The sequence below is a fragment of the Hevea brasiliensis genome, chromosome 12 (assembly GCF_030052815.1).
Source record: "Hevea brasiliensis isolate MT/VB/25A 57/8 chromosome 12, ASM3005281v1, whole genome shotgun sequence".
Classification (NCBI taxonomy): Eukaryota; Viridiplantae; Streptophyta; class Magnoliopsida; order Malpighiales; family Euphorbiaceae; genus Hevea; species Hevea brasiliensis.
In genome coordinates this window covers 96,430,708-96,574,886 of record NC_079504.1, presented here as the reverse complement: position 1 = coordinate 96,574,886, position 144,179 = coordinate 96,430,708, and the positions used below count along the sequence as shown (strand labels likewise).

The 144,179-nt window shown below is 35.4% G+C and overlaps 1 protein-coding gene across 3 annotated transcripts; it reads right to left on the bottom strand.

The window, feature by feature from the left end:
- Nucleotides 1–57,221: 57,221 nt before the first annotated feature.
- LOC110659860 (dolichyl-diphosphooligosaccharide--protein glycosyltransferase subunit STT3B) lies at nucleotides 57,222–123,369 on the bottom strand. Of its 3 annotated transcripts, XM_021817922.2 has the most exons (6): nucleotides 122,295–123,357; nucleotides 121,462–121,998; nucleotides 86,299–86,753; nucleotides 85,763–85,885; nucleotides 58,334–58,393; nucleotides 57,222–57,618 (listed from the first exon to the last, which is right to left on the bottom strand). In XM_021817922.2, exons 1-6 carry the CDS (start codon nucleotides 123,216–123,218, stop codon nucleotides 57,489–57,491), a joined length of 2,229 nt encoding a protein of 742 aa, XP_021673614.2. In that variant the 5' UTR covers nucleotides 123,219–123,357; the 3' UTR covers nucleotides 57,222–57,488. The 3 variants fall into 3 exon arrangements, with proteins under 3 accessions (XP_021673614.2, XP_057987578.1, XP_021673613.2); XM_058131595.1 differs by lacking the exon at nucleotides 58,334–58,393 and having other exon boundaries at nucleotides 122,295–123,360; XM_021817921.2 differs by lacking the exons at nucleotides 57,222–57,618; nucleotides 58,334–58,393; nucleotides 85,763–85,885; nucleotides 86,299–86,753 and adding an exon at nucleotides 114,236–114,778 and having other exon boundaries at nucleotides 122,295–123,369.
- Between the last annotated feature and the right edge of the window lie 20,810 nt (nucleotides 123,370–144,179).

The following is a 144,179-nucleotide window of genomic DNA, read 5'->3' as shown; positions in this document are numbered from 1 at the left end:
CCATATCTTTGGCTATGTAGGTCCAATTGGTGTTTGGAAAATTGGACATTAAACTAGACTTATAATGGCACAATTTTGCTGAAGAAACCATGTCCAAAAGACCAAAGCAAGTGGACCAAAAATTGGCCCCAATCCGGATACCCTGCAACCAGAATCTGCAGAATGACCAAATGAACAGTAACTGTTCATTTGGCCATAACTCACTGTAGAAATGGTCAATTGACCTGAAATTTTTACAGCAACAAGTTAAGACATAGAAAAACAACTTTCATGAAGAAACCTACCCCAAATTACGGGCAGAACCCATCCAACAAGGCAGTGGCAGTCACTGTTCACTGCACTGTAGATATGGTCAATTCTGCAGTTTTACCATCCGGCCAGCTGTGGTTTTTGGACCATATCTGGAGCTACAAAACTCCAAATGGAGTGATTCAAAAAATGAAATTCAACTAGACAAAATAAGAAACAACTTTCTTGTTTACCATTTCCTCAAATTCCCACTACAACAGTGCCTAATGGAATAGTAAAGTTGGGTTACAAAAACTGAAAATTTTGCTTCCCTTGGTTTAAGCTTAGAAATGGTATTAATGCTTAATGCCAACAAGTTTTCAATGCAAAATGTGGTATGTTGGGAGTGTCAAAACCAATGTACCTATTTTCTATCCAAAATTCAATATTTTTGTTGACCAATGAGGTGAATAGTGACACCAAACCTTGAAATTCAAAAATTGAAGAATTTAAAAGTATCAAATGCCCTAGTATACCTAACAAGATTGGTTTGGATAGTTTGGCATGCCAATAGGGTTCAGTTAGCAGTACTGCACATGGTATTATGCCATTCTGTGATTTTATGGCTTTTAGCCATTTTGATATTGTGTTGAGACTTGGCCTCGTGCCTAATACTATTTACAGCTTGTTAGCTGTTCTGTTGCACACCGGGAGATGCATATGTGACCGATGGTGTGACGGCCCGAGGTACTAGATACCCAGTGCCAGTTTACCCGTTTATCCAGTCCAGTCATTCAGTATAGGTTACTTGGGCAACCAAATGAATGAAAATGGACAAAGTTAAAGAAATAAATGAATATAACAGATACAAAACAAATAAGACATATACATTAAATACATATTTATTTTATGCTATTTTCTTTTATTTTATTATTTGCACCACTAAGCATTATTGCTTAGCGCGTTGCTTTTGCCACGCGTAGGTTCTGGAGATACTGACCGAGAGCCCAGTAGACCACAGACTGGGTGAGACCTCCTACAGCTCTGCATAGTATCCGTGTCACCTCACCATCTTCAGTGCATTGGTAGGACACTAGGTTTCATTTTGGTATTTTGTAACTAATTTTTATTTTCTCATATGTAATTAAACTTATGTAATGTATTTTGATGTTCATGTAAATAATGAAAATTGTGGTTATGAATGTAAAATTTGAGTATTTATTTATTGCTTGTATATGAGTATCATGAGAAATGAATGTTTGAGTAATGGAAAGGTTGTTGAAAATCATATTGAGACTTTGTTGATAAAATGGAGTTGGGATTGTTTGGAAATGATTTTGGAAGTGTTTTTCACAGGTTCCGAAGAACTGTTCTCTCCATTTTTAGCCGGTACTCTGCCGGATTTTCTATAAAATTTTCAGAACCTCAAATAAATTATAATGTCAATAAATGACTTAAATGAATTATATTTCACAAGTTATATTCAAAACTATGATAAAAATTAATTAAGATAAAATAGAGTGTTCCGGTACACCGTGTGACATATCTTACTCGGATATACTGTAGACGGGTAAGGGGTGTCACATTTAGTGGTATCAGAGCACGGTTTAGGCGTTTCTGGGCCTAGATTGAGTCCATACCATGCATTGCATTTGTAAGAGTCGAGGTGACACTAATGCAGATCTGTTTGTCTTTCTTATTTTGAATAGGATATGGACCCTACATCACAGAGAGCAGTTGAGGAGGAAGTGGAGAGTCATGCTCCACCTGCAGCAGCTGAGACTGGCGGTATGGGAGAACCTGCTCCGCCAGCTCAAGCAGAGCCTGCTCAGCCTCCACAGGCCATGTTTCAGCAAATGGCCGAATTCTTCAGACAAATGGCTAGAGTAATGCTAGCTCCACCACCACCACCTCCACAACCAAAATCACACCTGGAAAAATTGAGAAAGTTTGGAGCAGTGGACTTCTTTGGCAAGAGAGAAGATGATTCTGTTGCAGTCGAAAACTGGTTGAACAGAACAAGCAGAGTTTTAGAACAACTCCACTGCACCCCAGAGCAAAACTTGGAAACTGCCATATCTCTGTTACAAGATGATGTATATGAATGGTGGGACACGGTATCCAGTGATGTACAGCCAGAAATAGTAACTTGGGACTTCTTCCTCTCCAAATTCAAGAAGAAATATGTGGGTAGTGTATACCTGGAAGAGAGAAGAAGAGAGTTCATTAATCTGAGGCAGAGACAACTGTCAGTGGCCGAGTATAAAAAGGAATTCGTCCGATTGAGCCGCTATGGAAGGGAGATAGTCCCCAATGAGGCCGAAAGGTGTAAGAGATTTGAAGAGGGATTAAATGACAACATAAAAATCATGATCACTGCCTTGGGAATTACCGACTTCACTAAGTTAGTGGAAGCTGCAATAAAGGTTGAAAAAGTAAGAATCAGTGAGCGCACTAGAAGGAAAGACAAAGAAGAGGGGCCTGTGTCACCCAGTTCAGCTCCTGCATCTGGGAAGAGGTTCAAGGGTCCACCTACACAGAGTTTAGGTCAACCACAAGGTCAGGGTCAGTCTCAGGGGCCTAGGCCACAGTTTACCCCTAGGAGAGGTCAGTCCACACCATCAGTGGACAGCTCTCCAGGGATGGGGTTCAGGGGACCAGCAAAGATCTTCTCGCATGTCCACACCGCTTGAAATGGCATAAGGGGGAGTGTTGGAGAGTGGCGGTGCCTCGCTAAGGTGTGGGTCAACAGAGCATCGATTGAAGAAGCCCACGCAGAACTACTACAATGCTCCAACACAAGCATGCACTGCTCCTATACCACAAAGGGTAGGAAATCGCAAATCGATGCGGTGGGACCATCACGAGGCTGCATCTCGAGCCGAGAGAGGCCAGATAACAGACCACCTGCCAGAGCTTATGCCCTGAGAGCTCAGGAGGAGCAAGATGCCCCGGACGTCATCAGGGGTACGTTCTCCCTCTACAATACATCTGTGCATGCATTGGTGGATCCAGGATCCACTCATTCATACATCTGCATCAACCTACCTGTAGAAAGGGGGATACTAGTAGGGGAGAGTGACCAAGACATTTTGGTCACTAATCCATTGGGCCACAGTGTAGTGGTGAACAAAGTATACAAGGATTGCCCGTTAAGGATTCAGGGGTATGACTTTTTGGCAGACCTAATTGAGTTGCCCTTCCACGAGTTTGACGTGATTTTGGGAATGGACTGGTTGTCACGTCATCAGGCAATAGTTGATTGCAAATTGAAGAGAATTTCTCTGAAAACTTCTCAGGGTAATGAGATCACGGTTGTGGGTGAAAGGACAGATTTTCTGTCCAATGTTATCTCAGCCACAGTTGCATGAAGAATGATGAGAAAAGGCTGTGAAGCCTACCTAGCACATGTGGTGGATACTAGGTAGGCTAAGCCAAACCTGAGTGATATACCCACAGTAAGAGACTTCCCAGATGTGTTCCCTGAAGAGTTGCCTGGTTTGCCACCAGAAAGGGAAGTCGAATTTGCTATTGAAACACTGCTGGGTACAGCACCCATTTCCATTGCTCCTTATAGGATGGCACCCACTGAATTGAGGGAGTTGAAAACTCAGTTGCAAGAGTTGCTTGATAAGGGGTTCATACGCCCCAGTGTGTCACCATGGGGAGCTCCAGTGCTGTTTGTAAAGAAAAAGGATAGGACTTTGAGGCTATGTATCGATTACCGGCAGTTGAATAAAGTGACTGTGAAGAACAAATATCCGTTGCCTAGAATTGATGATCTGTTTGATCAGTTGAAGGGAGCAGGAGTATTTTCTAAGATTGATCTCATATCAGGGTACTATCAGTTGAGGGTGAAGGATGTAGATGTGCCCAAGACTGCATTCAGAACCCGATATGGGCAGTATGAGTTTCTGGTGATGCCCTTTGGCCTAACAAATGCACCAGCAGCATTCATCGACCTTATGAACCGTATCTTCCATCCACACTTAGATCGGTTCGTAGTGGTCTTTATTGATGATATTTTGGTGTATTCCAAGACCAGGGAAGAACATGATGAACATTTGAGGATTGTTCTGCAAACCCTGAGAGAAAAGAAGCTGTATGCTAAGTTGTCCAAGTGTGACTTTTGGTTGAATGAGACTTCATTCCTTGGACACATAGTGTCAGCTGATGGGATTAGGGTGGATCCCAATAAAATAGAAGCAGTGATGGAATGGAAGCCTCCCAGGAATACAACTGAGGTCAGAAGCTTCTTGGGGCTAGCTGGGTATTACAGGAGATTTGTGAAGGGATTTTCCTTAATAGCTGCTCCAATGACCAAGTTGTTACACAAGAATGTCAGATTTGACTGGAATGACAAGTGTCAGACCAGTTTTGAGAAGTTGAAGGCTATGTTGACAGAGGCACTAGTGTTAACACAGCCAGTGTCAGGAAAAGACTTTGTGGTCTATAATGATGCCTCTCATAATGGGTTAGGGTGTGTATTGATGCAAGAGAGGAAGGTGGTCGCTTATGCTTCCAGGCAGCTAAGGCCACATGAACAGAATTACCCTACCCATGATCTAGAGCTTGCAGCAATTATCTTTGCACTGAAGATATGGAGGCATTACTTGTATGGTGAAAAGTGCTACATTTACACAGACCACAAAAGTCTGAAATATTTGCCAACTCAGAAGGAGCTCAACCTTAGACAGAGACGATGGATTGAGTTCCTGAAGGACTATGATTGTGTAATTGACTACCATCCTGGGAAGGCAAATATAGTTGCTGATGCTTTGAGTAGAAAATCCATGACAGCTTTGAGATCATTGAATGCCCGTCTATCTTTGGTTCGAGATGGAGCTATTTTGGCTGAGTTGCAAGTGAGGCCAAACCTGTTACAGCAGATTTTAGATGGGCATAAGGTAGATGAGAAGCTAATGGCTATTATGAGCAAAATCTCAGAGGGAAAAGCAACTGACTATGAGGTGAAAGCAGATGGGTGTCTCAGACATAAAGGAAGAGTATGTGTACTGCATAATGGGGAATTAAAAGCCAGTATTCTGAAAGAGGCACATGCCAGTGTTTATGCTATGCACCCAGGAAGTACAAAGATGTATCATGATCTAAAGCTTCAGTATTGGTGGCCTGGTATGAAGAAGGACATAGCTGACTATGTGACTAAATGCTTGACATGTCAGCAAGTCAAGGTAGAACATCAAGTTCCATCAAGTTTGCTACAGCCTATACGCATACCTGAATGGAAATGGGATCGGGTCACCATGGATTTTGTAAGTGGTCTACCTCTCACTCAGAAGAAACATGATGCAGTATGGGTGATAGTAGATAGATTGACGAAGTCAGCACACTTTCTGCCAGTTAGGACTGACTACTCACTGGAGAAGTTAGCAGAATTGTATATCAGTGAGATAGTTAGACTGCATAGAATTCCACTTTCCATCATATCTGATCGAGACCCAAGGTTTACATCGAGATTTTGGAAGAAGTTGCATGAATCCTTGGGTACACAACTCCACTTCAGCACAGCCTTCCATCCTCAGACGGATGGGCAATCAGAAAGAGTAATCCAGGTAAAAAATTGAAACCAATTAAACAAATACACATATTGAACTGAAATGATAATAATAACATGAAATATATGTCAGGTCCTTGAGGATATGCTGAGGAGTTGTGTCATTGAGTTTGAGGGAAGTTGGGATAGATACCTCTCACTGGCAGAATTTGCATACAACAATAGCTACCAAGCTAGCATCCAAATGGCCCCGTATGAAGCACTGTATGGGAGGAAATGTAGAACTCCAGTGTGCTGGACTGAATTGGGTAAAGATAAGCTGGTAGGGCCAGACTTGGTGAAATAGACTGAGGAGAAAGTGAAACTAATCAAAGCCAACCTGAAGGTTGCCTCAGACAGACAGAAATCTTATGCCGACCTGAAGAGAAAAGAAATAGAATATGAGGTTGGTGATAAAGTGTTCCTCAAGGTGTCACCATGGAAAAAGGTACTGATGTTTGGAAGAAAAGGTAAGTTAAGCCCTAGGTTCATTGGCCCATATGAAGTCATTGAACGTGTGGGTCCAGTGGCCTATAGGCTAGCTTTACCACCAGAGCTAGACAAGATCCACAATGTGTTCCACGTATCTATGCTAAGAAGATATCGCTCAGATCCTTCACATGTCATCTCCAGGGAAGAAATTGAAATACAACCGGATTTGACATATGAAGAAGAACCTCTACAGATCCTGGCTCAGGAGGTAAAAGAGTTGAGGAACAAGCAGATTCCACTGGTGAAAGTGCTTTGGAGGCACCACAACACCGAGGAGGCAACTTGGGAAAGTGAAGAGACGATGAGGCAACAGTTTCTTCAACTGTTTGTATCAGGTAAATTTCGAGGACGAAATTTAAATTAGAGGGGAAGAGTTGTAACACCCTCCCGGTAGCAACTCTGTACATTCTACTGTTCAGGAAAGAAAGTGAAGTTTAAGCTTGGAAAATTCTGCCCTACAAGAGGTTAGTGCCTATTTATACCTAAATCTCTCTTATTCCATGTTAAAGACTTAAAAGGAGTATGAATTTGTAAATCAAATGAATAAAATTTATGTGTATGTACACCATGAATTTCGACAGCCCTAATGAAGGGATAAGAGTGATTGTTTTGATGGACTTAGAGTGGACTAGAGATCATGATTAAAGAATATATATATGTGGATAATGAATTAGTGAGTTAAACTAAGGTATCATGTGTAAATTCATAATGGGAATTAGGGTTTAGGGAGTGAAAATTTGACTTGGCTTATGAAGTGATTAGTGAACATTCTAATGGTCAATTAGTGACCATTTGAGGCAAGTTAATCATAATTTGAAGTGAACTAAAGTGTTACAAACCCAATTGGTAGGCTGCCTAGTGACAGCAGCAATGAGGCTGTGAGTCCAGCCTGTTTGGGCTGCCATATCTTTGGCTGTGTAGGTCCAATTGGTGTTTGGCAAATTGGACATGAAACTAGACTTATAATGGCGTAATTTTGCTGAAGAAACCATGTCCAAAAGACCAAAGCAAGTGGACCAAAAATTGGCCCCAATCCGGATACCCAGCAACCAGAATCTGCAGAATGACCAAATGAACAGTAACTCACTGTAGAAATGGTCAATTGACCTGAAAGTTTTCCAGAAACAAGTTAAGACATAGACAAACAACTTTCATGAAGAAACCTACCCCAAATTACGACCAGAACCCATCCAATAAGGCAGTGGCGCTACTATTCAACTGACCGTAGATATGGTCAATTCTCAGCTTTGCCATCCGCCACCGTGGTTTTTGGACCATATCTGGAGCTACAAAACTCCAAATGGAGTGATTCAAAAAAGGAAATTCAACTAGACAAAATAAGAAACAACTTTTATGTTTACCATTTCCTTAAATTCCCACTGCAACAGTAAAGTTGGGTTACAAAAACTGAAAATTTTGCTTCCCTTGGTTTAAGCTTAGAAATGGTATTAATGCTTAATGCCAACAAGTTTTCAATGCAAAATGTGGTATGTTGGGAGTGTCAAAACCAATGTACCTATTTTCTATCCAAAATTCAACATTTTTGTTGACCAATGAGGTTAATAGTGACACCAAACTTGAAATTCAAAAATTGAAGAATTTAAAAGTATCAAATGCCCTAGTATACCTAACAAGATTGGTTTGGATAGTTTGGCATGCCAATAGGGTTCAGTTAGCAGTACTGCACATGGTATTATGCCATTCTGTGATTTTATGGCTTTTAGCCATTTTGATATTGTGTTGAGACTTGGCCTCGTGCCTAATACTATTTACAGCTTGTTAGCTGTTCTGTTGCACACCGGGAGATGCATATGTGACCAATGGTGTGACGGCCCGAGGTACTAGATACCCAAAGGCGCCATTTACGCTTATCCATCCAAATCATTCAAGATAGGTTACTTGGGCAACCAAATGAATGAAAATGGACAAAGTTAAAGAAATAAATGAATATAACAGATACAAAACAAATAAGACATATACATTAAATACATATTTATTTTCTGCTATTTTCTTTTATTTTATTATTTGCACCACTAAGCATTATTGCTTAGTGCGTTGCTTTTGCCACGCGTAGGTTCTGGAGATACTGACCGAGAGCCCAGTAGACCACAGACTGGGTGAGACCTCCTGCAGCTCTGCATAGTGTCCGTGTCACCTCACCATCTTCAGTGCATTGGTAGGACACTAGGTTTCATTTTGGTATTTTGTAACTAATTTTTATTTTCTCATATGTAATTGAACTTATGTAATGTATTTTGATGTTCACATAAATAATGAAAATTGTGGTTATGAATGTAAAATTTGAGTATTTATTTATTGCTTGTATATGAGTATAATGAGAAATGAATGTTTGAGTAATGGAAAGGTTGTTGAAAATCATATTGAGACTTTGTTGATAAAATGGAGTTGGGATTGTATGGAAATGATTTTAGAAGTGTTTTTCACAGGTTCCGAAGAACTGTTCTCTCCATTTTTAGCTGGTACTCTGCCGGATTTTCTATAAAATTTTCGGAACCTCAAATAAATTATAATGTCAATAAATGACTTTAATGAATTATATTTCACAAGTTATATTCAAAACTATGATAAAAATTAATTAAGGTAAAATAGAGTGTTCCGGTACACCGTGTGACATATCTTACTCGGATATACTGTAGACGGGTAAGGTGTGTCACAGCTTAGCACGTCGCTTTTGCCATGCGCAGGTACTGGAGACCTAGCTAGTGAGCCCAGTAGACATCAGACCGGGTGACTCTTCAGATTTGCATCCGGAGTCCAGAGTTACCTCACATCTGCAGTGTATATGGTAGGACATTAGGATTTCGGGGTAGCACTTTGTATTTTGCATTTTGTATTAATTTTGGTTTGTAACTATAAACTCTTGAAATTATGTAACAATGTAAATATATGAAATTTCATATTATTGAAATTTTATGTATAATGTATGTTGCTAAATGAAATGTTGAGAAATATAAATGTGCTTTCAGTGATGATGTGAACAGAAAAGAAAAGTTTCTGAAAATAGTATTGAGATTTTGAGATTGAGTTGAGAAATGTGTGTATAATGGAGTTTGGATTTGGAAATTTTATTGAAAGTGTTTTTAAACAGGTTCAGAAGAACAGTTTTTCCAATTTATAGCCGACACTCTGTCGGATTTTCTATAAAATTTGTGAAAAAATTCAGATTTATCAAAAATTGAAAATAAATGAATTAAAAGGGATAAATTGTAATAGAAACATGAATTGGTGCTCCAGCACACTGAGTGGCATAACTTGCTCGGCTACACTGTAGACGGGTAAGGGGTGTCACAGGCGTCCTCTACTAACGACGCACTACATCGGAGCTTGGGTGTAGTGAGAAATATGCAAGGGTGTAGGGCATTCACCGAAAGCGACGCGCCATGTCAGTGCTCGGGTGTGGTGTTAAGTGAGCAAGGGTTCCCACATCATGGACGGGTGTGGGTAAAGAAGTTAGTCCATAGGACAGATAGTAGAACAGATAGTGGAACAGAACACAAGATAGACATAGAAAATAATAGAAGATATCATAGAAGGAGACCAATTAGGAAGGAGCAGGATAGGAGGAGGATCAGGGTTGGTACTTGGAATGTTGGATCACTTACAGGAAAATTAATAGAGCTTGTGGATACCTTGGAAAGGAGAAGGGTGAATATTGCTTGCATTCATGAGACTAAATGGGTAGAAGAGAAAAGTAAGGAAGTGGATAATTCAGGGTACAAACTATGGTTTACCGGAAAGGAGAGAAACAAGAACAGAGTGGGCATAATCATAGACAGGACATTAAAAGACGCAGTAATAGCTGTGAAAAGAGTAGGAGACAGAATTATACTAGTAAAGCTAGTACTAGAAGGAGAAATAATAAATATAGTTAGTGTTTATGCCCCATAAATAGGACTAGAAAGTGAGAGTAAACAAAGGTTTTGGGAAGATATGGATGATTTAATGCAAAGTATACCGAATGAAGAGAATGTTTTCATTGGTGGATATTTCAATGGACATGTTGGAAGTGATAGACAAGGTTATGACAATGTTCATGGAGGTTTTGGTTTTGGCAGTCAAAATGAGGAGGGAAAAAAACATCCTGGATTTTGCTATGGTATACGACCAATACTAGCAAATACCTACTTTATAAAAAGAGAGTCACATTTAGTGACTTTCAAAAGTGGATAACATAGAAGCCAAATCGACTTCCTCTTAACCAGGAAGACAAATAGAGCTCTATGCAAGGATTGCAAGGTCATTCCAGGAAAGGCTTTAACAAGTCAACATCGATTGGTGGTCTTGGATGTTAAATTTAGGAACAATTCAAGTAAGGTCAAAAGAAATAGTATAGCTCGAACAAAGTGGTGGGAGTTCAAAGGAGTAAAGCAAGTGAAGTTCAAAAATGAGCTTCTCGAGTCCGAAGTATGGAAGCTGGATATGGAGGCCAATGATTTGTGGATACAGATAGCATTAAAGATTAGAGAAGTAGCAAGAAAAGTACTTGGAGAGTCTAAAGAACATGGACCACCCTCAAAAGAGAGATGGTGGTGGAATGAGGAAGTACAAAAGATAGTGAAGAGAAAAAGGGAATGGTATAAGAAATTACCTAAATGTGATAATAATGAGGCATATGAACAGTACAGGATAGCAAAGAAACAGGCAAAAAAGGCAGTTAGTCATGTAAGAGCGCAGGCCTTTGAAAAGTTATATGAGAAAATTGAAACTAAAGAAGGAGAGAAAGATATTTATAGATTAGCAACGAGGAGAGAAAGGAAATGTCAAGATCTCAATCAAGTAAGGTGCATTAAGGATAAAGAAGGAAAAGTGTTGGTGAAAGATGAGGATATTAAAGAAAGATGGAGAAATTATTTTAATGATCTCTTTAATAATAGTCAAAATGGTAATAGCGTGAATATAGATTATAGAACAATAGAAAAGAATGTGAATTATACGAGAAGGATTAGATCTTTAGAAGTAAATGAAGCACTTAAGAGAATGGAAGTGGGTAAAGCCTGTGGACCCAATGAAATACCAATTGAAGTGTGGAAGTGTTTGGGAGATATGGGAGTGGCATGGTTAACTAAATTATTTAATAAGATTCTAAACTCAAAGAAAATGCCTGATGAATGGAGGAGGAGTATTTTAGTACCTTATGACACCCCTTACCCGTCTACAGTGTAGCCCAGCAAGTTATGCCACTCAGTGTGCCGGAGCACCAATTTATGTTTCTGTTACAATTTATCCCTTTATAATTCATTTATTTTCAATTTTTGATAAATCTGAATTTATCCGCAAATTTTATAGAAAATTCGGCAGAGTGCCGGCTGTAAATTGGAAAAACAGTTCTTCTGAACCTGTTTAAAAACACTTCTAAAATAATTTCCAAATCCAAACTCCATTATACACATTCAAGTCAATCTCAAAATCTCAATCTCAAATCACAATACTATTTTCAAAACTTTTCTATTCACTTCATCACTTAAAGCATATTCACAAATGATTCTCAACATTTCATTTATCAACATACATTATGCAGAAAATCTCAATAATATGAAATTTCATATATTTACATTAATACATAATTACAAGAGTTTATAGTTACAATCCAAACTAATACAAAATGCAAAAATACAAAAGGGCCACCTATAGTCCTAATGTCCTACCATATGCAGTGCAGATGTGAGGTGACTCTGAACTCTGATGCAAACAGAGGCTCACCTGCTGCAGTGTCCTGGCTCCTAGCTAGGTCTCCAGTACCTGCGCGTGGCAAAAGTGATGCATTAAACAATTCTGTTTAGTGGTGACAATATAAAATAATATAAAATAACATAAAATGAAACGAATATGCAGAATGTGTGTTTACATTTTTTGTAGACTTAACTTCTGATTGTATTTGCATTATTATTTGATTAAACTTTGGTAAAGTTTATTATCATTGCCCGAGTAACCCATACTAGTTGACTGGACTGGATAAACGGATAAACTGGCACTGGGTACTAAGTACCTCGGACCATCACACCATCGGTCACACTGTATCTCCCGGCGTGCAATAGAACAGCTAATAAGTTGTAATAATTATCGGGGTTAAAACCCAAGTGTAATAATTCAAATAACATAGCCAAAGGCTATTATGTCACAAAATGGCATGGGAGCCATGAAACACAGAATGGCATGAAGCCATATGCAGTACTACTAACAGAACCCTATTGGCATGCCAAGCTATCCAAACCAATCTTGTTAGGTATACTATGGCATTTTACACTTTTGAGTTTTATAATTTTTGAATTTCAAGTTTTGGTATTACTATTCACTTCATTAGTCAACCAAAATGTTGACTTTTGTATAGACAATAGGTACATTAATTTTAATACTCCCAACATACCACATTTTGCATTCAAAATTTGTTGATATTTGTTGCCAATACCATTTCTAAGCTTAATGTTAATTAAGCAAAATTTTTAGTTTTCATGCTTCATTTTACTGTTCCGTAAGGCATAACATGATCCCGTAGTGTACCTAATGAATTACCAACTCCGTCTACTGATAACCCATTAAATACACTACAAGGGATTTTAAAAACTTTTCTTACTTCTTTTACAGTGGTGAGCACTATTTATAGGTGTTAAAAACCTTTTTGAACTGAAGTGATAGAACTAACACATTTGAATTATTTGGAATTTCTATAAAAATTTTGGCAGAGTGCCATCTATATTTTGGATAAAACAGTTCTTCAGAAAAACTTGTAAAAAGCACTTCAATATATATTTCCAAATCTCAACTCCAACATGTTTCTCAACACAACATATTTCTCAACTCAAATCCATAGTAATTTTTCAAAAACTGAGATACAAGAAATATAATACAATTTTTTTTTACAAGTCAAAATAACTCATAATTTACTTTACAACTTTAATGTACAATTTTAATTTACAGCTGCTCAAAACCAAGAACACTATATACATACAGTGAACATACATTATAATATAAAATGCAGAATATGGTATACTCAATATACCCGATGATTTCTCAATGTAGTACTAGCAACCTAGTCTACTGTCGATCTGTCTACTCGCGACAAAGAATGAAAGCTATCATCGAGTAAAATTTACTCAGTGGTGCACAATAACAATTTGAAATGCGATATATAAATCTTTTATTGACAGTTCACAAATCAAATGATTCACAATTCCATCTCACAATTTACAAAATTCACCTAACACAAATTTGATCAAGTAATTGAATAATACCGTTTTGCAAATCAATAACACAATTCGATCAAATAACTGAATAATACCGTTTTGCAAATCAATAACACAATTCGATCAAATAACTGAATAATACCGTTTTGCAAATCAATAACACAATTCGATCAAATAACTGAATAATACCGTTATACAAATCAATAACACAATTCAATCAAATAACTAAATAATACCGTTTTACAAATCAATAACACAATTCAATCAAATAATTGAATAATACAATGTTGCCAATCGATAACATAATTTAGGCCATGACACAATTTTTTTCCACACATGCCGTGTTGTACACCACGACAAGACACACTCACCCCAATAATCGAAACCAATGAGGGAGGAAGCTAGCTAAATAATGAGTACTCATCCACACTCACCTCAGACTGGGAAGTCAAAGAGGGAGGAACATAATCACACTCACCCTGCATCGATAAGTCAAAGAGGGAGGAATATATCAACAGTGTCATGCCAAATGTGAACCAAAACAATTTCAAATCACAATATTTCATACAAACCATAAATCACATTTTATCTCAAAATTTCTATTTGCAAAGTTGGCAACACAATAAGTTCCAAATAATATTCCCAAAACCAAAACAATCAAAAATTATTCATAACTCATTTCTCCAAATAAATTTGCTAGCAAAAGCAGTGAATATAAAAGTATTGTGCACAGACACAAATTAAAACTATAATGTTCAATTAAATTTTTAAGTAGAAAATGAGAAGTCAAAATTATTGTGCACAAACACAATTTAAAACAATAACATACAAATAATCATAATTTACTTCAATTGAAAAATTCAAAAGAAATACTTATTATGCACAAACCTCTGATAACTGTCTCTTGGCTCTGACTCAGTGTTTCCTTCCCCTCCCTGAGTCTTTGCTAACTGAGAAACACAATTTGAAGTGTTTCAGTAATCATTTAAACTGTCTCTAACGATAATGCTTGATAATTAATTCACTGAATTCATTTATTCGCTTAGTCAACCTACTATGTCGACCCTTGGTACATTCTAGGTAATTTGGGTTTTAATGTCATTAATATGTCACATTCGATAGTCTTTTAGGGTTGGTACATGTTACCAAATTCATTTCCGTGTATACTGCATTTTCTTGCGATTTGCTGGATTCCGAGATACTAGTTTGACCTAGCCGGACGACCTAGTTTCCTCAGTTTTTGGGTTTCAGTCAAAACTACAAACTTGTAGATCTATGTCTTATTGCACGCAGGGCAAAATTTCAGGTCATTCTGAGTTATGTAGACCAAGTTATGGTCATTTTACTATTGCTGGTCAAATTGCACCAAAATTGGTCACTTTAGGTCACTTTAGGTCACTTTAGGTTCGGCCAGTTTTTGGACCCGAACTTGTGCAAGCTGTTTGACTTATTTATGGTCATTTCTGGGCTTTGGTCTCTTCATAAGACTTGTAGATATGGGTCTTAACTATTCATGGTTAAAATTTCAGGTCAATTGGACCTATTTTGAGTGAGTTATGGCCTAAACACTAACTGCTGCCCAAATGGTCAATTTTCAGGTCTCATTTGCACTTAATGCGGATTTGGTCATTTTTCAAGCTACCTTGCAAACAGAATTTTGGCAAGCTTCCTTCATGAAAGTTGGCACATTTTGTGCCTAGTTTCACCTCCAATTGGTCTCATACCAATTGGAGCCACACACTTAAAGTTATAGGCCTAAAACTCAAACTGCCTTATTGAAATTCTTGCATACACATCAAACATCACTTTTAACACTCACCAAACTTAACATTCAAACCAATTCTGGTTGTACCACAACCTAAACATAATTCACAACACATTATAGGTCATTTTGGCAGCTTACAATTGCATTCAATGTGCACCAACAAGTGCAGAATTTTTCAAACCTAATTTACAACAATTCAATCACCAATTTACACTCATTTACATGTCCCACTTCACACCACCATACACACACTCAAACTGCCATAACAACCAACACATTTTAACATCATTATTCCATAAACCAAGCATGAATTCCAGCATTCATCAAGAGTTAGCAAACTGCCACAATGGTACACTTACGTTCCATTACTTTCCAAGCTTTAAACTTCATTTTACATTTACATATACTAAGTATACATTACCTAAACAATTTCCTACACAATATACATTTAATCAATCATTTAATTCACCATTTACAAGCACAAATAACTTGCCTTCAAGGTATTTCCATGGCTGCCAAAATTACACATTCCCATTCAACATCAAACCTTAAAAATTTCTTCATAATTCAAACACCCATAACATGCTTACAAACTTTAACAAAACAATATTCAAAAACTCAAACTTACCTATGGGTGAGACTTCTTAAATCTTCACAAAACTTCTTGAAATTGTTATCAAACTCTTCCTTGTGATGTGGGGATAAACTTTAATGAAGACAAGTGTGGGAAAAGATGGCTTGATCATGGAGTTGTAATGGTTTGAAGGTGGGTGGCCATGGGAGAGGTTTGAGAGTTTTTCATGCGGCAATGGGACTTTTCAATTGAAGAAGATGAATTGCAGATTTATTAGTGGATTTACAACTGCCCATTTAGTGTTTAATTTAATCCATAGTGGTCCACTCACCTTAATTAAACTATATTATATGTTTTAATTGATAATTACACCATTTACTCTCCATTTTTGCTATTTACATTAGGTACCCCTAAATTAATTTTTCATTATATTTTCCAAGTGTAATATTATTTATTTTTAATGGAAATTTAGGTCAAAAGACAATTCGGGATGTCAAATGACCACAATGCCCCTGTTCGGGTTGCATTGCCGATTTTTCGGTAACACCGGGTTTTGTCCGTTTTTTGATTTCTCAATTTTCTTTGTACTAATTATTTAATTTTTCTTTGATATTTCTAATGATATTTATACTTCAATAAATATTTATTCGAGTCCTAAAAATATTTTCCAGGGTTCCTCGCGGTCCAGGGCTAGTCAACGGTCCACGCCGTGACTTCCCGGTGCGGTCACCCATCGCTAGGGTTCTCGGCTCGCTTAACTTGATTACATTTCTTTACTATTATTTTTCCTTTATTTTTCTTGTATTTTTTTCTCTTGTATTTCATTATTTTATGTCTCCTCACATATATCGAAGTGTAATTCTAGGCATTCTAGCTGTCTGGACAACACTGGTTACTGGAACAGTAGAACGCACTACCGAACTTAGGGGTGTTACAAATTTGGCACAATGATCAACATGAAAGTTGTTCCTTTTTTTTGTCTAGTTGAATTTCCTTTTTTGAATTACTCCATTTGGATTTTTGTAGCTCAAGTTATGGTCCAAAAACCACAACTGGCCGGATTGAAATTTTTCTGGACTGACCATATCTACAGTGTAGTGAACAGTGATTGCAACTCACTTATTGGATAGGTTCTGGTCATAATTTGGGTTAGGTTCCTTCATTAAAGTTGTTGGTCTATATCTCAGCTTGTTGTTGGTAAAATTTAAGGTCGATTGGACCTTTCTACATTGAGTTATGGCCAAATGAACAATCACTGTTCATTTAGTCATTTTGCAGTGGTAGACTGCAGATCACCCGGATTAGGGCAAGCTTTTGGTCCACTTGGTTTGGTTTTATGGGCATGGTTTCTTCACCAAAATTGTGCCATTATATGTTTAGTTTCATGTCCAATTGGCCTTGCACCAATTGAACCTCTATAATTCAAGTTATGGTGCCCAAACCTGCTGGACTCATGTCCAATTCTGCAGGTCACCAAGGGCAGCCACACCAACTGCAATTCCCACTAATCAAACCACCTCATTTCGTGTTTACACATAACCAAATGGTTACTAATTGACCATTAAAACTCACTTTCATTATTACATGATCGAAGTCTCCATTTTATACCCAAACCCTAACCCTAACATCTCAAATCATGCATTTAACTTGCATTTCATCAATCCACTTAGTGGGTACATATTGTGAGCTGCCATGATAGTCTTTTAACTTCATTAAGCTCAACACAATCAAACCCTAACCATGGCTGTCGAAAAATATGGGATAGCATACAAGTGGTTTTTAACAAATTTCCTTTGAAATTTACACTCATTCAAGTCCCTAAACATGTATTCAAAGTAAAAATTTAGGGTTAGGTCACTAACCTCTTTGGAACTAAGATTGGGTCTTGCAAAACTTCAGTTTTTCTTCAAAATTTTGCTGCCCAAAGCTTCACCAAGATGAAAGAGCAAGTTTTTGTATTGACAATTAGGGTTTTTGGTGGAAGAAAGCTAGGGAAAATCAAGCTTGAGAAAGCTTGTTCATGGAGGGTTAGGGAAGGAGAGTTGACGTCAAGGAGAAGAAGAAGGAAGAGGTTCTTCTTTTTTTTGTTTGTTTTCCAGCCCATTTTACCTCTTTTATATATGTTTATGGTATGTGTCAAGATTGGGTTGGTTGGGTGAGTTTTAATGACATCATGATGATGTCATAAATCCATTTTCTTTCATTTTCTCTCCATTTCTTGTCTATTTAATTGCAATTAAATTTTTGACAATATTTATTTATATTTTATGCTATATAAATTATTTATTTAACTGGACAAGTTGGCCCAAAAATCATCCCTGAAGATGAAATGACTAAAATGCCCTCCGTTTGGCTTAACGGGCCAAAATTGTCTGTACTGATTGAAAACTTTTTCTAAGTATTTTCTTGGCTTTCTAATGCCATAAGAACCTCAATGACCCTTCTTTGGAGTCCCAAGAATTATTTTATGATTTTTCCTAAAAATTTTTTCTTATTAATATTTGAGTTAATTTTTAGTTCCTCACTGTAGTTTAAATATTTTTCCGAATGTTCTAGCTGTCCGGACCGACACTGGTCACCGGAACAATAAACTGTATGGACTAGCTAAAATGAGGATGTTACATACCTATTGAGACATACAGAGTTGCTCAAACTATAGGGGAATTAAACTCATGAGCCATACTATGAAGTTGTGGGAGAGAGTTGTGGAGTATCGACTACTTCATGATACTTCTATCTCTCTCAATCAATTTGGTTTCATGCCCGGTCGTTCAACTATGGAAGCTATCTTTCTCATTAGAAGCTTGATGGAGAAATATAGAGATGAGAAGAAAGATCTACACATGATTTTTATTGATTTGGAGAAGGCTTATGATAGTGTTCCAAGAGATGTCTTATGGAATGTGTTAGAACAAAAGATGGTATCTATTAGGTACATACAAGTGTTGAAAGATATATATGAAGGAGCAACTATTATTGTGCGCACAGTGGGAGGGGACACAAGAGATTTTCCGATCTCAATTGGATTACACCAAGGATCAGCCATAATAGATGAGACACGAGAAGGAGTCAATAGAAAGCTAGAGCTTTGGAGAAGTACTCTAGAGTCAATGGGTTTTAAGTTAAGTAAAATGAAGACAGAATAGATGCATTGCAAGTTCAGTGAAGGCCAAACTAGTGATAGGGAAAGAGTTAGTTTGAATGGAGTGGTATTGTCCCAAAGTAATTACTTTAAATATCTAGGCTCAGTTCTTCAAGTAGATGGGGGATGTGAGGAGGATGTTAGTCATAGGATTAAAGCCGGATCGTTGAAGTAGAGACGTGCCACGGAAGTTTTATGTGATCATAAGATTCCTAATAAGTTGAAAGAAAAATTTTACTGTACAGCCATACGACCAGCTATGTTATATGGTAGTGAATGTTGGGCACTGAAAGAGTCGTATGCATCTAAGATAAGAGTTGCAGTGATGAGAATGTTAAGGTGGATGAGTGGCCATACTAGACTAGATAAAGTCCGTAATGAAAGTATTTTAGAAAAGGTAGGAGTGGTGCCAATTGAAGATAAGTTGAGAGAAGGGAGATTGAGGTGGTTTGGTCATTTGAAGGGTAGACATACGGAGGCTCCAGTTAGACAAGTAGAGTACATTAGGTTAGAGGATAGAAAGAAAAAAAAAAAAGGGTAGACCTAAATTGACTTGGAGGAGAGTAGTACAACATGACCTAGAAGCATTACACAATTCTAAGGATTTAACCCAAAATCGTTTAGATTGGAGAAAGCGAATCCATATAGCCGACCACAAATTTTTTGGGATAAAGGCTTAGGTGAGTTGAGTTGAGTTTATGCAATTTCAAAACTTGTATGAAAACCAAAGCTCTGATACCATTAAAACACGGTCTTTTGGTGGCATTTAAGGTTACCTATCAGAGCACTTGCAGGCGTTAAGTATCGCTGTCCCTACAAGTTCCTGGGCGGAGAGCCACGCTTCGCCACAGTTCACGCGTAAGAGTTTCCAGGAATCATAGGTGTTACGTATTGCCGTCCCTACTTTGCTTTGATACTACAAAAACATGTCACACCTTATCCCTGGTAAGGCATGACATGTTTCCGTACATACCTAATGAATTACCGAACTCTACCTACCGATAACCCATTAGTTATGTTACAAAGGATTTTAAAACAAATCATAGCTTTTTATCTTATCAATTCTTTTGTGAAAAACTGCATGAGAATAGTTAAAATTCCATGTAAATATTCATTGGAAATAATGATAGACCAAATATTGCAAAAGATATGTCACACCCTACTCCTCGTAAGATATAACATGCTCCCATAGTATACCTAATGAATTACCGTACTTCGCCTACCGGTAACCCATTAAATATACTACAAGGGATTTTGAAATAATTTTCATTCATTTTTAAATTGGTCGGTAAAATTTTCTCAGATATTGAAAACCTTTATTTAAAGTCCAAACATAAATTAAATTTTTAGATATTTAAAATCTCCGCAATTTTTACAAAAAATTTCGGCAAAGTGCCATCTGTATTTTGAGAAAACAGTTATTCAAATTCCTGTAAAAAGCACTTCCAATAATTTTTCTCAACAATTTCTTCAAAAGTTACGATCATCTCAATTAATTTCAACACATTAATCAACTTCCAAAATTCAAATTCACTATTTCCAATATCCAACAATTATCAAAATACCATTAATGAATTTTATTCAATTTAAAATAAAAAACTACCAATCATATTTCATTAATGACAAAATAATTTATATATATTAGAAATTTACATTAAGAAAATCTAAACTAAAATTTATTACAACTTTATACAAACTTTGTACAAGCTGCTCAAGACCGATTTTACATGTCCATACAATTACGTGCAATACATACATCAAAATGAATACTTACAGTAAGGGTATAAATTATACCCGATAACTTCAAGCAGGTAGCTCCCCTGTCCTCAACAGCTCAATATGCTGCTCCTCTAGTCTCTATATCTGGGACAGCATACAAAGCTATCGCTGAGTGGTGAACTCAGTAGTGTACAAACTAATAATTTAAAACTTAATACAAATTATTCTTAACAATTCATAATGAATAAAAATTTAAAATTTCTAAATTCTTCAAAATCCATGACATACAAAAATAATTATTTTCATTCATGCAAATTATTCATTTGAATAACATTTTGATCAATTAATAACTATTTATTTACATTTCTTTTAAATTTCGAAACAATACAAAAATATTTTGAATCACTAACAAATTATTTATTTCAATCACAATTTATCAAATTATGCATAATTTAAAGGGCGTTGCCAACAATTCACACAGTTGAACCCATGACCCAAAATTCACATAGATGTCATGTTGTACACCACGACATTTCACATTCTCACAATAACCGAGGCTAAAGGGAGAAACAAAGACTAGCTAGTATATATGAGTACTCATTCACATCATTCCCCAACTGGCAAGCCAGAGAGGAAGAAACTCACCCCATCTAGTGGAAGAGATATCTCACTAGACAAGCTAATGAGAATTCATAACATATTTTGCCATGTCAACTGTGGTTTCAAATCATATTCAAAACAATTTCTATTTACAAAGTATTTACAAATCATCAACATATTTAATCATCATAAATTAATGCTCAAGGTTGGCAACACATCAAACTTAAAATTTACAATCCTCAAAACCATGCAATAAATCCTTAAATGCATAAGAAAATTTACATTTAATTTATACAATTTCATTCAACAAATTAAAATCTTCAACACAACAAAATTATAAATCATAAAATAAACTTGTTCAAATCAATTTAGAAGTGAAAGGTAACAAAATAGTTAGTTGTGCACAAACCTTATATGAGTCGCCTCTTGGCCTTGACTCGATTCCTCGGATTCTTTCTCGGTGTTCTTTTCCACTGAAACACATAGTTTCACAGTGTTTCAGTATCATAACTTAGAATAAATCCAAAAATAAATTAAATTTCACTTTTACCTAGCTCTAATGTGCTAAACTTGACGTTCTTTAAAATTTGTGTTTTGGGTTACTATTCATGACACTATTCAAGTCAATTTGTTGACTTTCTAAGGCTTAATAGGTATGGAAATTCCAACTTCACCCACATACCACATTTTGGTCAATAAATTTGTTGGCTTTGGTTGTTTACTCAAATTCTAAGTCTTTTAGGCAAATTTACAAATTTTCAGTTTTGGTGTCTTAAGTTGCACTGTTCCATTGGTCATTTTTCTGTTAGAATTTGGCAAAACTTCCTTCATAGAAAATGTTTCCTATTGTCTTAAATTTATTCTCCTTTTTGAATTACTCCAATTGGAGTTTTTTAGCTCAAGTTATCGCCATTTGAATCATAGCTGCCAGATTGGACTTAACCCAGATTTCTGGGTACCAAATTGATTCTGGCAGTTTTAAGTTACCAAATTTGGGTGGCCAAATGACTTGGTTAAGGGCATAATTTGGGTTTGTGTTCTTCATGAAAATTTTAGGTCTATATCTCAGCTGTCCACTGGTAAAATTTCAGATCATTTAGACCTACCTAGCCCAAGTTATGGCCAAATGAACAAATATTATTTATTTGGTCATTTTTGTACAGGTCAGACTGCAGAAATCCGGATTTGGTCAATTTGTTCACTAGGTTTTGATCACTTTTTGGGCATGATTCCTAAATAAAAACTGTGTCATTTTGTGTCTATTTTCATTCCCAATTGGTTTCATACCAATTGGACTTGTAAATTTTCAGTTTTGGTCCCTTAAAGGGACCTTGATCCTGCTGCCTGCACCATGACCACATTGAATCCGAATTTAAACTCAACTCCAACACTTTCAACACACTTCATTTGGTAAAAAATGACCATTTCTCACCTCAAACTAGGTCAAACACATCATTTCACCATTTCTCCAAATTTTGTCTCCCAAACCCTAGGTGTCCAAAACCCTAACTCACTAATTTGTTGCATTTAACCAATTCAATACCTATACACATGCTTCTTCAACTCAATCAAGCTTCCTATCACATTTAATTCATTCAAAACACATCATATTCTCATACATCCATGGCTGGTTGAAAGTCACTAAAAGTCCCCAACAATTGTTTCCTTTGATTTTTAGATTAAAATCTAAGTTAAATTAACTTAATACATGTGCATCAAAACTAAAATTTCAAAGAAAATTACTTACCTTCACTTGAATTCTAATTCTTCAATTTCACTCCCTTTTTCCTTTTCTTTTCTTCTTCAAATGCTTCCCCAAATGAAGTTAACAAGTTTTTATGGATTAATTTAGGGACAAAATAAGGTTAAGTGGTGGATTGTCAATGGAGGTGAAAATGGGTGGGGCGGCCAAAACTTAAGGAAAAGGGACGAAGTGATTTTTCTTTTTAATTTTTTGGTATTTTAAATGAGATTTTATGTATTAGACTTGGTCAAAAAAGTTGAGAAAATAAAATTAATTTTTTGACATCACAATGATGTCATTCACATGATGCCATATACCTTTTTCTTTTCTTTTTCAATTTTCCTTAATTTTTCATTTATTTTTCTTTAGTTCTTCAATTTAATTCTTGATTCTAAAATTTTATTTTCTCCAATTTTATTTGACAGTTAGGTCAGGAGTCAACTCTCGAGGTCAATTGACCAAATTGCCCCTCGCGGGTTCAACCCGGTTTGCAAATAATTCAATATTTCTTCCGGCTCCCTGACCTAATTATTTGACTGGCTTAACAATTCTTTTTCATGATTTTCTCTTTTCCACTACGTTCGTAATAGTCCTAAGGACCACGGCATCACATTTTACAGTTCGAAATTTGAGTTTAAATCAACTTCGCAATCCTTCCCGAGAAGGTCACCCATCGTTGTGACTCTCGGCTCTTTTAACCTTTTATGTTCTGTTTGTCTCATTTTTACTTTTCTATCTGGTAATCACTATTTATTTTCAATCAAGGCTTTTCTAGGTGTCTTAAACACAGTTCTAATCCTCTTAATTGTCCGAACCAATACCGATCACCGGAACAGTAACATATACCAGGCTATGCAAAAAGGGGTGTTACAAGTTACATTTTCATAAGTCTCAAAGTAAAATACAAAATAGTTACAAACTCAAAATGTGATAGCAATGCAATGCTTTTAAATACAAACTGCTCAATGTCCGTACATCCATACATATAGGTACAAAATATACCCAAAGGAATCACAAAGGTATACCTAACGTAAATACCCACAAACAATACCAAAATGCTACTTTCAAGTCTCTCATTCGGCAGCCTTTTCCTTTTCCTTTTCCTTACCTGCGACAGCATAACGAACCTATCATTGAGTATATCACTCAGTGGTGTACAACTAATAACTTTAAAACTTAAGGTAAAACACAATTTGTCAAAGCATAATAAATCACATTTTTCTTAAGTATGAAAACTTCACAATAGTTCTAAGTCCATTAAGGCCATTTATTGGAATAACATTTCAAATGAGAAATCACACTTCATAAATCACAATTCACAAAGCATTAGTCTTCCCAACATCAACACACAGTTCAGGCCATGACACAAAATTTCACGATCAGTGCCGTGTTGTACACCATGACAAAGCAATCTCAACCTCACTAACCATTATTAATGAGGGAAGGGTTGGCTAGCTAATGAGTACTCATGTAGTCTTACCCTACTAACCATTATTAATGGGAGACATAATCATATCAAATATCAAACCCTAAGTAGCCGTTACTACTGGGGAGTTCTGAAGGGACTGTCATGCTAACTGTGGTTTTAAAACAACTTTCAAGAGTTTCTAAATCAATAATCACATTTGCAAAACAATAACATATTCAAATTATCATAAAACCCATAAAAGGGGTGGCAACACACAAATTTCTCAAATGCAAGAGAAAAACCATATCTCATTCAAAATAAACTCATTTCAAATCAAACTCATTCAAATAAACTCATTCAAATCAATTTACAAAGTTAAAACAAAGAAAAAGGTTAGTTGTGCACTAACCTTCAATAATTCTCCTTCCTTATTACCTACTTCTCTTTATCCGTTCCAACTTCTTTTTCTACTAAAAATACACAAATAGAATACCTCAATACCAATCTCAATTGCTGCCAAGAACTCATTACATACATGTCTAATGCATCCCAAGTTAGCTTTGAAAATTTTAGAATGAATATTTTGGGACTTTGACTTGGTGCCCCAATCTTGAAACCGATTTTTACCTAGTTTCGATCATAATTTTTGGTGAGGTGTTGCATGATGTTCATTTAGGTCTTTTTTTTTTTTTTTTTAAATCACCTAATTCGGTGTGTAGCTCAAGTTATGCTATGAAGGAAGGCGTGAAAAACACAAGATTATACCATTGAATTCAAAAATTTTCACCTAAGGTCACAAGCACCATGCAAGATTTATTTTTATCTATTTGATTTCAATGATAAACAACATATTAAAACTCTTTTAATATGTTTTGGATCTGTATTTGCCATTTATTTAAAATTAATCAAATTTTTTTAATTAATAGATTAAATCAGAAGATTACACTAACCTCTTGATGTGATGCAGTTGATGTATGCGCCTTTTGCCTTTGAGATTCGGATGTTGTCCTCTAGCTTGTCCACACCAAGAACACCTATGGCAGCCCTTGAACAGCTTCTAAAGCCTTTTCTATTAATTAGAAATTCAAGTTCTGCCTTTAAGAGATTAGAGATGCAAGCAACAGACACTAGAAACAATTTCTAGTGTTCTTAATTCAAGAGATTGATGGCTAATCTCTTTGAATTGATGAGAGATGAAGAGAAATAGCTGGAGAGGCTTAAAGTGTGACACATAGGAGGAGAGGCTGGTTGTGTTTTCTTTTCATAACCCCACTTAAATAGCTAAATTAGGTTAACAAATTAAGCCACATGTCACATGTTTGATTTGATTAGCTTTATGAGGTTTAAGTGACCCAATCACATTGTGCCAAGTGTCAAACCTATATTTAATCTTGATTTTAATCATCTTACATGATTAAAAATATTTGCAAGCTTATGTGTTATGCCATGTGTCACCATCTCATGGTGCCACGTGTCACACGCAAAATGACCAAAATGCCCTTTTGAGTTCTTAAAGTTCTTAACCCAAAATAATTATTTTTCTTCTTCTAATTAATTTATATCAAATATAAATTAATTAATTAATCTCTATTAATTAATTTCTCATCAATTAAATTCATATTTAAACACTTTAAATATAAATTTAATTTATACTACACATCCAATAATCTAGATTTGGTTTCAAGTCATGCTAGGGACTTTGCAATTTAATTGCAAACCAAATCTATTTAATTAATCAATTAAACTCTTTAATTAATTAATTAAATCATATTTAAATAGGTGATAACTTGTGTATGTGTGTGACTTACTAGGCTCATCACTAATTGGCAATGAGACATGATATCAACTCTTAATATCATCAAACTCTTTCTTACCATAAATGATTTCTCTAAATCATTTTATGAACCTCATAGACCATGGTTAACACCTAGCATAGCATGCCATGGCCACCCAATTAGTAATAAGATTTACCTTAAATGAACCTATAATCATATGTTACCATGCACTAGAATCTCTCTCACAAAATCCCAACTCAATTTGGAGTCATGGTTTATGTCAAACTCTATTTGCTATGAATATTATGTTCTCTTTTAATTCCAGTTCTTGATTAAAAGATTTTCTCATCAAACTCTTTTCTCAATAAATCTATCTCTGGCCACTTGCCAGAACTTGAAACATCAAGAACTATTAAATGAACATAGGATTTTATCTCTATTTACTTAGAGGAACAGATTCCTTCTTGATCAACACCTACCTCCATATATAACTAGAAAGGAGCCAACACATGCCCATATATACATACAAGTACAAGTAAAGCAAGATCAAACTCAAACTACAAATATATATATAAGATAACTGCTATCTCAGTCTAAAGATTATATGCACCGATATGATTTATGACAAAACATTGACAAGAGTAAACTCCATGTGCTTGTCATAAGTGTCAAGTTCACCTACTTATCATTTATAAGTGCCTATCATGTTTGTTATATGGCATGAGACTCACCATTCCATCTTATTTATATCTCATATAAATAACTTGGGAACAAACATGAATACAATCTTTACGGATAAGTCATGTCATGTCCTTATTATGAAGTATCCTCGATTGTGAACCTATTTATGATACTTTGTGCTAGAAATATCGTCGAATATTTCTAACAAAATATCAATGGACCTTTTCTATTACACATAAATATATTATGTAAAAAGAAAAGTGGAAATGCCTTTATTATTAAAAATATGTACAAGATACATACTAAATGATATGCTCTAGCATACTACTAACAATCTCCCACTAGCACTAGAGCCATTCATTACAATATCTTAGACCTATCTTCTCAAGATGTCGGTCTAACGGGTCGAAACTGAATGACATAGGCTTAGTGAATGGATCGATTTTACCGATTTTCATGTGATTTTTTTGGCATGGCTACATCGCTTCGTCAATGTATATCTCCATCGCTTCCAATGTATTTTGGAGTACTGCTAACTCAATGGAAGGAACTAATAAGTTCACGAACTTCTTTATCCAAATGACTTCTTTGCAAGATCTGCAAAGAATATACTCGAGTGGAATCTGCGTGCTCTGTTTGGAACTCTTCCAACCGATCGCACCTCCATTACAAATGAACACATATCCAGAGGTAGACTTTCTATCATCGATATCCGATTGGAAATCGAATCGTGATAACCATCCAATTGCAAGTCTCCACCTCCATAAATTAAGAATAAATCCTTAGTTCTTCTCAAGTACTTAAGGATATTCTTGATACTATCCATGTTCCAAACTGGATTGGATTGATACCGCTAGTCAAACTAAAGATATGCGATATCCGGCCTAGTACACAACATTGCATACATTAAACTTCCAATAGCCGAAGCATATGGAATCCTGGCCATCTTCTCTCTTTCTTCAAGTGTCTTTGGAGACATCTCTTTAGAAAGGTGGATACCATGTCTCACTGGTAACAATCCTCTCTTGGAATCAAGCATGTTAAACCTCTTTAACACCTTTTCCAAGTATAGACTTTGGGATAAACCAATTATTCTTTTCGCTCTATCTCTATAGATGCGAATCCCAAGAATATAGGTTGCCTCCCCTAATGTCACACCCTACCCCTCTGTAAGGCATAACATGATCCCGTAGTATACCTAATGAATTACCAACTCCGTCTACTGATAATCCATTAAATACACTACAAGGGATTTTAAAAACTTTTCTTACTTCTTTTACAGTGGTGAGCACTATTTACAGTGTGAAAGACTTTGGTGAATCAAGTGAAACAACTAACTCATTTGATTTATTTGGAGTATTCAGAAAATTTTGGCAAGGTGCCATTTGTATTTTGGACAAAACAGTTCTTGAAAAACTGTAAAAGCACTTCAATATATTTTCAAATCTCAACTCCAACATTTTTATCAACACAACACATTTCTCAAGTCAAATCCACGTGATTTTCAAAGACTAAGATACAAAGATATAACACAATTTTACAAGCCAAATAACTCATAATTATTTTACAACTTTATCAGACAACTTAAATTTACAATCGCCAAAACCAAGAACAAAATATACATACGGTGAATATACATTACTGATTACAAAATGCCACATGTGGTATACTCACTATAGCCAAAATCTCTCATTGGTGATACTAGCGACCTAGCTCGCCGCTCTGTCTGTCTCTACTGCGACGGAATAAAGCTATCACGAGACAATGTCTCAGAGTGCACAACATTAACCAAATACAAATTTTAAATCACAATTCATAAATCATATCAATAGTGGATACTTAAAACCATAGTTAAATTCAAGACAATAAATGTCAACAAGAATTTAAACTCCATTTGTTAATATCACAATAATTTTCAATAAGTCGATCATGGTTGAATTCAATAGACAAGATATGTCAATAAGAGTTTAAATCAATTTCACAATCTCACAATACATAATAACACAATTCGATCAAATAATCAAGAATACAGTGTTGCCAATCTATAACACAATTTAGGCCATGACACAATTTTTTCCATATATGCCGTGTTGTACACCACGACAAGACATGCTCACCCCAATAATCGAAATCAATGAGGGAGGAAGCTAGCTATATAATGAGAACTCATCCATACTCACCTCATCGGGAAGTCAAAGAGGAGGAACATAATCATACTCACCCCAGACTGATAAGTCAAAGAGGGAGGAATAATCACACTCACCCCATTAATGGAGGAGGAACATTTTATCAGTGTCATGACAATTGTGAGTCAAAACAATTCCAAACATTTTATTCAAATGATCCGTAAGAATCCAATAAATTTCCAAAGTTATAATTTCATTCACAAAATGGCAACACAAGTAATTCACTTCAATTTCCACAAAACCATTTACAAAGGCTTTTCAATCAATAAGTATCCATCAAATACCATTCAAACAATTTTTCACGCTTTCAAACCATTCACAATGTTTTTCAATCAATAAGTGTCCACCAAACACATTTCCACAATTTAAAACAATGATATGCAAATAGTCAATATTTATTTCCATTGAAAATAATTCAAAAGAAATGCTTGTTGTGCACAAACACAATTTAAAACAATAATATACAAATATTCAATATTTATTTCAATTGAAAAATTCAAAAGCAATAGCCGTTGTGCACAAACACAATTTAAAACAATAATATACAAATATTTAATATTTATTTCAATTGAAAAATTCAAAAGCAATAGCCACAGTTGCACAAACCTCGATATTTGTCTCTGGTCCCGACTCAAGATTTCTTTCCTTTTCCGAGTCCTTGTTAATCGAGAAACACAATTTGAAGTGTTTGATTACAAATTAAACCGTCTCTATCGATGGTGTTTGGTAAATAATGCATCAACTCAATTATTCACTTAATCACCTAATATACCACTCGCTATGCGTTTTAGGTAAATTAGGTTTTAGTGTCGTTAATATGTCACATTCGATAGGGTTTTAGGTTTGGTACGTTTTACCAAAGTCATTTCCTTGTTTAGTGCATTTTAGTGCAAATTGCTGGATTCCGGGATACTGGTTTGACCTAACCGGACGATCTAGTTCCCTCGGTTTTCGAGTCTCGGTCAAAACTACAAACTTGTAGATCTAGGTCTTATTGCACGCGGTGCAAAATTTCAGGTCAATCCGAGTTAAGTAGACCAAGTTATGGTCATTATACTATTGCTGGTCAAGTGGTACCATTTTAGGTCAATTTTAGGTCAAATTGGTCAATTCTGGTTCGGCCAGTTTTTGGACCCGAACTTGTGCAAGTTGTTTGACTTGCTTATGGTCATTTCTGGGCTTTGGTGTCTTCATAAGACTTGTATGTATGGGTCTTAACTATTCTTGGTCAAAAATTCAGGTCAATTGGACCTGTTTTGAGTGAGTTATGGCCTAAATAATCACTGCTGCCCAAATGGTCAGTTTTTAGGTCTCAAGTGTACCTAATCCGAATTGGTCATTTTTCACATCAACTTGCAAGCATAATTTTGGTATGGTTTCTCAATGAAAGTTGGCACATTTTGTGCCTAGTTTCACCTCAAATTGGTCTCATACCAATTGAGGTTACACATTTCAGGTTATGGGCTAAAATGTACACTGCCCTCAATATGCATTTCACACCCCACTTCAAACACACATATACCTTGCAATTTGGTTCACTTCCCTACCAATCTGTTTTGGTACATTAACCACAGTATAATCTACTTTACATTAACATTATTTTGGGCAGATTACCATTACCCTCAACACACCAAATATAATTCACATTTACAATATCTCAATACCATTACATACACACCTAAACACCACTAATTCTCACATACACTTTACACAATAATTTCATACACATATCCTTCATTCCTTAATGCCACAATTCTGCCAACACTCCCATGAATATACACATTTATTCAAGTGTCCCCAAGGCTGCCCAAATTTGTCCTTCAACATCAAAGTGCTGTCCAAGTTACCAATTCCCATCCAAGTGCATAAATCACCATATAAACATGAAATAATTCACTAGGTTATTAATTTACCATGATCAACATTATTTCTCATCAATTATATGCATAATAAATCATCAAATGTGTGACCCCATGGCTGTTAAAAAATGGCTATCTCAATAACTATTTAACTTCAAAATTTCCTTCACAAAACCAACACCCATAACATGCACACAAAACTTAACAAAGCTATCTTCAAAATTATGAACTTACCTTATGCTTGGAGTTTGTTAAACCTTGCTTAAACTTCTCAAATTTAGTATCAAACTCTTCCTTGTGATGAGTAGACAAAGTTTCATGAAGGAACTTAAGAGATTGGAGTTGAAAATGGAGAGTTAAGAGAGCTTGCATGAGAAATGGCCATGGTTTTTCCTCTCACCTTCATTCACGGCAATGTTGAGATCACTTTGAGGAAGATGAAGTTCAGCTGATTTAGTGGAGTTACAGCTGCCCTATTATATGTTTATTTTATGCATTAGTGGTCCACTCACAATTTTAATCATATTTTAAGCTAAACTTTCATTTAATCCCACATTAAACCCTTGATTTTAGCTATTTACTTTAGGTACCACCAAATTAATTTTTTATTTTATTTTCTAAGTGTAATATTATTTATTTTTAATGGACATTTAGGTCAAAAGACACTTCGGGACGTCAAATGACCATAATGCCCTGCTGTTACGTTCCGATTTTTCTGGACAAGTTTTGTCTGTTTTTCGATTTCTAACTTTTCTTTGTACTAATTATTTAATTTTTCTTTGATCTTTCTAATGATATTTATTCTTCAACAAGGGTCTATTTAAGTCCTAAAAATGTTTTCCAGGGTTCCCCGCAGTCCAGGGCTAGTCAACGGTCCACGCCGTGACTTCCTGGTGCGGTCACCCATCGCTAACTTGATCACATTTCTTTGCTATTATTTTTCCTTTGTTTTTCTTGTATTTTCTTTTCTTGTATTTCATTATTTTATGTCTCCTCCCTCATGTCAAAGTGTAGTTCTAGGCATCCTAGCTATCCGGACAACACTGGTCACCGGAGCAGTAGAACGCACTACCGAACTTAGGGGTGTTACACCTAAGTCTTTCATGGAGAATGTATTTGACAACCATACCTTTATAGTCGTCAACATACCTGTATCATTACCCATCAACAGTATGTCATCCACATATAAGACAAGGAAAATGATAACACTGTCACTAACCTTCTTATATACACATGGCTCATCCTCATTTTTGATAAAACTAAAGGATTTAATGGCTTCATCAAAACGGATGTTCCAACTCCTCGAAGCTTGTTTCAACCCATAAATGGATCGCTTTAGCTTGCATACCTTGGAACCATCTTGGGATTCAAATCCCCTAGGTTGTTCCATGAAAATGTTTTCTTCAATGTATCCATTGAGAAAAGTTGTTTTGACATCCATCTGCCAAATCTCATAATCATAGTATGCAGCTATTGCTAATAAAATCCTAATTGATTTAAGCATGGCAACAGGCGAGAAAGTCTCATCATAGTCTATTCCTTGCCTTTGGCGAAACCCTTTCGCTACTAGCCTTGCCTTATAGGTCTCTACCTTTCCATCAGAACCAATTTTCTTCTTGAAAACCCATTTGTTCCCTATAGGTACAATACCTTTAGGTGGGTCAACAAGATCCCAAACTTGATTCTTATACATGGAATCAATCTCGGATTTCATAGCATCAATCCATTTTGAAGAGTCTATATCTGATATAGCTTCTTCATAGGTAAGTGGATCATCTCCATGATCTACTTCTTCATGAGTAGACAACTCTTGTTCTTCTTCATGAAGAAAACCATATCTCACTGGTGGGTGAGATACCTCGGTTGTTCTACGAGGAACAACAGAGATGTTTCATCAATGGGTATAGGTTGACTAGATGGATCTATATCCATCCTGATCTTGGTTGGTCGAATTCTCCAATTCTAACTCTATTTGCCTTCCTTTGCCTCCTTCTTGAACAAACTGTTGTTCAAGAAATGTGGCATCTCTACTTATCACAACCTTTTGTGAAGTAGGCAAATAAAAATAATATCCAAAACTATCTTTTGGATATCCAACAAATCGACCCTTTTCTCGATCCGGTCTCCAATTTATCGTTGTTCACTTTTGATATAAGCTGGACAACCCCAAAACTTAACATCCTTAAGAATTGGATTTCTTCCATGCCATATCTCATAAGGTGTGGAAGAAACTGATTTTGATGGAATCCTATTCAATATACAAAGTGATTCTAATGCAAATCCCAAAAGGAGATTGGCATATCAGTATAGCTCATCATACTACGTACCATATCCAATAGGGTACGATTTCTCCTTTCAGATACACCATTCAGCTGTGGCATTCCTGGAGGAGTCAGCTGAGAAACAATGCCATGCTCTCTCAAGTATTCATCAAATTCAGTACTCAAATATTTACCTCCACGATCTGATCGAAGAGCTTTAATACTCTTTCCTGTTTGATTTTCTACTTCAGATTTAAATTCTTTGAACTTTTCAAAAGATTTATGTTTGTATTTCAGCAAATACAAATACCCAAACCTTGATTTATCATCAGTAAAGGTAATAAAATAATGAAAGCCCCCTCTAGCCATTTCTTTAAATGGACCACATACATCACTATGTATTAGCTCCAAAATATTTTCAGCTCTTAGCCCTTGTCCAACAAAGGGTGATCTAGTCATTTTGCCTTGAAGGCAAGATTCACAAGTTGGAGTAGGCTCAGAGCCCAATGAGGATAAAATCCCAATTTTCTCCAATTTTGCAATCCTATCTTCTGCAACATGACATAACCTTAAGTGCCAAATATATTTTGAACTTGAGTTGGTTTTCACCATGGCATTGTATTCTTTTAGATTGCTATACTCTGGCCAGTGGAAACACTTTCTTACTGGCAATGGAAACACTTTCCTATTGGCAATGGAAACACTTTCCTGTTGGCAGTGGAAACACTTTCCTTTGCCTTCATCAGCTTTAGTCTTCCTTTTCTGTTTAGCTATTTTCTTAGAAGGACCAGGAATCTGAGGTTTCTTTTTCTTATTGCCCTTCTTCTTGTTGGACTTTCCAGCAGATGAAAATGCAACCAAAGCTACCTCTTTTCCTTTATTGCCTGGCATATTCTTTTGGGCAATAACCAGTATGTTGAGTAATTCAGCTAAGGTGCATTCCTGTTTAGTCATATGGAAATTTGTCACAAAATTCCCAAAAGACTCAGGAAGGGACTAAAGGATCAAATCCGTTTGTAGTTGGAAATCCATGTTGAAGTCAAGATATTCCAACTGCTCAATCAGCCGAATCATCTTGTGGACATGATCCCCAACATTCTGTCCCTCAGAGATCTTCATGCGGAACAGCTGCCTAGATATCTCATACCTAGCATTCCTACTGTGCTCACCATACAACTCTTGTAGGTGAAGGAGGATCTCACTTGCACTCTGCAAGTTTTCATGCTGCTTCTGTAACTCATTACTCATGGAAGCAAACATGTAACACTTAGCTCTCATATCATGCTCCTTCCACTTGTCCAAAGTTTCATGTTCCTCTTAAGTGGCCTCTGGAGGTAAGGGACCAGGAACATTTGAATCTAGAACATATCCTATATGTTCAAGGTTCAGGACAAGTTTCGAATTTCTTAGCCAATCGCATGATTAGGTCCTGTCAACTGTTGTGCTCAAGGATGCTTGCAAGGATATTGGATGGTGGTGGTTGTTTTGTGCTCTTTTGTAGCAGTAAATTCACTGCAGAAAATAACCAGATTAATTAGTAAATGTATCATGTAATTAACCAAAATGATTATGGTCTTTTAATCAAATTGGTCCTCCCACTAACTTAGCGAATCCTACACTTCCAAAGTAGAAAACGGAAATCCTAGTTGGATGGATTTCTAGTGGGTGATTGAATTCTTATAATTCTATTGATCATCCTCGTGTACATCCATTATTGGAATTACAATAAACTATAAGTGAGCAACTCCTTGCCCATCACATCTAATGTGAGGTTCAATCCTTTACTAGCCCCTAATGCTCAAAATCTCGGTACATCCAATATTGACTTATCTTGCATTAGTTAAGTTGATCCCATTGAGCCGTAATTATGCAAATAATTTTAATGTCCTCAGTACATCCAATATTGGCCACCAAACCATTTACATATTTACAACATCTCATGCTTAACAATTATTCTTAAGAAAATCTCTTAAATTAATTGCATCTCATGCAACTATTTAAAATTTCTTAAAATAATTGCCCCAATGGAGGGCTTATGTTATAATTACTTTAATTATAGCATTTCCAACTTAATCATTTGTTTGGAAGATTTTATAGCCATCCTAATTACTATTAAGGTCTCACTTTGCACATTATCCATTTAGCATGCATATATCATATAATTGCATACATTCCCATACATCTCATGCATTCATGGATAAGCGAGAAATATGGTATGATCATGGACTTTCTAAGGGATTCAATTCGAGCCACCAAGAATTGAATCAGGCATTCCTAGGTGCATTTCATTCATTCATTTTACAAGAGTTGCTGAAGGAGTACATAATCAACACTTGATATTGAATTCCTCCCACTGGTCCCACCAATGCTCTTGACCTCCTTGAACTTCTTGCAATCCAATATTACATAGTAATCCTTGGCATACCAAGGCGAATTTACAAGAACTTAAATAAATGAAATTACAACCCAAAAATATTACAAACTTAATAATACATGCCCAAAATAAATTAAAATAAATTAATTAATTTACAATCCCAAAGAAACATAAAAGAAATAAATCCAATCACATTGGTCTTTTATAGTCCATGATCATCCATCATGCATATCACTATTTAACAATTAAATAAAACATACATTCTTAAATTAAATTGAATATCTCATATTCAACTTAAAATTCCAGATTTGAATATGATTCAAATAAATTTAAAAATTCAGATTTGAATCTCATTCAAACAAATTTAAAAAATCAGATTTAAATCACATTCAAACAACTTCAAAAATTCAGATTTGAATCACATTCAAACATTTTTTAAAAAATCAGATTTGAATCACATTCAAATATTTTTTAAAAAATCAGATCTGAATTTTATTGAATCAATTTTAAAAAATCAGATTTAAATATGATTCAAACAACTTTAAAAATTCAGATTTGAATCACATTCAAACAACTTCAAAAATTCAGATTTGAATCACATTCAAATAATTTTTTAAAATTCTGATTTGAATCATAATTTAATTGTGTGATTAAAACAACTAATTAAACACTTTAATTAGTCAAAGAATAGGCCTTAGATCATACAACAATTGCAGAATTAAAAGCCAAACCTTGATCCACCCATGGAACCATTGTTGCCGCCACCAATGGTGGCTTCACCATGTGTGCCGCCACACCTCATGATCCAACCAGCAATGAATCTCTTGATCTCATGATCAAACACACAATTAAATTATATAATCAACAATCTAAATGGCAAATATAGTGGCTCTGATACCAATTGAAGGAACGGAAGCGTGAAAAACACAAGATTATACCATTGAATTCAAAAATTTTCACCTAGGGTCACAAGCACCATGCAAGATTTATTTTTATCTATTTGATTTCAATGATAAACAACATATTAAAACTCTTTTAATATGTTTTGGATCTGTATTTGCCATTTAAGATTTTAAAATTAATCAGATTAATTTTAGAACCCTAGATTAAATCAAGAACGATTACACTAACCTCTTGATGTGCTGCAGCGTGTCTGCGCCTTTGAGATTCGTCTTCAGGACACCAGATGTTGTCCCTCTAGCTTGTCCACACCAAGAACACCTATGGCAGCCCTTGAACAGCTTCTAAAGCCTTTTCTATTAATTAGAAATTCAAGTTCTGCCTTTTAAGAGATTAGAGATGCAAACAGGACACTAGAAACAATTTCTAGTGTTCTTAATTCAAGAGATTGATGGCTAATCTCTTTGAATTGATGAGAGATGAAGAGAAATAGCTGGAGAGGCTTAAAGTGGTGTGACATATGAGAGGAGAGGCTGCTGGTTGTGTTTTCTTTTCATAACCCCACTTAAATAGCTAGGTTAAGACATTTATGCCTAGCCACATGTCACCTTTTGATTAGCTCTAGGTTTAAGTGACCCAATCACATTGTGCCAAGTGTCAAACCTATATTTAATCTTGATTTTAATCATCTTACATGATTAAAAATATTTGGCAAGCTTATGTGTTATGCCATGTGTCACCATCTCATGGTGCCACGTGTCACACTGCAAAATGACCAAAATGCCCCTGTGTCTTAATTTTGAGTTCTTAACCCAAAATAATTATTTTTCTTCTTCTAATTAATTTATATCAAATATAAATTAATTAATTAATCTCTATTAATTAATTTCTCATCAATTAAATTCATATTTAAACACTTTAAATATAAATTTAATTTATACTATACATCCAATAATCTAGATTTGGTTTCAAGTCATGCTAGGGACTTTGCAATTTAATTGCAAACCAAATCTATTTAATTAATCAATTAAACTCTTTAATTAATTAATTAAATCATATTTAAATAGGTGATAACTTGTGTATGTGTGTGACTTACTAGGCTCATCACTAATTGGCAATGAGACATGATATCAACTCTTAATATCATCGAACTCTTTCTTACCATAAATGATTTCTCTAAATCATTTTATGAACCTCATAGACCATGGTTAACACCTAGCATAGCATGCCATGGCCACCCAATTAGTAATAAGATTTACCTTAAATGAACCTATAATCATATGTTACCATGCACTAGAATCTCTCTGTTACAAAATCCCAACTCAAGCCGAGTCATGGTTTATGTCAAACTCCATTTGCTATGAATATTATGTTCTCTTTTAATTCCAGTTCTTGATTAAAAGATTTTTCTCATCGTAAACTCTTTTACGAATAAATCTATCTGTCTGGCCAGAACTTGAAACATCAAGAACTATTAAATGAACATAGGATTTTATCTCTATTTACTTAGAGGAACAGATTCCTTCTTGATCAACACCTACCTCCATATATAACTAGCAGGAGCCAACACATGCCCATATACCCATACATAGTACAAGTATGAAAGCAGTATCAAACTCAAACTACCTATATACAAGATAACTGTGCTATCTCAGGTCTAAAGATTATATGCACTGATATGATTTATGACAAAACATTGACAAGAGTAAACTCCATGTGCTTGTCATAAGTGTCACTGGTTCGGCCTACTTATCATTTATAAGTGCCTATCATGTTTGTTATATGGCATGAGACTCACCATTCCATCTTATTTATATCTCATATAAATAACTTGGGAACAAACATGAATACAATCTTTCTGGATAAGTCATGTCCTTATTATGAAGTATCCTCGATTGTGAACCTATTTATGATACTTTGTGCTAGAAATATTGTCGAATAATATTTCTAACAAAATATCAATGGACCTTTTCTATTACACATAAATATATTATGTAAACGGAAAAGTGGAAATGCCTTTTATTATTAAAAATATGTACAAGATACATACTAAATGATATGCTCTAGGGCATACTACTAACAATCTCCCACTAGCACTAGAGTCATTCATTACAATATCTTAGACCTATCTTCTCAAGATGTCGGTCTAACTGAGTCTGTGACATAGGCTTAGTGAATGGATCAGCTGGATTTTCAGCTGATGCTATTTTCTGCATGGCTACATCGCCTCGCCCAACTATATCTCTGATAATGTGGTAGTGCCTTTCTATGTGTTTGGATTTTGGGTGAGACCTTAGTTCCTTAGCTCAGTATGATCGCTCCATTATTGTCACAAAGGTAGTGGAACCGCTAACTCAATGGAAGGAACTACCGTAAGTTACATCACGAACTTCTTTATCCAAATTTTCTTTTGCAAAGATTCGATGCAAAGAATATACTCACCTCGAGTGGAATCTGCGATGTGCTCGCTTGGAACTCTTCCAACCGATCGCACCTCCATTACAAATGAACACATATCCAGAGGTAGACTTTCTATCATCGATATCCGATTGGAAATCGAATCGATAACCATCCAATTGCAAGTCTCCACTCCATAAATCAAGAATAAATCCTTAGTTCTTCTCAAGTACTTAAGGATATTCTTGGTGACTATCGATGTTCCAAACTGGATTGGATTGATACCGCTAGTCAAACTAACGACATATGCGATATCCGCCTAGTACACAACATTGCATACATTAAACTTCCAATAGCCAAGCATATGGAATCCTCGCCATCTTCTCTCTTTCTTCAAGTGTCTTTGGAGACATCTCTTTAGAAAGGTGGATACCATGTCTCAGTAACAATCCTCTCTTGGAATCAAGCATGTTAAACCTCTTTAACACCTTTTCCAAGTATAGACTTTGGGATAAACCAATTATTCTTTCGCTCTATCTCTATAGATGCGAATCCCAAGAATATAGGTTGCCTCCCTAAGTCTTTCATGGAGAATGTATTTGACAACCATACCTTTATAGTCCAACATACCGTATCATTACCCATCAACGATGTCATCCACATATAAGACAAGGAAAATGATAACACTGTCACTAACCTTCTTAAATACACATGGCTCATCCTCATTTTTGATAAAACTAAAGGATTTAATGGCTTCATCAAAACGGATGTTCCAACTCCTCGAAGCTTGTTTCAACCCATAAATGGATCGCTTTAGCTTGCATACCTTGGAACCATCTTGGGATTCAAATCCCTAGGTTGTTCCATGAAAATGTTTTCTTCAATGTATCCATTGAGAAAAGTTGTTTTGACATCCATCCGCCAAATCTCATAATCATAGTATGCACTATTGCTAATAAAATCCTAATTGATTTAAGCATGGCAACAAAGCAGAAAGTCTCCTCATAGTCTATTCCTTGCCTTTGGCGAAACCCTTTAGCTACTAGCCTTGCCTTATAGGTCTCTACCTTTCCATCAGAACCAATTTTCTTCTTGAAAACCCATTTGTTCCCTATAGGTACAATACCTTCAGGTGGGTCAACAAGATCCCAAACTTGATTCTTATACATGGAATCAATCTCGGATTTCATAGCATCAATCCATTTTGAAGAGTCTATATCTGATATAGCTTCTTCATAGGTAAGTGGATCATCTCCATGATCTACTTCTTCATGAGTAGACAACTCTTGTTCTTCTTCATGAAGAAAACCATATCTCACTAGTGGGTGAGATACCATGGTTGTTCTACGAGGAACAGCTGTAGATGTTTCATCAATGGGTATAGGTTGATTAGATGGATCTATATCCATCTGATCTGTTGGTTGGTCAGAATTCTCCAATTCTAACTCTATTTGCCTTCCTTTGCCTCCTTCTTGAACAAACTGTTGTTCAAGAAATGTGGCATCTCTACTTATCACAACCTTTTGTGAAGTAGGCAAATAAAAATAATATCCAAAACTATCTTTTGGATATCCAACAAATCGACCCTTTTCTGATCTGGTCTCCAATTTATCAGTGTTCAGCTTTTTGATATAAGCTGGACAACCCCAAATCTTAACATCCTTAAGACTTGGTTTTCTTCCATGCCATATCTCATAAGGTGTGGAAGAAACTGATTTTGATGGAATCCTATTCAGAATATACAAAGCTGATTCTAATGCAAATCCCCAAAAGGAGATTGGCATATCAGTATAGCTCATCATACTACGTACCATATCCAATAGGGTACGATTTCTCCTTTCAGATACACCATTCAGCTGTGGCGTTCCTGGAGGAGTCAGCTGAGAAACAATGCCATGCTCTCTCAAGTATTCATCAAATTCAGTACTCAAATATTTACCTCCACGATCTGATCGAAGAGCTTTAATACTCTTTCCTGTTTGATTTTCTACTTCAGATTTAAATTCTTTGAACTTTTCAAAAGATTTATGTTTGTATTTCAGCAAATACAAATACCCAAACCTTGATTTATCATAATAAAAGGTAATAAAATAATGAAAGCCCCTCTAGCCATTTCTTTAAATGGACCACATACATCACTATGTATTAGCTCCAAAATATTTTGACTCTTAGCCCTTGTCCAACAAAGGGTGATCTAGTCATTTTGCCTTGAAGGCAAGATTCACAAGTTGGAGTAGGCTCAGAGCCCAATGAGGATAAAATCCCAATTTTCTCCAATTTTGCAATCCTATCTTCTGCAACATGACATAACCTTAAGTGCCAAATATATTTTGAACTTGAGTTGGTTTTCACCATGGCATTGTATTCTTTTAGATTGCTATACTCTGGCCAGTGGAAACACTTTCTTACTGGCAATGGAAACACTTTCCTGTTGGCAGTGGAAACACTTTCCTGTTGGCAATGGAAACACTTTCCTTTGCCTTCATCAGCTTTAGTCTTCCTTTTCTGTTTAGCTATTTTCTTAGAAGGACCAGGAATCTGAGGTTTCTTTTTCTTATTGCCCTTCTTCTTGTTGGACTTTCCAGCAGATGAAAATGCAACCAAAGCTACCTCTTTTCCTTTATTGCCTGGCATATTCTTTTGGGCAATAACCAGTATGTTGAGTAATTCAGCTAAGGTGCATTCCTGTTTAGTCATATGGAAATTTGTCACAAAATTCCCAAAAGACTCAGGAAGGGACTAAAGGATCAAATCCGTTTGTAGTTGGAAATCCATGTTGAAGTCAAGATATTCCAACTGCTCAACCAGCCGAATCATCTTGTGGACATGATCCCCAACATTCTGTCCCTCAGAGATCTTCATGCGGAACAGCTGCCTAGATATCTCATACCTAGCATTCCTACTGTGCTCACCATACAACTCTTGTAGGTGAAGGAGGATCTCACTTGCACTCTGCAAGTTTTCATGCTGCTTCTGTAACTCATTACTCATGGAAGCAAACATGTAACACTTAGCTCTCATATCATGCTCCTTCCACTTGTCCAAAGTTTCATGTTCCTCTTAAGTGGCCTCTGGAGGTAAGGGACCAGGAACATTTGAATCTAGAACATATCCTATATGTTCAAGGTTCAGGACAAGTTTCAAATTTCTTAGCCAATCGCATGATTAGGTCCTGTCAACCTGTTGTGATCAAGTATGCTTGCAAGGATATTGGATGGTGGTGGTTGTTTTGTGCTCATTTTTATCAGAAAATTAACTGCAGAAAATAACCAGATTAATTAGTAAATGTATCATGTAATTAACCAAAATGATTATGGTCTTTTAATCAAATTGGTCCTCCCACTAACTTAGCGAATCCTACACTTCCAAAGTAGAAAACGAAATCCTAGTTGGATGGATTTCTAGTGGGTGATTGAATTCTTATAATTCTATTGATCATCCTCAGTACATCCATTATTGGAATTACAATAAACTATAAGTGAGAAACTCATTGCCAATCACATCTAATGTGAGTTTCAATCCTTTACTAGCCCCTAATGCTCAAAATCTGTACATCCAATATTGACTTATCTGGCATTAGTTAAGTTGATCCCATTGAGCCAGGAATTATGCAAATAATTTTAATGTCCTCAGGTACATCCAATATTGGCCACCAAACCATTTACATATTTACAACATCTCATGCTTAACAATTATTCTTAAGAAAATCTCTTAAATTAATTGCATCTCATGCAACTATTTAAAATTTCTTAAAATAATTGCCCCAATGGAGGGCTTATGTTATAATTACTTTAATTATAGCATTTCCAACTTAATCATTTGTTTGGAAGATTTTATAGCCATCCTAATTACTATTAAGGTCTCACTTTGCACATTATCCATTTAGCATGCATATATCATATAATTGCATACATTCCCATACATCTCATGCATTCATGGATAAGCGGTAAATATGGTATGATCATGGACTTTCTAAGGGATTCAATTCTGAGCCACCAAGAATTGAATCAAGGCATTCCTAGGTGCATTTCATTCATTCATTTTACAAGAGTTGCTGAAGGAGTACATAATCAACACTTGATATTGAATTCCTCCCACTGGTCCCACCAATGCTCTTGACCTCCTTGAACTTCTTGCAATCCAATATTACATATAATCCTTGGCATACCAAGGCGAATTTACAAGAACTTAAATAAATGAAATTACAACCCAAAAATATTACAAACTTAATAATACATGCCCAAAATAAATTAAAATAAATTAATTAATTTACAATCCCAAAGAAACATAAAAGAAATAAATCCAATCACATTGGTCTTTTATAGTCCATGATCATCCATCATGCATATCACTATTTAACAATTAAATAAAACATACATTCTTAAATTAAATTGAATATCTCATATTCAACTTAAAATTCCAGATTTGAATATGATTCAAATAAATTTAAAAATTCAGATTTGAATCTCATTCAAACAAATTTAAAAATTCAGATTTAAATCACATTCAAACAACTTCAAAAATTCAGATTTGAATCACATTCAAACATTTTTTAAAAAATCAGATTTGAATCACATTCAAATATTTTTTAAAAAATCAGATCTGAATTTTATTGAATCAATTTTAAAAAATCAGATTTAAATATGATTCAAACAACTTTAAAAATTCAGATTTGAATCACATTCAAACAACTTCAAAAATTCAGATTTGAATCACATTCAAACAATTTTTTAAAATTCTGATTTGAATCATAATTTAATTGTGTGATTAAAACAACTAATTAAACACTTTAATTAGTCAAAGAATAGGCCTTAGATCATACAACAATTGCAGAATTAAAAGCCAAACATTGATCCACCCATGGAACCATTGTTGCCGCCACCAATGGTGGCTTCACCATGTGTGCCGCCACACCTCATGATCCAACCAGCAATGAATCTCTTGATCTCATGATCAAACACACAATTAAATTATATAATCAACAATCTAAATGGCAAATATAGTGGCTCTGATACCAATTGAAGGAACAGAAGCGTGAAAAACACAAGATTATACCATTGAATTCAAAAATTTTCACCTAGGGTCACAAGCACCATGCAAGATTTATTTTTATCTATTTGATTTCAATGATAAACAACATATTAAAACTCTTTTAATATGTTTTTGGATCTGTATTTGCCATTTAAGATTTTAAAATTAATCAGATTAATTTTAGAACCCTAGATTAAATCAAGAACGATTACACTAACCTCTTGATGTGCTGAAGCGTGTCTGCTCCTTTGAGATTCGTCTTAAGTACAACAGATGTTGTCCCTCTAGCTTGTCCACACCAAGAACACCTATGGCAGCCCTTGAACAGCTTCTAAAGCCTTTTCTATTAATTAGAAATTCAAGTTCTGCCTTTTAAGAGATTAGAGATGCAAACAGGACACTAGAAACAATTTCTAGTGTTCTTAATTCAAGAGATTGATGGCTAATCTCTTTGAATTGATGAGAGATGAAGAGAAATAGCTGGAGAGGCTCAAAGTGGCGTGACATATGAGAGGAGAGGCTGCTGGTTGTGTTTTCTTTTCATAACCCCACTTAAATAGCTAGGTTAACACATTAAACCCTAGCCACATGTCACCTTTTGATTAGCTCTAGGTTTAAGTGACCCAATCACATTGTGCCAAGTGTCAAACCTATATTTAATCTTGATTTTAATCATCTTACATGATTAAAAATATTTGGCAAGCTTATGTGTTATGCCATGTGTCACCATCTCATGGTGCCACGTGTCACACCGCAAAATGACCAAAATGCCTGTGTCTTAATTTTGAGTTCTTAACCCAAAATAATTATTTTTCTTCTTCTAATTAATTTATATCAAATATAAATTAATTAATTAATCTCTATTAATTAATTTCTCATCAATTAAATTCATATTTAAACACTTTAAATATAAATTTAATTTATACTACACATCCAATAATCTAGATTTGGTTTCAAGTCATGCTAGGGACTTTGCAATTTAATTGCAAACCAAATCTATTTAATTAATCAATTAAACTCTTTAATTAATTAATTAAATCATATTTAAATAGGTGATAACTTGTGTATGTGTGTGACTTACTAGGCTCATCACTAATTGGCAATGAGACATGATATCAACTCTTAATATCATCAGAACTCTTTCTTACCATAAATGATTTCTCTAAATCATTTTATGAACCTCATAGACCATGGTTAACACCTAGCATATCATGCCATGGACACCCAATTAGTAATAAGATTTACCTTAAATGAACCTATAATCATATGTTACAATGAACTAGAATCTCTCTGTTACAAAATCCCAACTCAAGCTGAGTCATGGTTTATGTCAAACTCCATTTGCTATGAATATTATGTTCTCTTTTAATTCCAGTTCTTGATTAAAAGATTTTTCTCATCAGAAACTCTTTTCTGAATAAATCTATCTGTCCTGGCCAGGAACTTGAAACATCAAGAACTATTAAATGAACATAGGATTTTATCTCTATTTACTTAGAGAGCAGATTCCTTCTTGATCAACACCTACCTCCATATATAACTAGCGTGAGCCAACACATGCCCATATACCCATACATAGTACAAGTATGAAAGATCAAACTCAAACTACCTATATACAAGATAACTGTGCTATCTCAGGTCTAAAGATTATATGCATTGATATGATTTATGACAAAACATTGACAAGAGTAAACTCCATGTGCTTGTCATAAGTGTCACACTGGTTGACCTACTTATCATTTATAAGTGCCTATCATGTTTATTATATGGCATGAGACTCACCATTCCATCTTATTTATATCTCATATAAATAACTTGGGAACAAACATGAATACAATCTTTCTGGATAAGTCATGTCCTTATTATGAAGTATCCTCGATTGTGAACCTATTTATAATACTTTGTGCTAGAAATATTGTCGAATAATATTTCTAACAAAATATCAATGGACCTTTTCTATTACACATAAATATATTATGTAAACGGAAAAGTGGAAATGCCTTTTATTATTAAAAATATGTACAAGATACATACTAAATGATATGCTCTAGGGCATACTACTAACAATGACCAAAACACGATTACTGTTCATGTCTCTGTTCATCCTGCAGATTCAATTTTGGCAGATTTATCGATCCAATTTCGTTCAACAATTTGATCAAGTTAAGTCCATAATTTGGTCTAATTTTCTTCATACAAAATGTTCTACTATGTCTTAGGTTTCCATCGGTTCAAGAATCACTTAAATCTGAGTTTTCTAGGGAGAGTTATGGCCATGCAAATTTTACTATTCAGATGATAAATCCACAGATTTCCTGATTTTTGCATATTCAATGATTCAAATTTGCTCAGCAATTTGATTAGGTTAAGTCAATAATTTTGTAACACCCCTAAGTTTGGTAGTGCGTTCTGCTGCTCCAGTGACCAGTGTTGTCCGGACAGCTAGGATGCCTAGAACCACACTTCAATGAGAGTGAGGAGACATAAAATAATGAAATAAAAGAAAAGAAAGTACAAGAAAAACAAAGGAAAAATGATTGCAAAGAAATGTGATCAAGTTAAAATAGCCGGGAAACCTAACGATGGGTGACCGCACTGGGAAGTCACGGCGTGGACCGTTGATCGCCTGGATCATGCGGAACCACGAAAACATTTTTGGGACATAAATAGACCCTTGTTGAAGAATAAATATCATTAGAAATATCAAAGAAAAATTAAATAATTAGTACAAAGAAAAGTGAGAAATCGAAAAAGCAGACAAAACCAGTGTCTGAAAAATCAGAATGCCACGAACAGGGCATTATGGTCATTTGACATCCTGAAGTGTCTTTTGACCTAAATGTCCATTAAAAATAAATAGTATTAAACTTAGAAAATAAAATGAAAAATTAAATTGGTGGTACCTAAAATAAATAGTGGAAATTATGGGTTAAATGTGGAATAAATGAATAATTACTTTATTATATGATTAAGTGACTAAGTGGACCACTAAGGGGATTAATTAAATACATAGTGGGACATGTGTACACTTAAAATGCAGCTGAATAAGTCATCTTCCTCATTTGCATTCAAATTGCCGAATTGAAGAGTGAAGGAAACTCCGTAGCCATTTTTCATGCGAGCTTTCTTAACTCTCCATTTTCAACTCCAACCTCTTAGTGTTCTTCATTAAACTTTGTCTACACATCACAAGGAAGATATTGATACTAATTTTGAGAAGTTTGATGAAGGTTTAGCAAGTTACAATTAAAGGTAAGTTTGCATTTTTGAGAATTTCTTTGTTAAAGTTTATGTTCATGTTATGGGTGTTAGTTTGGTGAAAGAAAATTTTGAGTTTGAAGGGTTATTGTTGTTTTCATTTTGGACAGCTATGAGTCACGTTTTTGATGAGATATTTGTGCATATAATTGATGAGAAATGGTGTTGATCATGATGAATTAGTAACCAAGTGAATTATTTCATGTTTATGTGGTGATTTATGCACTTGGATGGGAAATTGTAAAATGGACGGCACTTTGATGTTGAAGAATGGTTTGTGGCAGCTTGGGGACACTTGAGTAATGGTATATATTGAAGGAAATGTATGCAGAATATTAACCTAGAAGGATTGATGATATGTATGTAGATTGATCTTGTAAAGTGTGTGTAAAATTTGTAATGGTTAGGTATGTTTGTAATAGTACTTAGAAATTGTAATTGTGAATGATATTGGTGTGTTGAGGCTGATTGGAATCTGCCCAAAATAATGTTAATGTAAAGTAGAAAGTGCTTTTGGTAATGTACCAAAACTGATTTGGTAGGGTATGGAAGTAAACTTTGCAAGGTAAATATGTGTTTTGAATGGGGTGTGAAAAGCATATTGAGGGCAGTACACATTTTAGCCTATAACCTTAAATGTGTAACCTCAATTGGTATGAGACCAATTTGAGGTGAAACTAGGCACAAAATGTGCCAACTTTCATTGAGAAACCATGCCAAAATTCTGCTTGCAAGGTGACCTAAAAAAATGACCAATTCGGATTAGGTGCAATTAGGACCTGAAAAATGACCAATTGGGCAGCAGTGAGTGTTTAGGCCATAACTCACTCAAACCAGGTCCAATTGACCTGAAATTTTAACCAAGAATAGTTAAGACCCATACCTACAAGTCTTATGAAGACACCAAAGCCCAGAAATGACCATAAGCAAGTCAAAAACTTGCACAAGTTCGGGTCCAAAACTGGCCGAACCAGAATTGACCAATTTGACCTAAAATTGACCTAAAATGGTACCATTTGACCAGCAAGAGTGTAATGACCATAACTCGGTCTACTTAACTCGGATTGACCTGAAATTTTGCACCGGTCCATAAGACCTAAATCTACAAGTTTGTAGTTTCGACCGATACCCGAAAACCGAGTGAAATAGATCGTCCGGTTAGGTCAAACCAGTGTCCCGAAATCTAACAATTTGCATTAAAATGCACTAAGCAAGGAAATGACTTTGGTAAAACATACCAAACCTAAAACCCTATCAAATGTGACATATTAACGACACTAAAACCTAATTTACCTAAAACGCAACGAGGGTCGGTAGAGTAGGTGATTAAGTGACTAGTTGAGTTCGTGCATTATTTACCAAACACCATCGATAGAGACAGTTTAAATTAGTCTGAAACACTTCAAATTGTGTTTCTCGATTACCAAAGACTCGGGAAAAGGGAAGGAAACACTGAGTCGGATCGAGGGGATACCATCGAGGTTTGTGCACAACAACTGTTTTTTTTTGAATTATTTTCAATGGAAATAAATATTGACTATTTGCATATCATTGTTTTAAATTGTGGAAATGTGTTTGGTGGACACTTATTGATTGAAAAACATTGTGAATGGTTTGAAATCGTGAAAAATTGTTTGAATGGTATTTGATGGATACTTATTGATTGAAAAGCACTGTAAATGGTTTTTGTGGAAATTGAAGTGAATTACGAATTGTGTTGCCATTTTGTGAATGAAATTATAACTTTGGAAATTTATTGGATTCTTACGGATCATTTGAATAAAATGTTTGGAATTGTTTTGACTCACAATTGGCATGACACGGATATTATGTTCCTCCTCCATTAATGGGGTGAGTGTGATTATTCCTCCCTCTTTGACTTATCACCAGGGTGAGTATGATTATGTTCCTCCCTCTTTGACTTCCCAGTCTGAGGTGAGTATGGATGAGTTCTCATTATATAGCTAGCTTCCTCCCTCATTGATTTCGATTATTGGGGTGAGCATGTCTTGTCGTGGTGTACAACACGGCATATATGGAAAAATTGTGTCATGGCCTAAATTGTGTTATAGATTGGCAACACTGTATTCTTCAGTTATTTGATCGAATTGTGTTATTATGTATTGTGAGATTGTGAAATTGATTTAAACTCTTATTGACATATACTGTCTATTGAATTCAACCATGATCTGACTTATTGAAAATTATTGTGATATTAACAAATGGAGTTTAAATTCTTGTTGACATTTATTGTCTTGAATTTAACTATGGTTTTAAGTATCCACTATTGATATGATTTATGAATTGTGATTTAAAATTTGTATTTGGTTAATGTTGTGCACCATCGAGACATTGTCTCAAATGATAGCTTTTATTGCCGCAGTAGAGAGACAGACAGCGTGAGCTAGGTCGCTAGTATCGCCAATGAGAGATTTTTGGGTATAGTGAGTATACCACATGTGGCATTTTGTACTTGTAATGTATATTCACCGTATGTATATTTTGTTCTTGGTTTTGAGCAGTTGTAAATTTAAGTTGTACAAAGAAAGTTGTAAAATAATTATGAGTTATTTGGCTTGTAAAAATTGTGTTATATCTTTGTATCTTAGTCTTTGAAAATCACTGTGGATTTGACTTGAGAAATGTGTTGTGTTGATAAAAATGTTGGAGTTGAGATTTGAAAATATATTGAAGTGCTTTCTGAGGTTTTCAAGAACTGTTTTGTCCAAAATACAAATGGCACCTTGCCAAAATTTTTTCAGATATTCCAAATAAATCAAATGAGTTAGTTGTTTCACTTCAGTTCACCAAAGTCTTTCACACCTGTAAATAGTGCTCACCACTGTAAAAGAAGTAAGAAAAGTTTTTAAAATCCCTTGTAGTGTATTTAATAGATTATCAGTAGACGGAGTTGGTAATTCATTAGGTATACTACGGGATCATGTTATGCCTTACAGAGGGGTAGGGTGTGACAAATTTGGCCTCAAGTTCTTCATATGAAATGTTCTACTATGTCTTAGGCTTCCATCGGTTCAATAATTGCCTAAATCAGAGTTTTCTAGAGAGAGTTATAGCCATGCAAAGTTTACTGTTCATATGGTAAATTTGCAGATTTCTAGATTTATGTAGATTCGGTGATTCAAATTTGCTCAGAAATTTGATTGGGTTAAGTCCATAATTTGGCCTCAAGTTCTTCATATGAAATGTTCTACTATGTCTTATGTTTCCATCGATTCAAGAATCGCCTAAATCAGAGTTTTCTAGAGAGAGTTATGGCCATGCAAACTTTACTGTTCATATGGTCAAATTCTGCAGGTTCCAAAATTTTGTCTCTAAGTTCAAGGCTCATTTCGGATAGCTTAAGGCCATTTTCGGGGCAGGGTATCTTCACGAAAATTCTAGCCCTATGTCTTAAATTTCGTTTCTAATTGGTTTCACACCAATTAGAGTTGTGTAGCTTAAGTTATGGGCTTCCAAACACACTGAATTTAGTGTGCAAAATTCTACCCTGAGTTCAATTTTTCATTTCTTCAATTACTTCTATTAACCAACCTCAATTCACATTTAATTCACCCAAAATGACTATAATTTAGTATTGGCACATCAATGGCACTTCCTAGCACAAACTCCATAATTTTTAAACACTAAAGTTTGCAATTTTCCCTAATCCTACCATTTCATTACTTCCATTCATCAACCCAATGTCAATTCAAACAAAATAAATCTCAAATGATCATAATTTAACACTACACACACCAATTTCACTCTCTAACACCAAAACCCAATTTTCCCATGAACCCTAATCTTCCATAATTCAATTTATGCAATCCCATGAAATCTTACTACTCCCAATCATGCATACTACTTCAATTTAACTTAGATTTATCATCAATTTAACTAAAATACATAAAAACCCTAATTTTTCCTAAGTTGGCCAAAACCCTAGTTTAGATTTTCATACATGTTTCCTTTCAATTTCTCATGTTATTTCATCACACCCAAACTTGATTAAAGCATACTTGGTAAATCAAGCATGAAAGAGAGAGCTTACCTCACTTGATGATTTTTCCCACTTCCAATCTCTTCCAAATCTTGTTCCTCTTCTAATCTCTTATTTCCCCTTGCTTTTAATCTCTAAATCAAATATTAATTTGATGTTCTCTACCAATTAGATGGAAAACCCATGGAGGAAAAGCAAGGAATTGAGTTTTGATAATTGGTGTCAATGGAGAAAGAAGGAAGAAGAAGAAAGAAAGAAAGAGAGAAGGAGAGAGAGTGGGTGGTAACTAAATGGGAAATAAAAGGAAGAAATGACTTTTTAATTTGTCTTATCTTTTATATATATTTATTCCCAAAATTAGTTTATTTCAATTAAAAATTTTAATTGTGTCAAAAATGTCATAAAACTTACAATTTTATTTCCTTTCTTTTCTTTTTATATTTGCACTAAATTTTCCTCAATAGTTCTTCATAATTAAATAATTTATTTTTACTTAATTAAATTGACCTTTTGGTTAAAAAATTCAACTCTTAAAGTGAATTGACCAAAATACCCCTTATCGGGTCATAATCCCTCTTTTACAATATACCTAGTGAATTCTTATATTTTTGGGTCACTTGAATTTTTATTGTGTCTATCTTAATTAATTTTCTATTTATTTTTGGTCCTCAACATGTCTTTGAATAGTACTAGTCATGGACCAAAAATGGTACTATTCGTAACTCGGAGATTCGGGGTGTTACAAAAGTGACATGAGCATTTCTAATAAATAAGTAATAAAGTTTAATTACCCATAGTATATCTAGACTTATCTATTTAATTTGGATCAATTAGTATACCAATCAGGAACTACAAATAATAGTACTGCTCATAAGAATAATCATTAACAGATAAAAACTGTCTGACATGATTGTTCTACAGGCCTTATGCCTGCCCGTTGGCCATTGTGCCTAATATTATATCTGGCTTAAATGCCTGCCCGCAGGCCTCATGCCTGACATGACCGACGTATACTGGATAGGCATCTGACTGTTTAACTAGTATACTCCCATGTATCTCGCTTTTATAATCTGTTATAGGCTTCTTGGGCATTAATAATAATTAATTAAGACTGAATATACAATAAGCAAACAGAAAATATCCCGATAAATTCAATTGTTCCATAAGTGAAATAAAAATGTAAACGACCTAGATATTATGAATTTTTATATAGAATTATTGTTATTTCTAATTATTGAGTTATTGTTATTTTAAATTATGTACAACTAAACGTTATGCTTAGCTAAAGTAGTGTGTACATGCCCTCGAGACACGCCCAAGAATATATCTCAAGGGTTTACACTCTCCCTAATAACACCTGATTTGATTAGTTTTAATTATATATCAATTTGGAGAAAATAGTGGAAATTTAAAATTTCCAAATTTTGTTTAAATTATACAAAATTAAAATTTATGAGTTTTCCCTTTTATTTAAAATTTCCCAAATATTAAAATCAAATTTCAAATTTTAAGATAAAATTTTTATATAGTTTCCTCTAAAATTTAAGTAATGGATGTGACCTGTTAAGACACCTGTCACAATTACCATAATATTCTAATATACATATGAAACCCATGTGGTTTCATTCACATCCCATCTCACAATAATCATAATTCTTATAAATATCCCATAATTTAAAATACATCACATGCTTGAACTTTCCAATGTTTACATATGAAAACTTTAATAAAATACAAGACTTTTTTTGTAGCATTCATGTGCTTTACAGCATCAAAATTTACACATTCAAAGGATTACATTATAACCCCAAATAACCTAGTACAATATAATCATCTAAATGTATACAAAAGAATGTGTCTTCTCAAAACGTAAACAAAAGTCTTCATTCATCTTTACTCTTGAGCCGAACCCTTTCCTTGCTTGTATTACCTACGAAAAGTCCAAAAACTCTTTGCTAAACAAACTTTCTTAGTGGTGCTATAACTTAAAAATATCACATTATACCATGTGTGCAACTAAACATACCTAGTCTCATGAAAAATGTTTCTACATGTTTTAGTTTAATGGTACATAATACACTCCCACACAAACGATGGAATATGACATAGCAATTAATCACCTAAAACATTTACAATTAAAGTTCATAGTATGTCATGAACAATTATTTTTACATGCTTCTTTTCATTTATTTCATTAGCTCAATTACAATGCCTAGATGACTCAAGTGACAAGTAATCATATTATGGCATAAAGCCAAGTAACCATATAATGGCATAAAGCTAATTAACCATATCATGGCATGAAGCCAAGTAATTGTGCACAATTTCAAGTATTGACTTATCAATTTTCTCATCATGCCACCTAGTTCTTAGACTTGTAATGGGCATGCATATTATCAATATTGCATGTAATTTATTCAATCAAGACATGTTTACCAATTTCCCTTTTTCATTCTCAATTCATTCATAATCAATATCATATAAGTCGCACATTTGCATTCTCACTCATTCAGGTAGACAGGAATAGCAAATTTGAAATTCTTCCAAAAATTATAGAAACAGAGTTTTAGTGTCGTATTCTCTAGAACTGAACTTTCATATGTTAATGTTAATTCCCAATTTGAATCATTCCAAAATCAGGACTACAACTCAAGTTATGAATGAAAATGTGCAAACTGTTTTGGACTCTAGTCACAGTTAGAGCAGTAACAAGAAATACAAGAATTTCATCATGCAGCCAATAAAATTAATTTTTGGTCATAAGTACAAAGTTTTAGGGCATTTAATAAGCTTTCTAGCAGTTTAAGAATCATCTTATTTCAAGTTCTGTAGCTCAAGTTATGAATTTTTAAAATTGGGTGTCATGTTCTAGAAAATTTCCAGGTTAGTTTTCTAGTTTTGAGCAACAAAAAGTTTTGCCCTAAAACCTCATCTTAACGGAGGAATTAGGGTTTTCACGAAACTATAAAGTTTTAGGGCACTCTCTAAAGTTTCCATGGACATAAATATCACTAAAATCCAATATTCCTAGCTCAAGTTATGAATTTTCAAATTAATCTGGTCTTGGATCCCTTCCTGGCAGATTAGGGTTTTTAGCACTTCTTCAAGTCCCAAATCACTTCTATCCTAGTGTATCCAAGAAATCCCTACTTAACCATGACAAAAGAAGAGAATTATGGCACTAACCTCACTTGAATACTAGTTGCTACCCCTTCCTTTTCATGTCTCCACAAAATTCTTCAAACAATTGACTTCTTCAAGCTTGAATCTTCACCTCTTCTTGCCTCCCTTCACTTAGGCTTTCAAAATTAGTAGGATCCAGGGTTTTTTGTTGGGGTTTCCTTCTTCAAATTTGAGAGAAATGGGCTGTTGAAGAAATGAAAAAAAAAAAAAGAATGAGAAAGATGAGGGAAAGTGGCTGGCCAATGGAGGATATAAAGAAGAGAAATTTTTTTTTCTTTAATCAAAAGTTTGGTGTGTTTTCAACCTTTGATTGGCTACTCCCTTTTTTTTTTCATTTCTAATTTTCCCCTCAACTTGTCAATTTATTCAGGTTAGTCCTTCCATCATTTATTTACCCCTTAATTTATTAATTATTTTAAGTGAGTCCCTTGGTCCATTCTTTCTTAATTTACTCCTCTTCTTTCTAACTTATTCAATTTAGTTTCCAATTCCCCTTTATGGCTGAATGATTTGTTATACTATTGGAGGCAATTCCATACTAACATTTACTTGGTACATTTCATGATTTTTGCCTCCATAATTAAATTCTAATTTCCACATAATTAATCTTGCCAAATTTTATGATTAGGCTTTTAGGGTAGATTTGAGGATGTTACAAATATTCTGTCAAGGACAGATATTTCGACATTGAAAAAGGGCGGGTATTACAAAAGCCAATTGCATAGCCCATGCAATCAGCCCCCTGCAACCTCCTAGACCTTGTGCCATTCTCTGGACAAAGGAAAACTCAAAGAAAAAAGCCATAGAACATTGCACGGCCCATGCAGTGACTCCAAACAGCAATTCTAACTCGACTTTTCTTCCTTCTCACTCGATTTAAGAGGACTTCTAAGGCTTATAGGACTCTGAAATAAGGTTTTTTTACACCAGATATTAATATAATAAGTCAAGATTTAAAAGGAGTGGAACCTTTTTACATTCAAGAGAGTACATTACCTTCGAGAGAGGCAAGAGGAAAAACAGATCTGCAAGATTGCTAAAAGAGATTTCCAACTAAAATTTCAAAAGTTTAATTCTGCAATTCTCCATCTGAGTTCTTTCGTTCTATTTCTTCTCATGTCTTTTCTTTTTTATTTTATAAACTTCATTGTAAAACTCATTGTGTGTGAGTAGTTTCTTTATTCTAAAGTTAGGGATGTAGCACTTTCAATTCAGCTATAGATTTGGTTTTATTTTATTTAATAAATTGGGTATTTTATATTTTTATTCAATATCTTATGTTTTTAATGCATGCTATATGTTGAGCTCCGCTTAGTATTAATTCTATATATTAATTGAAGGACTGAAATGTGAATATTAATATTAGAATGATAGGATTTTGAGCTTAGGATTAACAATTCATTAAAGAACTTAATGGGTTTTAATTGATTTAATCACCATGAAAGTATGGTTTGAGTTTATTAAAATACAACTTGAGTGTCTTGAGAGGAGAATTAAGATAACTTAAGATTAATTTCCTTCAAAGTAAGGAATTCTCATTTATTGAATGAATTGGATAAAGTCTATAACTGATTGAAGTGTAAATCCCTAGGTCTAGAATGTTTTAATTCAATGATATCTAGTTTAGTTAATTAGTTTATATTTGCCTTTAGTGATAATTAGTTTCAGTTTAATCATCCCTCTCAAATTTGATAGTCTAGATACTTATAGTTATTGTGTAGTTTGGTACTCAACACGGTCCTTGTGGGGAACGATACACTTATCACTTCATTACTTATTAACAATCCGTGCACTTGTGGGATTTTGCACAGCAAAACATGACATGCTTATAATGTTAAAAAAATTCTTATTTCATTTCTTTCGACTGCATTGTGTGCACAAAAACTATATATTTACAATGCATTGAGTTATAAGGAATGCATTGTCTTTGAGAGTAACTCTGTTACAGATGTGCCATGACTATTTTAAAGAAAATCACACGAAAATTCCTTGTCAGGATCATGCTAATTACAACATATAACTCAAGCTATCAAACCCTGCAGCAACCAATATTCTCACCTTTTTTTTTTTTTAACAAGTACTTGATCATCTCTTCCTCTCTACTTCATTTTCTTTAACTCTTGCCAACAAATCCAGAATCACACGCTTTAGGTGATCAAGAACTGGAGGATAGAATCATGCATGCCATAGAAGTCTTCATCTAGCAAAAATAAAAATTCCTAACAATATCTACCACCGTACACTTGATCATTCAACAACACAAACAAATCTAAATTGACAGATTAGCCCATTAAAACTCACTCCATAATGTCTGCAATCAGACAAATCCAAATTGAATCCATATTGGCATGTTTCTCAAAAATTTCCTTAGTTTTATAGAACTAGAATTCCAAGAATTTAATCAATTTTAAGTAAATAAAAAAATAAATCAAAATTAAGCGAGTTAAAGATTTTTTTTTTTTTTTTCTTTGCAAGTCAAGGAGTGATAATCAGAGAGAGTGAAAAATACAAGAAGACGAACGTAAAGTACTCGCGGGAGAAGGGACGGAGAATCTTTGATTTCAACGGAAGAAAGTAGCCATTATAAATTGCCACATCGCTAGCAAGGAGAACCCCCTTTACTTGCTTCTTGACGTATGAGAACTCGCCCCATACAAGTACATGCTCCATGATGATTGTGTAATTGTGATAAATATAGTAAGTTTAGATGTTTAATAGTATAAAAATTTATTTAACATATTCAGCAAGTTAATCTGAAATAGCGTAAGAGTGCTATTTGGCTTGTAAAATTAAAGACCAATAATGACAAACAGCACCTTCAACGTACAAGTTATGCCAAGCTCACCGTATGCAATTCAAAAGAAAAATTCAAGAGACCATGAACAACCTTATCACCCAATCAAGTCCTATAAATTGCACCAAGCTAGTTCGTTACACTGATTACTTAGCGATCAATGATCTAAAATGTCTAAATTGTTTCAACTAAAGGTGTAGGGGAATTACAAAAACTCCAAAAAAGGGGGTCCAGAAAATTTAAGAGCCTTTAATGTTACAAACTCACTCTCTAAGCCAAAAACTAGTTTCTTCTAAAGCCTGATGTGTTTCCTGATTCAAGCTCCCATCCATCATTTCCGCCCTGCAGACACAGAAGGACCTTACCACCTATTATTAGGCGGCTTCACCTTGTAAATACGGACGATCCAATTAGATGTTGTGAAAGCTTCTTCCAAGTATTCAAGTTTAACATCCTTATTTCCAATTTCAACACCCCTTGCACGATCATACCTACCATAAAAAATCAATTTAAAGATTAAAGAAATGAATACTGAAAAAACAAATATTAACAAAGCCCATGAAATAATCCACTTGGGAAAAGGATAAATGAGTCCAGGCAGTAATATGATCTATTACCTTCCATTCCAAACATACCCACAACATTCCACCCAAAACTTGAAGAAAAATTAGAAAATTATGGAATATTTCATACCCCTTGAGGAAACAGAATCACCATGTTCTTGCAATCCAGATTAGTAAGCATTTAAAACATGGTAAAGCTACTTCAAGAGCTCAGGCATGATTCGGAACAAATATAAGGATGGGAAAGCTCATTTAGGATTATTGCATGATTAATTCTACGTGTCATCAAGTCTTAATGTTCACACTTCTAAGTTTCTGACTTTGAGAGATGTATTTTGTTTAAATTTTAGCTACAGACGTAGATTAGTTTAGGAGTCAAAATTCACATGGAATCCAGACATGAATTTTGTCCCTATAACCATTTTTTCACAATATCAACGCAAGTTAAAAAGTCCAAAGTTCACAGTATTATTCAAACATTGCTTTCATGGATATTGCTTATGACCAGTATCAGTGGATATTATTCACAAGGCAGTCCAAATATAGTTCTTCCCCCTTCAAATTGGTTGTTCCGTATCAGCATGGCATTGCAAGGGCACAAAAGCTAACAACTTAAGCAACAGAGTGGGAATATTGAACTTACCCTGCAGGCTTGCCATATTCTGTTATCAGTTCTCCAAATCGATAGTAGGATAGCTTGTACCTATCCACCAAAATTGATAAGATAAACCTTATATGTACCAAAAGTGATAAAGAAGTTGAATTGCAATCTAGTAGAACTTAACCTAACTTAACCTTTAACTTGGTAAAGTTTTTATAGTTGCGTAAGTGTGATAAGTCTCATGTCACACTATTTTATCCCAACCACATGCTTTATCCCCATGATTAACATTCTCCTCATTTATCATTTTTTTTTTATTGCATAACCAACCAGACTAATTCTATGTTGTTTTCCCTTGCGTTGCTAAGATTCCTCCTGCACATTCTCTTGCATATATAACCTATACTTGCAGCCTAACAAGGGATTTTGGTCTTTGCAACTTTTTTATTCTCAACATATGTATAGTAAATTTCAAAAAATGTAGCCTTGATATGTAATAATCACCAGGCCTGAACAGTTTATCTATTGCTAATTTGCTATACTAGTATAAGACGTGAAAGAAAATCACAATAACTGGGCTGCTTGCAATTTCTGCATGTAAATGAAAAGAAAACAATATGTGGAAGCAGAGCAAAGAAATGTATTCAAGAAAGGAGGGCAACAATGAAGAATCAGTTAGGGATGATTACAGTTCAGCAACCAAATCACACACAATACTCATAAAGCATATCAATGGCATTGATTCAACGAATTTACTGAATTGAAAGCAAACCATCAATTGATAAATGATGTTCAGGCTAACCAATTAAATGAGCCCACACATTAAATAAATCTCAAGCAAATGCCAATTGCACAACCACCCAAAAATAGCAACAGATCCCTCCATTCACAGACAATAAAACTTCAGTAACCCAAACCATCGAAGAGTCACTCTGAAAATGTAAACTTAAAAAGAGGTTTAAATGGAAGGGAGAGAGAGAGAGAGAGAGAGAGAGAGAGAGAGAGAGAGACGTAGAGAAGGAAAATAAGCAATAAAGGACAAGATTTAGATTAAGGTATATCTATAGTTATCAAAGGCTCAAGGCGCACCAAGGCGCCAAGGTATCCTAAAGGACAAGATTTAGATTAAGGTATATCCATAGTTATCAAAGGCTCAAGGCGCACCAAGGCGCCAAGGAATCCTAGAGTCTAGGCGCAAGGCATGGCGCAGACGCACACCAGAGAGAGGCAAGGCGCAAGAATTAAAAAATAATAATAAAAATTAAAAAAAATTATAAATATGCTATCACACCTCAAGTGATATAAAACTACATAATAATAATCAACAAAATGTCAAGTAATAATAATTTTGTAATACAAAAAAGATAAAAATAAACTACTCAAAGTTAAAAACACTATAAACTACTAAAAGTTAAAGTTTAATAAACTAGTAAACTATTAAATGTTCAATCCACATCAATAGAAATATCAAAATCCTCTTCATCTTCTTCATCTTCTTCATCAACTTCATTAACCTCCTCATACTCATCTTCCAAATCAACATCTTCATCATCATCACCTTCTTCCTCATCTTCAAGAAGTGAAGAAGTACGAGTGGATGATGCTTTTCTTTTTTGCTGTGATGTAAATCTTGGAATAGATGTAGATGCAACATTTTTCCCTTTACTTAATCTAGTGTTGTAGACATCTTCTTCAGCTCCAGTAGCTTCAGCAACCACATTCCATGTCAAATCATCATATTCAAAAACAAGTTCATCTCTATCCATCTCTTCCTCCATTTGACCCATCAACCATTCATTACTATCATCAATGTCCTTCAATAAGATGGGGTCAATGCGGTCACATGCATCATATCGACGCTTTAATGACCGATTGTACTAGACAAATACCAAATCATTCAAGCGATTTTGAGCTAGCCTATTTCTTTTTTTTACTATGAATCTGCAAAATATAACAATTTTAATAAGTAAGGCTTTTGAAAGAACAAATTAAAGGTATAATTCTAAAGGAATATGTTTTGTCACTTACATGCTCAAAGATGCTCCAATTAAACTCACAACCAGATGCACTACAAGTGAGGCTAAGCACTTTGATAGCAAAATTTCTCAAATTTGGAGTTGCTGCTCCATAAGTTAGCCACCATGTAGCTAATGAAAAAATAATGCATATTAATTATTATTCAAAAAGATTGCAATACGAGATTACATGCTTATGGGTAAAATTATATTACCTGGAGATACTTTCTTTCGATTCCTAATTGTCATATCCATCCCAAAGATGTCTTCAGCATTTTGATAAAAAGGTAATTGTGCCATTATTTTGTCTTGCTCTTCTTTGTTTGGAATCAACCTTGTTATAACTTGGTATAACAACCTCAACATCTTCATTAATTTTCCCATTTGAATAGAAAAATTCAAGATTCAAATAATATCCAGCTGTATGCAAAGGTCGATGGAGTTGGCTTTCCCATTGTTTATCAATAATCTAAAAAATTGTCATGTATTTTTCTTCATTGTCACCAAATGACTTTGCAATTGCTTCTTTAGCCCTATCCATTGCCTCATAAATATATCCCATTGCAGGCATTTTCTCACTGTCAACTAATCTAAGCACACGAACTAATAGACCAAATATCTGTAAGATATAAATAATATTAGTCCAAAAAGTAGGCATCATGACAATACCACATGCTTTCTTACCAGACAGTTCTTTTGCCCATTTACTTTTGGTCCATTCCTCTGAAGTAAACATCTTTCTCAAATTCGCCTTGTGCTTATGCATGCGTGGAAGGGTGAGAAAAGCAATTGCAAATCTTGTGACAGCTGGCCTAATTAGCTCTCTTTCACTAATAAAGAGCCGCAACATATTCACCACACCTGGACGAATGTAAATATATCCATTCAATGTCACTGCCCTTTTTTTTGTTGTGAATGTTGGGAATTTTCCCAATATCTTCTAGCATCAAATCTATGCAATGGGCAATACAAGGAGTCCAATACAAATGAGAGCGCTTTTTCTAAGAACTTCCCTATAAGCAAAACAAATATAGTAGCATAAATATTAAATACATTATTTACTTAAAATGAAATTAAACTATCTAATAATAGTAAGAATAAAAACTCTTAATTACTAGCAAGCACACAATTGCTAGCATTATCTGTCATAACTTGAACCACATTAGCCTCTCCAACATGCTCCACAAGTCTATTAAGCAGCTCATACATCTTATCACTAGTTTTTGAGTACTCTGATGCATCAATAGATTCTATGAAAACAGTTCCCTTTGGAGAATTCACCGAGAAATTTATCAGGCATTTGTTTCTTATCAATCCAACCATCTGCCATTATGGAACAACCATACTTTGCCCATTCTATTTCATAGGACTTTGATGAATTCTTCACCTCAGCAACTTCTTCATTCAATAAGGGAACCCGCACCTCATGAAAACTAGATGCTTTCATACGAATCCTAAATTGTCCAATAAAACTAGGTGCTTTTATACCAATCCCAAATTGTCCAATAGACTCCACCATAACTTGAAAACTTGGATAATTGATGGCATTAAAATGAATTGCCGCATCATACATTCATCGAGCTATATCCTTACATGCTTTTTTTCGCAATTCCTTTTTACATGCCTCATTAATAGTGGTTTGCTTCAGCTTTGAATTTTTTCTATCTTGCACAGCCTTTTCAGCACTTTTGGCAAAATATACATCTATTGGACCCTTTGTCCTTGGCTTCTTTTGAACCTTACTACTTCCCTTCGAGCCTCCAAGAATTACCCCAACATCATCTTCAGCTTCATCATCTCCAAGAGTTTCAATATCCTCATGATCAGGTAGTTTATCTAAGTTCTTTGCTTAAGCCTTTTGCTACATATACACTTGTTGCTCTTCATGCACATGTGTTACGCTTCTTACACATTGTAGCATTTCGAAATCCTCCAACTAAATGCTGCTTAGCTCAGAATATCCCTCTTTTTGTAACTTTGCTACAAAAATTATAAATAACATCATTTTTATTGTTTGGATTCACCAAATGGACATACTTCCATGCAAGATCTTTGTTGCTATTGTCAGTTTTAGTAGCAGCAGTAGATGCTTCTGATTCCATCTTTGCAAAAAAAAAAAAAATACAGTAAAAAGAGAAGGAAATTAATAATTTAACAAGTGGCAATAAGCTAACAATAACATATATACCAATTTAAAATACCATAATCGAATTATAATAATAGAAATTAATAATTTATAGTGACATAAACTCAATTACAATATTTCTAATAATTTATAATAAGGCCTAATAGCAATTAGCAATAAGAAAATAAAGTAATTCTAATTTAGGTATTTTTCTATTCCACTAAGATGTTAATACACAGATATATATATATATATATATATATATATATATATATATATATATATTCTCCTATTCTAAATGGATTAGAACTCTAATTCTACAAGGATTAGGAATCCTATCCTATAGGAGTCAATCTCATAATTGGAGTAAACTTCCTCATTAAGAAGACTTCTATAACACTCTCCCTCAAGTTGGAGCATAGATGTTAATCATGCCCAACTCGTTACAAATGTAGTCAACCCGAGTTTCACTTAGAGTTTTTGCAAACAAATCTCCTAGTTGGTCTCCAGTTTTGATGTGTTGTGTTGAGATAATCCCTTGTTGAAGCTTTTCCCGAACAAAATGACAATTAATTTCAATATGCTTGGTCCGTTCATAGAACACAGGATTAGAAGCAATATGGATAACAGTTTGATTATCACACCATAACCGTGCAGGCAAAGAGGTCTTAAGGCCAACCTTATCTAATAATTAAAGTATCCATACTATTTCACACACTGAATGTGCTACAACTCTGTATTCCGATTCAACACTAAATCACGAGACTACGCTCTGAGCATATCCTTTAGCTACAAGACGTGTTTTTAATCTGGCTATAGAACCATCAGGATTCATCTTTAACGAGAAAACCATTTTCACCCAATAGCCTTTTTACCAGCAGGCAAAGATACCAGTTCCCATGTATCATTTGTATCTAAGGCCTTCATTTCCTCTTTCATAGCGGCACACCAACCAAGGTGAGATAATGCCTCAATGACTGATTTAGGGATTTTTATAGAATCTAAAAAGGTAACAAAACATTGAGAAGGAGAAGACAAATGATTATAAGAAACAAAAGAAGAAATAGGGTAAGTACATGTACGTTTACCTTTGCGAAGAGCAATGAGAAGATCTAAAATAGGATCATGATCAGTGGTAGTAACTGGATCTTCCGACGACGAAGATATGGAAGGATCTAAGTCTGGAGTCTGCAATCTTCTTGAATAAACATGAATAACAAGTGGTCGGACTGAGATAGGGACAGAAGAAGCAGGAAGAGGAGATTGTGTTTGTTTAGTAGTGTAGACTAAAAGGTCATCATCCTCCCCTTGATTCTCATACATAGATGTTTGAGGAAATAATAGAGTAGACTCAAAAAATGTAACATCAGCAGAAACAATGTAACAATTAAGAGTTTGAGAAAAACACCTTCATCCTTTTTGGAGCCGCGAATATCCAAGGAAAGCACATTTAAGAGACTTTGGATCCAATTTAGAAACTTGAGCACAAACATCCCGCACAAAGCAAGTACAACCAAAGATCCGGAGTTCAACAGGAAACAATAATTTAGATGGAAATAAATTAGTATAAGGAATGTCCCCATCAAGGACAGAAGATGGCATGTGATTGATCAAAAAACATGCTGTAAAAACTGTATAGGCCCAAAAATGATTAAGTACTTTCATTTGGAAAATAAGTGCCCTAGCTACCTCAAGAAGATGTCGATTTTTTCTTTCGGAAACACCATTTTGAGATGGTGTATCAACACAAAAAGACTAGTGAAGAATACCATTATGAGTCATATAGTTCTGAGAGTGCTCAGAAAAATATTCTTTAGCATTATCACTTCTTAGCATATGTACAGAAGTATTAAACTGAGTTTTAATTTCAACACAAAAAGCATTAAAGATAGAAAATAACTCAGAACGATTCTTCATTAAATATAACCATGTAATACGAGAGTAATCATCCACAAAAGTAACAAAACATCTAAATCCATGTTTAGAAGTAATGAAACATGGACCCAAATATCAGAATGAACTTATTCAAAAGGGGACGAAACCCGTTTATTAACTCTAGGCACAAAAGGTAAAAGATAATGCTTACCAAACTGACATGACTCACATTCTAGTACTGACAAAGACTGAAACTGAGGACAAAATTTCTTTAAGGTGGATGCAAAAGGATGACCCAATCTACAATGAACTTCAAGAGGAGTTAAGGTACTGGAGCAAGCAATAGATCGCGGTTCACATTTATCAAGGATGTAGAGACCTCCTGACTCATGTCCTTTACCAATAATCTTCTTCATCGTAAGATCCTGAAACAAACAATGATCAGGAAAAAAGGAAATAGAACAATTTAAGTTTCGAGTGAGTTTACTAACAGATAGTAAATTAAAAGAGAAGTTAGGCAGACATAAAACAGATGACAAAGATATGGATGTGGTTGGATTCATAGTTCCAGAACCACTGACACACGAAGTAGATCCATCAGCTAACGTGACTATGGAAGGAGTGGTAAAAGACTGAAAATCAGATAAAAGAGCAAAATTACCAGTCATATGATCTGTAGCACCAGAATCAATGACCCATTTGGATGAGGAGGACACAAGGCATGTAATAGATTTACCTAACTCAGCGATAGCAGTGATTGAGAAGTTGGTAAGTTTTAGAGATACCTGATACTGAGAGAACTATGCAAATTCTTCTGCAGACACTGAGATAGTTTTCTCAGAAGAAGTTTTCTCAGAAGAGGAAGACACTGTAGAATTTTCTGTTACCATATTTGCCATCTAGGATCGCTGATTTTTCCTCTGAAGTTTTAAGCAGTTGCGTTTTGTGTCCAGACTCATGGCAATAATAACAAATGACTCCTCCTGAGTTTTGATTAGAACTAGCCTCCACATTGCGTTGATTGTTTCTGTGGTTAGTAATCCCTCCTCTATATCCCTGTTGTCCACTCATATTTCTGCTAATAAGAGCACCGTTAGTAGGTTGTGGAGAATAAGTACTTTCTGTACAAAGGACACATGTAAACGTATCATGAAGGGAGGAAATCTCAAAACTAGAGAGAATCTGAGATTTAACAGTTTCATATTCTGAGGGTAAACCATCAAGAAAACTCATAACAGCCATTTGCTCACGTTGAGCTTGTTGCACCTTTACATCAGGACTAAATGGTAACAGAACATTAAGGTCTTCATAAACACGTTTGAATTCCATAACATATGCTGTAAGAGTTTTGTCTTGTTTCTCAGGTCGATAAAATGCTTTGCAAACATCATATATGCGAGAAATATTGCCTTTGCCAGAGTATAAAAATTCTAAGTACTCCATCAGTTCTTTAACATACTCACAGTGATTAATAAGGCTCATTACCTCACTATGAATGGATAAATTTTGACAATCATCCCTGAACTTATCTAGTATAACATTATAGTCCCTCAACTTAAAAATGTAACATAAAACCCCTTCAACTTTCAAATTTTGCACAGTAAAATCCCTCTAACCTCTAATTGTCAGTTTTTTAGTTAGACATTGACCTGAACAGTTCTAACGCGGAGCTTAGTCAATATTTCTCTTTTCTCCCTCAAGTTATATATAAATTGAATCATTTTTCTTACTGTAAACAGAATGATTTTTCAGGTGCAAAGAGAATAATTTTACAATTTAAATAAGAGAGGAGCTATTCACATCAGTTTTCAACTGAAAAATCAATAATTGAAAGATAGAGGGATTTTACTATGCAAAATTTGAAAATTTAGGGAGTTTTATGTTACATTTTAGAGTTTAAAGACTGTAGTGTTACAACTATATAAGTTCAGGGATAGTTAATGAAATTTACCCCACTATGAATTGAATTCCGAAGCTGTAAGAACAAACAAGCATCTTCTCTTAACCAAGTTTGCTTAGTATCATCATTTGGTGGATCTTTCGTGAGATTATCATCTTTATCAATGCTCCGTAAATAAATCCGAACAGTTTTGCTCCACTCCAAGTAGTTTAACCCATTAAGTTTGTTTTCAGTGATTTTAGTCATCAATGGGACTACATCAGTGATTATAGACTTGGTCTCACCCTCGGCCATTGCACCTTAAAGTCCATAAATAGCCCAAGCTATCGAACACCAGCAGATCCAGTGACCCGAGAGAAGCAATTCTTCGAACAATGCCAAGAACACAGCACCAAATCCAAACACGAGCTGCAGGGATGGGATTAACTCGTCGAGGCGACACTGGGGAAAACTCGTCGAGGCGACACTGGGGAAGAATCGCCTACCATCAGGAGTCGCCGGAAAACACCACACGCACAGACACGCGCCAGCACGTGGAACAGTGGCCGAAACACAAAAGTGGCTCGTGGAGGCCACTCGCTTCAAGTCCGGTCACCGGACTTTGAGGGATAGCCGATCGATACCTAGGCCTCCTTCTGATGCTGGTTGTGAGGTATTTTGATAGTCCTAGGAGGTCCTCCTAGTTTACAGTGAGCCAATGACCTAGAACAGCGAAAGGGAGAAAATTTTCAACGAGAAAAAAAAAACTTCAGAACTAGGGACCTGAGGCTCTGATACCATGTAATTTAGGTATTTTTCTATTCAAACACACACACACACACACACACACACACACACACACACATATATATATATATATTCTCCTATTCTAAATGGATTAGAACTCTAATTCTACAAGGATTAGGAATCCTATCCTATAGGAGTCAATCTCATAATTGGAGTAAACTTCCTCATTAAGAAGACTTCTATAACAGTAATAAAATATTTTTAATTCAATAATAAAACTAAAAGGTAATAAGAGTAATGGAATTAGCATTATAACATATCAAGTCTCAACATATTTGTAAATATTCACAATTGTTATGGAAAGTCAATCACTATATTATTTTTCTGTATATTCTGTATTCTGTATTCCTATTTAGGATTTTTTATTTAGAATTTCTTCCTAATTAGTAGAACACAATTATAGGAATCAATTATATATATATAACTATATACAGATTAATTGAAATCAAGGAGAATCATCTCTCTCTACATGGTATCAGAGCAGGTCATTTATCTAGGATAACTATTTGTTCTCACCACCCAGCTCAGGAGAGACCTTGGCCGCCGACCGGCCGTCCCCTCTGATTCGGTCCCCGGAATCCAAGCACGTGAGGCTCACGCGCACAACTCAGGTTCTCGCCGTTTCTTCACTCGCCGGCGCGTGGAGGCGCATCCGCAGGTTGTTTCGACTCAAATCAGCATTGCCGGCGTCGCCTCAACGCCCCCGTTCCACCATTGTGTGCTATTGCCTGATCCAGTACACCATTAAAGGACTTCTGAGGTTTGGCTCTCATATCCCATTTCGGTATTTGCTTGATTTGTGATTTTTTATTATTTTGCGACTGTAAGCACTTTGGATTAGAGTTTTGGTTAGTTTTCTTTGTCTCAATAAATGGCAGACAATAAGAATATTATTTCTAATATGATTTCAGTGATGACAAAGATCACGGAACACAAACTTAATGGATCGAATTACCTGGAGTGGAGTAAGACTGTTAGGGTCTATTTGCGTAGCATTGATAAGGATGATCACCTTACTAAAGACCCACCTACTGATGATACAAAGCAAACTTGGCTAAGGGAGGATGCTCGGTTGTTTTTCTAGCTTCGGAACTCGATTCACAGTGAGGTAATTAGTTTAATTAATTACTGTGAATTTGTTAAGGAATTAATGGATTACTTAGATTTTCTATATTCTGGTAAAGGGAATATTTTTCGTATTTATGATATTTATAAGGTATTCTATCGCGCTGAAAAAGAGGATAAGTCTCTCACGGCTTATTTTATGGATTTTAAATGGGTATATGAGGAACTTAATGTATTGTTGCCTTTTAGTTTTGATGTGAAAGTTCAGCAGGCCCAACAGGAGCAACTGGCTATTATGAGTTTTCTTGCAGGCCTTCCTTCAGAGTATGAGACTGCTAAATCTTAGATTCTCTCCAGTTCTGAGATTTCCTCTTTGCATGAAACGTTCACACGAGTCCTTCGTACAGAGAGTACTTAATCTTCACAGCCTGCCAGTAGTGCTCTTATTAGCCGTAATCCAAATGGACAACAGGGTAATAGAAGAGGTAGTAGATGAGGAATTACAGGTGTTATGGAAAGTCAATCACTATGTTATGGAAAGTCAACCACTATATTATTTGTATATTTTGTATTATGTATTCCTATTTAGGATTTCTTATTTAGGATTTCTTCCTAATTAGTAGAACACAATTATAGGAATCAATTGTATATATATACCCATGTACAGATTAATTGAAATCAATAAGAATCATCTCTTTCTACATGGTATCAGAGCAGGTCATCAATCTAGGGTGACTATTTGTTCTCACTACCCAGCTCAGGAGAGATCTTGGTCGCCGACCGGCCGTTTCAACCCCGATCAACATTGTCGGCGTCGTCTCAACCCCCTCATTCCACCACCGTGTCTTTGTTCGATCCAAGATAACCATTAAAGGACTTCTGAGGTTTGGCTCTCAGATCCTATTTCGGTATTTGCTTGATTTGTTATTTTGGGTTATTTTGCTGCTATAAGCAAGCACTTTCGGTTAGTTTTCTTTGTCTCAACAAATGGCAGACAATAAGAATATTATTTCTGATGTGATTCCGATGATGACTAAGATCACGGAACACAAACTTAATGGTTCGAATTACCTGGAGTGGAGTAAGACTGTTAGGGTCTATTTGCGTAGCATTGATAAGGATGATCACCTTACTAAAGATCCACCCACTGATGATACACGACAAACTTGGCTAAACGAGGATGCTCGATTGTTTTTGCAGCTTCGGAACTCGATTCATAATGAGGTAATTAGTTTAATTAATCACTGTGAATTTGTTAAGGAAATGATGGATTACTTAGATTTTCTGTATTCTGGTAAAGGGAATATCTCTCGTATTTATGATGTTTGTAAGGCATTCTACCGTGCTGAGAAAGAGGATAAATCTCTCACGGCTTATTTTATGGATTTTAAACGGGTATATGAGGAACTTAATGTATTGTTGCCTTTTAGTCCTGATGTGAAAGTTCAAAGAGCCCACGGAGCAACTGGTCATTATGAGTTTTCTTGCAGGCCTTCCTTCGAGTATGAGATCGCTAAATCTCGATTCTCTCCAAGATCGAGATTTCCTCTTTGCATGAAACGTTCACACGGGTCCTTCGTGCAGAGTACTCAATCTTCACAACTCGTCAAGAGTGCTCTTATTAGCGTAATCCAAATGGACAACAGGTAATAGAAGAGGAAGTAGAGGAGGAATTACGACAGCAAGTAATCAGCGTAATGGAGAGGCTAGTTCTAATCGGGACTCAAGAGGAGTCATTTGTTATTATTGCCATGAGCACGGCCATACAAAATCTAATTGTCGCAACTTCAGAGAAAAATCAGCGATCACGGATGGCAAATATGGCGTGAGAGAATTCTACTGATATCTTCCTCAGAAAACTATTTTGGTATCTGCAGAGGATTTTGCACAATTTTCCCAAGATCGTGCATCTCTAAAGCCTACCGGTTCCACATCACTGCGATCGAGTCGTAAATCTACTACATGCCTTGTGTCTTCTTCATCCAAATGGGTTATTGATTCAGTGCGGCATCACATGACGATAATTCTAGTCTTCTATCCGCTTTTGGTCTAATCTCGGTTCCTCTCATTACTTTAGCTGATGGTTCTACTTCTTGTGTCATGGGTTAGGCTGCGAACCCGACTTCGTCAATTTCTTTGTCTTCTGTTTTGTGTCTACCAAAATTCTCTTTCAATCTACTTTCTGTTAGTAAACTTACTCGTACCTTAAATTATTCTGTTTTCTTTTTTCCTGACCATTGTTTATTTCAGGATCTTACGACGAAGCAGATTATTGGTAGAGGACGCGAGTCAGGTGGTCTCTACATTTTGGAAAATCATGTACATGATCGCTTGTTTGCTCCAGTACCTTAACACCTCTTGAAGCTCATTGTAGATTGGGTCATCCTTCTTTGTCTACCATGAAGAAGCCGTGTCCTCAATTTGATCTTTATCGATTACTAGAATGTGAGTCGTGTCGGTTTGCAAAACATCATCGTTTGCCTTACGTGTCTAGAGTCAATAAACGGGCTTCATCTCCTTTTGAGGTAGTTCATTCGATGTTTGGGGTCCTTGTTACTACATCTAAAACTGGATTTCGTTAATTTGTTACTTTTGTTGATGATTACTCTTGTGTTACCGGGTTATATGTAATGAAAAATCGTTCTGAGTTGTTTTCTATCTTTTGTGCCTTTTGTAATGAAATCAAAACTCAATTTAATATTTCTGTGCGCATATTAAGAAGTGACAATGCCAAAGAATACCTTTCAGCACAATTTCAGCCTTATATGACACAAAATGGCATTCTTCATCAGTCTTCCTGTGTGGATACCCCATCCCAAAATGGCGTGGCCGAAAGAAAAAATCATCATCTTCTTGAGGTAACTCGTGCTCTTCTTTTTCAGATGAAAGTACCTAAACACTTTTGGACGGATACAGTTTCCACGGCATGTTTTTTTATCAATCATATGCCGTCTTCTGTCCTTAATGGGGATATTCCTTGTACTACTTTGTTTCCTACAAAATCTTTGTTCCCTATTGAACCCCGTATTTTTTGTTGTACCTATTTTGTGCGTGATGTTCGTCCACAGGTTACTAAATTGGATCCAAAATCTCTCAAATGTCTTCCTTGGGTACTCCCGGCTCCAAAAAGGGTACCGTTGTTTCTCTCCTACTCTTAATCGTTATCTTGTTTCTGCAGATGTCACATTTTTTGAGTCCACTCCATTTTTTCCTCCATCATCTGTGTACGAGAGTCAGGGGGAGGAGGATGATCTCTTAATATATACTGTCCAACCAATGTCTAGTACTCTCCCACAGCCTGTTCCTTCTGTTTCTAGACCTACTTGACCTCCCGTTGTTCATGTTTATTCCAGGAGATTGGAGATTCCTGACTCAGATCCTCCACCAGCTACTTCGTTGGGAGATCTTGTACCTCATACTGATCATGATTCTGATCTAGACTTACCCATTGCTCTTCGTAAAGGTAAACGTTCATGTACTTACCCTATCTCTTCTTTTGTTTCTTATAATCAATTGTCTTCTTGTTCTCGGTGTTTTGTTATTTCTTTAGACTATGTTACTATCCCTAATACTGTTAATGAGGCACTGTCTCATCCTGGTTGGTGTGATGCTATGAAAGAGAAAATGGAGGCTTTAGATGCTAATGGTGCATGGGAACTATTGCCTTTACCCACTGGTAAGAAAGCTATTGGTTGTAAATGGGTATATACAGTAAAGGTAAATCCTGATGGTTCTGTGGCTAGGTTAAAAGCACGCCTTGTAGCAAAAGGATATGCTCAGACATATAGGGTTGATTACTCTGATACTTTTTCTCCTGTAGCTAAACTTACTTCTATTCGCTTGTTTATCTCTTTAGCAGCTACATATGATTGGCCCCTGCATCAATTGGATATCAAGAATGCTTTCCTCCATGGTGATCTTTAGGAGGAGGTGTATATGGAGCAACCACCTGGGTTTGTTGCTCAGGGGGAGTTGGGTAAAGTTTGTAGGCTTCGAAAGTCTCTTTATGGCTTGAAACAAAGTCCTAGGGCATGGTTTAGGAGATTCAGTGAAGCAATACAGGAATTTGGTATGCAAAAGAGTAAGTGTGATCACTCAGTATTTTATAGGCAATCTGAGGCTGGTCTAATTCTCTTGGTAGTCTATGTGGATGACATTGTCATCACTGGGAGTGACTCTGCAGGTATTTCATCTCTTAAAACCTTCCTCCAAACTCAGTTTCAGACCAAAGACTTGGGATTGTTAAAGTATTTCTTGAGTATCGAAGTTATGAGAAGTAAGAAGGGTATTTTCTTGTCTCAAAGAAAATATGTCCTCGATCTATTGACAGAGACAGAAAAATTAGGTGCTAAGCCTTGTAGCGCACCAATGACTCCAACTTTACAATCAAGTTAGCGGGGATAGTGAGTTGTTTGAAGATCCAGAGATACAGAGATTGGTAGGAAAATTGAACTACCTTATAGTCACTCGTCCTGACATTGCTTATGCCGTTAGTGTGGTAAGTCAGTTTATGTCTTCCCCAACTGTTGCTCATTGGGAAGCCTTGGAACAAATCTTGTGTTATCTGAAGGGCGCTCCAGGAAGAGGTTTGCTATATGGTAATCATGGGCATTTGAATGTTGAATGTTTTTCGATGCCGATCGATCGATCTAAGGTTGACAGGAGGTCAACTCTTGGATATTGCGTTTTTATTGGAGGAAATTTGGTGTGTTGGAGAATCAAGAAGTAGATTTTATTTTCTCGATATAGTGCTGAATCAGAATTCAGAGCCATGACAAAATCTTTATGTGAGTTAATTTTGATTATTCAATTACTAGATGAGTCATGTTTTAAGACCTCCTGCTCGTGAAATTGTGGTGTGATAATCAAGTGCTCTTCATATTGCTTCTAATCCGTGTTTCATGAGCGAACCAAACATATTGAGATTGATTGTCACTTTATTCGTGAAAAGATTCAACAAATGATCATCTCAACAGACACATCAAAACCGGATAGCGATTAGGAGATATTTTCACAAAAGCTCTGAATGGAGCTAGGATTGACTACATTTGTAACAAGTTGGGCATGATTAACATCTATGCTCCAACTTGAGGGGGAGTGTTATGGAAAGTCAATCACTATGTTATAGAAAGTCAATCACTATATTATTTTTCTGTATATTTTGTATTCTGTATTCCTATTTAGGATTTCTTATTTAGGATTTCTTATTTAGGATTTCTTCCTAATTAGTAGAACACAATTATAGGAATCAATTGTATATATATACCCATGTACAGATTAATTGAAATCAATAAGAATCATCTCTTTCTACAACAGGCAACAGAGGTAATCAGCATAATGGGGAGGCTAATTCTAATCAAGACTCAAGAGTCATTTGTTATTATTGCCATGAGCCTAGCCATACAAAATATAATTGTCCGCAACTTCAGAGGAAAAATCAACGATCACAAATGGCAAATATGGCAACAGAGGATTCTACAGTATCTTCCTCTGAGAAATTGTTTTGGTATCTGCAGAGGATTTTGCACAGTTTTTCTCAGTATCAGGCATCTCTAAAGTCTACCAGTTCCCCTGTCACTGAGATCGCTGAGTCAAGTAAATCCACTACATGCCTTGTGTCTTCCTCATCCAAATGGGCTATTGATTCTGGTGCGACAGATCATATGATAAGTAATACTAGTCTTCTATCTGCTTTTCAGTCTAATCTCACTTCCTCTACTGTTACTTTAGCTGATGGTTCTACTTCTTGTGTCACACGTTCTGGAACTGCGAACCCGACTTCATCAATTTCTTTGTCATCTGTTTTATGTCTACCAAAATTCTCTTTTAATCAACTTTTTATTAGTAAACTTACTCGTACCTGAAATTATTCTTTTTCCTTTTTTCCTGACCAGTGTTTGTTTCAGAATCTTACGACAAAGCAGATTATTGGTAGAGGGCGTGAGTCAGGTGGTCTCTACATTCTGAAAAATCATATACCGCAGTCGCTTGTTTGCTCTAATACCTTAACACCTCTTGAAGCTCATTGTAGATTGGGTCATCCTTCTTTGTCTAGCATGAAGAAGCTGTATCCTCAGTTTCAGTCTTTATCAGTACTAGAATGTGAGTCGTGTCAGTTTACAAAACATCATCGTTTGCCTTCTGTGTCTAGAGTCAATAAACGGGCTCATCCCCTTTTGAGTTAGTTCATTCTCATGTTTAGGGTCCTTGTTCTGTTTCTTCTAAAACTGGATTTCGTAATTTTGTTACTTTTGTTGATGATTACTCTCGTGTTACCTGGTTATATTTAATGAAGAATCGTTCTGAGTTATTTTCTATCTTTTGTGCCTTTTATAATGAAATCAAAACTCAATTTAATATTTCTGTGCGCGTATTAAGAAGTGATAATGCCAAAGAATATTTTTCAGCACAATTTCAGTCTTATATGATACAAAATGGCATTCTTCATCAGTCTTCCTGTGTTGATACCCCATCCCAAAATGGCGTGGCCGAAAGAAAAAATCGGCATCTTCTTGAGGTAACTCGTGCTCTTCTTTTTCCTATGAAAGTTCCTAAACACTTTTGGGCGGATGCAGTTTCTAAGGCATGTTTTTTTATCAATCATATGTCGTCTTCTGTCCTTAATGGGGATATTCCTTATACTGCTTTATTTCTTACAAAATCTTTGTTCCCTGTTGAACCCCATATTTTTTGTTATACCTGCTTTATGCGTGATGTTCGTCCACAGGTTACTAAATTGGATCCGAAGTCTCTCATATGTGTCTTCCTTAGGTACTCCCGGCTCCGAAAAAGGTACCACTGTTTCTCTCCTACTCTTAATCGTTATCTTGTTTCTGCAGATGTCACATTTTTTGAATCCACTCCATTCTTTCCTCAATTATCTGTGTATGAGAGTCAGGGGGAGGAGGATGATCTCTTAATATATACTGTCCAACCAATGTCTAGTCCTCTCCCACAGCCTGTTCCTTCTGTCTCTAGACCTACTCGACCTCCCATTGTTCATGTTTATTCTAGGAGATTGGAGATTCCTGACCTAGATCCTCCACCAGTTACTTCGTTAGGAGATCTTGTACCTCATACTGATCATGATTCTGACCTAGACTTACCCATTGCTCTTCGTAAAGGTAAGCGTTCATGTACTTACCCTATCTCTTCTTTTGTTTCTTATAATCAATTGTCTTCTTGTTCTCGGTGTTTTGTTACTTCTTTAAAACTCTGTTCCTATCCCTAATATTGCTGGTGAGGCACTGTCTAATCCTGGCTGGTGTGCTGCTATGAAAAAGAAAATGAAGGTTTTAGATGCTAATGGTACATGGAAACTGTTGCCTTTGCCCACTGGTAAGAAAATAAGTATTTACAGCAAAAGTAAATCCTGATGGTTCTGTGGCTAGGTTAAAAGCACGCCTTGTGGCAAAAGGATATGCTCATATATATGGAGTTGATTACTCTGACACTTTTTCTCCTGTAGCTAAACTTACTTCTGTTCGCTTGTTTATCTCTTTAGCAGCTACATATGATTGGCCCGTCCCAATTGGATATCAAGAATATTTTCCTTCATGATGATCTTTAGAAGGAGGTGTATATGGAGCAACCATCTGGGCTTGTTGCTCAAGGGGAGTTGAGTAAACTTTGTAGGCTTTGGAAGTCTCTTTATAGCTTGAAACAAAGTCCTAGGACCTAGTTTGGGAGATTCAGTGAAGCAGTAAAGGAATTTGGTATGCAAGAGAGTAAATGTGATCATTCAGTATTTTATAGGTAATCTGAGGCTGGTCTAATTCTCTTGGTAGTCTATGTGGATGACATTGTCATCACTGGGAATGACTCTGCAGGTATTTCATCTCTTAAAACCTTCCTCCAACCCAATTTCAGACCAAAGACTTGGGATTGTTAAAGTATTTCTTGGGTATTGAAGTTATGAGAAATAAGAAGGGTATTTTCTTGTCTCAAAGAACAGAGACAGGAAAATTAGGTGCTAAGCCTTACAGTGCACCAATGACTCCAAATTTACAACTGTTAGCAGGGGATAGTGAGTTGTTTAAAGATCCAGAGAGATACAGGAGATTGGTAGGAAAATTGAACTACCTTACAGTCACTCATCCTTACATTGCTTGTGTCGTTAGTGTGGTAAGTCAGTTTATGTCTTCCCCAACTGTTACTCATTGGGAAGCCTTGGGACAAATCTTATGTTATCTGAAGGGTGCTCCAAGAAGAGGTTTGTTATATGGTAATCATGGGCATTTGAATGTTGAATGTTTTTCAGATGCCGACTGGACTGGATCTAAAGGTTGACAGGAGATCAACTACTGAGTATTGCGTTTTTGTTTGAGGAAATTTGGTATCTTGGAGAAGCAAAAAGCAGAGTGTAGTTTCTCGATCTAGTGCTGAATCGGAATACAGAGACATGGCACAATTAGTATATGAGGTAATGTAGATACTTTAATTACTAGATGAGACAGGTTTTGAGACCTCTCTGCCTGCGAAATTCTAGTGTGATAATCAAGCTGCTCTCCATATTGCTTCTAATCCGGTGTTTCATGAGCGGACCAAACATATTGAGAATGATTGTCACTTTGTTCTTGAAAAGATTCAACAACAGATCATCTCAACAGGACACATCAAAATTAGAGAACAGTTAGGAGATATTTTAACAAAAACTCTGAATGGAGCTAGGATTGACTACATTTGTAACAAGTTGGGCATGATTAACATCTATGCTCCAACTTGACGGGGAGTGTTATGGAAAGTCAATCACTATATTATTTCTCTGTATATTCTGTATTCTATATTCCTATTTAGGATTTCTTCTTAATTAGTAGAACACAATTATAGGAATCAATAGTATATATATAACCATGTACAGATTAATTGAAATCAAGAAGAATCATCTCTCTCTACACCAATAAACAAAATGTCAAAATCACAAATTTAGACTAAAAAGAAAAGAAAAAGAAAAACAGCACTGGGTAAAACACAGCCAGAGACGGAGAGAGCATGGCAGTCCCCAAAAAAAAAAGAAAAAAAGAAGAAGAAGACAGTAGCACTGTGGACGAGAGAAAGAGAGCAGTGGAGAGAGCATGAGCATGGCAGCCAAATAAAAAAAAAGGAAGAAGAAGAAGACAGTGCAATGCCATGAACGAGAGAAAGAGAGCGTGAGCATGGCACCCCAAAAAAAAAAAAAGTAAAGGATAAGAAAGTGAAGTGCAGGAAGGGAGCAGAGGAGAGAGAAGAAGATAAAGAAAACTGTAAAATTAAAACATATGTACCAGGTTTATCCTTTCCTTTTCTTCTTCTTCTTGTACTTCTCCTCTTCCTTTTTATCTTTTGGCTGGCTGGCTGCTGGTTTGGACAAATAAGGAAAACCTAGCCCATTTATATCCAGCACCTTGACTCCTTGGGAGGCGCCTCGGTGTGCCTCGATCCTTGGTGCGCCTTGGTGCCCTCTTGGAGCAGCTGCGCCTTACTTGTCTCAAGAGCGCCTGGTGCGCCTTGCTAACTATGGGTATATCCCCACATTATCAATAATGTCTGGTTCATGATTACCTAGAAAGCGGTACATCTTGGATTGTAGTATGAATACACGATACGCCACTTAACTACATATAGCGAATGTGGGGATAGACTTATTTGGTATATCAATTCAGGATACAATACGTGAATCATGTCAATTCGGTTCACGGTACATGAATTACACTTAACTAATATAATCCCTAAGTCTAACTTGGTGGAAGACTACAACTTTATTACCCCCTAAGTTGAGGGTTAATATGTGAAACTAAACCTGTGCTATGTATCAGACCTGCACTTAATCTAGAAATAGAGAAAGGAAGCTAGAAAGAGACTTGGTTGAGAAAAGAAGGAAAAGGGGGAGAAAAATTTAGAGAGAATATAGAGAAGAAGAGAGATAACCTTTGTATTTGATTCTTGGATAAGAAATACAGGTGCTTTTTGTTACATACTATAGAAGAAAGTATAATAGTAATAGGAAGGGGAATATTGGAGGGAAAGGAGCAAAAGTGTATAACTGATTCTGTAACAGAATTGGTAACTGCTATGTTTGACTTTAGAGAAAGTAGTTATTGAGTTGAGATATAAATTCTCAACAAGCTAATCTGTAGAGCTATTTTTTCAAGAATTACCACAGAAATAATAATTCTCAATTCTCTCTCAACTATCCCTCTCTTCTCTCTCTCTCTTCTCTCTCTCTCTTCTCTAATTTTCTCTACTTCTCTTATAATTCTCTGTTAGGGTTCCTTAACCCTAACATTTGGTATCAGAGCTATCAGATCCAAGAATCAGTGGGTAATTGGTCCCTGGAAGTCGGAAATATGACTAGATCAGTTGTAGTGAGTCCAGAAATGGTGAAGATTGCTGAGCTGGAAGAACAAGTGAGAAATTTGCAAGAAGTTTCTCGGAATCTGCAAGAAGTGGCTTCAAGAACTGCTGGAGATCTGAAGGAATTTAAAGAAGATATGATGAAGAAAACTGAGGGTCAGAATGTTATCTTGGAGGAATTGCGAGCCTACATGAGTGCTGGAAGGAGTAAGGAAGTTAGTAATTCTGCTGAAGGTGGAAGTAGATCTGAAAATGTTGGATTTCAGTCAGTTTTGGGAAATGGGATGGGTTTATTACCTAACCCTACAAGGATCCAGAATTTACAGAATATAGGTAACCCTAATAACCTTGGAAAATTTTCTTTTATGGAAGGTATGCCACAGATTTTGCCCAAGATAGAGTTGGTTACTTTTGATGGGAAAGAACCTAGGGCTTGGTTGAGAAGGTGTGAAAAATATTTTGAGATCTATAAGGTTCCTATTGATCAAAAAGTACCAATAGCGAGCCTGTTTTTGGTGGATAGGGCTGATGCATGGTTCCATAATTGGAATAGGGGTGGAGTACATTCTTGGGAAGAATTTGAGAAAGGAATTTGCAGCAGATTTGGGGATGAAGGGCTAGAGGATTTAGTAGAGGGTTTTATGAAACTGAGGCAGGAGGGATCTTTAGAAGAATATCAAGATGAATTTGAGGAATTAAGAATAAGAATTGAGAGATTAATGCCTGAATTAGGTGAATCTTATTTTCTGTCTGCTTTTATGGGGGGTTTAAAGGATGAAATTAGGTTGGTTGTTAGAATGATGAAGCCTGTTTCCTTATCTCAGGCTATAGAAGTAGCTAGGCTTCAAGAACAAGTGTTGGAAGTCAGTAAAAAGCCTAAGAATACAAGCAATTTTTCCAAACCTTTTAGAAGCCAATCTACTGCCCCTTTAACTCCATATCAGACTAATTACCCAAACCAGTATGCCAAGCCATATCAGACCTATCAAAACCCTCCAAGACCACCAAATTTTGACAAATCCAACCCTACAACAATTAAAACTCAGTCCAGTACCAACTCACCCAATCCACTGCCTGTTTCTACTTTATCTTCAGTATATAAACCAACAAATTCTTTTTCAAATCCTGTTAAGAATCAGCCTAAACCATGTTACAGATGTGGGGACAAGTATTTTCCAGGGCATCAATGTAAGCAGAAAACATTAAATGCAATTTGTTCCATGGAGAAGAATGAGGATGGAGGTGAAGAGGAGTGGTTTGAAGCAGGAATGGAGATAGAGGAAAGGGAAAATATGGAAGACAACACTCTGTCAGTTCATGCACTGGAAGGTAGTCATGGCATTGATACAATAAGGATGTTGGGGCTTCATAAAAACAGGCAATTGGTGATATTAATTGACAGTGGTAGTACCACCAGTTTCCTTGACAAAAGAATAGCTAAAGAATTGAAATTGGAGTTGGTTTCAACACCACACACTGCTATTACAGTGGCAGATGGGAGGAAGTTAGGGTGTGATTTACAATGTCAGCAATTTAAATGGAAAATGGACAATAATGAGTTTAATTTTGATTTGAAGATTCTGGAATTAGGGGGTTTTGATATGATATTAGGAGTGGATTGGTTAAAGAAGCATAATCCAGTACTATTTGACTTTGAGGCATCAACAATTACTATTACTGTGGAAGGAAGATCAGTAGTTTTGCATGGCATTGGAGAGGGTAAGCTGCAGTCTGGGCTTTGGTATTCTGCCAATATATTGAGGAAAGATGGTAAGGATTTTCAGAGTCCTTTGTTCTGTGTTATGCATTCTGACCACTCCTTGCTATCAGCTACTTCCAATTTTGGGTGTGATGAGAGACTGCAACAATTACTCCAGAAATATAGCAGCATTTTTGAAGAGCCTCAAGGGTTACCACCTTTTAGAAGTCACAATCATGCTATTCCTCTAAAGCATGATGCTCAGCCTGTTAATATTAGGCCTTACAGATACCCCCATTACCAGAAGACAGAGATTGAAACATTGATAAAAGATATGCTCTCCTCTTCCATCATTCAACCTAGCACTAGCCCCTATTCTTCTCCTGTTCTTTTAGTGAAGAAGAAAGATGGGACATGGAGATTTTGTGTTGACTATAGGAGACTTAATGACTTGACAGTTAAGGATAAGTTTCCAATCCCTATTATTGATGATTTGCTAGATGAATTGCATGGGGCTGTGATCTTTTCTAAGATAGATTTGAGGGCTGGTTACCATCAAATAAGGATGAAGGTGGATGATATTCCTAAGACTGCTTTTAGGACACACCATGGGCATTTTGAATTTAAAGTGATGCCTTTTGGGCTCACTAATGCCCCTGCTACATTTCAGGCCTTAATGAATCACATTTTCCAACCTTTCTTAAGGAAATTTGTCTTACCGTATTTTTTGATGATATCTTGGTTTATAGTAGGGATATGGAGAGTCATTTGGAGCATTTGGGACAAGTGTTTGAGGTGCTGCAGGCCCAACATCTTTTTGCTAAACAATCTAAATGTTTCTTTGGGCAAACTGAAATTGAATATCTTGGGCATATCATCTCAAGACAGGGGGTTGCTACTGATCCAAAAAAGATTGCTGCTATGGTAAACTGGCCTGTTCCTATTTCAGTGAAGGATCTCAGGAGTTTTTTGGGACTTTCAGGCTATTATAGGAAATTTATCAAAAATTATGGGGTTATTTGTCAGCCTCTAACTGATCTATTAAAGAAGGATTCATTTCACTGGAATGCTATTGCTCAAAAGGCTTTTGAGAAGCTTAGGGAATTAATGTCTACAGCTCCAGTTTTAGCTCTGCCAGATTTTTCTAAGCCATTTGTTATTGAGACAGATGCTAGTAATTGGGGAATGGGAGCAGTGTTGCAACAGCAAGGGCATCCTATTGCCTTCATTTCTAAGGCTTTTGGGCCTAAGAGTAAGGCTTTATCTGTGTATGAGAAGGAATTGCTAGCTATCACTTTTGCAGTAAGTAAATGGAGACATTACCTAGAACAGGGTCAGTTCTTTATTAAAACTGATCATGAAAGTATAAAATACTTACTTGAGCAGAGGTTACATACTAATTTGCAGCAGAAGGGTATTTCTAAATTGTTGGGGTTGAACTATAAGATACTGTATAGGAAGGGAATTGAAAATAAAGTGGCAGATGCATTGTCAAGGAGGCCTGCAGACTTTCATTCTTGTGTTATTCAATCTGTGGTAGTTCCTGCTTGGATGCAGCAATTGGTGGGAAGTTATGAAGGGGATGATAAAGTTAGAGAGTTAATTCAGAAGCTCTCTTTGGACCATAATGCTGTTGCAGGTTATCAGTTGAAGAATGGTGTCCTATATTACAACCATAGGCTGTATGTAGGGAATTCTACAACTTTGAAGCATACCTTATTGCAAACTTATCACAATTCTGCTGTGGGAGGCCATTCAGGGATTAATGTCACTTATTTGAGATTGAAGAGGTATTTCTTTTGGCCTGGTATGTTGAAAGAAGTGATGGAATGGGTAAAGTCTTGTGATGTATGTGCAAAATGTAAGGGTGAAACATGCCCTTATCCAGGGAAGTTACAGCCTCTTCCCATTCCTTCCCAAGCTTGGCAAGAAATTTCTATGGATTTTATTGAGGGTCTCCCAAAGTCAAGAGGTAAAGATACTATTCTGGTAGTAGTTTGTAGATTGACAAAGGTGGCACACTTTATCTCTCTGTCCCATCCTTATACAGCAGCATCAGTAGCTCATGTTTTTCTGGATACTGTCTTTAAACTTCATGGGGTTCCTCAGGTAATTACTTGCATCGAGATAAAGTCTTCACAAGTCTATTCTGGCAGGAATTATTCAAGTGTTTGGGGGTTAAATTGGCTATGAGTTCAGCTTATCACCCTCAATCAGATGGTCAAACTGAAAGGGTGAATCAGTGTATTGAAGCCTATTTAAGATGTATGGTTCACTTGAAACCTGCAACATGGGTGGACTGGTTATCCCTAGCAGAGTGGTGGTATAATTCTTCATTCCATAGTGCCATCAGAATGTCACCTTTTGAGGCTCTATATGGGTATGCCCCTCAATTCTTGCCTATGTTTCCTTTTGATGGTGTGAAGGTAGGAGCTGTAGATACCTTCATCCATGACAGGCAGCAGCTTAGTTCTCTTCTCCAGGCCAATTTGCAACAGGCTCAGAATAGGATGAAGCAGCAAGCTGACAAGGGCAGATCTGAAAGGGAATTTTCTGTTGGAGATTGGGTATATCTGAGATTGCAACCTTATAGGCAAACCTCAGTGGCACTAAGGCAGAATTTGAAATTATCTGCTAAGTTTTATGGGCCATTTCAAGTAATTGCTAGAATGGGCAAGGTGGCTTACAAGTTACAATTGCCATCTTCTTCTACAATTCATCCCGTTTTTCATGTTTCAATGTTGAAACGAAGGATTGGTGAGGGGATCACTCCAATTTCTAAATTGCCTATTCTGCAAGAAGATCAGTTTGTAGTTTTTCCTGAGAAGGTATTACAGACCAGAGTGGTTTCCAGGGGAGATCAGAAGGTGGAACAAGGACTTATCAAGTGGTTTCAATTGCCTGAAGAGGATGCCACCTGGGAGGATAGAAGTTTTATCACTGCCCAATTTCCAGAACAGCCACTTTCTTGGGGACAAGAAAGTGCTGAAGGAAGGGGTATTGTTACATACTATAGAAGAAATATAATAGTAATAGGAAGGGGAATATTGGAGGGAAAGGAGCAAAAGTGTATAACTGATTCTGTAACAGAATTGGTAACTGCTATGTTTGACTTCAGAGAAAGTAGTTATTGAGTTGAGATATAAATTCTCAACAAGCTAATCTGTAGAGCTATTTTTTCAAGAATTACCACAGAAATAATAATTCTCAATTCTCTCTCAACTATCCCTCTCTTCTCTCTCTCTCTTCTCTCTCTCTCTTCTCTAATTTTCTCTACTTCTCTTATAATTCTCTGTTAGGGTTCCTTAACCCTAACACTTTTCCTACATTTTATACTCAGTCCATGCATTCAACTGATTAACAACAGATTCCATAATAGTTCCATAATTACTTCCTCTCTATTAATTCTTATATTTCCCTTCACAACTAACTACTCTACTTCCTCAGTCATAACATTCCCCACTCCTTGAAATCATTCTTGTCCTCAAGAATGATAAACAGCAATCAGCAAAACATATTACAATCATAGACCACATGCCACTACTAGGACCTATAACAAATATTTACGTGCAAATCTAATATCCTGCATACTGGAATTGGTTTTTCATATTTGCCTTTTTTTTCTGCCTTCTTCAACTTTCAAATTCATCTCCTCCAAGAATTACAGATGTAGCTCCCTTCAAGATTTTTTTTTTTTTTTCAGCCTTCTTGATTTCTCTCGTTTATCCTCCATGGAAATTAGGAAAACAACTCAAAATCATGGTCGTCCTAAATTAGTAAGCTCAATCCATCCCCATCGCTCCAAGAAATTGCAGGTTTATGGACTATGGGTTGTGCAACTTTAATCTCCAATGTTACTATCTGATCCAGCATTTCTTTGGGCTGTACAGCTTGAATATCTAATATTGCAATTATCTGGTCCACAATTCTTCCATAACTGATGCAAAATCATCCTGTGTCATTGAACAAAGGACTTCCATTTCACATTCGAATCTTGTTTTCCCCATTGCATAATCCGGTTGCCCCTGATCACCGTCTTCAATATTTCTGTCCTTGGAATCCTCACTCACTAAATGTATTAGCAATGAAATCCTGTTCCATGTCAGTGCCCTTGCCATTCTTATTGGAAACTTCACTTGGGGCATTTTGGTCTTCATTTGGCTCTTGATCCTTTGGATGGGAATTAAAGAAGTCTTTGGATGAGAACATTCCTCTATTCTCAAAAACCTTGTTCTCAAATCTGGCCAATTCACCTCCCTGTTGCAGACCTCTTTACCCTTATCTTTCGTCATAATATACATAAAGGCTCGAAATTCCCCCTTGAAAGAATTGAGTTCCAAAGAAGTTTTCTTCACTTCCTCCTTCAGCCCCCGAGACTCCTCTTGGATATCCCTCATCTTTTCTTCCAGCTCAGCAATCCTAACCATTTCTTAACTTGTTACCACAGATCTGGTCCTATTTCCAACTCACAAAAACTGAAAATTGAACCAGTCCCTCCAAGTACTAGTTCTGAAACCCTAATAGAGAGAAATAACAGAAGAAAAGAAAAGATTGAAGAAAGATTAAGAATAGAGGAGAATTTCAAGAAAAAAAGGGAAAATTTCAAGAAAAGAAACAGAAATTTGAAAAAGAAAGAGAGTTTTCCAAAACTGAAGGAAGAAACCATAATTTAAGGGTTCTTGGGAAAGGGAAAAATTAAAAAAGGAAGAAAGAAATATGAAGAGAAAGAAATCTGTATTTCAAGGACTAGAGAAAGAAAGAAGAAAAAGAACGAAGGAAGAGAATGAGAAGGGAATTTGGATTCTCAAAAGACAAAAAAAAAAGGCAGAAACAGGGTTCTGCTGAGAAGAAGAAACTGAGCAAGAAACAGTAGGGAAAGAAAGGGAAGAAATTTCTGGGTAAGAAGGGAAGAAAATTCAGGGTAAGAAGGAAGAAGAAAATAAGGAAGAAGGGGAAGAAATTTAAAGGGAAAGAAGAGAGAAAGAGAGAAGATCAGAAAGAAACCTGATGCTGGCCTTGGTGAAACTCAGATGAACCATTTTTCAGCTCAAGCCCGCTCAGAACAAAGCTCTGATACCAATTTGTTATGTAACAGACCTGCACTTAATCCAGAAGCAAAGAAAGGAAGCTAGAAAGAGACTTGGTTGAGAAAAGCAGGTAAAGGAGGAGAAAAATTTAGAGAGAACATAGAGAAGAAGAGAGACAACTCTTTGTATTTGATTATTGAATGAGCAACACAGATGCTTTTTCTACATTTTATATTTAGTCCACCCTTTATAACAGTCACAGAAACACTCAACTGATTAACAACAGATTCCATAACAGTTCTATAACTACTTCCTCCCTCTCCATTAATTCTCATATTTCCCCTCACAGCTAACTACTCTACTTCCTCAGTCATAACACCCTGAAAATATTGAATCCAGAATTACTCATCTCAAACGAGAGTTATATAATGTCCCAATACAACAAAGACAGAGCACTCTCAAAATCCAAGTAATCAATCATAAAACAAGATTCACCCATATATTTTTCAACTTTCTACAATTGGAAGCTATAATTACCCACATTTCAATTTATTCAAGAATTAAGATAGAGCGAAAAATAAAACAAAAGAATTCACCTCCTTCTGATAATGAAATATAAGTTGAATGACTGAGGAACAAGAACTTACATAAGACAATTCAACATCTTGGGGGATGCACCTTTGTCAACACGATACTCACCATTGACAAGGTAATCAGGTTCTTTAATTACAGGAAATACTCCACCTCCAATTCTTACCATCCACAAAAACCTAGTGCAAGTTAATTCCATTAGCACAGAATGAAAACACATTATCCATGAACAAAAAAACGATATAGCAACATTGTTTTCAAATTCAAAGATGATCACAATACAGTATGACACTTGCTACAGAGCATAGTGGAAAACTTCAATGACTGGCAGACAAAATACTCTAGGATTTGCCAAGTTTCACAGCAACTTGAATTTTGCCTGATTATTTATGCCAGATACAACTGAATGGTTTTACATTTGCATTTAGTTGCTTTCCTGGTTGACAGGAATAGGTGACTGAAATATTAATTACATCACTGCTGGAAGGAAATGGCATTAACAGTTCAAATTAAATGACAAAATGAATACAAAGAAAAGTAAACTGCTTGAAGAAACATATTGAAAATTTTTAAATGACTGTCAGAGCCTTACTTATTGATATCATCAGAAGAGTAACCAGTAACACCCCCAAAGACAACTAATACATAATCCACATCAAGGGATCTCATTATCTCATATGCTTCATCCTCATAAGATGACATTGCGCATCCAACAGTAGCAATGTGTGTATTGTTCCACGTATTATTATCAACAATAACCGTTCTGTTTCCCATGGCAGTGATTTGGTATCCATAATCCCACCATGACATCACCTTAGCATCTGGAGGTGTATTTTGCCGAAGCCAAAAGTATGCTTCACGGTAATCATCAAAGATCACCCTGTTGCCATGGGCACCCCTTGCAGCCAAGACAATTGAGGGAGATGAGTACGCCTCTGATGTCACCCAGGTACAGTGCATAGCATACTTACTTAGCAAGTAAAATGCACCAAGAAGCAATGCAATAGCACCATTTCTATGAAAAGGCTGAGATTGATCAAGCAAACCCTGCTTGTGCATCAAACATAAGTAAGACCACATTTTAAGAGAGATTCCAGCATAAAGCAAAAGAATCATTTCTACAGTGCTAAAAATTTGGTAGGAAGAAATGCAATTTGACCTAACTGAAATGTCCAGCTTTCCATGGATAGCATTTCAGATATGATATGTTCCAACAACTTTATAATAATAAACACTGAATGAAGGATATGGATAGCAAATAATACGTTCAAATTGTTACACTTACTTTTGTTTTTTATGAGGAAGAGTGGGAGAAGAGGTTTACTGCACCTAAACTGGTAATGCTCCTATTTATCCTCCGCCGGATGTCACATATATTGACTTTGCATTAGCATGGCCGTTCCAATCAGGAACACCAGAAATTGGCCACAATCAGTTCAGCATGACTTGTGCATCAAACCCACTATAACCTGTTTGAACCAATGAAATAGCCATTGAACTGGTTGACCTGGTCACCCTTTTAACAAAGGTGAAACTGTTTGAAATGTAATGTGGCAGTTTATCAAATCCTATTGAAAAATCTACAACATTTTTTAATTGAGGACTCAAAGCTTGTCTCCATCAACTCTTTCATGCACTAATAAATAAATATTAATAATTCTCCCAAATCAATTTTCACAGAAGGCTTTAGCTGAGCAAATCAAACCATTCTAAAGTTAATAACATAAAAAGGCCCTAGTGCTCCAGTCTGTGGAACTGACTATAAACCCAATTGTATTATCACTGAAATCACTTCTTCACAAGTTGCTAAATGCTGTAAAATAGTTCAAACTATTCTTCTTGACAACTCCTCGGGGTCACCTACTGTCCATCAACTTTAGCCCTTGTCATGAGACCATCCCTAATTTGTAACATCAAACTCTCTAAACAATGATTTAGCCATAGCTACCTATTATAGCCATTTTGCAGGACAATCTACTGACCCAACATCACTTTAAAAAAAATAGAAATGACCTAAATAGCCTCACATTATCCAAAACCTTTCTTCCCCACCCACTGCCCTCACCCAACCCAACCAACCATCTGTCTTTTGTCACACTGAACCACCATTCCACAAAGCGCCCGCAAAAATCGCAATGCTGATCTCCTCCCAACTCCACAGCCTCCCATATCTCTCTCCTTTTTCACCAAATTCACCAAATCTGTCCTCCTCCATTCCTCCACCTCCTTCTCCTCCACCAAAGTCACTGAAAAAATATTTAAGCTTTTCATGATCAACCTTGACAGCAAAAAAGAAGGAGATCATGGGCCTCTTTGACCAGACTCCTCAAGGCTTTGACTACTAGCATCTCATTGACCCTGCCCACTGCCTAGAGGAGATTAATGCTTGTTCCGCCAAGTGCAAGGTCAACATCTTTCAAGAGTTTTCCATCCAGATTCTTCATCTCCCACATTCTTCGCTCTATCATACACCTCAAAACAAGCAAAATCCAAATGTGTTTAATCATTCTCGATTGTATGATACAGATTTGGAAATTTTTACATCCAATTATTAATTTCTTTTTTGTGTTTTACTAAGCTAGCGTGTAAAATCTTTTCATCGTTTGGTTGTGTACTTGTATATCAGTCTTGTATTTTTCCATCAATTTTATGTTGTGGATTTGTATTTAGATTTGACTTGTCTATTGTTTGTGATCTTCTCTTGGACTGGATTTGAATTTGGATTGTTTATGGTCTATGATATGTTCCTTACCAGTTGCCACTAGTTTCTCTTTTGTGTTTTTCTAAGCTAGTGTGTAAATTCTTTTCATCGTTTATATTTATTTGGGTTTGGTTGTGTACTTGTATATGGATCTTGTATTTTTCCATCAATTTTATGTTGTGGATTTGTATTTAGATTTCACTTGTTTATTCTTTGGGATTTTCTTTTGGACTGGATTTGAATTTGGATAGTTTATGGTCTATGATATGTTCCTTGCCAGTTGCCACTAGTTCAATTGTTTATGGTCCAGATTCTTCATCTCCCACATTCTTCGATTTATCATACACCACTAGTCTCTTTTGTGTGTTTTACTAAGCTAGTGTGTAAATTCTTTTCATCGTTTATATTTATTTGGGTTTGGTTGTGTACTTGTATATGGGTCTTGTATTTTTCCATCAATTTTATGTTGTGGATTTGTATTTAGATTTCACTTGTTTATTGTTTGTGATTTTCTTTTGGACTGGATTTGAATTTGGATTGTTTATGGTCTATGATATGTTCCTTGCCAGTTGCCACTAGTTCAATTGTTTATGGTCCAGATTCTTCATCTCCCACATTATTCGCTTTATCATACACCTCAAAACAAGCAAAATCCAGACGCGTTTGATCATTCTCAATTGTATGATACAGATTTGGAAATCTTTACATCCAATTATTAATTTCTTTTTTGTGTTTTACTAAGCTAGTGTGTAAATTCTTTTCATCGTTTATATTTATTTGGGTTTGGTTGTGTACTTGTATATGGGTCTTGTATTTTTCCATCAATTTTATGTTGTGGATTTGTATTTAGGTTTGACTTGTTTTTTGTTTGTGATTTTCTTTTGGACTGGATTTGAATTTGGATTGTTTATGGTCTATGATATGTTCCTTGCTAGTTGCCACTAGTTCAATTGGGAAACCATCTCTCTGTTGCATATTATAAGAAAAAGTATAAGGGAACATTGGCAGGAAAGGGAGTTAGATTGTACAACTAATTCTGTGAGGAAGATATAACAGATTCAGTTAGTTGCATAAGCTTTGTTAGACTTTAGAGAAGTAGTTGTTGAGTTAGAGATATAAATTCTCAACAAGGTGATCTTGTAATTCATTTCAAGAATTATCAAAGAAATAATACTTCTCTTTCTCTCTCTCAACTATTTTTTACTCTCTCCCTTTCAAAGCTATCGCATCCAAGAACCAGTGGGTAAATGGTCCTTGGGGTTCAGCACTATGACTAGATCAGTGGTAGTGAGCCCTAAGATAGTAAAGATTGTTGAGCTGGAAGAATAAGATAGAAACCTGCAAGATGTTTCTTGGAATTTGCAAGAGGCGGCTTCAAGAACTGCTGAGCATAGTTGTTAAAGGCTCAAGGCGCACCGAGGCGCCAAGGGTCTTAAAGCCTAGGTGCAAAGGGCACGCCTAAGCGAGGTGAGGCGCAAAAATTAAAAAAATATATAAAAATAAATTATACAAGCACTATAGGTTTAATTAATGCAATATTAATTACATATAAGAATATATGTAATTTATTATTTATTTTATTACTTATTGCACCATCATTATCAATTAAATTATATATACAAGTAAAAATTGTTATTAAAATACATTATATTAATTTTATTTTTAATCAAATATAATGTTAAAATGATAATTTTAATTTTCTATTCAATTTTCAGCATTTACTATATATTTAATTTAATAATATGTTACTAAATATAACTTAAAATTATTTGAAATGAATTTTATAAACTTATTATGACTAATTATGTATTTAATATAAAAGCAATTCAATTAATATTTAATTTATAAAAAGTAGAATTAAATACATAAAAAATTAATAACTATAGCTCATTTATTAGCTCATTAGTATCTTCAAATCCTGGCACTTTTGCATATTACTACCTGGACTGCAAAAAAAAAAAAAAAGAAAAATGATGTCCACTTAACAAATAAAAAAAGAAGAAAAAAGAGCAAAATGTGATAAAGGAAGGAGATCGCGTCTTCAAGAAGCAGAAATGAACCCAACCAGCTTATGTCTTCTGCTTGAGTTGGAGTTGGAGCCTAGAGTTGTAGAGAAGCATTCTCCTCCCCCTCCTCCTCCTCCTCCTCCTCCTCCTTTTATTTTTTTTGTCCGATGGTCTAAGGAAGATGGAATTTCTATGCCTGGTGTGGTTGGGGCGCACATGGGGCATGCCTTGCGCCTTGGTGAGTCTCGGCCACCTAGGCTCTCCTCAGGAAGATCACTCGCCTGAAGAGCTTCAAGGCATTGAGCCGGGAGCTTGGGTCGCCTTGCACCTCATGAGCGCCTAGGGCGCACCTTTAACAACTATTCTACTGAGGATCTAGAACAATTCAAGGAAGACATGATAAAGAAAACTGATAGTTAGGGCATCATTCTTGAAGAATTGCGAGCCTATATGATTGAAAAGAAGAATAAGGGAGCTAGTAGTTCTTGTGAGGGTGGAAGTAGATTTGAAAATGTTGGATCTCAGTCAGTTTTAGGGAATGGCAAGGTTTTACTGGCCAACCCTAAAGGGATCTAAAATCTGCAAAATATAGGTAACTCTAATAACTCTGAAAATTTTCTTTTCTGGAGAGTATGCCACAAATTCTGCCTAAGTTAGAGTTAGCTACTTTTGATGGAAATGATCCTAGGATTTGGATGAGTAAGTGTGAAAAATACTTTGAGGTTTGTTATCCCACATTGGTTTGGGATGAGATATTTGAGCTAAATATAATACTTGAGTAAACCTCCTCCCCTTAAGCTAGCTTTCGAAGTGGAGTTAGAATCGGTCCATTTTCTCTAAATAACATCAAGTGCTATCCTGCTTCAATGTTGGGCCACTGCACGTGTTTGTCTACAAACTTCACACTCCAAATGTTTATGCCTGAGCATGAGGAGGGCGTGTTGTCCCACATTGATTTGAAATGAAATATTTGAGCTAAATATAAGATTTAGGAAAACTTTCTCCCTTTGAGCTAACTTTTTGGGTGGAATTAAGCTCAACCCATTTTCTCTACAAGGTTTAAAGGGTGCCAATTGATCAAAGGGTACCTATAGCTAGTATGTTGCTTGTGGATAGGGTTGATGCATGGTTTCATAATTGGAACAGGGGAGGAGTGCATTCTTAGGAAGAATTTGAGAAGGGAATCTGTAGTAGGCTTGGGGATGAAGAGTTGGAAGATCTAGTGGAAGGATTTATGAAGCTTAGACAAGATGGAACTTTAGAAGAATATCAAGATGAATTTGAAGATTTGAGAATAAGAATGGACAGGTTAATGCTTGAGTTAGGGGAATCCTATTTCTCATCTGCTTTATGAGAGGATTAAATAATGAAATTAGGTCAGTAGTGAGGATGATGAAGCCCGTTTCCCTGTCACAGGCTATAGAGTTAGCTAGGTTTCAAGAATAAGTATTGGAAGACAGTAAAAGGCCTAGAAGTACCAATAATTTCTCCAAGCCTTTCAAAAGTTAATCTACTATTTCTACAACTCTATCTTTTTCTAATCCTAATAAACCAATATGCCAAACAATATCAGACCTATCAATACTCTCCAAGACCACCCAATTTTGATAAAACCAACCCAAGAAGTACTAAAGCTCAATTCAGTAATAGCTCTTCCAATCCACCACCTATTACTACATCTTCTGTATCTAAATCAGCAAATTCTTCTTCAAACCCTATTAAAAACCAACCTAAACCATGTTACAGATGTGTAGAACAGTATTTTCCAAGGCACAAATGTAAGCAAAAATTATTGAATGCAATATATGTAGAAGGGAAGGAGGAAAATGGGGGTGAAGAAGAGTGGTTTGAAACAAGAATGGAGATGGAGGAGGGAGGGGATCTTAGAGATAACACTCTTTCAGTGCATGCACTTGAAGGTAGTCAAGGAATTGATACCATAGGAATTTTTCGGCTTCATAAGAATAGACAATTAGTGGTATTAATTGACAATGGTAGTACCACTAGTTTTCTTGATAAAAGAATTGCTCAAGAGTTGAAATTAGAGTTGGTGAATACACCATATACTGCTATCACAGTAGTTGATGAGAGGAGTTACAATGTGATTTAAAAAGTCAGCAATTTAAATGGCAAATAGAGAATTATAAGCTTAATTTCGATTTGAAAATTTTAGATTTGGGTGGATTTGACATGATATTGGGAATTGATTGGTTGAAAAAGCACAATCAAGTATTATTTAATTATGAGGCATCAACAATCACTATTACTATTGAAGGGAAACCAGTAGTTTTACATGGAATTGGAGAAGGTATGTTGTAGTATGGGTTGTGGCATTCTGGCAATCTCTTGAACAAAGGTGGTGAGGATTTTCAGACACCTCTACTTCGTATTATGGATTCTAAACATTCTTAATTATCCGCTACTTCCAATTTTGTGTTGGATGGGAGATTGCAGCAATTACTTTAGAAGTATAAAGGCATTTTTTAAGAGCCCCACGGATTACTACTTTTTAGGAGCCACAATCGTGCTATTCCTTTGCAGCATGATGCATAGCCCATTAATATTAGGCCCTATAGATACCCCATTATTAGAAGGCAGAGATTGAAAAATTAGTAGTAGATATGCTTTCTTCTACATAATTCAACTTAGCACCAGCCCATATTCTTCTCCTATCCTTTTTGTTTAAAAAGAAAGATGGGATATGAAGGTTTGGCATTGACTATAGGAGACTTAATGACTTGATAGTTAAAGATATGTTTCCAATCCCTATTATTGATAACTTGCTAGATGAAATAAATGAGATTGTTATCTTTTCTAAGGGTGAGTTACCATCAAATAAGAACGAAGGTTGAAGATATCCCTAAGACTGACTTTAGGACACACCAAGGGAATTTTGAATTCAAAGGGATGCCCTTTGGGCTCACCAATGCTCCTGCTACCTTCCAAGCCTAATGAGTCACATTTTCCAACCTCTTTTTAGGAATTTTTTTTTTATTTTCTTTGATGATATATCGGTTTATAGAAATGATAGTCATTTGGAGCACTTGGAACAACTATTGATGGAAATCAACAAGAACAACAAGATCCTAGGAATGTTCCTGAGATGATTCAAGATGCAATTGCACGAGAAGCTCTAATCACAAAGACTAGAGTTAAGAATATGCAAGAGTTGATTGAGAAAGTAGTTGCACAATAAGCTAAATATGAAGATACAACCAATAAATTGGGGTTACAAGAAGATGGGAAGTAGCTTAATTTGATACAAGATTGCGTGGGTGATGATCAAGAAATATTTGGACAAAATTGATGGATTGTTATGCAAATTTAGTGTCTTTTTTTTATCTAGGACAGGTCTGAATAGTTTTATTCAATTATTTTTTATCAAATGTGTTTTGAGCCTTATTTATGTGTTTTTGAGCCTTTGGTAGGAGTGCAGCCCACTCCAGGTTTTTTATTAGTTTTTAGGATTTTATTTTATTTTTATAAGTTTGGGAATTAGGGTTTCAACCGTATATATAAGGCTAGCTTAATACTTTTTTAGGGGAACATTACTTTTGATCAAATTAATACAAGAGATGGATTTTTCTTAAGTTCTTTCTTGAACTAAATTAAATTCTTCAAAAGTGATTAACCTTATAGTGTTTAACAATCTTGATATTCTTGGTTCTCGTTTGATTATAAACTTAAGGTCAAGAATTTTTAATTCTACCTTTGAATTATCTTGGTTTTCAATTTTATATAATTGATAGGCCAAGGTATTCTTTTGTGTTTGAACTTGATTTTGGCTTTTTAGGTGTTATGAAAAGTCAATCACTATATTATTTCTCCGTATATTCTGTATTCTGTATTCATATTTAGGATTTCTTATTTAGGATTTTTTCCTAATTAGTAGAACACAATTTTAGGAATCAATTGTATATATATATCCATGTACAGATTAATTGAAATTAAGAAGAATCATCTCTTTCTACATGGTATCAGAGCAGGTCATCTATCTAGGGTGACTATTTGTTCTCACCACCCAGCTCAGGAGAGACCTTGGCCGCCGACCGGCCATTTCGACTCCGATCAACATCGTCGGCGTCGCCTCAACCCCCTCATTCCACCACTGTGTGCTGTTGCCTAATCCAGTACACCATTAAAGGACTTCTGATATTTGGCTCTCAGATCCTATTTCGGTATTTGCTTGATTTGTGATTTTTGGTTATTTTGCTGCCGTAAGCACTTTGGATTAGCGTTTCGATTAGTTTTCTTTGTCTCAACAAATGGCACACAATAAGAATGTTATTTCTTATGTGATTCCAGTGATGACTAAGATCACGAAACACAAACTTCATGGATCGAATTACCTAGAGTGGAGTAAGACTGTTAGGGTCTATTTGCGTAGCATTGATAAGGATGATCACCTCACTAAAGATCCACCTACGGATGATACACGACAAACTTGGCTAAGGGAGGATGCTCGGTTGTTTTTGTAGCTTCAGAACTCGATTCACAGTGAGGTAATTAGTTTAATTAATCATTGTGAATTTGTTAAGGAATTGATAGATTACTTAGATTTTCTGTATTCTGGTAAAGGGAATATCTCCCGTATTTATGATATTTGGAAGGCATTCTACCGTGCTGAGAAAGAGGATAAGTCTCTCACGGCTTATTTTATGGATTTTAAATGGGTATACGACGAACTTAATGTATTGTTGCCTTTTAATCTTGATGTGAAAGTTCAGCAGGCCCAACAGGAGCAACTGGCTGTTATGAGTTTTCTTGCAGGCCTTCCTTCAGAGTATGAGACTTGCTAAATCTCAGATTCTCTCCAGTTCTAAGATTTTCTCTTTGCATGAAACATTTACACAGGTCCTTCGTACAGAGAGTACCCAATCTTCACAGCCTGACAGTAGTGCTCTTATTAGCCGCAATCCAAATGGACAACAGGGTAATAGAAGAGGAAGTAGAGGAGGAATTACAGGCAACAGAAGTCATTAGCGTAATGGAGAGGAGTTATTTGTTATTATTGCCATGAGCCAGGCCATACAAAATATAATTGTCCGCAATTTCAGAGAAAAAATTAGTGATCACATATGGCAAATATGGCAGCAGAGGATTCTACAGTATCTTCCTCTGAGAAAACTATTTTGGTATCTGCAGAGGATTTTGCACAGTTTTCCCAGTATCAGGCATCTCTAAAGTCTATCAGTTCCACTGTCACTGCGATCGCTGAGTCAGGTAAATCCACTACATGCTTTGTGTCTTCCTCATCCAAATGGGCTATTGATTCTGGTGCGACAGATCACATGACAGGTAATTCTAGTCTTCTATCTGCTTTTCAGTCTAATCTCACTTCCTCCACTGTTACTTTAGCTGATGGTTCTACTTCTTGTGTCATGGGTTCTGGAACTGCAAACCCGACTTCGTCAATTTCTTTGTCATCTGTTTTGTGTCTATCAAAATTCTCTTTTAATCTACTTTCTGTTAGTAAACTTACTCGTACCTTAAATTACTCTGTTTCTTTTTTTCCTGACTAGTGTTTGTTTCAGGATCTTACGACGAAACAGATTATTGGTAGAGGACGTGAGTCAGGTAGTTTCTAGATTCTGGAAAATCATGTACCGCGATCGCTTGTTTGCTCCCATATCTTAACACCTTTTGAAGCTCATTGTAGATTGGATCATCCTTCTTTGTCTACCATGAAGAAATTGTGTCCTCAGTTTCAGTCTTTATCAGTACTAGAATGTGAATCATGTCAGTTTACAAAACATCATCGTTTGCCTTCTGTGTCTAAAGTCAATAAACAGACTTCATCCCCTTTTGAGTTAGTTCATTCTGATGTTTGGGGTCCTTGTTCTATTACTTCTAAAACTGGATTTTGTTATTTTATTACTTTTTGTTGATGATTACTTTCATGTTACCTGGTTATATTTAATGAAGAATCGTTCTGAGTTATTTTCTATCTTTTGTGCCTTTTGTAATGAAATCAAAACTCAATTTAATATTTTTGTACACATATTAAGAAGTGACAATGCCAAAGAATACATTTCAGCACAATTTCAGTCTTATATGACACAAAATGGCATTCTTCATCAGTCTTCATGTGTGGATACCCCATCCCAAAATGGCGTGGCCGAAAGAAAAAATCGGCATCTTCTTGGAGTAACTCGTGCTCTTCTTTTTCAGATGAAAGTTCCTAAACACTTTTGGGAAGATGCAGTTTCCACAGCATGTTTTTTTATTAATCGTATGCCGTCTTCTGTCCTTAATGGGGATATTCCTTATACTGCTTTGTTTTCTACAAAATCTTTGTTCCCTGTTGAACCCCGTATTTTTGTTATACCTGTTTTGTGCGTAATGTTCGTCCACAGGTTACTAAATTGGATCCAAAGTCTCTCAAATGTGTCTTCCTTGGGTACTCCCGGCTGTAAAAAAGTACCGTTGTTTCTCTCCTACTCTTAATCATTATCTTATTTCTGCAGATGTCACATTTTTTGAGTCCACTCTATTTTTTCCTCAATCATCTGTGTATGAGAGTCAGGGGGAGGAGGATGATCTCTTAATATATACTGTCCAACCAATGTCTAGTCCTCTCCCACAGCCTGTTCCTTCTATCTCTAGACCTACTCGACCTCCCGTTGTTCATGTTTATTCCAGGAGATTAGAGATTCCTGACTCAGATCCTCCACCAGCTACTTCGATGGGAGATCCTGTATCTCATACTGATCATGATTCTGATCTAGACTTACCCATTGCTCTTCGTAAAGGTAAACGTTCATATACTTACCCTATCTCTTCTTTTGTTTCTTATAATCAATTGTCTTCTTGTTCTCGGTGTTTTGTTACTTCTTTAGACTCTGTTCCTATCCCTAATACTATTGATGAGGCACTGTCTCATCCTGGCTAGTGTGCTGCTATGAAAGAGGAAATGGAGGCTTTAGATGCTAATGGTACATGGAAACTGTTGCCTTTGCCTACTGGTAAGAAAGCTATTGGTTGTAAATAGATATTTACAGTAAAGGTAAATCCTGATGGTTCTGTGGCTAGGTTAAAAGTACGCCTTGAAGCAAAAGGATATGCTCAGACATATGGGGTTGATTACTCTGACACTTTTTCTCCTGTAACTAAACTTTCTTCTGTTTACTTTTTTATCTCTTTAGCAGCTACATATGATTGGCCCCTGCACCAATTGGATATCAATAATGTTTTCCTTTATAGTGATCTTCAGGAAGAGGTGTATATGAAGCAACCACCTGAGTTTGTTGCTCAGGGAGAGTTGGGTAAAGTTTGTAGGCTTCGGAAGTCTCTTTACGGCTTGAAGCAAAGTCCTAGAGCCTGGTTTGGGAGATTCATTGAAACAGTACAGGAATTTGGTATGCAAAAGAGTAAGTGTGATCACTCAGTATTTTATAGGCAATCTGAGGCTGGTCTAATTCTCCTGGTAGTCTATGTGGATGATATTGTCATTACTGGGAGTGACTCTGCAGGTATTTCATCTCCTAAAACCTTCCTCCAAACCCAATTTCAGACCAAAGGATTGTTAAAGTATTTCTTGGATATTGAAGTTATGAGAAGTAAGAAAGATATTTTCTTGTCTCAAAGAAAATATGTCCTCGATTTATTGACAGAGACAAAAAAAGTAGGTGCTAAGCCTTGTAGTGCACCAATGACTCCAAATTTACAACTGTTAGTAGGGGATAGTGAGTTGTTTGAAGATCCAGAGAGATACAGGAGATTGGTAGGAAAATTGAACTACCTTACAGTCACTCGTCCTGACATTACTTATGCCGTTAATGTGGTAAGTCAGTTTATGTCTTCCCCAACTATTGCTCATTGGGAAGCCTTAAGACAAATCTTGTGTTATCTGAAGGGTGCTCCAGGAAGAGGTTTATTACATGGTAATCATGGGCATTTGAATGTTGAATGTTTTTCAGATGCCGACTGGACTGGATCTAAGGTTAACAGGAGGTCAACTACTGGATATTGCATTTTTGTTGGAGAAAATTTGGTGTCTTAGAGAAGCAAGAAGCAGAGTGTAGTTTCTCGATCTAGTGCTGAATCCGAATACAAAGCCATGGCACAATCAGTATGTGAGGTAATGTGGATACTTTAATTACTAGATGAGACAGGTTTTAAGACCTCTCTGCCTGCGAAATTGTGGTGTGATAATCAAGCTGCTCTCCATATTGCTTTTAATCCGGTGTTTCATGAGCGAACCAAACATATTGAGATTGATTGTCACTTTGTTTGTGAAAAGATTCAACAACAGATCATCTCAACAGGACACATCAAAACTGGAAAGCAGTTAGGAGATATTTTCACAAAAGTTCTGAATGGAGCTAGGATTGACTACATTTGTAACAAACTGGGCATGATTAACATCTATGCTCCAACTTAAGGGGGAGTGTTATGGAAAGTCAATCACTATATTATTTCTCCATATATTCTGTATTTTGTATTCCTATTTAGGATTTCTTCCTAATTAGTAGAACACAATTTTAGAAATCAATTGCATATATATACTTATGTACAGATTAATTGAAATTAAGGAGAATCATCTCTTTCTATATTAGGGATTATAAACCAAACCTGTTCGTGGGTTTCAAGGTATCGTTTTTTAGGTTCGCATCAATTTAGTATCAGAGCTTTGGCTCCAAATCAGGTTCTATCTATCCTTTTGTGTTTTCTTTTTATTATTTGTTCATCGTACTATTTCGTTTTGTAACTTGTTCATCAATTTTCTTGTTTCTTTATGTCTTGTGTTTTCTTCGGTAATTCTTAATCTGAATTTTTTTTTCTTCCTTTCCTTTTTGTGTCTCTTGTTTAAAAAACAAAAAAAAATCCCTGCAGATTTTTTTTCTGTAGAATTTCATATTTGCCATTTGAGTATTAAAAAAAAATTCTGCAGAATTTCAGTTCTGCCAATAAAAAAAAAAAAACAGAACTGCAATTTTTTCTGCAGAATTTCAGTTCTGCCGCCAAAAAAAAAAGTATAGAATTTTTTTCTACAGAATTTCAGATCTGCCACTGAAGAAAAAAAAATTGAATTGCAGCAGCTTAAAAAAAATTGCAGATTATTTTTTCTGTAGAAATTCAAATCTGGGCAGCAACTTAAAAAAAAAAAAAAAGAGAACTCCATTATTTTTTTCTACAGAATTTCAGGTCTGCTACTAGCCAAAAAAAATAATAATAATTATAATAATAATAACAATAATAATAAGCAGATTTGGTGAGGCACAATTAGGATTCACTACACACTCTAAATTATTAAATTTTTACCTAGGCTTTTGGTTCTTTATTGTTTCGTTTGTTTTAGTTTCTAATAATTTGATATCTTATTTTCTTTCTTTGAATTCTAGAGTCCTTCATCATTCTATCTTTGTATTCATTCTGTTACTTGTCTTTATTTTGTACCTTCAATCTTATCTTGAATTTCAATTTTGTTGAATATTACAAGTTGGTTACTTAGAGTGAGTTTAGTTAGTTCCTTAGGGAGCTAAAAGGAAAAAATTAAATAGTAGAAAAAGGCAAGAGTGTATGAGCACAGAACGGGGTAAAAGCCTAAATTGTGTGAATACCAGTGGAGTGACATTGAATGAGTGTAAATACGTGAGGGAGCGTTGTAAGGATATTTGCTAACATTCTTTTGTAGGTTTTACAATTATGTCACACAAAAATAGTGAAGCAGAGAAATCAGATCAATTATTCATAATGCAAGCTATTCAACAACAGTATGAGCAACTGATTTTGATGCTTGGAGACACGAGGAATCAAATGGAAAGGCAAGAGGCTAGACTAAATAGCCACGAAGCTACTATAGGTAACTTGCAAAGGGAGAGGCCTAACACTAGGAAACAAGCTAAACACAACAATAACCCTCCCTCTGAAGAGTTCGAAGATGAGAAGGATGAGGAAGATGAGAATAATGATGATCGAGCTTCGATCATAAATGAAGGCAGATTTTATCAGAGGAGAGAAAGGCATAAAAGAAGGTCGAGTAGAGATGACAAAGGTAGAGATGGGGTTGATCAAAACATTGGGAGTATCAAAATGAAAATTCCATCTTTCCAAGGGAAAAATGATCCAGATGTTTACCTTGAGTGGGAACGCAAAGTTGAGCTAGTCTTTGACTGTCACAATTGTTCAGAAGAGAAAAAGGTAAAACTTGCTGCTATTGAATTTGCTGACTATGCTCTTGTATGGTGGGATCAAATAATTTTTAGCAGAAGAAGAAACAGAGAAGCAAGCACTAGTTGCTTTTTTCCATTTGTAGATATCATGATGAGGTTATATGTGATGTAGTGCCTATGCATGCTAGTCAACTGTTACTTGGTAGACCATAGCAGTTTGATAGGCGAGTGGTACATGATGGTTACAAAAATCGATATTTTTGTGAAAAGGATGGCCGAAAGATAACATTGGCTTCATTAACTCCTAGACAAGTATATGAGGATCAAGTGAAATTGAGGAAATCAATTGAGAAGGAAAACACTAGTGAGACTGAGAGTAAAAGTGTAGAAAAAGGAGAGGCCGAGAGTTCTAGCGAGGAGAAAAGAGTAATTGAGAGTAAAAATAAAGAGAAAAATAGAGGAGTGAAAAGTCAATTGAGTGAGACTGAAAAGAAAGCAAGTCCAGTGCAAAAGGAGAGCAAAGAGAGAAAAATGAGCTTATTTGCAAAAGAAAGAGATGTTAAAGAGTGCATTTTTTGCTAGAAAGCTAATGATTGTACTTATGTACAAGGAGGCTTATTTGAATCTTACTAACCTTAACAGTTCTTTGCCCAGTTCTACTATTTCTCTTTTACAGAGTTTGAAGATGTCTTTCCAGAGGATATGCCTAATGAGTTGCCACCTATTAGAGGGATCGATCATCAAATCGATTTTGTTCCTGGAGTAGTAATTCCTAATCGATCAGCTTACAGGAGTAATCCTAAGGAGACAAAGGAACTTCAGAGGCGAGTTAAGGAGTTATTGGCAAAAGGGTATGTGAGAGAAAGCATGAGTCCATGTGTAGTTCCAGTTCTATTGGAGCCTAAGAAGGATGGTTCTTGGAGGATGTGTGTTGACTGTCGAGCTATCAACAAGATTACGGTAAAGTATAGACATCCCATTCCTAGGCTAGATGACATGTTAGATGAATTGCATGGTGCTTGTGTCTTTTCGAAAATTGATTTGAAAAGTGGATACCACCAGATTATGATGAAAGTAGGAAATGAGTGAAAAACTGCTTTCAAAACAAAATATGATTTATATGAGTGGTTAGTTATGCCTTTTGGATTGACTAATACACCTAGTACATTTATGAGATTAATGAACCATACTTTGCGTACATTCATGAGTAAGTTAGTGGTTGTATACTTTAATGATATATTAGTGTACAGTAAAAACATGAAAGAACATATGCTTCATTTGAGGTGTGTTTGAAGTGATTAGAAAAGAAAATTTGTATGCTAATCTTAAAAAGTGTTCTTTTTGCATGGAAAGAGTTGTGTTTTTGGGTTATGTGATTAGTGCAAAAAGTATTAAGGTGGATGAAGAGAAAGTGAAAGCTATCCGTGACTGGCCGATTCCTACTTCTGTTACTGAGGTACGTAATTTTCATGGTTTAGTTAGTTTTTATAGAAGGTTTGTTAAGGATTTCAGTACTTTAGCTGCACCCTTGACTGAGGTTGTTAAAAAGAATGTTGGCTTTACTTGGGGTGAGAAACAAAATCGTGCTTTTAACTTAATCAAAGATAAGTTATGTTCTGCTCCATTACTGACTCGTCCTGATTTCACTAAAACATTTGAAATAGAATGTGATGTTTATGGAATTAGTATAGGTGCTGTTTTGATGCAGGAGAGACGTCCCATTGCATATTTTAGTGAAAAGCTGAATAGTGCAGCATTGAACTACTCAACGTATGACAAAGAATTTTATGCCTTGGTGCGAGCATTAGAGACATGGCAGCACTACTTGTGGCCAAAGGAGTTCGTGATTCATTCTGACCATGAGTCATTCAAACACTTGAAGGGGCAAAACAAGCTCAACCATAGGCATGCCAAGTGGGTGGAATTTATTTAGACTTTTCCTTTTGTCATCCAGTAGAAGCAATGTAAGGAAAATGTAGTTGCTAACACATTGTCACGCAGGTATGCTCTTATCTCTACCATTAACGCTAAATTGTTAGGTTTTGGGTATGTGAAAGAGTTGCATGCTAAGGATTTCAATTTTGCTGTTGTTTATGATGCATGTGAGAAAACTAATTTTCAAAAGCTTTGTAGGAATGATGGGTTTTTATTTCGTGAGAATAAATTATGTGTGCCTAATTGCTCTATGAGGGAGTTACTTGTGCGTAAGTCACATAGTGGTGGTCTCATAGGACATTTTGGGGTTACTATTGGAAAGGCAGCTGTTAGCTGCTACTTATTTTGCATTTTTTTAGGACATTTGTTTAGGAATTTTTGTGTACATATCTGTTCTTACCTTTTGTTGTATGATTCTGATACAATTTTAATAATTTAGCTTGATTAGGAACCTATTTGTCAGCTGTAATTTTTTATATATATCTTTGATTTCTGGGGCAATAAACATCAGAATTCTTATTCCAAAATTTCTTAGTTCTTTTACATGGTATCAGAGCCATGGCTGATGAAAAGAAAAATGAGAGTTCTGGATCAAGGAAGAAAACTTCTAGTTCTTACACACTGAATTCGAATGACAACCCAGGTAACTTGATTACCTAAGTTCAGTTGAAGGGTGAGAATTACGAAGAATGAGCGAGAGCTATGCGGACTGCATTGCGGGCCAAAAAGAAATATGGTTTTATTGATGGATCTATCAAGCAACCAGCAGAAGACTCACTAGAACTCGAAGATTGGCGAACGGTTAACTCTATGCTGGTTTCTTGGGTGTTTAACACCATTGAACCGACGCTTCGCTCTACCATCTCTCACATGGAGAACATAAAGGATCTGTGGGAGGATATTAAACAGAGGTTCTCGATTGGGAATGGTCCACGAATGCAGCAACTGAGATCGAATCTAGCGAATTGTAGACAGGGAGGCCAACCGATCGTGTCCTATTTCGGAAGACTCAAAACGTTATGGGATGAAATAAACAACTATGATCAGATACCAGTGTGTATCTGTGCAGGTTGCAGATGCAATCTTACCATTGAATTGGAAAGAAAGCGTGAAGAAGAGAGAGTTCATCAGTTTTGGATGGGCTTGGATGAAGAAGGATACAGAACAGTGTGCTCTAATATTTTGAGCACTGAACCCTTGCCCAATTTGAATCGTGCCTATGCTATGATTGTTCAGCAAGAGCGGGTGCGAACTATGACACGAACCAAGGAAGAAAGAGGCAATCCCATGAGTTTTGCAATTCAAGCAGGTAGTCGAAAATCAGGGGAGGATAAAGACAAATCCTCAATTTGTTCTAATTACAATCAAGAGGGACATGATGCTGAAAGTTGTTTCCAGCTGATAGGTTATCCAGAATGGTGGAGTAATAGACCACGTGAAACTTCTGCAGGATGAGGAGGTGGTCAAAAGCGTGGCAATGGAGCAGGACGTAGCAAGGGAGGAGTTACTCGTGCCAACGCCACACAAGCAACTGTAGTTGATGGTGGGCGTGGAATTGTGACAGATTCAAATCGAAAGGGTCTTGGTGGATTAAATGAAGAGCAGTGGGCTGCTTTGTTGGGCATGTTGAATTCTTGTCAGAATGGTGGCAATGAGAGGCTGACAGGTACGCAGATGATATTTCCTTGGATTATTGACACAGGAGCTTCCCATCATATGACAGGAACGTTGGCATTTTTTAGTGAATTGCGTGATATTGTGCCATGCTCAGTCGGGTTACCTAATGGAGAAAAGACCTTAGCGGTGAAAGAAGGAACTATGTTGCTTGGAGGAGACTTGAAATTGCAACGAGTCCTTTATGTGCCAAATTTGAATTGCAATCTGATCTCTGTATCACAACTACTTAATGATTCAAATTTGGTTATTCAACTCACTAACAAAATTTGTGCTATACAGGACCTAAATTCGAGGAACCTGATTGGAGCGGGTGAGCAACGCGAGGGGTTGTACTTTCTCAAGGGAGTGACATCGGTACATGCTTGCAAGGTAACTGATGTGGGGTCTTTTGAGTTTTGGCATAAGAGAATGGGTCATCCTTTTTATAAGGTGGTAGAGTTAATTCCAGAAGCTGGTAGCATAGTTAGGAAAACTAATAAAACTTGTGAAGTTTGTTTTAGAGCAAAGCAAACAAGAGAGATTTTCTTTTCTAGTGACAATAAAGCTGATGGTTGTTTTGAATTGATACATTGTGATTTGTGGAGACCTTATAGAGTCTCAAATTCTTGTGGAGCAATTTACTTCTTAACAATTGTTGATGATTACTCTCGTACTATTTGGATATATTTGCTAAATGGAAAACAAGAAGTAGCTTGTGTTCTTAAGAAATTTATTGTGATGGTAAAACGCCAATTTGAAAAAAATGTGAAAATTATCAGAAGTGATAACAGAAGTGAATTTATGTGCTTGAAAGAATATTTTGATGAATAAGGGATGTTGCATCAAACTTCCTGTGTAAGAAAACCTCAACAAAATGGCTGAGTGGAAAGAAAACATCGCCATATTCTTAATGTGGCAAGAGCCTTGCGTTTCCAAGCAAATTTCCCATAGAATTTTGGGGAGAATGCGTACTTGCAGCTGGGTATTTGATTAATAGGACTCCATCTATGTTATTAAATGGTAAAACCCCATATTAGATGCTCTTTGGGAAAGTACCTTCTTATAAACACGTTCCGGTTTTCGATTGTTTGTGCTATGCGCATAATTTGAATCGGGATAAAGATAAATTTGATAGTAGAAGTCGTAGGTGTGTTTTTGTTGGGTATCTATTTAAAAAGAAGGGATGGAGATTGTATGATTTGGAAACTAAAGAATACTTTGTATCAAGAGACGTGGTATTCGCTGAAACAGAATTTCCATATGCAAATGAGAAAACAATGGGTGATGAACTCATTAAAAATGGAGTTGAGGAGTTGGGTGATGAAGTTGATGGTTTAGAGAACAACTTGGGAAAGGAGCACGATGAAAGTGTGGGTAGAGAAAGTGAGGTGAATCCTGAAATGGAAAAATTGATCCATGAAAACAGTGAGGGAGTGGATAGAGATGAAGTTGTTGAAGAGCAACTAGGTAGGGGACCAAGGGCCAAGCAACTTAGTGTTCATTTGAAGGATTATGTGACAAACGCCATCAAAACAAGCCCCTCAGTATGCTCACCTTCCCAATCTGATTCCTCAGGTACGCCTTACTCTATAGCACATTATGTGGGTTATGATAAATTCTCTGCACAACACCGATGTTTTTTGGCAGCCATTACTACAGGACATGAACCAAGCTCTTATGCAGAAGCAGTTAAGGATGAACGGTGGAGAGCGGCTATGAGAAAAGAAATACAGGCTTTGGAGGATAATGGTACATGGACAGTTGAAAATCTGCCATTTGGGAAGAAAGCAATAGGAAGCAAGTGGGTATACAAAATTAAATACAATTCTGATGGAAGTGTTGAACGATACAAGGCGCGGTTAGTGATATTGGGAAATAATCAAGTTGAAGGCATAGATTATCAGGAGACTTTTGCTCCTACAGCAAAAATGGTTACTGTGCGCACCTTTCTTGCCGTTGCGGCTGCAAAGAATTGGGAACTCCATCAGATGGATGTCCAAAATGCTTTCTTACACGGTGATTTGGAGGAAGAGGTTTACATGAAGATGCCGCCTGGATTTGCTTCTCAATCACCAGGGAAGGTTTGTAAACTCCGAAAATCTCTATACGGTTTGCGGCAAGCACCTAGATGTTGGTTTGCGAAATTGGCTGCATCTCTGAAAGCTTATGGATTTCAGCAATCATATTCAGATTACTCTTTGTTCACTTTTCGAGCTGGGACTGTTCAATTGAATGTGCTTATTTATGTGGATGACCTTATTATCTCCAGCAATGATGTTTCCGCTGTACAAAAATTCAAGAACTATTTGAGTCGTTGCTTTCATATGAAAGACTTGGGGAAGCTGAAATTTTTCTTAGGGATTGAAGTAGCCAGAAACTCGAATGGTATTTTCTTGTGTCAACGTAAGTATGTGTTGGATGTAATTTCAAAAGTTGGATTACTAGGTTGCAAGCCGGCTAAAACTCCTCTTGAACAAAATCACAAGCTGGGCCCTTACCAAGAGTGATGATGTGAATGACCCTGATCAGTATAGGCGTCTGGTGAGACGGCTTATTTATCTAACAATAACTCGGCCCGAGTTGTCTTATTGTGTGCATATTCTTGCTCAGTTCATGCAACAACCGAAGAAAGCTCATTGGGAGGCAGCTGTTAGAGTTGTGCATTATTTGAAAGGAAATCCAGGTCAGGGTATACTACTGCATGCCAATTGTGATCTCAAATTGTCTGCTTACTGTGATTCTGATTGGGCTAGCTGTCATTTGACGAGACGGTCTTTGACCGGTTATTTTATTCTTTTGGGTGAATCCCCTATCTTGTGGAAGACTAAAAAAAAACAGACAGTGTCTCGCTCATCCGCTGAAGCTGAATATCGGTTTACGAGTACTACAACTTGTGAACTTAAATGGTTGAAAGGATTATTGAATTCTCTTGGTGTGGCGCATACTGAACCTATGAATTTGTATTGTGATAGTCAGGCAGCTCTGCAACTCCGCCTAAGTAGTTTGCGCTTAGCCGGTCCCAAGCCCAGATAAAGGAGGAGGATTGCGGTAGGTGACAACCAGCGTAAAAATTTCGTCACACTCTATGATATGGATTCAAATGATATAAACGTTGGGGCGTCCTCTACTAACGACGCGCTACATCGGAGCCCGGGTGTATTGAGAAATATGCAAGGGTGTAGGGCGTTCACCGAAAGCGACTCGCCATGCCGGCGCCCGGCTATGGTGTTAAGTGAGCAAGGGTTCCCACATCATGGACGGGTGTGGGTAAAGAAGTTAGTCCATAGGACAGATAGTAGAATAAATAGTGGAACAGAACACAAGATAGACATAGAAAACAATAGAAGATATCATAGAAGAAGACCAATTAGGAAGGAGCAGGATAGGAGGAGGATCACGGTTGGTACTTGGAATGTTGGATCACTTACAGGAAAATTAATGGAGCTTGTGGATACCTTGGAAAGGAGAATGGTGAATATTGCTTGCATTCAGGAGACTAAATGGGTAGGAGAGAAAAGTAAGGAAGTGGGTAATTCAGGGTACAAACTGTGGTTTACCCGAAAGGAGAGAAACAAGAACGGAGTGGGCATAATCATAGACAGAACATTGAAAGGCGCAGTAATAGCTGTGAAAATAGTAGGAGATAGAATTATACTAGTAAAGCTAGTACTAGAAGGAGAAACAATAAATATAGTTAGTGCTTATGCCCCACAAATAGGACTAGACAGTGAGAGTAAACAAAGGTTTTGGGAAAATATGGATGATTTAATGCAAAGCATACCGAATGAAGAGAATGTTTTCATTGGTGAAGATTTGAATGGACATGTAGGAAGTGATAGACAAGGTTATGAGAATGTTCATGGAAGTTCTGGTTTTGGCAGTCGAAATGAGAAGGGAAAAAGCATCCTGGATTTTGCTATGGCATATGACCTAATACTAGCAAATACCTACTTTATAAAAAGAGAGTCACATTTAGTGACTTTTAAAAGTGGGCAACATAGAAGCCAAATCGACTTCCTCTTAACTAAGAAGACAAATAGAGCTCTATGCAAGGATTGCAAGGTCATTCCATGAGAGGCTTTAACAAGTCAACATCGGTTGGTGGTCTTGGATGTCAAGTTTAGGAACAATTCAAGTAAGGTCAGAAGAAATAGTGTAGCTCGAACAAAGTGGTGGGAGTTCAAAGGAGTAAAGCAAGTAAAGTTCAAAAATGAGCTTCTCGAGTCCGAAGTATGGAAGCTGGATATGGAGGCCAATGATATGTGGATACAGATGGCATCAAAGATTAGAGAAGTAGCTAGAAAAGTACTTGGAGAGTCTAAAAGACATGGACCACCCTCAAAAGAGAGATGGTGGTGGAATGAGGAAGTACAAAAGGCAGTGAAGAGAAAAAGGGAATGGTATAAGAAATTACCTAAATGTGATAATAATGAGGCATATGAACAGTACAAGATAGCAAAGAAAGAGGCAAAAAAGGCAGTTAGTCAAGCAAGAGCACAGGCCTTTGAAAAGTTATATGAGAAACTTGAAACTAAAGAATGGGAGAAAGATATTTATAGATTAGCAAGGAGGAGAGAAAGGAAATGTCAAGATCTCAATCAAGTTAGGTGCATTAAGGATAAAGAAGGAAAAGTGTTGGTGAAAGATGAGGACATTAAAGAAAGATGGAGAAATTATTTTAATGATCTCTTTAATAATAGTCAAAATGGTAATAGCATGAATATAGATTATAGAACAATAGAAAAGAATGTGAATTATACTAGAAGGATTAGATCTTTGAAGTAAAGGAAGCACTTAAGAGAATGAAAGTAGGTAAAGCCTGTGGACCCGATGAAATACCAATTGAAGTGTGGAAGTATTTGGGAGATATGGGAGTGGCATGGTTAACTAAATTATTTAATAAGATTTTAAACTCAAAGAAAATGTCTGATGAATGGAGGAAGAGTATTTTAGTACTTATTTTTAAAAATAAAGGAGACATACAGAGTTGCTCAAACTATAGGGGAATTAAACTCATGAGCCATACTATGAAGTTGTGGGAGAGAGTTGTGGAGCATCGACTACGTCATGATACTTCTATTTCTCTCAATCAATTTGGTTTCATGCCCGGTCGTTCAACTATGGAAGCAATCTTTCTCATTAGAAGCTTGATGGAGAAATATAGAGATGTGAAGAAAGATCTACACATGGTTTTTATTGATTTGGAGAAGGCTTATGATAGTGTTCCAAGAGAGGTCTTATGGAATATGTTAGAACAAAAGAGGGTATCTATTAGGTACATACAAGTATTGAAAGATATATATGAAGGAGCAACTACTATTGTGCACACAGTGGGAGGGGACACAAGAGATTTTCTGATCTCAATTGGATTACACCAAGGATCAGTCATAAGCCCTTACCTTTTTACATTAGTTTTAGATGAACTGACGAAACATATACAAGAGAGTATGATGTTTGCGGATGATATTTGCGGATGATATTGTTCTGATAGATGAGACACGAGGAGTCAATAGAAAGCTAAAACTTTGGAGAAGTACTCTAGAGTCAAAGGGTTTTAAGTTAAGTAGAACGAAGACAGAATACATGCATTGCAAGTTCAGTGAAGGCCAAACTGGTGATAGGGAAGGAGTTAGTTTGAATGGAGTGATACTGCCCCAAAGTAATCACTTTAAATATCTAGGCTCAGTCCTTCAAGTAGCTGTGGGATGTGAGGAGGATGTTAGTCATAGGATTAAAGCCGGATGGTTGAAGTAGAGACGTGCCACAGGAGTTTTATGTGATCGTAAGATTCTCAATAAATTGAAAGGAAAATTTTACCGTACAGCCATACGACCGGCTATGTTATATGGTAGTGAGTGTTGGGCACTGAAAGAGTCGTATGCATCTAAGATAAGAGTTGCAGAGATGAGAATGTTAAGGTGGATGAGTGGAGACTAGATAAAGTCCGTAATGAGAGTATTAGAGAAAAGGTAGGAGTGGTGCCAATTGAAGATAAGTTGAGAGAAGGGAGATTGAGGTGGTTTGGTCATGCAAAGCGTAGACATACGGAGGCTCCAGTTAGATAAGTAGAGCACATTAGGTTAGAGGATAGAAAGAAAAAAAGGGGTAAACCTAAATTGACTTGGAAGAGAGTAGTACAACATGACCTAGAAGCATTACACATTTCTGAGGATTTAACCCAAAATCGTTCAGAGTGGAGAAAGCGAATCCATATAGCCGACCCCAAATTTTTGGGATAAAGGCTTAGTTGAGTTGAGTTGAGCATAATCAGGCAGCTCTGCATATAGCTGCTAATCCTGTCTATCATGAACGTACCAAGCATATTGAAGTGGACTGTCATTTTATCCATGATGAGATATTGAATGGTAACATTCGAACAGATTATGTACATAGTTCAATGCAACCTGCGGATATCTTCACAAAGGCGTTGGGAAAGGATCAGTTTGACTTTCTTCTTCGCAAGTTGGGCATTCGAGATCTCCATGCTCCAACTTGAGGGGGGTATTGGAAAGGCAGCTGTTAGCTGCCACTTATTTTGCATTTATTTAGGGCATTTATTTATGAATTTTTATGTACATATCTGTTCTTACCTTTTGTTGTATGATTCTGATACAATTTTGATAGTTTAGCTTGATTAGGAACCTATTTGTTAGCTGTAATTTTTTATATATATCTTTGATTTCTGGGGCAATAAACATCAGAATTCTTATTCCAAAATTTCTTAGTTCTTTTACAGTTACTAAGACTTTGGATACATTAAGAGAACACTTCTTTTGGCCTCATATGAAGAGAGATGTGGAAAGAGTATGTTCTAGGTGTATCACATATAAGAAAGCAAAGTCTAAAGTCTTACCTCAAGGCTTATGTATCCTTTGCCTGTACCCAGTGAATCATGGGATGATTTGTCTATAAACTTTATTTTGGGGTTGCCTAGGTCTAGGAAAGGTAAAGATTCTATATTTGTGGTAGTGGACAAATTTTCTAAGATGGCACATTTCATTCCTTACCATAAAACTGATGATGCCACAAATATTGCTGATTTATTCTTTAGGGAAGTTGTGAGATTGCATGGTATACCTAGGAGCATTGTTAGTGATAGAAATGTTAAGTTCCTAAACTACTTTTGGAAAGTATTGTGGGGTAAGTTGGGTACTAAGCTGCTATTTTCTACTACACGTTACCCACAGAATGATGGACAAACTGAAGTAGTTAATAGAACTTTAACAACTATTTTGCGTGCTATTGTTAAAAGGAATTTGAAATCATGGGAAGGATGTATACCATTTGTTAAATTTGCATATAACCGAAATGTGCATTCTTCTACTGGTTTTTCACCTTTTGAGATTATTTATGGGTTTAATCCTTTAACTCCATTAGATTTGATTCCTTTGCCTGTGCATGAGTTTCAAGTTTAGATGGAAAGAAGAAGGCTTAGTTGGTTAAAAGGATCCATGAACAAGCTAAACAGCACATTGAGAAGAAGAATAAGAGATATGTTGTCCAAGCGAATAAAGGAAGAAAGCGAGTTACTTTCCAACTAGGAGATTGGGTTTGGGTGCATATCAGGAAGGAAAGATTTCCAATTCAAAGGAAGTCTAAGCTTCATTCTAAAGGAGATGGTCTATTTCAAGTGATGGCCAAGATTAATGACAATGCTTATAAGTTGGATCTTCCTAGTGAGTACAATGTGAGTGCTACTTTTAATGTTGCTGATTTTTCCCATTTTGATGTAGGTGAAGATTTGAGGACGAATCCTTTTAAATAGGGAGAGGATGATGGAAATCAACAAAAACAACAAGATCCTAGGAATGTTCGTGTAGAAAACAGAGAATTTGGAAAATTTTATTTTATATTTCTTCATACTAAAATTATTTACAAGCATTCTAATTTATATACAAAGGCTAGGACTAACTAGGAAACTAATAATAGCCAATAAATACAATGATTCCTAATTATATTCTAATTTACAGCTAATTTACACTGATTAAGGGATTTACACTAATTGAGGGATTCTAACACTCCCCCTCAAGTTGGTTCATGTATGTTGTAGATGCCCAACTTGCCAACTAGGGTATGAAACCCCTTACAACTTAATCCCTTAGTGAACACATCAGCTAACTGGTCTTTCGACCCTACGTAAGAGATACTCAAGGAACCATTGACAACATTTTCTTTTATGAAGTGTCTGTCAATCTCTATATGCTTTGAGAAAAGAAGTCATTTCCCAAGTGTAGATTTTAAGTATCGCAATATGCAGAAAATAGCCTCCAAATGAGGTTCACAAGAATCATGCATATACTGACTCACTAGACCCACTGCACATGCTATATCTGGTCTGATATGCGAGAGGTAAATCAGTCTACCAACCAACCTCTGATATCTCCCAATATCCGCGGATTTCCCAACTCCAGCTTGCAATTTGTGATTTGCCTCGATAGGAGACTCTGCTGGTTTACAACCTAGCATTCATGTTTCCTCCAACAGATCTAGTATGTACTTCCTTTGAGAAATAAAGATTCCTTTATCTGATCTGACAACCTCTATTCTAAGAAAGTACTTTAGCCTTCCCAAATCTTTGATTTCAAATTCCTGTGCTAGTTGTTCCTTTAGATGAATCATTTCTTTCCTATCATCACCAGTTACCACAATATCATCCACATAGACAATAAGCAGAGTGATCTTACCCATATAGTGTTTTATAAACAAGGTGTGATTAGCATTGCTTTGGCAGTATCCAAAAAAAACCATAGTCTTACTAAACTTGTCAAACCATGCCCTAGGTGATTGTTTTAAACCATACAGTGCTTTCTTCAATCTGCAAACTTTTCCTTTGGTCTTCCCATTCTCAAACCCTGGAGGGATTTCCATATATGCTTCTTCTTCCAAATCACCATGTAGAAAGGCATTTTTTACATCAAACTACTGCAAATCCCACTCAAAATTTACAGCACATGACAATAAAATTCTGATGGTATTCATTTTAGCAACAGGAGCAAACATTTCCTGGTAATCTACCCCATACGTCTGTGTGAAGCCTTTTGCTATCAGCCTAGCCTTATACATTTCAATTGAACCATCTGCTCTATGTTTCATAGTGAACACCCACTTGCATCCAACTGGTTTTTTCCCCATTATAAAAGTAACAAGTTCCCATGTCTCATTCTTTGCTAGAGCTTTCATCTCCTCCACCATGGCTGCCTTCCATTTTGGATCAAGACATGCTTTTTTCCAATCTTGTGAGATAGAAACAGAGGAAACAGACAATAGAAAGATTCTATAGGATGGAGACAAAGAATCATAGAAAATGAAGTTAGAGATGAGATGTTTAGTACAGGTTCTAACACCTTTTCTGAGAGCAATAGGAATATCAAGATCATTATTAGAAGAAGGAAGAATAGACTGAGAATTAAAATTAGATTCTTAACGAACGAAAGGAGACTCATCACATACCTCAGGATGTTCAGGAATTGAATTCAGAGATTCCGGTTGATCAGCAGTCTCCTGCTTGATGGCTATATCTGTCTTGTATATATTCTCAAATCTGGTCCATTCAGTCTCCCTCGAGATTTAGGTAACTCCACCTAAGTATCATTATTAGGTATAGGCTTTAGACCCAGATTTTCCCTTTGAAGTTGAAAGTTGGGAGAGCACAAAGAAGAAAGGAAAGACACCTCTTCTTCCTTCCTATGCTCCCCCTGAAGAGGTGGATGGAAATAAGATTCAAATTCCCTAAAGGTAACATTCATACTCACAAAATATTTCCGTGTAGGAGGGTGGTAACACCTATACCCCTTCTGAGTACTGGAATAACCAACAAAGACACACTTGATGGCTCGAGGTTCTAACTTCCCTCTATTAGACTGATGAACAAAGTAAACACAACCAAAGACTTTTGGAGGAACAGTACATGAATTTTTACCTAGCAAAACCTCTAAAGGACTCTTAAACTCCAAAGTCCGGAGCAGCAGAAAGAATTGCATCCCCCCAGTAAGATTTGGGAATATTCATTGTAAACATAAGAGACCTAGCAACCTCAAGTAAATGTCTATTTTTTCTCTTAGATACTCCATTTTGAGCACTAGTGTTAACATAACTAGTCTAATGCAAAATTCCATGTGACTTCAAATATTCCTAAAAAACTCCATTCATATACTCTGTGCCATTATCAGTTCTCAATATTTTAACATGAGCATCAAACTGAGTGCTAATCATTTTGTGAAACTGCTGAAAACATGAAAATACTTCATTTTTCCCTTTCATCAGATATACCCAAGTTAACCTACTACAACAATCAATAAAGGTCACAAACCATCTATAACATGATAAAGACACAGTTTGAGTAAGCCTCCATACATCAGAATGGATAGTCATAAAAGAAACTGAAGCCTTATTATTTATTGCAGAATAAGATTGTCTAGTATGTTTGGCAAACTCACAAGCATCACATACTAATAATTCAATTTTGCATTGCTTAAACAAAAGAAGATAAAGTTTCTCTAAAACAGTAAATGAAGGATGTCCAAGTCTCCCATGCCACTGAATAATTTCTTCCTCAACACCCATAGACTGTCCCAACATGGCCTGATCAACACAATCATTCAATAGATATAGCCCATCTTGCAGTTCACCACTGTCAATCGTTCTCCCTGTTATCAACTCCTGAAACACACAGTGAGTGAGAAAAAATTCAATTTTGCAGTTGAGAGCTTTTGTGATAGAACTGACAAACAAAAGATTAATAGGAAAGCTAAGCACATGTAAGAAAGAACTAAGACTTATAGTAGGAGTGCATTTAACAGAACCTGTTTCAGAAACATTAGATAAGGATCCATCCGCAATGCAGACTTTTTCTTTGTCTGAACATGGAGAATAGGATATGAATTTATTCGAAGAGCCTGTCATATATTTGTTTGCTCCAGAATCTATAACCCAAAATGAATTATTATGATTGGCAAGAAAAGCATTACTTGAGTTGATGAAGTTAGAAGAGGCAACTGTAGTGGATTGTGATTCAAGCTGTGATAGAAATCGTCTCAGAGTCTGTACCTCTTCATTGGAAAACATCATAGTGATAGCAATATCTTCAGAAACACTCACAGCCTCAAATACATTTGCTTGTGATCTAGCAGAGCCCATCCTTTTTCCTCCACGCCCTTTAGTTGGACGGCCGTGCAGCTTCCAACATTGTTCTTTGGTGTGCCGAGATTTCCCACAGTAGTCACAATGCAAGTGATCCTTATCTGATAGACCATATGACTGTTTTCGTAAGGAGTTCGCAGCTAGCCCAGCCTTATCAACAGCTGTAGAATTGATCATGACACTCCTTCTGCTCTCCTCCTGCTGAACATAAGAGTATGTCTGCCTTCAGGTGGGCATTGGACCCGAATCTGATCATACTCCATATTTAGCCCAGCAAGAAAATCATATATACACTCCTTCTCAACCAATTTCTGGAACTTAACTGCATCAGCCGAACATGAGGCCTGAAAGTCCTGATAGAAATCCAACTCTTGCCATAGACCACTCAGTTCCACATAATACTGAGTAACAGTCAACTCACCTTGTTTCATTCCATGAACCTTGTCCCTAAGCTCATAAACTTGTGCATCATTCACAACTTGAGAATAAGTCTGAGAAACAGCACTTCAAATGGTAGCGGCACTACACAACAGTAAATACCTACGAGCTATATGAGATTGCATAAAATTGATGAGCCATAACATAACAAGAGAGTTCTCCGACTCCCAGTGGCTGTAGGTAGAACTAGTACTTTCTGGCTTTTTTCTATATCCAGCGATATACCCCTGCAGTCCTCTAGCCTGAATGAACAGTAGACAAGATTTAGACTATGCCAAATAATTAGTTCCATTCAACTTTACAGGACTAATTTGTAAAGAGAGATTATCACCAACAAATCCATCCTTTGTTTCAGAGGCTTCTTCTTTTCATCAGTCATTTTTCAATTAAAAAAAATAGGTACTGAGACAGAAAGCAAGAAACTGAGCAACGGAAGGTACCCAAAAAAATAAATGTGCAAACCAGGTGTGGAAACACGTTGGTCAGAAGCGAGCCGAAAAGGGAAGGTCGTCGGCAAGAGGAGCGGTGAGAGAAATCACCAAAAATGGTGAACGCGCCGGCGCGTGGAGAATGACGCGAGACTTCTGGAGGCACGTGAGCTCACACGCTTCACTGGACGGCGGCGAGACTCCGGGCGTATGCAGATCAGCTGGTGTCCTTCCTCCTCAAGTGGGTGGTGACAGTCACCTCCCTTCCAAGAATGACGTAGAAGCTTGACAAAAAAAAAATTACCCAGAACTACACTGTTCACGCTAATAAATTTTGACACTGATCTGATACCATGTAGAAAAAAGAGAATTTGAAAAATTTTTCTTTTATATTTCTTCATACTAAAATGATTTACAAGCATTCTAATTTATATACAAAGGCTAGGACTAACTAGGAAACTAATAATAGCCAATAAATACAATGATTCCTAATTATATTCTAATTTACAGCTAATTTACACTGATTAAGGGATTTACACTAATTGAGGGATTCTAACAGTTCGTGAGATGATTCAAAATGCAATTGCACAAGAAGCTCCAATCACAACAACTAGAGTTAAGAAGATGCAAGAGTTTATTGAGGAAGTTGTTGCACAAAAACCTAAATATGGAGATAGAACCAATAAATTGAGGTTACAAGAAGATGGGAAGTGGCTTAATTTGATCCAAGTTTGCTTAGATGATGATCAAGAAATATTTGGACAAAATTGATGGATTGTTATGCAAATTTAGTGTCTTTTTTTTATCTAAGACAAGTCAGAATAGTTTTATTTAATTATTTTTTATCAGATATGTGTTTTGAGCCTTATTTATGTGTTTTTGAGCCTTAAATAGGAGTGTATCCCACTCCAGGTTTTTTATTAGTTTTTAGGATTTTATTTTATTTTATTAAGTTTAGGAAATTAGGGTTTCGACCGCATATATAAAGCTAACTTAATACTTTTTGAGGGGAACATTACTTTTGATCAAATTAATACAAGAGAGGGATTTTTCCTAAGTTCTTTCTTGAACTAAACTAAATTCTTCAAGAGTGATTAATCTTGTCGGGTTTAACAATCTTGATATTCTTGGTTCTTGTTTAATTATAAACTTTGAGTCAAGAATTTTTAATTCTACCTTTGAATTATCTTGGTTTTCAATTCTATATAATTGATAGGTCAAGATATTTTTTGGTGTTTGAACTTGATTTTAGCTTTATTGGGATTATAAACCAAACCTTTTCGTGAGTTTCAAGGCATCGTTCTTGAGGTTCGCATCAACTATTTAAAGTACTGCAGGATTAGCATTTTTTTTGCTAAACAATCTAAGTGTTTATTTGGGCAAACTGAAATTGAAGGGTCTGTTTGGCATTATTATTGAGAAAATCACTTTTTTTAAATATACTAATTAGAGAGTATTAAAAAATAATTTAAAATTAAATTTAATAAGTTTTAATTATAAAAATATTAAAATAATAAAACAATTTTTTTCAAACTGCTTTTTTCATCAACACATAAAATAGTATTTTTATTCAAAAAAGCAGTTTTGACTCTCCAAACTCAATGCCAAACAGGCACAAATATTCGAGGCATATCATATCAAGTCAAGGGGTTACTACTAATCCAAAGAAAGTTGTTGCTATGGCAAATTGGCCTGTTCCTTCTTCAGTTAAAGATCTCAAGAGTTTTTTGAAGCTTACAAGCTAAAATAGGAAATTTATTAATTATGGGATCATTTGTAAGCCTTTAACTAATTTATTGAAGAAGGATTGATTTAAGTGGAATAACAATACTTGAAAGGCTTTTGAAAAGCTTAGGGAATTGAAGTCTACAACTCCAGTTCTAGCTTTACCCAATTTTTCTAAACCCTTTGTTATAGAGACAGATGCTAGTAATTGGGGTATATGGGAGCAATTCTACAACAGCAAGGGCATTTTATTGCCTTTATTTCTAAGGCTTTTAGGCCTAAGAGTAAAGCATCATCTGTTTATGAAAAAAAAAAATTACTAGCAATTACCTTTGCAATAAATTAGTGAAGGCATTACATAAAGCAATGTCAATTCTTTATTAAAACTATTCATGAAAGTATAAAATACTTAGTTAAGCAGAGGTTACATACTAATTTGCAGTAGAGGGGTATCTCTAAGTTGTTGGGGTTGGACTATAATATCTTATGTATGAAGAGATTTGAAAATAAGGTAGCAGATACTTTATCAAAAAGGTCTGCAAACCTTCATTCTTGTGCTATTCAATCTATGGCGGTTCCTGCTTGGATGTAGCAGTTGGTAGATAGTTATGAGGGGGATCATAAGGTAGAGAAATAATTCAGTAACTTTCTTTGGTTCCTCATGCTGTTGTAGGTGATTGAAGAATGGAGTTTTGTTTTATAAAGATAGGTTGTCTGTAGGAAATTCTACAACTTTGAGAAATACTCTGCTGCAAACTTATAATAATTCAGCTGTGGGATGTCACTCAGGAGTTAATATCACTTATTTGAGGTTGAAGAGGTATTTCTTTTGGCCTAGCATCCTTAAAGTGATGGAATGGCTAAAGTCTTGTGATGTGTGCAAAGTGTAAGGGTGAGACAAGTCCTTATCCATGGATGTTGTAGCCTCTTCCTATTCCTTCACAAGCTTGCCAAGAGATTTTAATGGACTTTATTGAGGGCCTTCCTAAATCTAGAGGAGAAGATACCATTCTGGCAGTAGTTCAAATTGACAGAAGCGGCACATTTTATTTCTCTACCACATCCTTATACAGCAGCATCAATAGCCCATGTTTTTATGGATACTGTCTTCAAGCTTCATGGAGTGGCTCAAGTTAAAGTCTTCACTATCCTTTTTTGGCAAGAAGAGTGTTCAGGGTTAAAATTGGCTATGAGTTCAACCTATCACCCTTAATCAAATGCATAGTTATTAAAGGCTTAAGGCGCACTAAGGCACCGAGGAGTCCTAGAGCCTAGATGTGAGGCGCAAAGCACACGCACACGCACACGCCTGAGCGAGGTGAGGGGCAAAGTAAACGATTTAAAAATCTATAAAAGTCAAATAAATGTGATACTTTTCCTTTTTTTTTCCTTTGGCATATATCTTGAATTGGGTTTACTTATTTGAGTTTAAATAGTAGTCCTTTTAGCCAATGAAAGTGCACACTAAAGATGAAAATAAAAAAAAACATGCCTTTCTAGAACCTTGTGCCTGAAACAAAGGCGCACACCTAGCACATAAGGCCCTAAGGTTCGTGCCTGGTGAGCCTTGAGCCTCAGGTACGCCTTTAATAACTATTATCAGATGGACAGACTAAAAAGGTGAATCAATGTATTGAAAACTATTTGATATGTATGGTTCACTTGAAGCCTTCTACTTGGGTTGATTTGTTACCTTTGCCAGAGTGGCGGTACAACTCTTCCTTCCATAGTGCCATCAAGATGTCCCTTTGAGGGACTATATGATTATGCACCGCATTTTTTGTTTTTGTCTCCCCTTGAAAGTGTGAATGTAGGAACTATATAGGACTATAAGCATGACAAACAATAGTTGTGTTCTCTTCTTAAGACAAATCTACAATAGACCTAGAATAGGATGAAGTAGTAGGCTAACAAGGGCAGATCTAAAAGGGAATTCTCTGTGGGGGACTGGGTACAATTGAGGTTACAACCTTATAGGCAAAAATCATTAGCACTTGGCCAGAATTTGAAACTATCTACTACGCACTATGGGCCATTTCTAGTGCTTGCTAAGGTGGGAAAGGTGGCTTACAAGTTGAAATTACCACCTTCTTCTACTATACATCCTGTTTTCCATGTCTTCATGCTTAAGAAGGTAGGAGAAGGAATTACTCCAGTCTCTAATTTGCCTATATTGCAAGAAGACTAGTTTGTAGTCTTTCTTGAGAAGTGATTGCAAACTAGAGTAATTAATAAGGGGATCAGAAGATGGAGCATGGCCTTATGAAGTGGTACCACTTGCCTGAAGAAGATGCCACTTGGGAAGACAGAAGCTTCATTACTAACCAATTTCCAGATTCTCCACTTTCTTGGGGACAAGAAAGTGCTAAAAGAGGGGGTGTTGTTACATATTATAAGAGAAAGCACAGGAAAGGGAACATTGGCAAGAAAGGGAGTTAGATTGTACAACTGATTCTATTAGGAAGTTATAAAAGATTCACTTAGTTGGTTGCATAAGCTATGTTGACTTTAGAGAAGTACTTGCCGAGTTAGAGATATAAATTCTTAACTAGCTGATCTTGTAATTCATTCCAAGAATTATCAAAGAAATATTACTTCTCCTTCTAATGCGTCCCAAATCGATTCTACAAGAAAGTCTTAGGTGTTATATAAATGGGTTTGCAAACCTTCTCTTGTGAGCTAGCTTTTAAGGTGGAGTTAGACAAGTTAATATCACCTTGGCCACTTCTTTATAAGGAATTGACAAGAACAGTTTGGACTATTTTGCTGCGTTTAGCAACTTATGAAGATTCAATGATGATACAATTCAGTTTACAATGTCCTTGCCTGCTCTTTATGAGAAATTGGGCTAAATTTCATCCAATATCCCCCAACTTTAGTTCTTGTAGTGGTACCATTATTGAATTTCAATTTGTAACATTAAACTCTTTAAACTTTAGTTTAATGAACAATAAAGCTATTGTGACCTAATTTTGCCAGTTACAGGTTACAAGTTGATATAATAGGCAACAGAGGAAGAAAAATATTTGATCTCTCCATATTTTCTCTCTAACGTTCTCTCTCTCTCTCTCTCTCTCTCACACACACACACACACTCACACACACACACACACACACACACACACCCGCATGTGCGCGCGCTCACACTCTTTATCTGTATCTCTCCCTCACACTCTTAGCCCCTCACGCATTATCTCTTTGTCCCTCTCCCTCACACTTTCTCTCTGTACACCTAATGTTTTTACTCTTCGTGCCCTCATGTCTCTATACTACGAGAGTGTTATGATTGCAAAATCCTAACAGTGAATTATAGAGAAATAGAGATAGGAATAGAAGAGAGAGAGAGAGAGAGAGAAGAGAAGAATAATTGAGAGAGAGAAAGTGATGCGTCCCACATCGGTTCTGCAGGGAGGTCTTGGGTGTTATATATATGGGTTTACAAACCTCCTCTTGTAAGTTAGCTTTTGAGGTGGAGTCAGGCAGCTCATATCACAAACACGTTAATGTCATGCAATGAATACAATAACAATATTCTCATACAAGGCAATTTGCACCGATAAGCCCAAAGGAGGGAGTGAAAGAAAAAACTAAACCAAGTTGTAGAGATCTGACCTTGGAAGAAGACTTTGCACTGCCAATTCCTTTTGCAGAAGCAGTTTGGGCAACCTTGTTCTTTGCCCTTAACAACAATGTCAAATTCTTTATAGTAGCAGAAACAGCAATAGCACTAATAAGGCAAACAGCAGGTGTAGCCACAAGAATCAACCGAACCATAACACCAGCAAAATACATACTAGTAAGACCATACATCACAATAAATATTGTAGCATCTGATAGCCGCTTAAAGCAGAAATAAAGACCAGCTGGGAAAAGGAAAAGCAGGATATGAAAATCAAACATGAAAGATGACCAAGCTGTTGGCTGATGCTCAGAAACAGATGCAATGATGGGGATGTGATCCTTGGCATATGTAGGATCCAGAAGAGAGTAAAACCGGCCTGTCCAAGGAGAAATGTACCCAGATGCTGTGCCAACTCCTAAAGCAATAGCACCAACACCAACTGTGAAGGTCACTGTGATCCTCAAAAACACTTGAAATAATTTTGCATCATTCAGCAAGTATTTAACCCAGTCCAAGAAATAAAATACCTGTACAAATAGGTCAACTAAGTGTGAGTATAGCTTTCTCCGACAGCTCACAACAGGGAATGAAAATTCAAAACAAATATAACATTATTCAGAGTGACCAAGATAGTTGCAGTTAACTTTTGTAAAATCACCTGCATCCATAAATAAATTGAAGCATTAAATAAACATCTGTTATTACTAACATGACTACTTGAGCTTAACTTTTTTCAAAGGAAAACCCAAGTAACGCTAGCAATCAAGCACACTGTACAATAATTCAACCTAGAATAAGTGGGGAATTAAATGAAATGCAAAACCTGCATCAAGAAGAAAACGCCCATTGCAGCCATATGCTCTCCAGATTGCACATGCTGGAAACCAACAAACCGTATCTGCATAGCAAGCAGCATCCCCAACACATACATACAATTATAAGCAACATACAACCTCAGCGAGTATCTCCCAGTAATCAATAGCACCATGACATAAAGAGGGATCAAATTAATGATAAACACATAACCTCCCCACGCTGACACCATGTAGAAATATCCAAAAGCCGAAGCTAATGCCCAAGCAAGTGAGCCTGTGTTCACTGCCTTAACAAACAAGTAAAAGGTCCACAAGAGAGCAAAAATGGCAACTCCCTCATTATCATAAGACCCAGCGACGGATCTAGAAATATAGCCAGGACATATAGCAATCAAAGCTGCAGCAACAAGGCCAGCACCAGAGTCCCAAATCTCTTTACCAAAGAAATAGGCAACAATGGTCGTGTTGGAGGCGAAGAATGGAGCGGTCAAGACACAGACCTCACGGATATGTACGGCAAATCGGAGGAATCGGAGAGTCCAGTAAATGATTGCGGCGGTGACCATGAGACCAGGATAGAGCGTGCCACCGATGATACGGCCAAGAGGGTACCAGCTCTCAGAGTCGAACCAGTTCCAGAAATCATAGAAACCCTTTTGGGTGAGGAAGAGAGTGGTTCGATAATTGAAGTAAGGATCGAATTCATGAATCATGGATTCATAGCGAAGAACACTGAACAAACGGGTAATGAAAGCCAGAACGTACACAAGACAGAGAATTGAGACACGGATCAAAAGCTCTTGTTGCTTAGTTTTGAGTTTGAGGGACTTCAGAGAGAATGAGTTAAGCAGATCTGACTTGAAATTGTTCATCGGAGAGGACACAGGTTTTGGCTTCGCAGTGCCGTTGATGGGTTCCGTTCTTGCTAACATTTCACAAGGAGCACGGATTCCAATTCTGGGAGACTGGAATTATTTATAGGCCAAGTTTTCCATCAAATTACTTCCAACTCTAAACTGAACTGAGGGGTTGGATTGGTGTTTTATATGATTATATCAGACTGAGAGATAGCATCCAATTACCTTTTTTTTTTCTTTTTTTAACTTGGCTTTTCTTTTAAAATTATATAGTTTTCCTCAAACGCACATTATGGTAATTTAATTTTTTATATATAATTTTTTCATATGATACAGTATTATCATAATATTATATATATATATATATATATTTAATTATTTAATTAAAATATTAATTTTAATATTCTTTTGATTAATTATATAAAAAAATTTAGCAATTTAAAATTATTATATTTTTATTGAATTATATATTTATGAAAATTATTTGCTATATATAATATAATAAAAGATATAATAATAAGTTTTAAAATATAAGTGGATTTAAAAATTAAAATGAACTAATAAAAAATACAAGTTAACTCATTTAGTTAAATTTATTTAAATTTTATTATTTTATATTAAAAAATTTTAATTTTTTTATATTTTATTTTTATAATTTAAAAAATATTAATTTATATAATGAGATTACATAACTAAATAAAATTAGAAAATAGAATGATTTTTAAAATATATTTTACGGTTAAGTATATTATTATTGTAAAATTTTCATTTTTATTATATTAATATCTTGAATATTGTTTAATATAAATAATTTTAAAATCTTTTTAACATATTATTTAATATATTTGATGAGTATTTTTATTTTTTAAAATTATAAATTATATTATATATGTCATATATTATATTAAAATATAAATATAAATTTAATAATGTATTTTTAATTAATTTACATTAATTATATAATTAATATTCTCAAATAGTCATTTTTTTTTCTTCTTGTCCTTTTAATATCTTTCCCTCTATTTTTATTATTTTAAAAATTTAAAACATAACAATTGAAAATTAATATTAGAAGGAATATATCTTTCCGCATAAATATGTGTAAAAATATAATTAGGTTGCCTTTTAATTTTATTATCAAAAATAATCTAAGTAACATTAACTAATAAATTAAAAATAAAAATTTTGTTCATGAAAACAAGGATATTAACAAATTAAAATTATTCTACATTTAAAATAAATAGACTTAAGAAAATTAAAATTTCACACAATTACATATAAAATATATTTTTTTATGTAAAAATGATACTAATCATCCCAAATATTATATAATGTATCAATATTAAACATAAAAAAAAGAAAATCTATATGTCTTAATGTAAATAAATATCATTGAATTTGCAATGATATTTGTTTCATTTAATAATAACAAAATCTTAATGATCATATTCACATGAAATTGCTCTTATAAAAGTGATACCTGTGACATATAAAAGCTCAATAATTTAAAAATTTGTAAATGGATTTTGTCTGTTGGAGAAAAAAAAGAGACAAAAAAACCTTAGTGGAGAAAGAAAAAAAATCGCATCGACTCTGTTTATTTTACAAAAAATAATTTGTATATAGAAAATATTTTTCATAGAAAATAAAAATATTTTCCGTTATTTGGTTACAATATTAAACAAATATTATATGTTTATTTCATGTATGTATAAATATTTTTACATTTTTAATAAAATTATCAATATTTAGAAAAATGAAAAATGAAAAATGATTGGGAGTAACAGACTGCCTTATTAAGAAGGGTGAAGCATCTTGAGGCAAGAGATGCCCATCTTAATAAGAGCCTTTAGAGTCGCAATGCCCAACTAACCTCTATGTTTGGAAGAGTGAGAAAGCTAAAGGAGGAGAACATTCGGCTTAAGGAAGAGATTGAGAAATTAAAATCTTCCTACGAGGCAGGGTCTTCCTTTAAGGCTTCCATTGACCGCATAAGAGAATTGAAGGTGAGGCTGAAGAAAGCCAAAAGGAACATGCTTGACTACTTTGCTAGCGGCTACAACATGGGGTTAGCATAAGCTTGTAAAGATACCACTACTAAGCTTTCTAAACTGCACAGTCATGATTAGTATCCTCATAATAATAAGCCTTTCCAATACTAGGACAATGGTTTCCCAATATCTCCCTGCACTAAGAGTCCTAGAAATGAAGATCCCCCTAGAGGAACTTGGACATATTTTGTCTTGGAAATTTTCTTGTAAATACCAACTATCTATAATTTGTGTCTCTTGTTTTATTATTAACGAAATTTGTTTCTGTACCATTGTAGTTACTTGATTTTCTAAATGGTTTTCGATTTCTTGTGTAAATTAACCTTCATGTAGTTCTTATTTAGTTGTTATGTTGCTGTCGACTGATTGATTGCTTCACTGCATCTATTTCTTCCTTTTGAGATCTATGAAGCACAAACATCTTCTTTTCTGAACAATCATCTTCTACTTTGATAATAGGTTAAGAATGCCCCATTGTCTTAAATGATTATTATTTATGGAGATCATTTAGGCAACAAAGTCATTTTATTGGCTGTTACATTCTTGTTCCTTCATTTGTTGGGTGCCATTAAGAAATGTAATTCGAAATTTAGATCTAGCTTTTGGAAGCACTAGTCATGTCATCACGTGGTTTCTTGTCAAAGAGCTTGTATATATATACATCTGGCAACCCATGGCCTTGAAATTACTTTTTTTGCTTCTTTTTTTTTTTTTTTGTCTTTTTGCCTTTTCATACTTTGTCTTCAAGGGAATCTCCTTAGTTTCTTACTTCCGCCCTTTCATTATTGAATCAAAATGGCTGCTCCAATCTTTCCTTAGATGGAAAATATTCAATCTTTGGTTACTGAGATATTAATCTTAGCCTTCGCATGTCAAGATGCTAAGGATAGTTGTAACACTTCCTTATCCGATCTACTGTGTAGCCGAGTAAAGGAATGTCATAACCTGTGCCAGAGTACCTAATCTTTCCATTTTAATTAATTGCCACTCTAAATTTATTATAATTCAGTTTGGAACTTTTCTTTTCTTCAAAGAAACTGCAAGAGTCTCCTCTGTTTTATTGACATTTTTCTTGTTAAAATAGTTACCTGTGCAAATATTTCAATAATATAATCTCAATTTCATAACTACTCAATATCATAAATCATATTTCCATATCATTCATATCCATTCCATACATGAAATTATCTCATTTCATTAATTTACAGAATGTATATAGTTTACATAATTTTTATACAAACTCAAAATTTAATTACAAGCTTTACATTTAATTATAACATGCCAAATATACATTGCTTTGGAACCATGAGCCCTACCAAAGTGGTATGCTGAGGTGACAACAATCTCTGCTGCAGATCTGTCTCAAAATCTTAGTCTAATATCTACTGGGTCTTATCTCCAGTACCTGCGCAAGGAAGAACCATCGCGTTAAGCATTTCTGCTTAATGGTGCAATAATATAAGAAAATACAATATATGGAAATTAAATAAGCTAACATACTGTGAGGAGTAAACATAATTTACATATGAGTTTTCATAAAACAATTTGATAGAAAGGTGGGTTTTATAATGTTAAATATTTTTGGGTACCTTTTCTATATTTTCATGATCTTTGGAATCGTTTCTTATGGAGGATCTTTACTTTTCTTTACTTTATTGTTCAACTTCCTTACTTACTTTTAGTGTCCAAAGTAACCTCTAACAGACTATTAAGACTAGATACGCGGGTATACTCGCACTAGACACTACGTGCTTATTGGCCATCATACCATCGTACACTCGGTGCCTACCAGGTATGTAATATCGGGCGTAAAGCCATGGGAATAATCACATCGAACACTCAGTGACTGCCTGTGATTATTCAAATCACCATCAATAAGGGATAACCATATCGGACACTCGGTGCCTGCCCATGGTATCCTGGCATAGAAGCCGTGTGCAGTACTGCTAATCTCATCCCTTCTTGGTATGCCAATATATCCAACGCTTACATTATTGTCTAGGTATCCTTGGGCTTATTTATTATCATTAGCATTTCAATGTTCACATTATTTCATCATTCATCATAATTCTTTCATCATGGCATTACCATCTCAATCATAGTGGGAACATAGGTCCCAATCACATATTCACATGTCATATATGTTCATCAAGCTAGTGGCATTAAGTACAATTTACATTTCAAGCCATTTTATGGATATTTCATAAGTTTTAGATTTGGTCCTTTAACTTCTCTAATGGATTTGGCCAAGAAGCAGTAACAATTTGGCTATACTTTCTTCATAAAATTTATAGGTTTATGTCTTATATTTATTTTGGCTTTGGAATAACTCAATTTATATATTTGTAATTCAAGTTATAGCCATTTTATCAAAACTTGTCCAGTGACCAATTTCAGGTTCAGGACTTTCCAAAACAGAGCAGATTTCTAAAACTATTTTATCAAGCCATTTTGGATAAGTTACAATCACAATTTGACTTCATGTTCTTTATATGAATTATTTCGTTATGTCTCAGAATTACACAGGTTCAAGAATCACTCAATTTGGGATTTTGTAGAGTGAGTTATGGCTAAATTTCTAATCCTGATTCACATATACATTATCATGTGATTTTGATTTCGAGGTTTTTGGGTCAATTTCGCACTCAACATTTAAGTGCCTTACACCCAGAATTTGGACAAAATCTCCGAAACAAAGTTGTAGGCCTATGTCTTAGGTTTCCATATCATTTTGAATCATCTCATTTAGATTTATACAATGAAAGTTATGTCCTAATTACTACACAGAGGTCACAAGGCATTTTGCTGGAATCGCAGGGAATTCCAGTTTCAACCATACAGATTTACTCTAAGAATATGACCTATTTAACATAATCATTAATTACATCAAAATTATAATTTACAAGGGTATACCTAAGATATACCTATTGTACATACCACCTCTAACTTCTAGTGAGCTCACTCGGCGGCCTTCTTTTTTCCTTTACCTGCGACAGCATGAAATAACTATCGCTGAGTATTTTACTCAGTGGTGCACAACTTAATAATTTATAAAATCATCATAAACTATGAATTATTTCACAACAAAATATTTCCTTATTCACAATTTCATAAAACACAGAAATAATATCAAAATCATCAATAACACATTTCTCAATCACGTAGAAAAAGTCAATATCACAAATCGCATTTAGAAATAATTAGTATTGCCAACAATCACACAGTCTAAGCCATGATATAAAATTTCATGGTCAATGCCGTGTTGTACACCACGACAAAGCTATCTCAACCTCACTAACTGTTATTAATGAGGGAGGGCTAGCTAGCAAATATGAGTACTCATCCGATCTCAACCTCAACTGATAAGCAAGAAAGGGGGGAAATATAAACAATCTCAACCTCCCTAGTCGTTACTAATGAGGGAAGCAAATAAATCTTTCATGCCAACTGTGATTTTAAAATAATTTAAACAATTTCTATTCAAATACCCAAGCATTTCAAATCATCATAGTTTAACACATAGGTTGGCAACACAACAATTTCTCAAACACTTCTAAAATATATTCATTCCAACCACCCCCTTGCTACAATAATATCATTGGCCAACATCCGCCTTTTCAACATAATAATACATTCAAAATATTTTCAACATTCAAAATTTTCTCAAAATAATGTAAATATTTCTCAAGGATAAGGTAAATTCACATTCATTTCATTTGCAAAGTTAAAATAAAAAAGCAACTCAAGTTGTATATAAATCTTAACTTAGACTTCTTTCTTGGGCTTAATTCTCCCTTTATTCCAAAGTCCTCTTTTCCATTGAAAATACACAATTTCAAAGTTTTAATACTCATTCTAACTTCCACTCATACCTAATCAATTAAATTCCTAAGATTGCTATAAATTCTAACTATGCCCAACTACAGGGCAGCATCGAATATGACCTTTAAACCCAATTTCAACCTAGCTTCAGTCATAATTTATCAAAGTAATAATCATGAAAGTTGTTCCTCTATGTCTTAGTTTTAATTACCATTTTGAATTACTTAATTTGGAGGTCTAGGTCATTAGTAATGGTTAAAATACTAGACACTATTCTGGGTGCCTTATCCTGCAGTTTCAGGTTTTCTAGATTTTCATCTTAAACTAGCATTCTACATTCGGGCCTATGAATTAGCATCAAGTCTCTGAAACAAAGTTTTATGCCTTTGTCTTAAGTTTCTAAATCAATTTGTAGCACCTCAATTAGAGATGTACAAAGAAATTTATGCCCTATTTACTACCCGGAGGCCATAGGGCAAAATTGTTGAGTTGTAGGAAATTTCAGTTTTCAAGTTCTAATTTACTCTAATATTTCAACCACTTTGCCCTTATATCTAGGTCAAAGTCAAAATATAAAAGTTGTAGTTCTATATCTTATGTGTAATTTGGCTTTAAAATCACCTAATTTGCATCTATGTAGCTTCAGTTATGATCATTTTGCCAAAACTGTTCAAATGGTAATTTCTCAGATTTCCAGGTTGGTTCCAGAATCCAGTCAGGTTTCTAGTCCAACTTTCTTTATCTAATTTGGGTGGGTTACAACCATAGTTTGGCATTATGGTCCTCATATAAATTGTTCCCCTTTGTCTCAGGATTACACAAGTTTAAGATTCACTCAATTTGAAGTTTTATAGAGTGAGTTATGCTTAATTAAATAAGTACTGTTCATTTGATCAATTTTTTGAGTTCTAGATTTTCATTACCGGATTCTAGCTCTAATTGAGGTAAAGTTCGGCTATTTTTTGGTCAAGTGTCCTACATGAAAGTTTTAGAATTTTGTCTTAGATTTCTTTTCCCATTGTTTTCACATCAATTGAAGTTATGTAGCTCAAGTTATGAGCTAATAACCTCACTAGACTCAAGCTGTCCAGATTCAACATTTAAGGCACATCGAGCACAACTTCAATTCCATTAATTTCTTGACCAAACCAAATTTTTTTCTTAACAAATACACTTCAATTGGTCATAATATACATCTAATAACATCAATTAGGTTTCATACCATCAAAACCCTAATTTCATACAAACCCTAATTGTCATCTTCCCATTTCAATCCAATTCTATTGCCTAATCATGCTTATAATTTCAATTCAAGCATAAGAATCAATTTAATCACATCAAAACTTGTTGTCCCCTGTAGCAACCCAAGAAGGGGATGTGAATTGGGTTCTAATTACATAATTAAAGACTAAAAGAAATTTAGATACAAAGAAGGGTAGAGGAAGAATGGTGACACAAGAAATTTATAGAGGTTCAGCTATCCCAAGCCTACGTCCTCTTCTCAAGGCCCTTCTTGAGAGTTAACTCCACTAAAATTATTCTTTGGGTGAAGAATAAACCCCTTATAATCACCACAAGAGCAAACCCTTGCTCTTTTACTGTGACACCCCTTACCCGTCTACAGTATAGCCAAGCAAGATATGCCACACAGTGTGCCGGAGCACCATATCTTATTTTATTACAATTTACTCTTTTCTTAATTAATTAATTTATTTTTTTGATTTATCACAAAGTGAAATTTATGTCATTTAATTTATTTATAGAAATTTTGAATTAATTTAAGGTTCCATAAATTTTACAGAAAATCCGATAGAGTGCCAGCTAAAAATGGAGAAAACAGTTCTTCAGAACCTGTAAAAAACACTTCCAATAATTTTGTCAACCCATAACTCCAATTAATCATCATTTCTCAATAATTTTCTCATCAAATTCTCAATAATTCCTCAATTTGTCATTTATTCATTTCATATCAAAATCATACTCAGATTTTGAATAAATGCTCAAATTTTATCTATAAATACAAATTTACAGATAATCATATTAATACAAAATTACATTACAAAAGTTTTAAATATACATAATAAAATAAAAGTTTAATTACAAAGTTAACAAAAATTACAAAATACAAAATGGGACCTAGTGTCCTACCAATGCATTGTAGCCTGAGATGTGACTCTGACTCTATGTAGATCTGTGGCCTCACTCAGTCTGTGGTCTGCTGGGCTCTCTATCAGTCTCACCAGAACCTACGCGTGGCAAAAGCAACGAGCTAAGCAATACTGCTTAGTGGTGCCAACAATAAAATAAAAAGAACTAAAATAGAACAAGCATGTAGAGTGTATGCAGTTTTTTTATGCAAATAATTTCTGGTACTTAATTGTAGTATTATTAATTTGTTACTGTTTATATCAATTATTTAATTAAATTTATCAACTTCCATTTTTGGTTGCCCAAGTAACCTATACTGGATAACTGGACTGGATAAACAGGTAAACTAGCACTGGGTACCAAGTACCTCGGGCCGTCACACCATCGGTCACAAGGTGTCTCCCGGTGTGCAACAGAACAACTAATGAGCTATAACAAATATTAGGCACAAGGCCAAGTATCACAACAATATCAGAATGGCTAAAAGCCATAAAATCACTGAATTGCCACTTAAGCCACAAATCACAGAATGGCATGATTATTAGTAGTATGCCCTAGAGCATATCATTTAGTATGTATCTTGTACATCTTTTACTAATAAAAGGCATTTTCACTTTTCCATTTACATAATATATTTATGTGTAATAGAAAATGTCCATTGATATTTTATTAGAAATTCTATTTTTAAATTGTTAAGAATATGAGTGACAGTATTTCTAGTACAAAGTATCTTAAATAGGTTCACAATCCAGGATACTTCATAATAAGGACATGACTTATCTAGAAAGATTGTATTCATGTTTGTTCCCAAGTTATTTATATGAGATATAAATAAGATGGAATGGTGAGTCTCATGCCATATAATAAACATGATAGGCACTTATACATGATAAGTAGGCCGAATTAGTGACACTTATGACAAGCATATGGAGTTTACTCTTGTCAATGTATTGTCATAAATCATATCAGTGCATATAATCTTTAGACCTGAGATAGCACAGTTATCTTGTATATAGGTGGTTTGAGTTTGATACTGCTTTTATACTTGTACTGTGTATGGGTATATGGGCATGTGTTGGCTCCTATTAGTTATACATGGAGGTAGGTGTTGATCAAGATGGAATCTGTTCCTTTAAGTAAATAGGGATAAAATCCTATGTTCATTTAATTGTTCTTGATGTTTCAAGTTCCTGGCCAGGACAGATAGATTTAATCAGAAAAGAGTTTCTGATGAGAAAATCTTTTAATCAAGAACTGGAATTAAAAGAGAACATAATATTCATAGCAAATAGGGTTTGACATAAACCATGACTCCAGCTTGAGTTGGGATTTTGTAACAGAGAGATTCTAGTGCATGGTAACATATGATTATAGATTTATTTAAGGTAAACCTTATTACTAATTGGGTGGCCATGGCATGCTATGCTAGGTGTTAACCATAGTCTATGAGGTGCATAAAATGATTTAGAGAAATCATTTATGGTAAGAAAGAGTTCTGATGATATTAAGAGTTGATATCATATCTCATTGCCAATTAGTGATGAGCCTAGTAAGTCACAAATATACACAAGTAATCATAAAATTAAATATGATTTAATTAATTAATTAAAGAGTTTAATTGATTAATTAAATAGGTTTGGTTTACAATTAGATTGCAAAGTCTCTAGCATGACTTGAAACCAAATCTAGATTATTGGATGTATAGTATAAGTTAAATTTATATTTAAAGTGTTTAAATATGAATTTAATTAATGAGAAATTAATTAATAGAGATTAATTAATTAATTTATATTTGATATAAATTGATTAGAAGAAGAGAAATAATTATTTTGGGTTGAGAACTCAAAATTAATACACAGGGGCATTTTGGTCATTTCACAGGGTGACATGTGGAACATGAGATGGTGACACATGGCACTACACATAAGCTTGCCAAATGTCTTTTAATCATGTAAGATGATTAAAATTAAGATTAAATATAGGTTTGACACTTGGCACAATGTGATTGGGTCAATTAAACCTAGAGCCAATCAGAAGGTGACATGTGGGGGTTTTAAGTGGTGACCTAGCTATATAAGTGTTGTTATGAAAAAGAAAAATAACAATCAGCTACTGCCTCCTTTGTGCCGCCACCCTTGAAGCTCCCATTCTCTCTTCTTCATCATCTCTCATCAATTCCAAGAGATTAGCAAACAATCTCTTGAATTAAAAATACTAGAAATTGTTTCTAGTGTCCTGTTTACATCTTGAATTCAATGGTATAAACTTGTGTTTTTCATGCTTTAGCTCTTTCAATTGGTATCAGAGCCACTATATTTGCCATTTAGATTGTTGATTATATGATTTAATTATGTGGAATAATCATGAGATGATAGATCCATTACTGGTTGGATAAAGAAGTGTGGCGGCATGCTTGATCTCACCATTAATGGTGCGCTATCTTTGGGCTTCATGGGTGGCGTAAGGTTTGGTTTTAAATTCTGCAATTATTGTATGATCTAAGGCCTATCCTATGTCTAATTAAATTGTTTAATTAGAGTTTTAATCACACAGTTAAATTTTGATTCAAATCAGAATTTTAAAAATTGTTTGAATGTGATTCAAATCTGAATTTTAAAAGTTATTTGAATGTGATTCAAACCTAAACTTTTAAAGTTGTTTGAATCATATTCAAATCTGAATTTTTAAAGTTGTTTGAATAATATTCAAATCTGAATTTTTAAAAATTATTTGAATGTGATTCAAATTTGATTTTTTAAAAATTGTTTGAATGTGATTCAAATCTGAATTTTTAAGGTTGTTTGAATGTGATTCAAATCTGAATTTTTAAATTTGTTTGAATCATATTCAAATCTAGATTTTTAAGTTGAATATGAAATATTCAATTTAATTTAAGTATGTATGTTTTATTTAATTATTAAATGGTGATATGTATGATGGATGATCATGGACTATAAAAGACCAACGTGATTGGATTTATTTCTTTTATGTTTCTTTGGGATTGTAAATTAATTAATTTATTTTGGGCATGTATTATGAAGGTTATAATAATTTTGGGTTGTAATTTCATTTATTTAAGTTTTTGTAAATTCGCCTTGGTATGCCAAGGATTACTATATAATATTAGATTGCAAGAAGTTCAAGGAGGTCAAGAGCATTTGTGGAACCAGTGGGAGGAATTCAAGATCAAGTGTTGATTATGTACTCCTTCAGCAACTCTTGTAAAATGAATGAATGAAATGCACCTAGGAATGCCCTGATTCAATTCTTGGTGGCTCAGAATTGAATCCCTTAGAAAGTCCATGATCATACCATATTTACTGTTTATCCGTGAATGCATGCGATGTATGAGAATGTATGCAATTATATGATATATGCATGCTAAATGGATAATGTGCAAAGTGAGACCTTAATAGTAATTAGGATGACCATAAAATCTTTCAAACAAATGATTAAGTTGGAAATGCTATAATTAAAGTAATTATAACATGGGCCCTCCATTGAGGTAATTATTTTAAGAAATTTTAAATACTTGCATAAGATGCAATTAATTTAAGAGATTTTCTTAAGAATAATTGTTAAGCATGAGATGTTGTAAATATGTAAATGGTTTGGTGGCCAATATTGGATGTACCTGAGGACATTAAAATTATTTGCATAATTACTGGCTCAATGGGATCAACTTAACTAATGCAAAATAAGTCAATAATGGATGTACCTGAGATTTTGAGCATTAGGGGCTAGGTAAATGATTGAACCTCACATGAGATGTGATGGGCAAGGAGTTGCTCACTTATAATTTATTGTAATTCTAATAATGGATGTACCTGAGGATAATCAATAGAATTATAAGAATTCAATCACCCACTAGAAATCCATCCAACTAGGATTTTCATTTTCTACTTTGGAAGTGTAGGATTCGCTAAGTTAGTAGGAGGACCAATTTGATTAAAAGACCATAATCATTTTGGTTAATTACATGATACATTTACTAATTAATCTGGTTATTTTCTGCAATTAATTTTCTAATAATAATGAGCTCAGAACAACCAACACCATCCAACATCCTTGCAAGCATACTTGATCACAATAGGTTGACAGGACCTAATCTCTCTGATTGGCTAAGAAATTTGAAACTTGTCCTGAACCTTGAACATATAGGATATGTTCTAGACTCAAATGTTCCTGGTCCCTCATCTCCAAAGGCTACTCCATAGAAACATGAAACTTTGGACAAGTGGAAGGAGCATGATATGAGAGCTAAGTGTTACATGCTTGCTTCTATGAGTAATGAGTTACAGAAGCAGCATGAAAATATGCAGAGTGCGAATGAGATCCTTCTTCACCTACAAGAGTTATATGGTGAGCACAGCAGGAATGCTAGGTATGAGATATCTAGACAATTGTTCCGCATGAGGATGTCTGAGGGATAGAATGTTGGGGATCATGTCCACATGATGATTCGGTTAATTGAGCAGTTGGAACATCTTGACTTCAACATGGATTTCCAACTACAGACGGATTTGATCCTTCAGTCCCTTCCTGAGTCTTTTGGGAATTTTGTGATAAATTTCCATATGACTAAACAGGAATGCACTTTAGCTGGTTTACTCAACATGCTAGTTATTGCCCAAAAGAATATGCCAGGCAATAAAGGAAAAGAGGTAGCTTTGATTGCATCTTCTTTTACTGGAAAGTCCAACAATAAGAAGGACAATAAGGCAAAGAAACCTCAGATTCCTGGTCCTTCCAAGAAAATAGCTAAACAGAAAGGGAAGACTAAAGCTGATGGAGGCAAAGGAAAGTGTTTCCACTACCAGAAGGATGAGCACTGGAAAAGGAACTGCCCAGAGTATCTTGTTTCTCTAAAGAACAAGAAGGATACACCTTCGAAAGGTATGTACATATCTTGTTATTTAGATTTTGATGATACTCATAGTTCATCTACAGCTTGGGTTTTAGATACTAGTGCTAGTTCTCACATTTCTTGTGATATGCAGGAACTAGCAAATAGTAGCAGCTTGCGTTCTCGAGATGTTAGAATCCGGATTGGCAATGGCTCAACTGTTGAAGCTTTAGCCATAGGATCTAAATCTTTTTACATGTTTGGACATGTTTTGTGTTTGGATAATATTTTATATACCTGATGCTTTTAAGAACATCATTTCTATATCTAGTTTGACTAGAAATGGCTATGAATTTCAGTTCACAGATGATGTTTGCAATATTTATTTTGGAAATAAATATGTTGGTTCAAGTTATATGAATGATGGTCTTTATTATTTAGATAATAATGACAAACACAAAATAAATGCAAGTGATCTAAATGAATGCAATGCCATGGTGAAAACCAACACAAGTTCAAAATATATTTGGCACTTAAGGTTATGTCATGTTGCAGATGATAGGATTGCAAAACTGGAGAAAATGGGGATTTTATCCTCATTGGGCTCTGAGCCTACTCCAACTTGTGAATCTTGCCTTCAGGGCAAAATGACTAGATCACCCTTTGTTGGACAAGGGCTAAAAGCTGAAAATATTTTGGAGCTAATACATAGTGATGTATGTGGTCCATTTAAGGAAATGGCTAGAGGCGGTTTTCATTACTTTATTACCTTTACTGATGATAAATCAAGGTTTGGGTATTTGTATTTGATGAAATACAAACATGAATCCTTTGAAAAGTTCAAAGAATTTAAATCTAAAGTAGAAAATCAAACAGGAAAGAGTATTAAAGCTCTTCGATCAGATCGTGGAGGTGAATATTTGAGTACTGAATTTGATGAATACTTGAGAGAGCACGACATTGTTTCCTAGCTGACTCCTCCAGGAATGCTACAGCTGAATGGTGTATCTGAAAGGAGAAATCGTACCCTATTGGATATGGTACGTAGTATGATGAGCTATACTGATATGCCAATCTCCTTTTGGGAATTTGCATTATAATCAGCTTTGTATATTCTGAATAGGATTCTATCAAAATCAGTTTCTTCCACACCTTATGAGATATGGCATGGAAGAAAACCAAGTCTTAAGCATGTTAAGATTTGGGGTTGTCCAGCTTATATCAAAATCCTAAACACTGATAAATTGGAAACTAGATCAGAAAAGGGTCGATTTGTTGGATATCCAAAAGATAGTTTTGGATATTATTTTTATTTACCTACTTCACAAAAGGTTGTGATAAGTAGAGATGCCACATTTCTTGAATAACAGTTTGTTCAAGAAGGAGGCAAAAGAAGGCAAATAGAGTTGGAATTGGAGAATTTTGACCAACCAACAGATCAGATGGATATAGATCCATCTAGTCAACCTACACCCATTGATGAAACATTTACAGCTATTCCTCGTAGAACAACCAGGGTATCTCACCCACCAGTGAGATATGGTTTCCTTCATGAAGAAGAACAAGAGTTGTTTACTCATGAAGAAGTAGATCATGGAGATGATCCACTTACCTATGAAGAAGCTATATCAGATATAGACTCTTCAAAATGGATTGATGCTATGAAATCCGAGATTGATTCCATGTATAAGAATCAAGTTTGGGATCTTGTTAACCCACCTGTAGGTATTGTACCTATAAGGAACAAATGGATTTTCAAGAAGAAAATTAGTTCTGATGGAAAGGTAGAGACTTATAAGGCGAGGCTAGTAGCGAAAGGGTTTCACCAAAGGCAAGGAATCGACTATGAGGAGACTTTCTCACCTGTTGCCATGCTTAAATCAATTAGGATTCTATTAGCAATAGCTGCATACTATGATTATGAGATTTGGCAGATGGATGTCAAAACAGCTATTCTCAATGGATACATTGAAGAAAACATTTTCATGGAACAACCTAGGGGTTTTGAATTCCAAGATGGTTCCAAGGTATACAAGCTAAAGCGATCCATTTATGGGTTGAAACAAGCTTCGAGGAGTTGGAACATCCATTTTGATGAAGCCATTAAATCATTTGGTTTTATCAAAAATAAGGATGAGCCATGTGTATATAAGAAGGTTAGTGACAGTGCTATCACTTGTCTTATATGTGGATGACATACTGTTGATGGGTAATAACACAGGTATGTTGACAACTGTAAATGTATGGTTGTCAAATACATTCTCCATGAAAGACTTAAGGGAGGCAACCTATATTCTTGGGATTCACATATATAGAGATAGAGCGAAAAGAATAATTGGTTTATCCCAAAGTCTATACTTGGAAAAGGTGTTAAAGAGGTTTAACATGCTTGATTCCAAGAGAGGATTGTTACCAGTGAGACATGGTATCCACCTTTCTAAAGAGATGTCTCCAAAGACACCTAAAGAAAGAGATAAAATGGCCAAGATTCCATATGCTTCGGCTATTGGAAGTTTAATATATGCAATATTGTGTACTAGGCCGGATATCACATATAATGTTAGTTTGACTAGCAAGTATCAATCCAATCCAGGTTTGGAATACTGGATAGCTGTCAAGAATATCTTTAAGTACTTGAGAAGAACTAAGGATTTATTCTTGATCTATAGAGGTGGAGACTTGCAATTGGATGGTTATATTGATTCTGATTTTCAATCAGATATCGATGATAGAAAGTCTACCTCAGGATATGTGTTCATTTGTAATTAAGGTGAAGTCAGATGGAAGAGTTCTAAATAGAGTACGACTGCAGATTCCACTACCGAGGCTGAGTATATTGCTGCATCAGATACTGTAAAGGAAGCTGTTTGGATAAAGAAGTTCGTGACAGAACTTGCAGTAGTTCCTTCCATTGATTCAACATTTCCACTTCACTGTGACAACAATGGAGCAGTCACACAGGCTAAGGAACCCCGGTCTCACCAGAAATCCAAAACATAGAAAGGCGCTACCATATTATCAGAGAAATAGTTGGACGAGGTGATGTAGCCATGCAGAAAATAGCATCAGCTGAAAATCCAGCTGATCCATTCACTAAGCCCATGTCACAGACTCAGCTAGACCGAAATCTTGAGAAGATGGGTCCAAGATATTGTAATGAATGGCTCTAGTGCTAGTGGGAGATTATTAGTAGTATACCCTAGAGCATATTATTTAGTATGTATCTTGTACATCTTTTATTAATAAAAGGCATTTTCACTTTTCTATTTACATAATATATTTATATGTAATAGAAAAGGTCCATTGATATTTTATTAGAAATTCTATTCTTAAATTGTTAAGAATATGAGTGACAGTATTTCTAGTACAAAATATCATAAATAGGTTCACAATCGAGGATACTTCATAATAAGGACATGACTTATCTAGAAAGATTGTATTCATGTTTGTTTCCAAGTTATTTATATGAGATATAAATAAGATGGAATGGTGAGTCTCATGCCATATAACAAACATGATAGGCACTTATACATGATAAGTAGGCCGAACTAGTGACACTTATAACAAGCACATGGAGTTTACTCTTGTCAATATATTGTCATAAATCATATCAGTGCATATAATCTTTAGACCTGAGATAGTAGAGTTATCTTGTATATAGGTGGTTTGAGTTTGATACTGCTTTCATACTTATACTGTGTATGGGTATATGGGTATATGGGCATGTGTTGGCTCCTACTAATTATATATGGAGGTAGGTGTTGATCATGATGGAATCTGTTCCTCTAAGTAAATAAGGATAAAATCCTATGTTCATTTAATTGTTCTTGATGTTTCAAGTTCCTGGCCAGGACAGATAGATTTAATCAGAAAAGAGTTTCTAATGAGAAAATCTTTTAATCAAGAACTGGAATTAAAAGAGAACATAATATTCATTACAAATGGGGTTTGACATAAACTATGACTCCAGCTTGAGTTGGGATTTTGTAACAGAGAGATTCTAATGCATGGTAGCATATGATTATATGTTCATTTAAGGTAAACCTTATTACTAATTGGGTGGCCATGGCATGCTATGCTAGGTGTTAACCATAATCTATGAGGTGCATAAAATGATTTAGAGAAATCATTTATGGTAAGAAAGAGTTCTAATGATATTAAGAGATGATATCATATCTCATTGCCAATTAGTGATGAGCCTAGTAAGTCATACACATACACAAGTAATCATCAAATTAAATATGATTTATTTAATTAATTAAAGAGTTTAATTGATTAATTAAATAGGTTTGATTTACAATTAGATTGCAAAGTCCCTCGCATGACTTGAAATCAAATCTAGGTTATTGGATGTATAGTATAAGTTAAATTTATATTTAAAGTGTTTAAATATGAATTTAATTAATGAGAAATTAATTAATAGAGATTAATTAATTAATTTATATTTGATATAAATTGATTATAAGAAGAGAAATAATTATTTTGGGTTGAGAACTCAAAATTAAGACACAGGGGTATTTTGGTCATTTCACAGGGTGACATGTGGAATCATGAGATGGTGACATATGACACTACACATAAGCTTGCCAAATGTCTTTTAATCATGTAAGATGATAAAAATTAAGATTAAATATAAGTTTGACACTTGGCACAATGTGATAGGGTCAATTAAACCTAGAGCCAATCAGAAGGTGACATGTGGCAAGGGTTTTAAGTGTGACCTAGCTATATAAGTGTTGTTATGAAAAAGAAAAATAACAATCAGCTGCTGCCTCCTTTGTGCCGGAACCCTTGAAGCTCCCATTCTCTCTTCTTCTTCATCTCTCATCAATTCCAAGAGATTAGCAAACAATCTCTTGAATTAAAAATACTAGAAATTGTTTCTAGTGTCCTGTTTGCATCTTTAATCCCTTAAAAGGCAAAACTTGATTTTTTAATTAATAAAAAAAGCTTTAGAAGCTATTCAAGGGCTGCCATAGGTGATCTTGGCGTGGATAAGCTAGAGGGACAACATCTGGTGTCCTAAAGAGGCATCCCAAAGGTACAAATACGCTGCAGTGTATCAAGAGGTTAGTGTATTTATTCTTGATTTAATCTAGGGTTCTAAAATTAATCTGATTAATTCTAAAATCTTAAATGGCAAATACAGATCCAAAAACATATTAAAAGAGTTTTAATATGTTGTTTATCTTTGAAATTAAATAGATAAAAATAAATCTTGCATGATGCATGTGACCCTAGGTGAAAATTTTTGAATCTTCAATGGTATAAACTTGTATTTTTCATGCTTCCGCTCCTTCAATTGGTATCAAAGTCACTATATTTGCTATTTAGATTGTTGATTATATGATTTAATTATGTGAAATAATCATGAGATGATAGATCCATTGCTGGTTGGATAAAGAAGTATGGCCAAGAACTTCTTCTCATTTATTTACTTTCTAGCATTTTTAATTGGTAATATTCGTAACTTATTTTGATAAATTAAACTACGTAAGTAACCTATGACAGGCTGACTAAACTGGATAATGGGTCGTTGGCACTGGACACCGCGGTGCCTCGGGCCGTCATACCATGAGACGCAGAACGTCAATCACGTATGCAGTCAGTATGGCTAAAAAGCCATGATAACACATAATCGGACATTAAGCCATGAGTGTGGGCATAAAGCCATGAATACAGGTATAAAGCCTTTCGCAGTACTGCTAAAACAATACCCTATTGGCATGCCAAACTATCTAATCTGACACACATGTCTAGGCAATATAAGGGCACATAATATCATTAAATATTAATATATTGTGTTTTATGACTTTATTATTTTATAAAAATTTTCAATTATAATGTATACATTCATTTGATCATATATATGATCACAATTTACATCAATTATCCTTTTATATTATCGTACTCAAAGTACTTTTCCTTTCTATAATAATGAGAACTAATGTCTCATTCATACATTAATATGGTTCATTTATTCATTCATTATGTTATTTATATTGATCATAATTCAAAACAATGGTTCACATGTACCATTGTATTCAAAACATTTTTCTTTTTTCATTTATACATTTTATGAATTCTATTTGTGATGGGCATATAAGCCCTAACTACCTATTCACATCAATTAGATGACTTACTTTTTATGTTTCAAGCAATCCATGAACATTTCATGGATTTCAAATTTATGGCCTTAATTTCCCTTTAACAATATAGTTCTTACACTTTGTGTCTTTATATTACTATTCACATTACTATTCTCTCAAATTATTGACTTTTTAATACATAATGAATTTATTGAACTTAAGTTCACCAAGATACCACATTTTGCATTCTAAAGTTGTTGGTATTGGTTGCCAATACCATTTCAAAGCTTAGTGTTAGTTATTCACAATTTTTAGATTTTAAGCACTAAGTTTACTGTTGCATTGGTCATTTGTACAGTAGGAATTTGGCAAAATTGTCTTCATGAAAGTTGTTTCTTATTTTGTCTAGTTACATTTTTTTTTTGAATCACTCTATTTAGAGTTTTATAACTCAAGTTATGGTCATTTTACCATAACTGGCCGGATTGACCTGTACCCAGAATTTCTGGGCAATTTGGTTATGCCAGATTTGGTGACCTAAGTTTGGTTGGCAATTTGACTAGGTTATGGTAAGAATTTAAATTTGTGTTCTTCATGAAAGTTGTAGGAATATGTCTCAGCTTTGTTCTGGTAAAATTTCAGATCAATTGAACTTTTCTACACTGAGTTATGACCATTTGAATAAACACTATTTATTTGGTCATTTTCCAGGGATAGCATGTTGGTTACCCGAATTAGGGTAATTTTTAGGTCAACTTGGTTTGGTTTTCTGGGCAGGGTTTCTTCACCAAAGTTGTGCCATTATGTGTCTAGTTTCATGTCCAATTAGCCTTGTACCAATTGAACCTATACAACTCCATTTATGGTTGTCCAAACCTGCTGGACTCACAACTAATCCTGCAGTGCACACTGGACAGCATACCTAATCTCAATTCCCATGGCGCAAATCACTTCATTTCCTAATCAAACATAGCCAAATGGTCACTAATTGACCATTAGGACTTCCATTCACCAACACATGAGTAAAACCCTAACTTTATGCCTAAAACCATAGTTTTTAAATGTCCATTCATGCACATACATCAATTAAACATACTAATTCATTATCACTCTACATATACACTTCAAAAACCACCTCTAATCCACTTTAATCCATCAAAATAATCATAACTACTTCCCCCCATACAGCTGCCAAAATTTGCAGATGCCCAAACATGCACATATTTATTCAATTTTCTCAATTTCCTAGCATAAATAATATTACTAGCACAAAATCTAAAGAAAAAGAGAAGAAATAGGCACTAACCCTTTTGTGAGCAGAATTTTCTCTCTTCCAATCATAAATTTTCCTTCACTTTCTTGGCTTTTCTTGGCAGCCAAGCACTTTTTCAAGAGGTGTAGACAAGTTTTAATGAAAGATGCTTTGGGTTTAGTAGTGAGAATTCATGGGAAATGGAAGAAAGAGATGAAACAATACTCATGGAGGTTGAGAGAAAAGTGTGTCGGCTGAATGGGGAAGATGAGTGCGGAATTGTTTTTCATTTTATCTCATTTTTGTTTAGTTTTTATCCCTTTTAAGAGGGTTTGTCACACCTTACCCCTCTGTAAGGCATAACATGATCCCGTAGAATACCTAATGAACTACCGAACTTCACCTACCGATAATTTATTAAATACACTACAAGGGATTTTAAAACTATTTTTTTGCATTTTGAAAGTGATGAGTATTTTGGTAGGAATTGAAGTCATTTATTCAAAGCTTATAAACTAGTAAAAATTTTGTCCATTTTAATTTTACCGTAAATTTTATAAAAATTTTGACAGAGTTCCATTTATATTTGGAGAAACTCGTTCTTCAAAACTTGTAAAAAGCACTTTTAATAATTTTACACAACTCCCAATCACCAAATAATTTCAAGTCAACTCAAAATTTTGAAAACAAACCATTTCAAATAATTCCATCAACATAGTATGCACAAATTAAATTTATAGATATAAAATCCAAAAATAATATTATTTCAATTTATTATACAACTGCTCACTTTACATTGATACTTATGACATTACAGTATTTACATCA

Bases quoted from the DNA above. Each gene is read 5' to 3' on its own strand.
- LOC110659860 (XM_021817922.2), bottom strand. From the start codon at position 123,218: ATGTTAGCAAGAACGGAACCCATCAACGGCACTGCGAAGCCAAAACCT. The intron at 121,999-122,294 runs GTTTTGCATTTC...CTATTTGTACAG, and splicing joins GCGTTTTCTTCTTGATGCAG to GTATTTTATTTCTTGGACTG. The intron at 85,886-86,298 runs GTAAGGCTCTGA...AACTTGCACTAG, and splicing joins TCTTCTGATGATATCAATAA to GTTTTTGTGGATGGTAAGAA.